We start from the raw sequence: 144,179 nt of genomic DNA, 5'->3' as shown, positions 1-144,179 counted from the left end.
AGCCAAACTAGATGGGGATCCATTGTTGGAGCTCATGTACTTGTCTGAAAAGGCAAATGCACGAAATTGATTTGGATTGGATTTGGATTGAGGCCCAGCATTGATAGTGGAGTTATTAGCAATTTTCCCAGGACATTTTGCCAATTCAAATCCCCCTTCAAAATTACTGACATCACCAGGTAAATGGCAGTGGTTGAGGGGAGGGGATTAAGATTAGCAAATTTGTGCAGTTGAAATGAGGTAGCCCTTCTCCCGGTGCTATAACCCCCAATCAGACTCAGACTGTATTGTGGGTGTACCTCCTTCGTTGTGCCCTCAAACTCTCAAAATGTTTGGATTTTGGCAAATTTTTCACAGGTGGGAAGGAAAACTTAGCTCCTCCTGACCCACATACTATCACAGAAGCACTATTAGCTATTCACCACAGGTTATTACCCAGAAAGAATGCCACTGTAACACTCTCAGGCATGTTAAAATGGTCAGGAAGTAACTGGAATGTAACTTCAATGGAACGAAAAAGAGCAGAAGTGGGGAGAACAACAACAAAAGGCACCAATGGTCATCTCTCAGACTTAAGCTGCATAAGAAGGTATTTCAGATTCTGTGAGTTAGTGTTGCCAGCTGTCAACATGGCAAAAATCAAGTCTGTCCTTTTAGCACCTCCAAAGATACACTTTATTCGTCTCCCCAGCCTGTAGGCAGATGGCGAAAGAGTAAGGGTGAAAGGTCTAATAGACAAATGGGACAGGAGCTAAAATGGCTGCTCTTTCTCTCATTAAACTGGAATGTTTAATGGGGCAGGCTGATTGGCAGTTGGCAGCCCAATTGCCCGTGTGATTGTATCTGCGTTTATGCATATGTGTGTGTGTGGTGTCCACCATATTTGAACTTTGTCCAGTTGCAGGAACACCAGAAAAAAGCTGAATAAAAGCAGAAAAGCATTCTCAGGCTGTTCTGGTGGTCTGACTCATGGTGGCAACATCCACTTCCTTCAGATAGCAGTTTTCCCATTTAAAACTATACATGGAGTTTTGATTAGATACATTGTGGTGTCTCTTCTTCCTGAAATAAGGAAGTCCTGTGGTTGTGTCTAGAATTTAAAAAAGCAATAACCTCTTCAACCACAATGATGCTTCTATGAGAGCATAGTAAAATACTACAATAAATAATCATTTCACAGAACATTAAATATTTACTATGGCAAAGAAGACTCCTCAGATAGAGAATACATATTGTGGCCCACTGACATACAATTGTTCTTGCTTGATTCTCTCAGAAAACAAAATTTCCATCTCAGATTCAGGGGCTAACTACACATTACACTCAAAAGCACATATAGGGCAGATCTAGGTGAGATATCAGCAGCCATATTTGTTGCCCATGTGTCTGCCTTGTTCATTTATTAAACGTACATTCATGTATGAAACTTTGTAAGGCATGATGTACACTGCCCCCATTGACATACATATCTCTGGAAGGCAGCAGCCCTCTCCTTTTATAATTATCTCCATTTTCAGTGAGCATCGGAACGGTCAATGGGACTATTCCTACTGGCCCATTCCCTGACACCACCGGCACACCTGCTGGCTATGCCCCTGGTGGCTTCCACTGAACATTCATGAGAAAGGGAGGATACCCATATGTACCATATGTACTCTGCATAAGCAAGTTCCTGTTCCCAGGGGGGTACCCAGGTAATGCACTCATGAACACAATACCCAGGTAACTTACTCACGAATGCTGAGCATGTTCTGCTGAGATGCTGGCCAGCAGATGCATCCGTGTAAGAGCAAGGGTATGGTCAGTGCTACTTTTCCTCTTCCCTGCATTCACTGAAGGGAATGAAAAGGGAAACTTTGTGAAAGTGTAACTACTATTGTTCCCATCTGTGTCTAGCTTGGTTGCACTCCTGCACCTCCATGAATTAAACTTTGGCTTTTCCACTAGAGCTACGCTGCTGTCTCTGCTTTTAGCTAAGATACCATTACTGGCACGTCCCCCCAGTCCTTGGAAAGGAGATTAGTCATTCTGAGTTGTGTACATTCTTGATGCCCCTAGATCAATAATGTGATTGCAGTGGATTGGGAAATACCAGTGTCATTATTTGCTACCTCTAGGCATACACAGAGTTCATCAAATTAGACTGGCCTCTCCCTGCCCCCCACCCCATTAGCCCTGGAGAAAATCTCCTTAATGAGCAAGTACAAGGAATATCAGAGTATGCAAGATCATCTTTAAGGACCCCAACTATCTATCTATCTATCTATCTATCTATCTATCTATCTATCTATCTATCTATCTATCTATCTATTATATCTCGCTCTTCCTCCAAAGAGCCCAAAGCAGTGTACTACATGCTTAAGTTTTTCCTCACAACAACCCTGTGAAGTAGTTTAGGCTGAGAGAGAAGTGTCTGGCCCAGAGTCACCCAGCAAGTCTCATGGCTGAATGGGGATTTGAACTTGGGTCTCCCTGGTCCTAGTCCAGCAATCACTCTTTCTTGCACAAACCACCTGCATCAAAATCATCCTGCAGTTCCTTTTATCTTAGCAGAAATGCTTGAAATGTGCTTGAAAAGAATTAACTGCTCAGCAGCTCAACATGCTGCAATTTGTATTGTCCGGGGCCATCAAGGGTCCTCATCACAATGGGTGCACCCTCAGTCCTGTCCCCAGGTCAATTTGTGATTATAAGACCCCCGCTCAGCCCCTCACCTCTTGAGGTATGAGCACAGATACAGATCAGTGCATGTGTTTGTTTGTTTCTTGCTTTTTATTTTGCCACCATTGCAAGGGCATCTTGCTTCTGCACATGCATATAGAGATTTGCTCTCTTTCACAGGGCATTTATATTACTCTCCTTCCCTGGGAGATTCCTTTGGTGTGCCCACCCGAGTAGCAGAGCCCAGCCATCAGTAGGCCTTTTTTGGGGTGGTGGTGGTGATCCAGTTCGGGTTTGAACCGGTCAAACCGCTTCTACACATTCCTAGACCACTTCTAGACAAGGGTGTCTTATATTTAGGCTTCTGGCTGGATCTTTCTTCTCCAGTTGAAGTATTTTTAATGTGAACATTGTTTTACACTGTTGGCCTCTTTATTTATACAATCCACTTCAAATAGTCCACTATCTTGCAAAGTCCCTTTCATAACTAGCTCATCTTCATCTGTGACAAAACAGTCTTTCCCTATGAATTTCACCTCATAACCTTTCTCTGGCACATTTAACTGACATCAGGCTGGACTCAAGTGTGGGCATAAACTATATATCTTCAATAGTCAGTTTCACTATTTCTCCTTTTTGCCATTTGCAGTGTAGCTTTGCAGAATCTCTGCCTTCAGCAAACATCTGCTTCCCAGCCACTAAAAAGGGGTAACCTTATAATTTGTGCCCAGCTTTGTAAATCATTAAGGCTGTTCTCATGAGTAGCCAAGCCCAGACTTGGGCCACAAGTGGAGACCTGAAAAGAACATGTTGGCAAAGGATGATGAGACAGTGGAGGGCAAAGGAGAATGGGCTGGAGGTGCTGGAAGGCAGTAGACAGCAGGCTGGAGGAGAATGGAGCACAGGCAGGTATTGATCAAAGTGGAAAGGGAGTACCTGCTGCAGGCAGTGAGATGAGCATGGAAGGGAGAGAGAAAGTGTGGGGCACAGAACCTGTCTCTGCTGCCCATTATGAGTTTCAGAGGAGGCAGGGTCAGAGGTATAATCCTACAGGTCTCCCCAACCACCACTCCCCCCCCCCCTTCATGAGGGATGCATCCAGACCCTGCTTTCCTCAGGTCTGAGCTCCATGTCCACACATCATTGCCCAATAGTGTCCTTCTGATGCCAGACACTGCATTTCAAAGTTTCAAGCACCCATTCGTGTGACTTCTAAGTGGACTTGCCTCCTTGGTCCTCGTTCTCTCTGTTAGAAGAGAGAATTCTATAGCATTGACTTTTAGCACCACAGTAACTTCTTATGCCCACTAGAGGCACGAAGAGTTATGTTAATAAGTCTCTAAGGAAGTTAAGAGTCAGTTAGAACTATTCAGTTGTTGAAGACTAGTGTCTGTTTGGGTATGTTGTTCAATGCTGCTCTCAGTATGTGATGTTTAGTTTCTCGATGAATATTTATTTGTTTTTTGAACTCAATCGACTGTCTTCAGATAATCTGTTGGGTGAAACAGCTTTTTCACCAGAGCTTACTCTGCTTAATCTCCTCACATCCCTCAACACTCTCCTCTTCCCTTTCTTGCTATTGCTGAGGTCTGTGAGTCTGAGCACCATTGCCACTCCCTTCGAGCTTAACCATTTGCAGTGTGATAAGGAGGAATCTGCAAAAAAAGCAGTTGTGGGAGACAGTTTGACAACTGGAACAGGAAATTCGTTTCCCAGTGGTGAGAGAGAAGTATTTTCCCTTGCCTTTCTCTCCTCTGTGTATTCCTCGCCTCTGTGTATTCCCCAGCCTCAAACAATAACACCTAGTTAGACCTCCAGGTTGACCAGCAGGAGCCTGGACGCTCAATGGAATATAGATCTATTGAGAAGAGTAGCCAGCAAGACATTTAGTAAAAATTAGCAAATGCGAAAGCACCAATCTGTCCCAAAAAGGAAGAAATAAGGCAGGAGGAGTTTGTGACACGTGGCGAGCTTGTCAAACACACACGCGTGTGTGTGCGTGCACGCACACACACACACACACACACACACACACACTTTTTGTGTGAATGACTGTACATGCATTCATTTTAAAGTCATTGTTTAAAACGTATTAAAACGTATTTGGCCTGGCTTTCCAGGGTTTTTAAATTGGTTTTAATATTCTAATTTTGGGGCTTTTAATCACTGTAATTGTTTAATTGTTGTTTTAAAATGTTTTTAAATTGTTAATTGTTGTTATATTGTTTTTAATTTATTTTAGCTCTTCATTGTTTTAATTGTTTGTTTTAATTGTAAACCACCCTGAGCCATTTTGGAAGGGCGGTATACAAATCAAATCAAATCAAATCAAATCAAATCAAATCAAATCAAATCAAATCAATCAATAAATAATTGTTTACACAGTGTCGCAGGCTGGTGTAGCTTCTTTCCGACAGCTGGCTGGTGAACCGAGCCAATATTTATTGACCCCTGTTCATGTGGTGTTTTGGTTTAATCCATTCCTTGATCCGGGCCAGCTTTTGAATGTGGTTTTAGTTACTTGTATTCCAGTCCTGGAGCAGAGGCAGGGCTAAGAAATAGCCAGCAGCAAGAGCACTGAAAAGCAGTCTGCACTTGCCTCTATGTAGATAATATCTATTTCATTAAAATATTAATATTCCTGATTCCACTCCACTGCCTTATCCTTGCATGCCACAACTCTTTCCCTTGGATTCTACAGTTCATACTTACCTGAACATGAAGACATACAGTGTTGGGGAAAATATCTATGATATTGAAACCTCACTGGCAAAATATTAGGTGCTTGGCACATCTAATAGGATTAAATGGCAGTATGGACAAATGAAGCCAAATACTATGAGGGAAAAGCAGAAGAAATAAAATTAGTTGCATTGATACAATGCATATATGTGTTTTCAAGAAGTGCTAGCAATCGTTGAAAATGAACACAAAAATCAACACAGACATGGTTGGCAGTTTTGGCATTGCACTCATTTCCATGTCATTTTGTACCTTAAAGCTGGTACAAACAGACTTTAATTTAGGACAGTAACTTTTCCTGAGGGAAAGGATATGTGCCACTTTGCTGGGAATTTGATAGGATTCAAACCATTCTACTACTCACTCAGTATGCAGGTCGTGTTCAGTGGAAAGAATGACTGATGTAGTTGCCATTTTACTAGGATGTCACCCTATTTAATTTCCAGTCAGACTGTCTGGATAACTACAATGTCTTGAGAATAGCTTAAGACAAGGTAGTTAATTAGAGCATGTCTTCTTCTGTGTGTGTGTGTGTGGGAGGGGGGAGACTGCTCATTAATGAGACTTGTTCTCTTAGCTCTGGTGAAGCAACATTATAGCGATTTAGACTGAATTAACTAAAATATTGTTTTGAACTGTGAAATCTTGAGGTTTTCTTGGGAAGCCTTGGAATAGGATAAATTTAAAGTAGATAAGCTAGGTTGAATGTAAGATATTAAGAACCATTATGGGTCATCCAGGTAGGAGGAAGCCAAACACAGAATGTATATCATATATCATAAAATATAAGAAATATAGTTTCTGAATCTTCAGAAACTATTGTGCCCAGACCGTGGCCCCAATAAGTCATGGACACCAAATTTTGTGGGTAAAAAGGCCACAGCTTTATTGAACAGCTGTAATCAGGTTAGTGGACTGGTTAGGGGCGGACCCCCCTCCCCAAGACAGTGTGTGGCCTAGCAATGACCAGGTTTGGACTTCCCCATCCTCCCCCGTGCCTTGCTTTGGTGACACACCCTGGCTCTGAAAGGCAGCAGGTGAAACCCTGCTCCCTTCCTTCCATAGCCAACCCACCAAAAGGGGCCTGGATCCTTCTAGTCTCCACACACCCCAGACTATGCAGCCCAAGGGTTTGTAAAGTCCTGAAGCAGGCTTCATGGCAAATCATCCTCCCTGGGCCGCACAAACCACAAGGGAGTGATTGACCAATCATCACCCAGTTAAACTGTCTAAGGGTGCTCACTTATGCTCCATCCCATCTACTTACCACTGTCCTTGCCAAGCCATGACCTAACTATCTAAGTGAACATCCCAATAGGAAAGCAGAATGGAGTAGGCAAACCCACGCACCCACCCACCAAACACACACACACGGCCAATGCATTGGGAGCAAAAATTTCCTACTCAGCCCCCAAAAGTACAACCAGCCTCTAGGCCTGCTCTACTCCTAGGAAAGGGAGGGTGGGAAAATCCCACTCCAGACTGAAGGTTTGGGGTGGGGACATGCCGAAGCAGCCATCCAAGCTCCGCCCCCTGACCAGAGGCCCAATCGGAGGCTTGCTGGCGTCTCGTGCCAAGGGGGCTGTGACAAATCGCCCTCTCCAAAGCATGAGGCAAGGGGAGGGGCATTCTTTCAATTTAAAATGTGTAGTTGACATTATTGGTAGTCAATTGAACCATGAACATTATTCATGATGTCTGCATTGGTGAAACATATATCTACAGAACTAGATTTCATGGTAGGTGTTTTTGTGCAGAAGAAGCACAGAACTTGCACCAAAGCAGGAGAGAGGTGAATTTCGATACATAAGAAAATTACCCTGGTGATTCCTGATGTTCACAGACAAATTTCATGACACACAAATGGTACACAGATAGCAATATGGTGATTGGATAGGAAGCTGGGCTGTAATTATGAAATCAGTACAATTTATGAAGCATAACTGTGCATATAATAGCTATCATTGCACCCAGACCAATGAAGACATGAGACACAAATTATGGCAATAAAGGGCCAAAACTTTATTGAAACAAACTTAAAGCAGAAGGGGATGGTGCTTCACCCCCATACACTGCGGTAACTAGTGGCATGCCATCAGAGGTACAGGCTCCACCTAAAGTGTCATGGGCGACACACCTTGGCTCCAGGCAGCCCCCTTTGCTCTTCAGCAGAGGCTGCCTTTCTTAGCTGACCTAAGGTCAGGCAGCTGTCCAAAGCCTCACCCCCGCAAAGCCACAAAGCCTTTCAAAAAGGAGATACTTAGCCAGAATAGAGTAAGTCCACTCAGAGCTCCCTGAGCCATGAAGCATCTAGGGACTGACCAGGGCTCCTCTTTCACCAAAGACATACCTAAGGTGCTCACCAGCCCTACACTATTGTTGTAATCTGCACTGTACCTGCCATTGTGACTGGGAAACCTGAACTAAGGGTACAGTATGAAGCAGATGGGAAAAGGCACACACTAAAGGCCAATCAAGTGAGAACCAAAAGAACCCCCTCAAAGGCTACCAGCATAAGCCCAAACTGTACCCAAGGGATGGGTGGAAGGGGTCGCTTTCAGGGGCCAAAGGCTCAACAGCCTCCAAATCTCCACCTCCTGCTACTGAGGAGCCAATTGGCACCCTATCTTTCCCTTGTGCTCCATTCAAAAGACCTGGGGCAAACAGGCCATGCCGGGGACGCACTGTGGCAAGCGGCTGGATTACTCCACACACAAAAAATCCACAATTAGACACTGCTATTTAAGAGCTCTCTTGAAATCTGCTTATTGGGTACTCCTGACAGAACTGCTTGGGCAAGCTCTTTGTTGTTCTGACTAGACTCAGTTTTGTCACACATAATTGTCTCAAATCTGGATATATACATGATATTTTCTGTATAGAAAATCTGTACAGAGATCTGTATAGAGATCTGTATAAAATCTGTATAGAAAATTCTGTATAGAGAGGAGACCTGGTCTTGTGGTAGCAAGCATGACTTGTCCCCTTAGCTAAGCAGGGTCTAGCCTGGTTGCATATGAATAGGAGACTTGATGTGTGAGCATTGTAAGATATTCCCCTCAGGGGATGGAGCCATTCTGGGAAGAGCAGAAGGTTCCATGTTTCCTCCCTGGCATCTCCAAGATAGGGCTGAGAGAGATTCCTGCCTGCAGCCTTGGAGAAGCTGCTGCCAGTCTGTGCAGACAATACTGAGCTAGATGGACCTATGGTCTGACTCAGTATATGGCAGCTTCCTATGTTCCTATGGTCTTCTGCACCAAGACCTTCCCACTAAAAAATACACAAAATTGTATATTTGCTTATATTTCTTAAGCTGCCTTGGAGCAATGCATGTATAAACAAGATGGTTGGGACTATTAAGGCAGTTCCCCCTCAGAATATTGTTTTTTGAAGTCCCCCCCCCCCAACACTGTAGCTATTAGTCCTTTCACTTATCAGGTAACCCAGCTTAATTTGACACTTTTGATAAATATATGCACTCTCTCTCTCCTCTTCCAACCCATCACACATGTGCATTCCTGAAGGTCTCATGAGTCATGAATACTCACAAAAATATATCTCAATCAGTTCTTCAAAAATGTTCCCATCACCTGTCTTGGTATACTCCTCTTTGCTGGGTTGATTCTGTGCCATCATCATGTATTCCATGTCAAAAGGATTTTTTCCCCCTGGAGTAATCACTTGCATTTGTTAAAGTGCTGTCTTGAAGCACAGCTGGTAAATGCATTTGGAACAAAGCTGACCCATGTTGTGAGCCAAGCCTGATTTGTACACTAGATATGCTCCAGAGCTAGCATGTGAAATTAGACTTGTTTCACCAGTGTCACACAGTGACCAGTTCTTTATACAGTGACCATGTATAGTCTGGGCACGAAAGCAGAAAGAAGACCAAAACACTATCAAACCGTTCAGTGGGCTTTATTGAATATAAAAGAACAGCATCAACCTAACTGAACAGAAAACAGAACAATCAATCAGAACTACTAATAATATTTCAATTATAGCTAGTGATAACATCAACCCAGTGTTACTCACTATCACATGAATGTGGATGCATGTAAAGATAGTATTAAATATTTCTAAAACCTAACACAATTCAGATATAGATGGAAAGAGGAAGGGGCAGGTAAGGAAAGCACAGGAATGGGATGGTTGGGAAGCCGGAGTTAATAGAGGGAGCAGGAAGAACATAAGAACAGCCCTGCTGGATCAGACCCAAGGCCCATCTAGTCCAGCATCCTGCTTCGCACAGTGGCCCACTAGATGCCGCTGGAAGCCACAGACAGGAGTTGAGGGCGTGCCCTCTCACCTGCCATTACTCCCCCGCAACTGATACTCAGAGGCATCCTGCCTTTGAGGCTGGAGGTGGCCCACAGCCCTCCGACTAGTAGCCATTGATAGACCTCTCCTCCATGAAGTCATCCAAACCCCTCTTAAAGCCATCCAGGTTGTTGGCTGTCACCACGTCCTGTGGCAGAGAGTTCCACAAGTGGATCATGCGTTGTGTGAAAAAGTACTTCCGTTTGTTGGTCCTAGACCTCCTGGCAATCAATTTCATGGAGTGACCCCTGGTTCTAGAGTTGTGTGAGAGGGAAAAGAATTTCTCTCTCTCCACTTTCTCCACACCATGTATGATTTTATAGACCTCTATCATGTCTCCCTGCAGTCGTCTTTTTTCTAAACTAAAAAGCCCCAGGTGTTGTAGTCTAGCCTCATAAGAAAGGTGCTCTAGGTCCCTGACCATCTTGGTTGCCCTCTTCTGTACCTTCTCCAGTTCAAAGGGGAAAAGGGGGAAAGAAAGTGAAAACCAAGGCTATAGAAGCAGCATATTTACGAGGGTCCAATGTGGGGCAGCAAATGTACACTTGGAAACGAGGCTTGGTAATGATGAGGCTTCAGATGGAAAAGGCTAGTGCTGGATTTCATTGAGTTAGCCCTTGATTCTTCGCCTCATGGCAAGAATCACTGAGCAGTCTCTTGTCTGCAGGTTTCAGGCCTCTGTTAGCACTGCAGCTGGACAGCAGGCACTTGGGATGCACACATGAGCAAAGTTCTGCTGGTTAGGCAAAGCTTGCTGTCTCTCTGTTCAGTGAGCTCACTTCTTATAGTAGTTCCATCATTTGATCTCCATAGAGTCTATTCAAAATCTCCTCCTCCTCCCTGGATTACAAAAGGTGTCAATTGCTTTTACTCTCTAGATCCTGTCTTCTAATTATTGATCAGTTCAGGATATTAGGTCAGTCCAGGGTAAACAGGATCTGGGTTCCATCTCCTATTAACTGTTGCTGGGAAGAATATTGTTCTATTGACATTCCCAAAGCAAATCTGCATCTCTGAGCTTGCAAATGGGCATCTTCTCTTGTCCTCAGACTTTCTGGTGTCTGGTCTTCAAGAATATTAAAAGTCAAAGGTGTTAGGAAAGAAGAATCAAGGCTATATGTGTGAGACAGCAATTACATAATTTTGTTTGTACATCTACCTAGGGTGTAATTCTAAAACTGCAAGAGGATATAAACAATGCTTCTAATTCTACATTGCAAATATCTCCTCAGAGAAAGACAGGATTATCCCCTGTCTTTTCAAGGCAATTCACCAGATAGCAAAGCAGTGATGAATGACTAGTGTAAACCTGTAAGAGGAAATGCAAGCTCAGCTCCTAGCTCCCCCAGAGACATTACCTGAGAGCACGTTCCAGACAATTTTAGGAGTTTAATCCTTTTACTCCATTGAACTCCTCTTGCAAGGAGTTTAGTGTTGCTGGCAAAGAGATAGATCTCAGCCTGGCCCACTGGGCTATGAGTTCTGGTCCAACATGAATCAGCTGGACAACAACATATCCAAATTGCTAGTGTGTGTGTAAATCTTCCTAACATGCATCTGTAAAGGCAATCCACAGTGATAGCATTTGGATATGTGTGAGATAGGAAAACAAGCCTGGCCATTGTGTCTCTTGATTATACATTTCACAAACATTGAGAAACAATGCTGGATTGCCCCTACCTTCACAAAATAATTACCATCTGTCCCAAAGGCAGGTTATGAGACTGGGGTGTCATGCATTGGTCAGTTCATCTGAGTTCAGGCATTAATTGATTTCTTAATAAAGTGGAATCAGACACAGGCCAGGAGTTCACATGATTTTGGTTTGGTAACTCTCGGTCTAATGTGGTCATTGGTGGCCACAACACCCAGGACTGGTGCAAAACACCAAAACTGGTGTTCCATGGGTGGGGACTCCTACGATCTCCCTGTTGTCATGGACGGACCACCATCTGGTTAAGGTTGGACTTACAGCCACTTCCCACCTCTGCAGGGGCGAGAGACCTATTAGAATGGTCCACCTGAAGAGGTTATTGGATCCGGTAGGATTCCAAGAAGCCTTGGAGGGATTTAATGTTGGCTCTGCCAGTGATCCTGTTTTTGGCCTGGTTGAGAATTGGAACAACTTGCTCACCAGAGCAGTAGACACGATTGCTCCTAAGCGTCCCTTCCGACCTGCTTCAAAACTGGCCCCTTGGTATACGGAAGATCTACGGAGGCTGAAGCAGCAAGGTAGGTGGCTGGAGCACAAGTGGAGAAAGACTCAACTTGAATCTGACAGACTGTGTCATAGAGCACATTTAAAGATCTATGCTCAGGCAATACATGTGGCAAAGAAGAGGTTCTTTTCTGCCCGTATTGCTTCTGTGAACTCGCATCTGGTGGAGCTGTTCAGGGTTGTGAGGGGACTAGTATCTGCCCCTCCTCCCCACAACCAGAATTTGGAGCCATCAGTTATCTGCTGTGATGTGTTTAAAGAATTTTTCGCATATAAAACCTCTTGGATTCGGGCCAACTTAGATGGAGACTCCACAATTAATTCAATGTCTGAATTGGAGGTGTCCAACAACTCCTCTTATGTGGTTCGACTGGATCAGTTTCAGTTTGTGACTCCTGGGGATGTGGACAAGCTGCTTGGAGCAGTGAGGCCTAACACTTGTTCTCTTGACCCTTGTCCAACATGGCTTGTTCTATGTAGCAGGGAGGCTGTTGTAGGAGGCCTGGTGGAAATCGTAAATGCTTCTCTGAGGGAAGGCAGGATGCCTCCTTGTCTCAAGGATGCAATCATTAGACCTCTTTTAAAGAAGCCTACATTAGTTAGTTAGTTGTTCATTTATTATCTTAGATCACACAGGACCTAGATCCCTCAGAGTTGAGCAACTATAGGCCTGTCTCCAACCTCCCGTGGCTAGGCAAGGTAATATAGAGGGTGGTGGCCACTCAGCTCCAGGTGGTCTTGGAGGAAACTGATTATCTAGACCGATTTCAAACTGGCTTCCGGGCAGGCTATGGGGGTGGAGATTGCCTTGGTCGGCCTGAAGGATGATCTCCAGTTGGGAATTGACAGAGGAAGTGTGACTCTGTTGGTCCTTCTGGATCTCTCGGCAGCTTTCGATACTATCAACCATAGTATCCTTCTGGAGCGTCTGAGGGGGTTGGGGGTGGGAGGCACTCTTTTACAGTGGTTTTGCTCCTACCTCTCGGACAGATTCCAGATGGTGTCGATTGGAGACTGTTGCTCTTCGAAATCTGAGCTTAAGTATGGTGTCCCTCAAGGCTCCATACTCTCTCCAATGCTTTTCATCATCTACATGAAACTGCTGGGAGATATCATCAGGGGATTTGGAGCGGGATGTTATCAGTATGCTGATGACACCCAGATCTATTTCTCCATGTCAGCTCCTTCAGGAGATGGCATATCTTGCCTGCCTGGAGGCAGTATGCCCACCGGGAGGCAGTAATGGGCTGGATGAGGGAGAATAAACTGAAGCTGAATCCAGATAAGACGAAGATACTTATTGTGTGGAGTCAGAACTCCGGAGATGATTTTGACCTACCTGTTCTAGATAGGGTCACACTTAACTAAAAGGAACAGGTCCGCAGTCTGGGAGTACTTCTGGATCCACACCTCTCTCTGGTTTCTCAGGTTGAGGCAGTGGCCAGGGGAGCTTTCTATCAGCTTCGGCTGATACGTCAGCTGTGTCCGTTTCTTGAGATCAATGACCTCAAAACAGTGGAACATCTGTTGGTAACCTCCAGATTGGACTTCTGTAATGCGCTTTATGTGGGGCTGCCTTTGTACGTAGTCCAGAAACTTCAGTTGGTTCAGAATGTGGCAGTCAAGTTGGTCTCCGGGTCATCTCGGAGAGACCACATTACTCCCTTGCTGAGGGAGCTAAACTGACTGCCAACTGGTTTCCGGGCAGAATACAAAGTGCTAGTTATAACTTGTAAAGCCCTAAATGGCTTTGGCCCTGGGTATTTAAGAGAACACCTTCTTTGTTATGTGCCCCACCGCCCATTGAGGTAACTTGAGGAGGTCCGTCTCCAGTCACCAGCTCATCTGGTGGCCACACAGAGACGGGCCTTCTCGACTGCTGCCCCGAGATTGTGGAATGCGCTCCCTGCTGAGATGCGATCCTCCCCATCCCTGACTATTTTTAAAAAACATCTGAAGACCCACCTCTTTACCCAAGCTTTAATTGTTTTTATGTTATTGTTAATCGCCCAGAGATGAAAGTTTGGGCGGTATACAAGATAAATAAATAAATACATACATACATACATAAATAATACTAGCCTGGCATGAATAAGCCTAGGTACAATCTTTGGAATTTGACCTTTCAAAAGTACTGCTATTTTATCTGTAACTGTTTCCAAGTAAATCTCTCCTGATTTCTCTTTAATTTAATAACACCACAAAAAGGAAAACCATGTTGGTGCTTTAGGTATAATGGTCGAAATAGTATTGAATTGAGAAATCAGTCCTTGGTCATCCACATTCATCTGAATCATATATCATTTGTTTATTTCTTCCACTTCCTACATATTGTACTGCTTTTCTGTAAGGCTATTGGAACAATCTGAGATGTTTCAGAGAGAGAGAGAGAGAGAGAGAGAGAGAGAGAGAGAGAGAGAGAGAGAGAGAGATTAGATTTATAGCATGACAATGAATGATGAGCTAATGCATGAACAGGAATGAGCATTCAGTCTTCCTACAGGTCTAGAATGAAGTCTGTTTTATTTTGGTGCCTAGAGAACCTGAGGCATTATATTGATAAAATGATAGCATGCAAATTGAGGGTGCAAAGATGTGAGCTAAACAATATTAAAAAGGGAGTTCTGCACATTTTAAAATGTCAAAAATCCTTTCTCAAATAGAAATTTAAAAGTATTTTATTGAATTTAGTTTTATTAAAGTGATCATGTATGCTCTGTAGCACTTTGCAAGCCCAGTAAATATTATTTTTAGATAACTGGCCAAGTGAACTGAAGCCCTGGGTTAACTAGCTGGCTTCATTTGTTTGTAAATAAATAGTCACTGACACATGGGGCACCAAAATCCCCTATGGGTGGGTGTGCACAAGGCATCACGGAGAAGGGGTGTTGCGCGATTCCAGTTCAATCTCTTGCCATTGGGATTTGGGTCACCAGGGTCAGTAGTGCTCCAGTCTTAGGAGAGTGCACAACTGCTGTGAAGACAGATTCAGCCAACCTCGGATGGACCGCTCACTCATAAGAGTGCTCAGCCATGGGGACACTCCCTTACAAAATGAGAAGGATCATCAGAGTGGAGGGAAGAGAACCGCCAAGCAAAAATTCTAAAAATTTGAAATCTAGACCCATTTCAAACTGGCTTTTGTGTGGGCTATGGGGTCGAGACTGCCTTGGTTGGCCTGATGGATGATCTCCAACTGGCTATCGACAGAAGGAATGTGACTTTGCTGGTCCTTTTGCATCTCTCTGTAGCTTTCGATACCATCAACCATGGTATCCTTCTGGACCGCCTGGGGAGGTGTTATGAACAGTCCATAACATATCAGAACCAGAGGTACCAGCTCAGAAGTATAGGCCTGTGTCTGATTCCATTTTATATTAAGAAATGAAATGATACCTGAACTTGAGGTGAACTGGCATACTGCTCCCTGCTCTGTGAAGGGAGGAGGCAATCCAGTATTGTTTTGTAAAGATGGGTATGCAAGGAAACACAAAGGCTTGGCCTGGGCTACTCATATGCTAAAATGCAACTGATGTCTGTGGAAGAGGCCAGGGGCTGAACGCCTCTTTCCTGCTGCAGAAGTTTGTGTTAATGTCAGTGATTAACTCAACTGCTCTCTATAGAGGTCCAACAGAGATCTGCCTGTAGACTTCAAATCTTACCTCACTGATGCTACAAATGTATTGAACGTCTCACACACCTTTTTCATGTTACTTTAAATATTCTCTTGTAGTTTTCAACTACAAGAAAAACACTAGGTAGAGATACACAAGAAATAATATAATGGCTGTATCACACCAAATAGGATCAATTCTCTTACTAACTCCTGAATCTTAACACCTTTTGGGGCCAGACTGCCAGACTGGCAAGATGTAATTTGCAGATGTGCCTTGGGCAATGTCCCCTTCTCCCTTCTGAGCACACAGTTTACAGAAGATGGGACTGAGAACTCTCTGGACTGGCCAACATCCTGAATAATTAAAAAAGAAGTAGCAGCGAGTTGTCACCTTTTGGGGGGACCGGGGAAAACATGAGATTTTGAATAGATCTATGAGAGATCAAAGAGAAATACACTATAAGAATGAGGCTATTAGAGAGTTTAGCAGTTCTTGTGCCTACAGCAAGATTTGCTCACAGCAAGCAGTTCTGTGCCTAAGGGCAATCTGCTCACACACCCAGAGTTTGCTGCTAAACCGCGAGGCAACAAGCAGGAACTCTGCCCATGGTCAGAGGCTGTCTGTGACTTCTACTGCGCAGTGAGAAAGTCAAGACTCCCCAGCCATGGTGCCCTGGCTCTCAGCCATGATCTGAGCACTGCAACAACTCCTGTCTCCGCCAAAGGCCTCAGCTGAAAAGATCTCCGCTCTCAAGTCTCTGATCCTGGGTAAATATGCTGCAAGCCTTGGGTCCCTCCATCCTTTCCCCCTCCTTCTTCTCCCCCCCTTCTTTTCCCCTACTAATTCCAAACCATGCCAGCCCTCAGCCTCTCTCAACCCCCCCCCCCTTTTCTGTCTGTATCTGAATTGTATTAGGCTCTAGGAAGATTTAATGGCACACACATATGGTAGTTAGGCACACGGGTTGAATATTGGTGCTGGTATTGATAGAGTGCTCTGCTTTCTGCTTTGCTAGATTATGTTGTTAGTCTTTTATACTCAATAAAGCCCATTGAATCTTTGAAAACTGGTTTGATCTCCTTTCTTCCATGCATCCAGATCACACATGGTCACCATATAAAAGAACTAGGTCACGTTGGTGACACTATTTATGAGCCAGACCAATTTTGTATACTAGCTAATGAGCATATTTAGTATATAAATCAGGCCTGGTCTGTATCAGAGGTGGGATTGGGTGGCACTGTCTTACAGTGGTTCTGCTCCTACCTCTCTGGGAGATTCCAGATGATGTCACTTGGAGACTGTTGTTCTGCTAAGCAAGAACTGAAGTGTGGAGTCCCACAAGGCTCCATACTGTCTCCAATGCTTTTTAGCATCTACATGAAACCACAGGGAGAGATCATCAGGAGGTTTGGTGCTGGGTGTTACCAATATGGTGACGACACCCAAATTTACTTTTCCATGCCAACCTGATCAGGAAATGGATTATCTCCCCTAAATGCTTGCCTACAGGCACTAATGAGCTGGATGAGGGATAACAAACTGAAGTTGAATCCAAACAAGATGGAGGTACTGACTGTTCGGGGAGGGGGGGTGCAACCAAGAGATGGTTTAGATATGCCTGTTCTGGATGGTGTTACACTCAGCCTGAAAAATCAGGTACGTAACTTGGGAGTGCTCCTGGACCCAAAGTTCTCCCTGGTTTCTTAAGTGGAGGTGGTGGCCAGGAGTGCTTTTTATCAGCTTTGGTTGATACATCAGCTACATCTATTTCTAGAGGTAAATGAGCTTAAAACAGTGGTACATATGCTAGTAACCTCCAGGCTTGACTACTGTAATGCGCTCTATGTGGGGCTGCCTTTGTACGTAGACCGGAAACTATAATTGGTACAGAATGCGGCAGCCAGATTGGTCTCTGGGACAACATGATGGGACCACACAACACCGGTTCTAAAAGAACTGCACAGGCTGCCAATATGTTTCCAGGTGAAATACAAAGTGCTGGTTATTACCTATAAAGCCCTTAATGTCTCGGGTCCAGGCTATTTAAGAGAGTGCCCCTGTTGTCATAATCCCTGCCACCTGTTATGATCTTCTGGAGAGGTCTACTTACTGTTGCTACCAGCTCATTTGGTGGCGACCCAGGACCGGGCTTTTTCTGTGGCTGCCCCAGGGCTTTGGAATAAGCTTCCTGCTGAAATAAGAGCATCTCCTTTTCTGTTTGTTTTCAGGAAGAACCTCAAGACCCCCCTGTTCTCTCAGGCTTTTAATTAGAATTAATTTTAATAATTTTAAAAACTTGTTTTAATTATTTTATTTTTTGTTATTGTCATGTATTTTAATTTGTGATTTTTAAAAATTTTAAATTTTCTACACCGCCTATACATACCAGGCAGTATAAAAATATGATAGATAGATAGATAGATAGATAGATAGATAGATAGATAGATAGATAGATAGATGATATAAAATTTCTGATGCCTGATGGCAAAACATCCCCTTCTTCCACAGACCACTCTCTCATGAGAGTGACAGGTCATTGCTGCTCTATATCAAGCCAAGTTGCTGTGTGGAGGAAAGCCATGGGAAAGGATACCCCAGATACTGCTTTTCTTGTCTTGGTGACTGCTGCCAAGTTGCTGTCAAAGTCTGCCCCCTACCAGCCCTTCTGCCCATGTGGACATGAGCACCCTTGCCTGCACTTCGAAACAGTGACCCCACTGTTCCAGGTTTGCTTGCAAATGGTGTGGCTGAGCATGGCAGGGCATTTAAAGGGATTTAAGTGCTCTTTCCCTGCCAAGGGTGTGCGGCATACTAAAAAATGCACAATCATGCTCGGCACACCCCCTTCGAGATCGTGGCCAATCGTGGCCACTCTGCTGACACGCTGACACTTTGCCCACAGTCTGACTGTGGAGCTTGCTGGGATCGGTCTCTGAGGCTGCGCAGCAGGGAGTTTGGCAAGCCACAGTTTGGCAAAGTCTGCAGAAAGGTTTACAGTTTTAAATTGAAAATGTGGGTTTGCCAAGTTCTGGTTTCATGTTACGTATGAACTGGGACATTCCTAATTCCTCCCCTTGTGGACATTTATATGTTCTTCCCTAGAGCAAAGCATCAACACTTGAAATAAAGGCTTGTATTCCTTGTTCAGACAGAGAGAACCCCAAACTATGCTTCTAGATTTCTAGAAATCCAGATTGTTACTAGAATATTTTTTAAATATCTTATTGAAAGAATAAAAATTCTGTGGAAAAGGTGAGAGTCATTTATAAAAGGAAGACTTTTAATGCAATATAGGAGCTCTGTGATTTGAGTTCCTATTAGCCATAGTGTTCAGAGTTTCTGCTGGAGGAGGCTCTCTAACCATGCACCTCAGTCCAATTGTGAGAATTTCACAGGTGTGTCTTTCATACTTCATCATTAATTCCTAAGGTAGGCATTGGACTGGTGCCCACAAAGAAGCAACTAAGGAACACCACACGCCATTTTTAGAAAGGTTTATCAAAATGAAGTTTTAATTTCTTTTTAAAGCATTACCTTCCAAGCAGTCTGCTTGGAGAATGATTTTAATCTGAAAAAAATTCTATAGGTGCTTCCAGATGGTACTTTCCCCCAGATGGTTGCTAACTGGCTTTACAATGGCCTTTTAGGTATGTGTAGTGGTGTAGTGTGGGGAAAGAGAACCCATACTGATCTCAAAGCGGTTTACATAGAAAAATATATACATAAATCAGATGGTCCCCTGTCCTCAAAGGGCTCACAATCTAAAAACCTCAATTGTTTCCAGGGAAGCGCAGGATCTCCTGGGATGGACAAGAAAAAAATGGTTGTGGGATCTTTCAGGGACTGTGTGAGTCAGGAAGCTGGAGAAACAATCAGCAGCAGCAATAGTAGAATGCAGCATTTCAGGAATGTAGACCCAGTAATGCAGTGAAATGAAGTTGCCAGAAGTTTCACAAGCTTTGCAGGCTCTGACACATAAAGGTAAAGTGTGCCGTCAAGTTGCTGTTGACTCCTGGCGCCCCCAGAGCCCTGCCTCCTCCCACACAGTATGAGATGATGCCTTCTAGCATCCTTCTATATCACTGCTGCCTGATATAGGTGTTTCTCATAGTCTGGGAAACATACCAGTGGGGATTCGAACCGGCAACCTTCCGCTTGTTAGTAAAGCATAGCTGGTTCAAAATCTCATCAGCAAATATTTTATAGCTGTTTTACTTTTATATATCAAGCAATCTTATGTTTGCTTAAAGGTAAGGAAAAATTGTGCTGTCAATTCGGTGTTGACTTCTGGTGACTAGAGAGCCTAGTGGTTTTCTTGATGGAATACAGGAGTGGTTTACCATTGCCTCCTTCCATGCAGTATGAGATTATGCCTTTGCCATCATCACTGAAGTGAGCAACCGTCTCCAACAACTTCCTATATCGCTGCTGCCCAATATAGGTGACTGCAAATATAGATTTACTAGGCACAGTCTGGGAAGCCCACTGGCAGGGATTCGAACTAACAGCCTCTTGCTCCCTAGGCAAGTTGCTTCCCCACTGCACTGACTTGATTCCAGAAACAACTCAATTTTTTTGTTCTTCTTTCCCTCCGTTTTCTTTCTGACTCCACCTCCACATTTTCTACAGGATCCCCACCGAGACAAACTTCTGATCAATAAAACATAAAGGGCTGCTATCTAGTAGTATTTTACTGCTAGATAGCAGTATACAACAGTCATTCAACAATATTCCCTGAATGTGGTGTATACACATATAAATAAATCTGTATCTTATGTGAAAGTTTGATTGGAATTCGTAAAATAAATTCTTGGCTTGCAAACAAGAAACCATCTAATGAAGAAAACTATATTCCCATTGTGAAGGCTGTGCTGGTCTTTTTGAGGCTAAAAAGCAAATGAAAGCTGCAGGACTACACACCCAGAATATGAATTATCATGCTGAATTTTTTAAATCATCTTTTACTGATGGTCAATTATTTCTTGTAAGTAAGCAGAAAGCTCCCTGTAGCACAATGTTCACAGCCAACTAAAAGAGAAAAAGTTGGCAGTGAAATTGATCAATTTCTACTAAAATTATCTCATGCACTTTCCCCATTTTTGCCAGCTTGTAAGTAATGCATAAAGTAAAGCTGTGGTTCATAAATCTAGACTTAAGAGGACGTCATTAAAAGCCTGTTTTGCATTAAGGTGCTTGGTCAACTGGCGCACTCAAAGTACTATCAGTCTCCAATTTGTCCTAGAGATTGGCTTGGTATGATCTTGTCTTTTTTGTTCCCTTTAGTTATATTTTTACTCCATATATTTTATTGACTCTTATGAATGCATATATTCCAGTGTGTGTGCTGCAATATTTCACTCACACAATGTCACCTTTCCCATGTAACAGATTATTCTTACCGCTAAGATGAAGGTGAAAACAATTTATTGGCACTGGTTCTGGAGGAGATGATCCCAACTACTATCCTCAGTAATAGAGGCACCCAGAAGCAATATAAATAAGCCTTTTTCTCCAAATGAAGTGTGGGAAATAGATTCTAGCACAAAAGACATGTGAGGCTGCCTGAGCACTGAGATGTTTCAAGTAGTAAAGACAAGAGACTGAAGTAAACATTTCCAAAATTGCCCATTATTTCTACCCCCTGAAGTTCCAAATATGTTTTCCCTATGGTGGTGGTGGTGGTGAATAAGTTATTGAGGATTTGGAGCAGAGAAGCAATTGGCAGGGAAAGAGTTAAATACCCCCCTGCCACTTCTTTGCTTTAAAGCTCCAAAGTAGTTTTAAACCAAAACAAACAGCACTGAGGTTGTGTTACAAACATTTGAAGGTAACATGAACTTAGTCCATCAGGATTCTTTTCTACATTGGTGCTCCTCCTGCCTACTGTTTGTTAGTCAGGGCAAATTTAGTTTGGCTTCCTTAGTAGGAAAGCATTTTTTATGATGGTGATGGTGATGATGCTATTTATACACAATCTATCAGCTGTTATTGACTGGATTTGGTACTTCAATTATCAGGCTCTTTCTAAGGGTCTAGGATAACTAAAGAAGAATTAAGGATATCATTGTAGTATTCGTGCTGTCCCAAGTAGTGTGGCATTCTGCAGTTGATGTGTTGTAATTTTATTGATGTCCAGGATGTTGAGATGGTGTTCAAGTTCTTTTGGTACTGCACCAAGGGCACCAACAACTATTGGCACCACCATTGTTTTCTTTTTCCAGAGCTGCTCAAATTCAATCTGAAAGTCCTTGTATTGGTTACTTTCTCCAATTGTTTTTCATTGTCTATTCCCTGGGATTGCAATATCAATTATCAGAACCCGATTCTTCTCAATGACTGTCAGATCAGGCGTATTGTGCTCTAAATGCCTATCAGTGTCGTCCCATCCCCCCCGCCCAAGGATTTTTGCCTCTTCATTTTCTGTGACCTTGTCAATCGGATTATTCACCAATTCTTGCCTGCTGGCAATTTGTAATTCTCGCAAAAGTTCCAGTAGATTACTGCAGCAACTTTGTTGTGTATTTCCTTATAATCAGTCTGAATGATCTTCTTACAACAACATACAAGGTGCCCAACCGTTTCATCTGTTTCCTTGCATAATTGACACTTACTGTCTTTCTGGGTCTTATCAATTTTTGCTTTTATAACATTTGTTTGTAGTGATTGATCCTGGGCTGCCAAAATGAGACTTTTCATTTCTTTCTTCAGTGTCCCTTTCTTTAACCACTGCCATTTTGTGCTATTGTTGACTTTCAATTGTATGTCATTAAAGAACTGACCTTGCAGTGGTTTTTTGTGCCATTTTTCTCGTTGATTCATCATCTGCTCTTTTTTGTATTCATCCTTTGATGCCTTTATTTTCAACAGTCCTGACTTACTCACTGCCTGTAGCATTTCTTCTTGGCTTTCATTGATGTATTCAGCCAATGCTTGTTTTTCTTCTTCAACACACTGTCTGACTTGCAACATTCCATGTCCACCTTAATTTTTTGGCAGGTACAGCCTATCAACAGCACTTCTTGGGAGCAGGGCATGATTAATGGTTTTCCTATTCAGTGCATCCAATTCTTCTTGTGTCCAATCAACAATATGTGCTGTATATCAGATTCCATGAATTGCCCATGTGTTGATCGCTTTGATAGTGTTACCAACATTGAGTTTGGATTTCAGTGTCTTTCTTACTCGCCTGATGTATTATTATTGTTGTTGTTCTGCCTGATTTCAAAGGCTCCAGGCAATTCACAAAAACAAAGCATAAAGCAAAGAGAGTAGAAATAAGTTTCATTAGCAGGCCTCATTCAGCCCAACCAATGTGGAGAGAAGTAGCCCCACCACTTTAACAATAAACTTTGCAGCAGCCACAACATTCTGCTCCCTCTTCAATTTTTATTGTCGGTTCCAAATTGGCGGGTTGCTTTGGATATCAAGTAGAAATGCTAATAGCTTAAGCATTTCTACACTCTGCACTCTGGAGGTCTTTTGTTCTTTCTTTGTTTGTTTGCCTGCTCTGCACTGCTGAAGCTTGAAGTTAACTTAATTTGTCTTGATTGAGCTGATTGGTCAGATGGGGCACTAACTAGAGCACTATGCAAGTGTTCATCTGAAGACTCCACTTGCTGAATAAATGAATGTGTGTACAATGGAGGTGGCAATGCAGCAGCATGGTCTACCTCCACTGTAGGGGTGTGCATGAATCAAATTATGCAATTTGATTCAAGGGTGAATCAAATTGCAGAACCATCAAATTGATTCACTGAGAACAGTGGGCTTGACCGGCTGTCTTGACTAATCACCCTTGAATCACCCAAATCAACTTGGGTGATTCAAACAGTATTTTTAGGCCCGCTGGGAAATAGGCCTCAAAATGGCATAACCCCCCCCCCCCCGAATGCTGATCTACCAATTGAGGTTGGCAGGTAGACAGTCCTCCAAGGTGGGCAGACTCACCAAGTCCAGAGAGGAGGGCTGGTCTACTTGCCATTATGGTTGTGCATTTTTTTCCTGGTTCCCCCCCCCCCCAAATCTAAAACACCCCTATTTTTTCTTTGTTCAAAATCAGCCAATCTGGAACACCCCACTTTTGTTCTTTGTCCAAAATTGCAAAATCCAAATGTGAAACATTTTAGATTTTTAAAAAATGCCCCCAGGGCAAAACTAGTGGGTGGGGGTGGTAGTGCCCAATGGGTGGAAGCTACCACCCAAATTTTCAGAGGAATTGGAAGGGCTAATTTTTGGTGAATTTTTGAAGTTTAAGATTTTTCCCATAGGGAAGAAAGGAGGTTTCAGCAAAAGTATAGCTTCATGTCGGGGGGAAAGGGGTGGCCCACAGTAGAGTGTGTGTGTGTGGGGGGGGGGGGTGTGGTAGTGCCCAGTGGGGACAAAGAAGCTGCCAGAATTATTTCAAAGGAATTGGGCAGAGGGCTGATTTTTAAAGATTTAATGAAGTTTACGCATCTTTAAAGTTCTTTCCCATAAGGAATGATGGAGGTTTCAGCAACCCCATAACTGAACTTGGGGGTCACTGGAGTGGCCCAGAGTGAGTGGTGGTGTAGAGCACATAGGGTGCCAACCACCCCCATGGGTTGCTAACCCATGGGATACTGGGTTATGTTGTTTCTGAGATGTTTTGAGTGTGAATTCTCCGGTAGCATATGAGAGTGGATTCATGGCTTGTCATTAAAAATCTCATATGCTACGAGAGAATCTACACTCAGAACACCTCAGAAACAACAGAACCCAGCATCCCATGGGTTAGCAACCCATAGGGGTGGTTGGCACCCTGTGTGCACTACAACACCACTCACTCCCAGCCACCCCAGTGCCCCCCAGGTGGAGTTATGGGTCTGCTGAAACCTCCATTATTCCCTTGGGGGTGGAAACCTTAAAGACGTGTAAACTTCAACAATTCCTAAGAAATCAGGCTTTTGCCCTATTCCTTTGGAATCTGGGTTGTGGCAGGCACCCCTTGGGGCACTGCCACCCAACCCACTGTTTTGCCCCTCAGGCCCCCTTTCTGCCCTGAATCTGCCCCAAAGACATGCAAACTTCAGAAATTCTTTAAAAATCAGCCCCTTTCCCAATTCCTTTGGAATCTGGGCGACAGCAGGCACCCATTGGGGCACTACCACCTGACCCACTCTTCTGCCCCAAAGCCCCCTTTCTGCCTCAACTCCACCCCAAATAACATCAACATCACAAATCAACAACAACAGCAGAACTTTGCAAAGAACCAGGCAGATTTCCAAAGGTTATGCACATCCACATCCCCCTGAAATGCAATTGATCTACACACAACAGTGTGAAACAACAGTGAAATGCACACTGCCCCACACAGTGTGCACACTGCCCCCCACTGGCCAATGAGGGTAAATTTTACCCTCAAATTTCCTTAAAAGGAATAAGGAGGCAATTGCCAGCAGATTAGCCCATGCTTTCGCTGGCCAATCTTCAGGCTGGAAGGGCCAGAAATTCAAACAGATGTCAAAACTCAAAATGGAGAAGGAGAAAGACTTTTTGCTATTTCAAAATGGAGTTCCAAAACAGCCGAAACAACAAAACGTTTTGTATCCAAAACAGGGAAGTTTTGTTTTGGCTACAAAATTTTCTATTTTGAGCATTGGATGTTTTGTTTTGGCTACAAAACAGCTGAAATGGCCTTTTTTGGACACAAAATGTTTCGTATCCGAAATGAAACGCACACCCCTACTTGCCATTGCCAAACCCAATTGGTAGACCAGCTCTCCCTGGAAAAATGGTCCTAAATGGTGCCATTTTTGTTGATGAGGAAACCAGCCATCCTCTCTGGACTTAGTGTGTCAGCCCATTGAAGTGGGCTGATATGCTAAGTTGGGAGCAGAAGCCTGTTCTACCCAGTGACCCCAATTGGTAGACCAGCTCTCCCCAGAAAACAGCTCTCCTGTTTTCTGGGGAGAGCTGGTCTACCAATTGTGATTGATGGCTAGACCAACCCTCCGTGTTGGCCCACATCAGAGGACTGGTCTACCTGGGTAGGCATCCTGACTAATGAAGTGCTTGCATAAGGACATTGCACTGGTACAAAGCTGTTGTGCTAGCTATTTGCTGTAAATCTGGATCTTGCATTTCATAGCAGTGTTGTAAAACAGGACAGATGTACGACCTGCAGCACACTTCATTTCTTTAATGGGGACATTCTTTAATGGGGACCCCAAGAGCACTATAGTGCAATGGTGCAGTTCCTAAGAACCCCTTTATTGCACAAGTGTGTGATTTTTTTGTGCCTGCAAAAAGACAACTTTGCTTATTATGCAAGCACTTCATTAGTCAGGATGTCAGCCATTGTTAATTGGGCTGGGAAAGAGTAGAGTACACATATAAGCACCTTCCGGCACTGAAGTAGTGAAGTTAGGATTTCCCAAATCAACCCCACAGTGTTGATTGGCTGGAGACTACTTTGTACCTACTTTGCAAGAAAAAGCTCCCACATTCAATCCCTGGTATCTCCAGGTAAGATGCATGGGTGGGGGTGGGCTCTAAATGAAACCCTAGACAATTTCTGCCAGTTAGTGTTGACAATATTGAGTGAGATGGACCAATGATCTGATATAGTATAAGGCATCTTCATATGTTCAAAATATTTTATTATTTTAAAAACATATGAAAATGGGTAATGAATGAGCCCTTCCATTCATTAGAATGCCCATTTAATGTGTACCATTAAACAGAAAATGAAACAGAAAGGGCACTATTAACTTTGTTTTCCCATTGGCTACAAAACAAATGCACACCTCTACACTTAACCCATCTTGGGAGATCACAGATTGATTGTTTGTTTGTTTGTTTGTTTGTTTGTTTGTTTGTTTGTTTGAGCGAGCTATGGGGTGCCTCTGCAGAGGCAATGGCTGCCTTTAGACATCATGCCGAACAAGAATCAACCATGACAGAGGTTCAGGTTTGTGGTCATCATGTGAACACGGGAACCCGTGGTTCTGTCATGAAGGCTTGCTGCCAAGTGCACATCTGACAGGCAGCTTTAGACAAGCTGGCCCCCTAATATGTGTACCTGCATTATCAAGAAGGATATCTAAGTATATAATAACACAATGAAGGATACCATATGTAATTACAACTGAGTATATAAATATGAAATTAAAAATATATGTAGCCAGAGAGACAAGCATGCTCACACATTCATTCATATATTTGAGGATGGTACCTTTCAAGACTGATATAATATCTGCAGCATAATTACTCAAAATTTGTACACTGGACAAAATATATAGAAAAGACAAAAAGCCTTATTCTCTCTCATCTTTGTACAGGACATGAGCAAACTTGTTGCTTAGGCAACAGAGAAATTGCCATAAAATGTTAGGAATCTAAAATGGACTAATTAAGCGATGAAATGACCCCATTAAGCCAGAATCCTATGTGGGTTTTAAATGCTTCAAATTTGAAAACCTATTTGGGTTTCAAATGACGATCATATTAAAGCCCTTTTGTTGAGAGGGCACTGCTCAGTTTCGGATCTGCGACACTGTTTTGACATGCTTGCTGCTAAGAGCTGATGAAGTGTTTATACCTCCAGTTGCGTTAAATCAGTTTAATTAACAATAAAGTGCTACTTGTAAGTTAAGTGTTTAGAAAGTTGAGTTCTCAGGGTGTTCACCAGATGCTCTCAGTCATATGCATGCAAATAAACATAATGTTGTGCATTGACATTTTCTGATTAAGAGTCAGTGACCAAGTTCAGGCCTTTTGTGACTGAAGGTAACTTGGCCATGTGTGATTGTTAAACATCTAAACGAATGTTGCCAGGTTCTTTATGCCAGATATATTTCCAGAAGCTTTGCAAATGCAAACGTGATCAGTGCTTATTACCAATTGGGTGTAAATCCTTTTTTTTTTTAAATCCTCAAAATAATACGGCCCTTAATATTACTGGACAAAGCAGATCCATGCCTCTAATGAGAATAATCAGGCCCGTCTTCTAGGCAGGGCGAGCAGGGCAATCACCCCGTGCTCCAGCCTTTCCCAGGCCTCGCAGCCAGGCCCAACCACCCCCGCACTCCCAGTCAACTGCCGCTCCTCACCAGCCCCTCCAGTAGTGCTAAGGAATTTGCTTGTCTCCCTTCTCATTCAAGCAAAGAGAGAGACGATCAAACTTCCAAGTCCTGGCCCCACGAACTGTATACTGAAGGAGAGGCCTGTGGTGGAGCGTGGTGCATGGATGTGCTCTGGTGAAGGCACTAGAACATGTGAAAAGAAGCTCTTCCCACCCAGGAGGCGCGCGCGCGTGTGTGTATAGTAATACTTGTAACTGTCATTTTTAGTATATGTTTTTAAACTTTTGTAAACCGCCTTGGGATTGTTTTTATTGAAAGGCGGTATATAAATTTAACAATAAATAAAAACAAATAAATAAATAATGTGCAGCTCAGCATTTTGAGAGCGGGGGTGTGTGCTTGAAGAGGAGCATGGACTGACTTGAGGATGGGGAGGCACTTTCTACAAATATGGGGTGCCTTGTGTGGAAAGTCAATGAGGAGCTGGAAGTATTCAGTTCGTGCTGGAAGTATTCAATTTGTGCAGCACTGGGAAGTTCGGTAACCGCTCTCCAGGCTGGAACAATGAGGGAGGCGATCAAATTCCTTAGCGCTGTGTGCGCTAGTGGAGGGTGGTGGGGCGAGGAGCGGTGGGGAAGGAGGAGTGTGGCTGAGGGGGGAGTGCCTCTCGCCCCCCAGCCCCACACCCTCCTAGGGATGGCCCTGAGCATAAAGTTCAGACTCATTTATGAAAGACTGTTCCATTTGTCTCATACAGGATCAGCCTCTACTTGCTGGGAGGCTGGGGTCTGTTCTTTTAGCATCAGAATCTCCCTTGCCTGAGCTGGGAGGTTTATATAGCTGGCCTTCCCCCCCCCCCCCCCGCCGCCATTGGCCTTGAGCAGCAGAGAATTATCATCTGCTGGATGCTGCTGCCGGCTCCAGCCACAGTTCTGATTGCCCTGAAGAGCTGCAGCTGCACGGGGGGTAGTTCCATCAGCCAGAAGGCTCCAGAAGTCTACTTGAGAAGTGGGGTTTGGGGGCTTCTGGCTTAAAAGGACTGGGGCAAGCCAGAGGCATAGCTGCTGGCACGGCCTTTGGTGGTGGCCTTTGGGGGTGGGGCTGAGGCTTATTTATTTATTTTCTTGTACTTCTTCCTTATAGTGCCAGGCTCTCAATTATAGCCTGGCTATTTACAGCTATGTGTCAGGGCTCTAGTATAGGTGAGGGAATGGGGGGGCATTTCTGGGGGTTCTGGAGAAGCTATTTCAGTAATACTAGGGGATAGAATATCTGGCATTGGCAAGTCATCAGGCTGTAAAAGGGGAAGGGAGACCACAAATGTAATAGCTGTTTCCCCTTCTGGCTGTCCTGTCAGCTCTCAAGCCTCAGTGAGTAGATCCAACCACCCTCAGAACCTTTGCAATGCCTGGTCAGTTCAAAATAAGACTGAAATCATCCATTACATGAGGGAGCCAACTTGACTTGTATAACTGAGACCTAGTTGGGGGAAGCTACTGTCCCACTATGGGCTCAGCTCCTCTCTGCTGAATACTCAGTGGTGGAGCAGGTTAGGGGAAGCAGAAGGGTGGAGGGGTGGAGTGGCTGTGATCCTTTGGTATAATATCTCCTTTACCAAAATCCCTGTGAGACAATTGGACCATATTGAATGTGTGTATTTTGGCCTGGGGACTCAGGATAGATTGGAGATTCTATTGGTGTACTGAGCACCCTGTTGTCCAATGGAGTCCTAAACTGAGCTGAAGGAGGTGTTCAAGGAACTGGTTTTGGAGTCGTCCAGGCTTTTGGTGTTGGGTGATTTCAATGTTCACTTCAGGGCAAGCTTGTCTGGTGCAGCTTTGGAGTTCATAGTGGCCGTGACAACTATGGGCCTATCCCAATTGGTTTCAGAGCCAACATACACGGCTGGTAACACTCTCAATTTGGTCTTTTGTTCAGATCAGGGTGCTGTCCCATGGTTGAGACTTCTAGAGTGTCTCCATTGTCATGGACAGACCACCATCTGGTTAAGGTTGGCCTCATGGCCACAACCCACCTCTTCAGGGGTGCAGGACCTATTTGGATGGTCCACCCAAAAGGGTTGTTGGATCCTATAGGATCCCAAGGGAAGGTTTTAGGGTTGGTTCTGCCAGTAATTCTGTTGATGCCTTGGTGGAGACCTGGAATAGGGAGCTTACCAGGGCAGTAGACACTATCGCCCCTAAGAACCTTCTGCTTTGAAACTAGATCTATTGTATACCGAACAGCTATGGTAGCTGAAGCAGCAAGGGAGAAGACTAGAGCGTAAGTGAAGAAAGACTTGACTTGAATCCGATAAGACACTGCACAAAGCCCATTTGAAGGCTTATTGTGTGGCAATACATGCAGCAAAGAAGTGATTCTATTCTGCATGTATTGCGTCTGCAAGTTCTCATCCAGCGGAGATGTTCAGAGTAGTGAAGGGATTGACTCAGGTTCCCTCTTCTCTGAACATAGATCTGGATATTTCATTATCCCACTGTGATGCTTTTAACAACACTTTTGTGGATAAAATATCTCTCATTCGAGCCAACTTGGACTCCACGATTATGGCAGGGTCAATTGCAGAGGGGTCCATATCTCCTCTGGTTCAATTAGAATGGATACATTTCAATTTGTGACTCCTGAGGAAGTGGACAAACTGCTTGGAGGTGTTCGGCCTACCACATGTCCAACATGGCTTATAACATCTAGCAGGGAGGTCGTTATAGATGGCCTAGTTAATATCATAAATGCCTGAGGGAGGGCAGGTGCCTCCATGTTTGAAGGAGGCAATTGTGAGACCATTGCTTAAGAAGCCTGCCCTAGAGCCTGAGGAGTGATGGATAATTATAGGCCAGTCTGCAACTTCCTTTGGGTGGGCAAGGTAACTGAGAGGGTGATAAACTCCAGGAAGTTTTGGATGATACTGATTATCTAGATCCATTTCAAACTGGCTTTAGAGCAGGCTATGGGATGCAGACAGCTTTGGTCGGCCTGATGGATGATCTCTACCAAGGAATGGACAGCGGGAGTGTGACTCTGTTGGTTCTTTTGGACCTTTCTGAAGTTCTTGATACTATCGACAATGATATCCTTCTGGATCACTTGAGGGATTTGGAAATAGGTGGCACTGCTTTGCAGTTGCTCTGTTCCTATCTCTCTGGTAAATGCCAGATGGTGTCACTTGGAGATAGCTGCTCTCTCAAATGAGAGCTATTGTATCGTGTCCCTCAGGGTTCCATCCTATCTCTGATTTTTTAAAACATCTACATGAAACCACTGGGTAAGATCATCAGGAGATTTGGAGCAGGGTGTTATAAATATGCAGATGACACCCACATCTATTTCGCCATGACATCATCATCAGGGAATGGCATAGCCCCACTAAATGCCTGCTTGCAGGCAGGAATGGACTGGATGAGGGATAATAAATTGAAGCTGAATCCAAGCAAGATGGAGGGACTCATGGTAAGGGGTCATACTTTGAGGGACAGGATAGATCTTCCTGTTCTGGATGGGATTGCACTCTTCCTGAAGGAACAGGTACGTAGCTTGGGAGAGCTTCTGGACCTAAGCCTCACTCTAGTTTCTCAGGTTGAGGCTATGGCCAGAAGCGCTTTCTATCAACTTCAGTTGATATGACAGTTGCATCCATTCCTTGAAGATAATGATCTCAGAACTGTGGTGCACTCTCTGGTAACCTCTAGGCTTGACTACTGCAATGCACGCCACGTGGGGCAACCTTTTTAAGTAGTTCGGAAACTTCACGTGGTTCAGAATGCAGCGGCTAAATTGGTCTCTGGAGTGTCTCGGAGAGACCATATTATGCCTGTTTTAAAGCAACTGCATTGGTTGCCATTACGTTTCCTGGCAAAATACAAAGTGCTGGTAATTACCTTTAAAGCCCTAAATTGCTTAGGACTGGGTTACCGCCTTCTTCTGCATGATCCTCATTGCACATTAAGGTCATTGAGAGAGGTCCATCTCCGGATGCCACCAGCCCATCTGATGGTCACTCAGGAACGGGCCTTCTCTGTAGTCACTCCTAGGCTGTGAAATTTGCTCCTGTAGTGGATTGCAAGCCTTTGTCTCAGAGCAAGCCCATGTGAGGGGAAGAAAAATGCTGAAGCATCCCCTCTATGCTTTTCGAGCAAAGGCTTCTCCCAAAACTTTCCAATAATCTTGGTAGGATCTGTGCTGCCACCCCCACCCCCACCCCCACAATTATTGACAGAATTTAACACATACACCCAGACTTGGGTGGAAATCCCAGGGGAAACTCTCCTTTTGCTGTTGGAAAAATATACATAAACCTTCAATGTGCAAGCTTACACGTGGTGAGAAAACTGGTAGTTGCTGAACATATCAGGCATGTTGCAAAAGAGAAACCCCCTTCCTGCCTCTCCCTTTCCTGAGTTAAAAATTTAGTCAGAGAGGCTTGCGAAATGCAAATAACATAAGGGGGGACTTTATTCAAATGCTACAGACTGCTTTGGTCTGAGGCTCTCTCAGCTTTTAGTTACATGTAAAAATACTCAGCGGTTACAAGAATACTTCAAAAACAAACACCCCAGATGATACTGGGCAGCACACTTTAAAAATCATGGTTCCCCAGTTGCAAAGAACAGGGATGTGAGAAAATACAAAAGCACCTTTAAAAGCTTACAGATGAACCATTATAGAACAATATCAGGGATATACAAAATGCACAAAATAAATAATTATTTATTCGATTTCTAAAATGGCTCCTTCCAAAAATGGCTCAGGGCAGTTTTCACAGAGAAATAATAAATAAATGAGATGGATCCCTGTCCCCAAAGGGCTCACAATCTAAAAAGAAACATAAAGATAGATACCAGCAACAGTCACTGGAGGCACTGTGCTGGGAGTGGATAGGGCCCGTTACTCTTCCCCTGCTAAATAAACAGAATCACCACATTAAAAGGTGCCTCTTTGCTGAGTTAGCAGGGGTATATAAGTTTATAATGTAATATAAAGTAATATAATGTAATATAACGTAAAATCTGAGCAACAAATTGTTGACTAGGCTGAATCCCCTTTTCCTTCAAAACTCATCCACCATCTGATGAGAATCAAGCTTCCTGCAATCCTGCCTCTCAAGGATCTGCAGTTCCTTCCACAGACATCCTCCATGACCACACGTCCTTCCTTCACCCCCAGCCTGCTTCCTTCAAACAAAGAAACACTTCTCTTCATTCCAACACTCTCTAGGTCCCACCCATCTGGTGTGTTGATTGGCAGATCCCTGGAGTTCACCAGCCTGTCAGTCAGGACAGGGTTTACTTCCAGTTAATCTCTTTATGGGAGTGGTAACTAAAGTGATCTGTGGCTGATCACTTCAGCTCCCTATAGACATTCATGGTTTAGCATCTTTACCAGCCTTCAAAAGAGCCCTTAAGACACATTTTTTTAACTAGGCTTTTAGTAATCTCTGAATGTTTTTAATTTTAATTGAGGTTTTTATAGTTGGTTTTGTTTTGTTTTTATTGTGTTTGTTTTTGTGAACTGCCTAGAGCGTTTGGACTCATGCGGTATATAAATTAAGTAAATAAAGATAATAATAATAAATAGTCATTGGTTAAGTGTCTTTCTGAGAGACATATATCACTCAGTTATACAGTGTATTGTTCTTTGGGGTGTGCATTCCTTTTGGGACAAATACTAGAATGCTACAAGCAGAGCCCATTTTGTTCTGTTTGGCAGTCACCCAGAGATGAACACATTGGCTACAAACTAGCCCCAAGAGAGCAACGATCCATTTCAGCATTCATAACCTCTGGTCTGCTTTATTCCCACACTTTCTATTCTTGCAGCCAGGCTAGGATAGGTGGTGGGGACAGTGCAGAGCAGGGGGGAACTAAATGCTCCAGTTGAGAATTCAAACACGTTCTCACCAAAGTGTACAAGAATATGATAGCCTCCCTGAAGAAACTTCCAATCACAGAATTGCCAGAGGAGGGATGTGTAGAACCATAAATCTCACACATGACATGTGCTTCGTTCTTCTGTGTTTGCAAGAACACAGGAAGGGAGCAAGATCTTTGTGCTTTGCTGAGAGAGAGAGAGAGAGAGAGAGAGAGAGAGAGAGAGAGAGAGAGAGAGAGATATTTCCATTACTGCACTATTTCTCTAGTATTTTTTTATTTCTGTTTTTGGCTCAAAAGAACCAGAATGTTAGGATTTTATCCCAGCATTATTTGCAAATATTTGTTTTGCCTGGAAAACAAGTATTTGAAGATTTTTCAGAATTGTTTCTCTTAGTCTCTTTGGCAGTTGAGGGTTTAACCGCATTATTCAATTCTCCTGATCTAATCTCACCCCACCTTCTCTTTATTCTGAGTTTGCCAGAATGCACTTATGGGATGGGGTGATGGTTCAGGCATACTTGCCTGGGCTTTAGCTATTTGATCAAGTTGCTTTGCACTCCACCACAAGGCCCTCAGTTCTTCATTCATCTCCAGTGTATTTGGGATTCTGCATGTACTGTATGTACGTTAATGTACATTTGCCATGGAGCTGTTTGTTACAAAACAGAACACCGCTCTCCCCACCAGTTTGCTCATGGACTGTGTTTTTGCCCAGTATTTTCAGATATTATCCTATCTACCTGCAGCACCCCCCATGCACCACTCACCCTCTTCCGGCAGGGGTTCAGCACTGTTGGGAAGCTTCCAGGGGTTCAGGGGCCTCAAGAGGGCCCAAAACTAATCTTGAACACCATCACCTTTGTGTGTCAGCAGTGTCGGCAGAGTAATGCTCTTGGGGCCTATCCAGGTAGATGGCGCCCCAGGGATGGTAGTTTGCTGAGGACCCCCTGAAACCTGAAGCTGCTCTTGCCTTCCACAGCACCCCCTAACTCTTAGGAAAGGCTTTTCAGGGGGCAGGAGGAGACTGCTCTTGGGGAGGAGTGAGTGAGGAAGTGGACTTTCACAAGTTCCCTGGCACTTGCGTTTCTTAGGATGCAATCTAGAGTTAAGTAGACATGAGGATGGGCAACATGGCTTTTAGGCTTTTATTCAGAACACACCTGAGATGTTTTCAGCACTCTAAATGAAAAACAAGGAGGACCTGAATGTGATTTTATAGACTACGCATGAAAATAAGTTGTTGTTGTTGTTACGCTTTCTATACCACCTTTCCAAAAATGGCACTGGGTGGTTTACACAGAAAAATAATAAATGAATAAGATGGATCCCTGTCCCCAAAGGGCTCACATTCTAAAAGAAACACAAGATAGACACCAGCAACAGTCACTGGAGGTACTGTGCTGGGGGTGGATAGCACCATTTACTCTCTCCCTGCTAAATAAAGAGAATCACCACATTAAAAGGTGCCTCTTTGCCAAGTTAGCAGGGGTTGTATAAGTTAAGTTGCATTTCATAGGAAGGAGCAGGAAGTTGTATGCTTCTAGTGGAGCTGAACTGGATGCTTTGATTAAAGGTTTGCATAAGCAAAACAATAGTCTTGATTAACAGAAGTAGAAATTGGATTCCAAGAAACTATTTTTCCTTTCACAGAAATTAGATTATCAGACAGTCTTGCAAGAATACTATGCTATTCAGTTGTGTTTTGACATTTTTCCTGACAAAGAAAGCCAAATCTAATAATCTCACATTCTTTTATTCTGCAACACACAATGAATACAACGGGGGGGGGGGGACTAAAATAGAGATACTTGTGGCTTTCTAATAAAAGCCTTCCTTCCATTCATAAATTAGCATGAAATGAGCACATTTTCAAATGCTAGTTCATATATGAATGATGATAAAAAAGGAATGTGGGTTCTTTTTTAAAGTCCTAACTATTCCATATGCATGTGTGTGTGTGTGTGTGTGTGTGTGTGTGTGTGTGTGTGTGTGTGTGAGAGAGAGAGAGAGAGAGAGAGAGAGAGAGAGAGAGAGAGAGAGAGAGAGAGAGAGAGAGAGAATGAATAAATGTCTTGGGGCCTAATTATTCCAGAAAATGAATAGAATAATTCTCTAACCCCTGTTGTAAGAAAAACTGAATCTGAGCCTATCTGATTTGTGCAAACTGACAAGATGCAACAAGCTACCATTCCCACTGACTAATCAGGGCAACCAAAATGAAGATACTAGTGCAGGATGTGGTCAGGATAATTAGAATTTGTATTTGTGGTCCAGGAGCTCTAGCATTCTGTCAACATTATTTAAGATGAACTTGGAAGCCGTTTGATTTCTTCTAAAAATAGGAACTGAAGAAGAACCAATTTCTATTCGTTTCTGTCATGCAAAGAAAAACAAATTGGAAAGCTTTATAGAAATTCAATTTTTTCTTGGTAGATCTGACAGTAGATAGGAAGATATGTGCATAATGAATCTAAAAAAAAACTTTTGAGAACACAGTGTATCTGGGGAGGTAAGAGCTCATTTGCATATTATTCGAGCAGCAGCTGTAGAAGATGCCAGACAGGGGCGTAGCTAGGGAAGAGGCGCCCCGTGTTCATCCCTCTCTCTGGCGGCCCCTCAGATTGAGGGAGACAATGGAGAAAATAGGGAGGGGTGGAGCTGGAGGGCCCTCAGGAGCTGGGGGCCCGTGTTCTTTGAACCCTTTTGCTCAATTATAGCTACGCCCATGATGCCAGAGATGGCCAAAAGCTCACTGGGGCTTGGGCTTCTTAATGGTAAGAGTAGTTTGACAATGGAACAAATTACCTCAGGGTGGGTTCTTCAAGCAGAGGCTGGACCTTTTGAGAAAGCACTAGCTCTGGATCTCCTGCATGTACCAGGGAGTTGGACCAGATGCCCTACTACAGCACCCTCCACCTATGTGATTCTAGATTTTGAAATATCCAAGGCACAGACTCACCTGGTAGTATAAAGCACAGACATCTGCCTAAGGCTATTTGTCCACTCTTTCCATCTTGCTCTTTGGAAATCATTGAATGTAATTGTTTGATACAAGCAACACCAGTGCCAGACCAATGCAACATAAGTTCCAGGTCAATGGTATTCCAGTATTCTGCCCCCAAAAGGAAACATAAAGGCGTTTTCACAGTACAGATTTAATCAATAAAATCCAGTTGTGACCCAATAGTATGGTTTATCCAGACTTTATTGTGTGTTCATATAGAACGTGGAATGTTTGGCTTCTGTGGAAATAGTGTTTGATTCCCACACCCCAAAGGGCTGCCATCTTGTGAAACAGATTTGTTCCTAGCCCTTAGGGCAGTGAAGCAACTTTTCTAGTTGCAACAAATTACAGAAGAAATAGTGTGTGTGTGGCGGCGGCGGTGGCAGCGGCAGAGGGGGGTTGAGTGGCCTTATTCCTTTACTGCATTTTTTCAGCTATGAATACTGACAGTATGGTTGGGTACGATAGTAATGATTAAAACAACCAGTAAAACAAACTGCACACAATGGTACACTATATAGTAGTTGTGTATTATGCTGGAAAGAATCATCTTTATATTCTCTTATCAGTGGCACAAGACAAAGAATTACTTCAGTACTTCTCATATAGTGGTTTTAATTTAGTCTGGTATGTGGGAGTGGAGAGGTAGACTAATCTGAAACAAGACTGGGATTGTCTGTTTTAACTATAGCTTGGCTCACAGTACTAGCTTTAGTTGTACTAGGTTTTTCTTCTTCTTTTAATTGCATTATTATGATTCTGTTCTCAGCACTATCTCCTTTTTTTTTCCTTTTGCTTTGACTTCACTGTTCATTGTATTTTCCTACAGTGTCATTTAATCCAACTGGCTGAAGTGATCCACAGGATTTTCTCAATGACATCAAATGCTACACCCAAGGTGACAATGTTTTAGATGCCCGTAAAAAAAATCACGTGGGTTGCCATAGCAAATTAGAGAAAATGGCAGCATTAGAACATAAGAACAGCCCTGCTGGATCAGGCCGAAGGCTTATCTAGTTCAGCATCCTGTTTCACACAGTGGCCCACTGATGCCTCCAAGAAGCCCACAGGCAGGGGTGAGGGCTTGCCCTCTCTCCTGCTGATGATCCCCATTCTTCCCCATGGGCAGAAGGAAAATGGCATCAAGAAGAAACATCAGTCAAAGGAATAAAGGGTAGTGAATAGCTTCATGAGCTGAGTAGTTTTTGGTAATTTGCTCAGATGCCTCAAATACTTTGAGGTGAATATTGAAATTAATGTTCAGTAAAGCTTTGTTGTAAATCTTTTGATGAGATATTTGCCAACTTGATTTTTTTACATAAATATAAATGGTTATTACTAGGTCTTCTTGCAGGACAGAATTTTATGTATTACAATAACATACTAAATACATATATGAAATACCACCTCATGGTGGAAAGATTCTGGTTATGGCAATTCCCTCTAGGAACCGGCCTCAGTTAATCTAAGATAACAAGCAATGACAGCCCATGATTTGTTTATAAATTCAGGGACGTGAATCAAAGTTAGAAAGGCAGTTAATCTAAGAGCAAACGATGGGCTCTTGAGACATCTCTCTTTCATTCGATGCGAAGTGTCCATCCGTAATTAGGGCTATTATACTTGGTTCATGGAATTTACAGTGCTGTGGAAAAACACAGTGACCTATGAATTACACAAGGTAATCATGAGTAAGAAATATCTGAAGAACCCTGAAATTCCTCGCATAGAGTGGGGCTGTGGAATATTGCCATGCAGCAGATTTGCCCCATTCAGCCTTTGATGCAGCACAAAGCAGTAGATGGGTTAGGGCAAATGCTCAGCAGGGCTGTGTGTGGCTTTTCAGAGCCATTGAAGAGACCCAGAATAGCATGAGAGTGACATTAGTACACAAGATATTTCCTCAATATTAAAATAAGTTTTTGCATTTAAATTACTATAATTCCTATTTAAAAGCAAGTGAAAAAAGTTACATGCTCTACAGCTTTTGAGTCAATGTCTTTTCCTGTACAGTATAAGTGAGTTGCGGGGTTGGGGCTTAAACAAATTTAAAAGTAGTGCTTAACATTTGTCTTCCATCTGCTGGCAGCCACTTTCCCACAATGGCCTATACAGTAAGTTACTTCCTTATCAGTTGATTATTTTTATCACATGACAGAAAGTATGCATGGTACCTCATCTGATGTTTGTAAGCTGTTATCTTTATTCATACCCTTCCATAATATTGGAATGTGGCAGGAAAGCTGTTGTAGGGGGGCATAGGGTCTTTAAAAGATGAATGTGTACTATTATTTCTTGTTTACACAGTCAGACAGGTGTTATTGACTGGTTTGTTTTATCCAAACATCGAGTCCTTCCCAAGGACCTGGGATGGCTGAAGAATTTTATTGCCAATTGTTATAGATATCGTCACAGAATATAGGCTGTTCCAAGTAGAGCTGCTTTTTGTAACTGGCTGATGGTGATTTCTGTGGCCCCTATGGTGTTGAGGTGCTCTTCAAGGTCTTTTGGAACTGCACCCAGGGCGCCACATACCACTGGGATTATTTGGGTCTTTTTCTGCCACAGCCTTTCAATTTCAATTTGTAGATCTTTGTATTTTGTGGTTTTTTCTATTTCTTTTTCTTCTGTTCTGCTATCCCCTGGTATTACTATGTTGATTATTTTAACTTGTTTTTCTTTCTTCTCGACTACAGTTATATCTGATGTTTTGTGTGGCAGATGTTTGTTTGTAAACGGAAGTCCCATAATATTTTTGCATCTTCATTTTTGACAACTTTTTCAATATTATGGTCCCACCAATGTTTGGCTACAGGTAGCTTGTATTTTTTGCAGATGTTCCAGTGTATCATCCCTGCTACCTTGTCATGCCTTTGTTTTTAGTCAGTGTGCGATCTTTTTACAACAGCTGATTAGGTGGTCCATAGTTTCATCTGCTTCTTTACAAAGGCGGCACTTGCTGTTTGTTGTGGATTTTTCGACTTTTGCTCTTATTGCCTTTGTTCTTAGTGCCTGTTCTTGTGCAGCCAGTATTATTATTATTATTATTATTATTATTATTATTATTATTATTATTATTTCAATTTCTATACCACCCTTCCAAAAATGGCTCAGGGTGGTTTGCACAGAGAAATAACAAATAAATAAGATGGATCCGTGTCCCCACAGGGCTCACAATCTAAAAAGAAACATATGATATACACCAGCAACAGTCACTGGAGATTCTGTGCTGGGGGTGGATAGGGCCAGTTACTCTCCCCCTGATAAATAAAGAGAATCACCACATTAAAAGGTGCCTCTTTGCCAGGTTAGCAGAGTATCTAGGTAAGACTCACCACATTAAAAAGTGCCTCTTTGCCAAGTTAGCAGGGTAACTAGGTAATTGATTATTGTTTCTTTGCGTTAGAAAAAAATAGGGTCTAGAAGCCAATAGGAAATGCAAGTAAATATTATTCCCCATGAGCTGACATTGGTACACAGAGTGCAGTTTAAAAAGCTTTTAAGTGATGTCTCTGTTTGTATTGGCATTGCTGTATTGGCATTACAGTTCCCAAAGGTACATATATAATTTGCCTTATGATTTAGCCATATTTCTTCACATCATTATTTAAATCCTTTCAAAGTGCTGCTTCATCCTCTAATGCAGAAACTTGCCAAGAACATAAAGACAATGGTGTTTTGAGAAACTGATGTGATATTGAAATGAGGGGGAAACAAAGGTCTTGTTCCATTTAGGGGATCAATTGTGATATTTAATCTGATGTCCCCAAGTAAATATTAGGGATGGGCCCGGACCAGTCCGGAGGCCATTAAAAAAGCCTCCGGACCTGGTCCGGACCTGGGCGGTCTGGGTCGGGTGGGGCACACCCCATGTGCACGCACACGCGCAAAGGACTCCTGGGAGTTTTTACAAGCAATGTCGAGGAAGGGGCAGCAGGGAGGTGTCCTGCCGCCCCAATTACTCTAAGGATTACGGGCGCCAGAGCGGGAAAGCGGCGGGAGGGGTAAGTAAACCCTCCCGCCACTCTTAAAGGTACCCACCCCACCCCAGTGCCGGACTGCAGTTGGCGATTCTGTGCACACCTCTAATAAATATATGTTGCTTAGGTGCTTCAGCATGTGTTGGTCCCCACTAAATAGCACCGATGACTGGGGGTCCCAATGACCCCAGCACATGGGCTGTGTTGTCTGAACAGCTACTTCTCTCTTTTGTTTAATCATTACTGAAAGGCATTTGGTAGTTTTTGAGATTTGCTGCCAGATAATATACTGTTTATAATTTTGACTAGTCACTCCCTTTGGTAAAGGAAAGATTTTGAAAAATGAGTGGAATCTAAAGACAGACATAGCTGTATTAGAACACAATATCATCACCATAGTAATAGCAACATCCTGTGTGAGGCAAGTAGGGCACATCATCCATCTAAGCTGTATGTGACTTCCAGTTCCACTAAAATAGAATTTATAAAAAGAGTGTGTGATCCAATGAATAAAGCCTTAGATTTGTTTTCAAAATCAATTTGCATGCCCCCATGGATACTTTACCACAACTTAGTTAAGTCACTGACTGAATTCAGACCTAATAGAAAACCAGAGGTCCCTTCACCTTTGGTTTCCCAAGCTGCACGTCTGAATTGAGGAAACCGGAGTTAAGGGTGAAAGGGGACCCACGGTTTTCCTCCCAAAACTCCACTCTGAACCTTTGTTCAGAGCGGAGTTTCACCACCCTTAACTCCGGTTCTGTGGTGCCTGAACTACATTTGGCACTGCAGTTTTGGCCCCATGGAACCAGAGTTGAGGGAGGAAGCTCCCTCCAATTGGTTGTGCGGGCTGTCCTTCTGTCAAAAAGAAGGACAGCCAGCTCCCCCGCCTCTCTGCAGTCCCGCTGACTGCAGAGAAACAGCTCATAAGAACAAAAGAACAGCCCTGCTGGATCAGGCCCCAGGTCCATCTAGTCCAGCATCTTGTTTCACACAATGGCCCATCAGATGCCATTGGGAGACTACAGGCAGGAGTTGAGGGCATGCCCTCTCTCCTATTTTTAGTCCCCTGCAACTGGTATTCAGAAGCATCCTGCCTCTGAGGCTGGAGGTGGCCCCTAGTCCTCCAACTAGTAGCCATTGATAGACCTCTCCTCCATGAAGTTATCCAAACCCCTCTTAAAGCCAACCAAGTTGTTGGCCATCACCACATGTTGTGGCAGACAATTCTACAAGCTGATTATGCGTTGTGTGAAAAAGTACTTGCATTTGTTGGTCCTAAATTTCGTGGCAATCAATTTCATGGATGACCCCTGGTTTAGTGTTATGTGAGCGGAAGAAAAATTCCTCTCTATCCACTTCTTCCCAAATCATGATTTGATAGACCTCTATCATGTCTCCCCATAGTCATCTTTTTTCTAAACTAAAAAGCCCCAGGTGTTTTAGCTTTGCCTCATAAGAAAAGTGCTCTAGGCCCCTGATCATCTTGGTTGCCCTCTTCTCCACCTTTTCCAGTTCTATTATTCATTCATTCATTCATTCATTCTATTTATATACCACCCTTCCAACAAAGGATCAGAGTGGTTTACATCAAAATAAAAACAATTAAAATCAATCAACAGTTAAAATCAAAACTAAAAAACAGCATAAAATTAATTTACAGTTGTCCTTCTTTAGATGTGGTGATCAGAATTTTACGCAATACTCTAAGTGTGGCCGCACCACAGCCCTGGCTCTCCAGAATGTCTGAATTTGGATGTGAGGGAGTGGGGAGAGGGCAATTTGGCCACTGTCGTAGCTATATAGGAACTTCTATGTTGGGTCAACCTAAAGACCTGTTTTGCCCCTATTAATGTGCAAGAAAAAAAAATCAGTTTGCTATTCCACTGGTTTTCATTGTGGATGTTCCATACATTTCACCATTAATTTGTTAAAATCAAATTTGTTTCAGCATGAATCTCCCATTTTTCATTCTCCCACTAATTTTTAGAGAAGGGAGTAGAGGAGGCCTGCACTGTAGTGGGGACAAAGCACTGGTCATTTCTTCTTTATTTATTTTTTTATTTTTATTTATTATTTTTATTTATTTATTTTTAAAGTATAAAAAAAGTGTCAGAGCTCATTCCAGTGGTTGCCCCCTGGAAGCAACCATGGCTTTCCCCCATAATGCCCTGAGCATTTAATCAGTCTTGGACACTGTAGGGAAAAAACCATGGTATCCAGCATGGTGACCACAGCTGCTACAATGCCCCAGAATGATGCAATATCCAGAACATTGCGGGGGCGGGGGGTAGAAGATGGCAGGAGGCAGCTGCTAAGAAGAGTTCTGACACTCCTTTTACATTTTAAAAACAGTTTGAAGAAATGGGGAAAAGCCCACTATTCTCCCTCACTAAAAAGTAGAACTATGCCCCTCCTTTCTCACAAAAATGAATGGGACCTGGATGGCCGATTTGCCATTTGGCTTATTGAGGTCTTGATGACCATAGAGGGCAAATATGGCTCAATTATCCATTTGTCACACAGAAAGGCACACCTCTAGTGGCCTCTCAATCTGACTATGAAAATGGCTATTCAGATGCCCTGGAGATGATAATAGGTAGGACAGGCTGGAATTACACCCTGTATTGTTCATTCCCTACATCTGCAAAAAGAGATACTGCTTCTGAATATGAGGTTCCCAACCATAGTGCTTAATTACCACTGATGCTCCAGAGTCAATTCAGATGTTTACTACATCCTCCATGATATGGTATGGGAACTGTTGGGATTTGCTATAATCACAGGAATAACTGAAATTATGTGTTCATGAGTACTTTCAGATCACAGTGTGTCCTTTAATCTCCATAAATTTGCCTGACTGCTTTCAAGCAGCACTGATCCACCTCATTTACCCCTTTGTAACATTTGAAAATCACAGCAATCTCATATTGTGAACACTATACACACTTTAAATGGTTATGTGGATGACCATGTGCAAGCTCATATTTATTTTTCATTTATTCTAAAATTTGTCTCCTGACATATTAGTCAACAGTAGGCTCTTGTGACAGCTAGCAAATGTACAAATATGTAAAAATGCCCTTAAAACAATTGAAAAAAAAAACCCTATCTCAGCACGACAAGAAAACCAACATGTCACAACCACCACTACTTACAGTGCAAACACTTTCTTAAATAAGAAACAATTTGCCAACCTTTGAAAATAATCAGTGAACCAGAAAGATGAACGTCCCTGTGCAGGGAGCCCAGAGCAGAGGAGCAGCTATAAAGAAAACCCGGATCCGCATAACTGCTTATTTCATCTTGAATGGCAATGACTGAGAGCAAGACAGCCTCTTCCAAAGACCTCAGAGTCCAAGGGGGTACATATAAGAAATGCCTTTCAGAAAGTATGAAATGAGTGATCCTGGGCATAGTGGATTCTCCTATCTACCTGTCTCATTGTCATGTCATGCCATGTCACACCAGCATAATACAACAGGTTGTGATGATGTCCCATTGAGCAACTCAATGCTAAACAATGTTCTCTTAGGAGAACATGCTAAAATCCTTACAGCTCTGTTGGAGACCTATTGACTTAAGCAGAACAAGAGTCTTGGAAATCACAGCCATAAGTTATCCTTAATAGGAACAATGCTCTCAAATTCTTTCTTTCTTTCTTTCTTTCTTTCTTTCTTTTTTCCTTCCTTCCTTCCTTCTTTCTTCCTTTCTTCATGAACAGTTCTGATTATTTATTATAGTATAATGTTACAATGACTGGTTTAATCAATTAAAAATTCTAAGGTGAGATTTGAAGTTCTGTTTGTTTTTTAAACAGAACTCCCTCAGACTTTAGAAACTCCAGATCTGATTAGAGTATGCTTTTCTGTTTCCCAGGTAATCACAGTAATAATCCTGGGTCTCTTGTTTCATCTAGCAATCACAGGAAGTTCTGTCCTTTTCATTCATAATAACAGTAGCATTTGTCAATTTAATCTTACCAGTGTTTTTAGTGATAATCTCTTGTGTAAACAAAGAGTCTGAAAGCAATTTATTCTGTGCCCTCTTTTGGATGGCCTGTAGATTGATTACAATTCAACAACATGTAGGTAAGATTAATTTAATTTAAATTTTAGCAAGGAAATAGTTTTGTAAAAACCTTTTCAGGTTGTTGATGCCATTTCATTTGTTCATTTTTCATGTATGTAGGTAATGAAATGCAATTGGACAAATTCCATCTTCAGGAATCACTTTCTGTCTGCTACTCTAGTCACAGGAGCAGAGTTCTCAAAGAGACATGATGGATTTTTCCTTTCTTCATGAAAAGATCTCAAATGGCAGGTTCTTCCAGTCTATAATAGTGAGGTTTGGTAATGCTTCTACATGTGATCATAATACATACAGTACCCTGATGTCCAAAACCACTAGAATAAGGGGAGTTTGGTTGTACTGACTTTTAGATATCTCTCACCAGTAAGGATAATGCCATAAAGTTTAATGAAGATTAGACTTCTACATTCATTCTACATATCCCTTGCTAACTTGGCAAAGAGGCACCTTTTACGTGGTGATTCTCTTTATTTAGCAGGGGGAGAGTAACTAGCCCTATCCACCCCCAGCACAGTACCTCCAGTGACAGTTGCTGGTGTCTGTCTTTTAGATTGTGAGCCCTTTGGGGACAGGGATCCATCTTATCTATCTTATCTATTATATAATTATCTCAGAAGAAGTGCGTGTCCTGAGGAATTTGGCGACGGAACTCTCACAACACATTGTGAGAGTTACTGGGCCCGCCCAGCTGCAAGAGTTGAGAGGGGGAATAAAAAATGGCGGCAGTGTCAGCGAGCCACAAAACGGCCAGAGGAGGTGGCCTCGGCTCGGCTGACTGTTGGGAGGCAGCAGCAGCAGGACGGCCTGTCCTGTCCAGGCCAGGCCGTCCCAGGTATGGAAGAGGTGGCGGCGGCGGCGGTGGCCCAACCTGGCGGTGGGAGGTGGAGGGGTGGCCTGGCCAGGCCGTCCCAGGTATGAGAGGCGGCGGCGTGACCAAGCGGGAGGCAGAGGCGGCGGGAGTCCCAAGTATGAGAGGTGGTGGTGGCGGCAGCAGTGGTGGCGTGACCAACCAGGAGACGGAGGGGGTGGGATGGCCTGGCCTGGCCAGGCCGTCCCAAGTATGAGTGGCGGTGGCAGCGGCAGCCCAACCTAGCGGGAGACGGCAGGACGGCCTGACCTGGCCGTCCCAGATATGGAGGAGCCGCCGGAGGCAGGAGGCATCAGAGGCCAGGATGAAAGGGAAACTTTTCGGCCTGCCACCACCCAGGTAAGAAGAGAGTGCGGGAGGGGACTGGAGGGGGGGGGGCAAAGAGAGTGGGGCAGGAGGGAGGGGGAGGGGTAAAGAGAGTGGGGCATGAGGTAGGGGGAGGGGGCAAGAGAGAGTGGGGCAGGAGGTAGGGGGAGGGGGCCAGAGAGAGTGGGGCAGAAGGGAGGGGAGGGGGCAAGAGAGAGTGGGGGAGGGGGAGGGCAAGAGAGAGTGGGGCATGGGGAAGGGGAGGGGGCAAAGAGAGTGGGGCAGGAGCGAGGGGGCAAGAGAGAGTGGGGCAGGAGAGAGGGGGAGGGGGCAAGAGAGAGTGGGACAGGAGGGAGGGGCAGGAGCAAGAGAGAGTGGGGCAGAGGGGGCAAGAGAGTGGGGCAGGGGTGAAAGGGAGGGGGCAAGAGAGAGTGCGGCTGGAGTGGGGGAACAGCATGCCCCCAAAGAGCACACAGATGCTCTGTGTGGGTTGGCTAGTTCATTTACTATTTCTCTGTGTAAACCGCCCTGAGCCATTTTTGGAAGGGCAGTATAGAAATTGAATTATTATTATTATTATTATTATTATTATTAATAATAATATCTAAATTCATTCTGCATATCTAAACTCCACAAACGCAGAGTTATTTGTACTCTGCCTGCAATGGTCCTTTTGGACTGTACCGTAGAAAGGACTAAAGTAAAAGCAGTTGAACGATATCAGGGGCGTAACGAGGCTGGAGTGGGCCCAGAGACAAAATTTTAAAATGGGCCCCTCACTGATACACACACACTTCACATGTGACTTGCCTCTGGGGGGGCCCTCGAGGCATGGGGCCCCCCAGGGGGCCCCCCAGGGGGCCCCCTCCCCTTGCCTAATAGTAGTTACACCCCTGAACAATAGTGTTTCCTCCACTTGAGGTGCTTACTTAGGTATTAACAAAAGGTTAGTAAATATTTTCCCCATAGACCCCTATAGGGAAAAGTACTGGGGAAAACTACATTTCCCAGGGCTTTGCTCACACCTTTCAAAATGGCATTGGGGCTTGAGATGGCTCAATTTTCCCTATAGACCTCCACTAGTACTATGCAAAATGTAGCACTGTGTGTTTAGAATGGTCGTCTCTGCATGGTGCTGAGTGGCATGGCTGCATGGAGTATTCAACTTTGGCCAAATTTCACACAGGCCTAATAAAAAACTACAGTGGCTCTTGTTATTTGCATGGGTTCGATTCTCGCCTAGAGGCACGAATATGGAAACTAGAATAACAAAACCTTGAGTCAATGAAAATTGGGTTGGGGGTGGGAGGTGGGACTAGGTTCCTAACCAGCACAACAAAAGAGCCAAAAAAGCAAGCCAGACAGAAATAAGAGAAGAAAATAATAGTCACTTATTCTCGAGCAATGTACCCCCAAAACAACTCGAGCAATGTACCCCCCAAAAAACCCACAAATTTTGCCTATTTTTCTACCCAGGGATAATGAAATTGGGTCTTTAAGACCCAATCGTGGATATGCAAAGCAGCAGATATGGACTCCACTGATAACGAGGGCCACATGTAGTCAGGGAGCTGCTCTTAATGTCAACAAGAGCTGCCACTAACTTGCAAGCCTTGGATAAAGAATGCTGTTTTAGCTCATACTTGCCACAATGGATAAGCATGGTTCTTAAACTGCATTTTTCCTTAAAAAACCAAAACAGCAATCTTACTTAATATTCAGAATATTTCCTATTATCCTTCTCTTGGACTGGTTGATCCTTTACCATCAGCAGTAGATGCAAAGTTAATCTGAGGTTTCCTGACTCTCCATTCTGGTGTCCTTTTTCTGACCCTTCTCAAATCAGGTCTGAGCACTTGTGACTCACCAAGCCCAATGTACTGGAGCCTGCAAAGGGCTTGGCAACCCCCCTGCTTTTGCAATCTAAAGCAGGCAGCAAAAACCGGCAGTTTATCATGCCTCGGATGAGCTGCAAGAGATGGCTTGTGGGCAGTATTCCGTATTGTGGACGGTATTTAGACCGGTGGGTCACAAGTTGTGCAGACTTCCCTTAAATTAGCCAGGTCTGCTTCCCTTGCTATCTCTCTCCTAAAAGATACAAATTCAAGCTTCCATTGCACTTCTAACAAAAAACCAAACTAAAGCCAGAATTACAAATGATATACTAGAACTAGATGATATACTAGAATTATTAAATTTAAGAATTTGATGATTAAGCATAATGCACAGTCACAGCAAAAGGTTAAATCAGTCTCATGTGAATTCCATCTCTCTCACACACACAGTATGGTTTTAGAATGAGACTGCTTGACTGAGATTGCCAGTCTCTTCAGTGATAATTGTTTAATTACTAAATGAAAACCAGTATTAATGAATACTCTCAAAAATGAAATGTACAAATGAAATGATGTGTTATTGTTTTGTATTCACAACCCAAGCTGTACACAGTGGAAGAACTTTTGCTGTCATTTCAAAGTGCATCTAGTATCTCTACAATATACTGAGTTCTTCCACCATCTGTATCCAAGAAGAATGATGCACTGTGTACTGCAAACAGTATCAATGAATATTTACAATTTATTCCTTGTCTGCAAAATATTGAAAAAAGTGTAATACTTTGCAGGAGTGAAACTAAGCACAGGATGAGATAAGATTGGAATGGAAGTGCTAAACATTTCTATTTAAGTATCATTTGATTAGGTTCAAACACACTGAATATTGTGAAAATAATAAATTATAAAAAGCATGTTCTCAGTTCAACCTTCTTCTACAGATCAGTATGAACAAAGCCAAATTACACAGTGAGCTTCTAACGGGGATAATCTGCTCTTTGACATGCCCAGTTGCTGCCCGAAATGCACTTACTCATGATTGCGTGCCATAGATTTCAATGGGATTTATTCATTCATAAATTAAGGACTTGAATGGTTTTGTTTTGTTTTAAGTTATGCATACAATCTGGTACCCAATTGAAGTAGCTTACAATGGGATGGTAGAAATAGCAGTGAAACACTGAAGTTATTCTTAAAAATATTTATATATCACTTTTCAACAAAAAGTTCACAAAATGGTTTACATATGGAAAATAAATGAGGAACTGTTTCCTTGTCTCAAAGGAGGTCACAATCTAAAATGAAACCCAAGGGAGACAGCATTAACAGCCTCAAGAGGAATGCTAGGCTGAATAAGGACAGTTGTTTTCTGCCAACTAAATATAAGAGAGCCACCACCTTAAAACATGCCTCTTTGCATTTATGTGCACATTGGCTCACATGTTCCACAGGCAGCATTAGGAGGGCAGAACAGGAGCTGCATATGTGCTCGCAAGCAGATGCTTCGGAGCTCAGCCCACAGCATGGCTGAGCAGACAAACATGTGGAAGGGGAGAGGTAGCAATTTAGCGGAGCTCCCCTCCCTCTAAAAGTGCTATTGGGCCACCAGGAACATGTCCCTGTGGTTGCAAGCCCTCAAGAAGCCATTTTCTGTTTCCAAAGTTTTAAGTTTCATCCTGTGTAAACCACAATTCTTTGCAGAAAGTCATGATAGTTCGATGGATATAAAAGAATGGACTGGTTCTGAATACCAGAAGCTGAGTAGGAGGAGTGTCCAGCCAGGCTCCAAGCCCCATGTGTACTTCCATGAAATGGGGTTTTTTTTTGTTTTTGGTTTTTTTTGGGCAAAAATCGAAGTAGGAACATAGGAAGCTGCCATATACTGAGTCAGACCATTGGTCTATCTAGCTCAGTATTGTCTTCACAGACTGGCAGCAGCTTCTCCAAGGTTGCAGGCAGGAATCTCTCTCAGCCCTGTCTTGAAGAACCCAAGGAGGGAACTTGAAACGTTCTGCTCTTCCCAGAGCGGCTCCATCCCCTGAGGGGAATATCTTACAGTGCTTACACTTCTAGTCTCCCTTTCATATGCAACCAGGGCAGACCCTGCTGAGCTAAGGGGACAAGTCATGCTTGCTACCAAAAGACCAGCTCTCCTCTCATAGTAGGACGAAGGGGAACTGATTGTGTACTAGCCATGATCTGGGTAGACAAAATGGGATGTGCTTTTCCTCCACCTTCAATACAGTGCTGGGTACATGAAATGGGTTGGATACTGCCACTATCCTACCCAAATCCCAGCAAGCACATAGGAACATAAGAAGCTGCCATATACTGAGTTAGACCATTGGCCTATCTAGCTCAGTATTGTCTTCACAAACTGGCAGTGGCTTCTCCAAGGTTGCAGGCAGGAATCTCTCTCAGCCTTGTCTTGGAGATGCAAGGGTGGGAACTTGGAACCTTCTGATGCTCTTCCCAGGGCAGCTCCATCCCCTGAGGGGAATATCTTACAGTGCTCACACTTCTAGGCTCCCATTCATTTGTAACCAGGGCAGACCCTGCTTAGCTAAGGGGACAAGTCATGCTTGTTATCACAAGACCAGCACTTCCCCCTCTTCCTACCCTGATTTTTGCCCAACACAGGATTGTTTCTTGGGAACACGCAGAGGCTTAGAGCCTGGCTGGATGCTCCCCCTACCCAGCTTCATGAGAACGAGCCCAATATATGTATGCATGATATAATGGATTCTCAACTTTGGGTCCCCCGATGTTATTGGGCTTCAACTCCCATAATTCCCAACCAAAGGCCACTGGGGCTGGGGATTATGCGAGTTGGAGTCCAATAATACTGTATCTGGGGACACAACATTGAGAATCCCTAATATAGACCCTTAGGGTTTTAAACAGAAAGTAGTTCTACTTCACTTTAAATAAAGCTAAACTTTTTGCAGGGGGCAGTAAATAGAGTGAACCGTGTAGGTAGAGGAGGCGGCGGGGAACTTAATTAGCTCATCCACAGCGGTGAGTTTATACTATTATTTCACCAGAAAGAAAAGGGGAACATGGTCTCTCTTACATGCCATTATCCTATAATTAGTCTTTCTTGAGAAGGGAGCCTCACATGAGATTTATAGTTGCCCTCCTCAGATGTTGAACCATTCACATAAATAGGTGACTTAAAAGCCCATGGAAATATAAATGTGATCTCATAAGGGTCCTTTCAGAAGAAAGCTTTACTGTGGGAAGGTAATATTCCTTAGGGCTATTTTCTCTAATGAAAATTATATGAGTGAACACGCCATATGTGATGGCTGAATGTGTAGAAAATATACCTTTGGATCTTTTCAAAATATAGATGAATGCAGGTATAGCAAGAAGTACAATTCAAACTCAGTATGTCACTTACACCCACCTTTCCCCGTTTGCTGTTTTCTATAAATAAACTAAGTCCAGGTATGTTAATTAATATTAAATACTGACCAAAAAAATCTACAAAATCATAATTCCCACATCTCCTTTTGAAAATAGTCAGGGAAAGAGTGTTGAGAAGCTTTAATACTTCATGGAAACTTGGCACAGTAGTCAGGGTTGATTTTTACTCAATCACATAAGACTGTAGCTCTTGCTGAGCTTTACCCTCTAAGAATCAAATGTGTGTGTTGAGAGTGGGAAAGTAACACACTGAGGTGATTTAAAACAGCCCAGTCTTACCTTTTGCACAACTTATTTTCCCCCCAGAGTCACTGAAATTCATAATGCTGGAAAGGTCTTCTAAGGTCATTCTGTACACCACAGAATACGAACATGTGCCTTCCCATACCAGGTCATTCAGTGTCCTCAGGACCAATTTAGTGCCCATAACTTTCAGATCACTGCACAGACATATTTTTATTTATTTTATTTTATTTATATACCACCTGACTCCAAAAGCTCTAGGTGTATCACAAAGAGGAATACAATAAAAACAACTCAAACTGTTAAAACAACAATTTACAACAATTGAAACCACCCAAAGATTACTAAAAGCCAGACTAAAAAAATGTGTCTTAAGGGCTCTTTTAAAAACTGATGAAGATGTTAAGCGGTGAGTGTCTATAGGGAGTGCATTCCATAGCCCAGGAGCAACTACAGAGAAGGCCCTACATGTAGAGGCTTTCTAGACAACATTGTACAAGCTTCATTGTTGGTTTCCATGGGGAATGTTGCTGCCCAAATAAATGATGGATACGCCATTCTGCACTTTTCTACCATGAAGAGCCTGCACATCAATGGAAAAGAGGCGGGGGCGGCTTTTGCTGTGTTGAATCTGGAAGGACATTTTGTGAACCTTAGATTGTAGCATGTAGACTATGTCAACTGGTTTCTTCAGGGAGCAGAGGTGGGGCTATCACATTCTATGGGAGGCAACAGAGGAGGGAAAGGGAGGAGTTAATATCACCTTTGCACACACCTCCCCCTCTTTTTCATTCATTACTATTCCAGTTCTGGCTCAAGAAATGTGCCCCTAGATTTTTCCCCCCTCCCTGATTTAGAGAGCACTTCAGTGTGCAACCACAGCATGTCACAAATTTAGTTCATCAACACAACAGCTGCTTGGTCTTTCTTTTTGAAGCGCTTCAGTGCCCAGCCAGATCCTGCTGCAATAAAAGCCAATGGAGGGAAGAACAGGAAGCGTGGTAGTGAAGGGAAAAGTGGTGGCCATAGTGTTAGTTGGAAGTTTCATGAAGTCAAGGATCTCCTTGAGATTTGGGGAGTGTGGAAGCTGTAGGATCAATTGCAAACCTGTCGAAACTGTCACCACAGTTTGGACACCGGAAATCATAGGAGTTTGCAAAACCTTTTCCAAGGGGAGGGAAAGCTTGCAATTCTATAACCACTTACTTGGGAGTAAGCCTCACTTCAATTGTGCCTCCACCAATTGTGCCTCCTTGTGCCTCCTCCAATTGCCCATGGGAGGAGGGTGAGATGAATGGAGGTCTTCCCCCTCACTAATTAACAGGTACCCCCCATGTTATAACAAAGTAATCACCACAAAAAAAGGTGAGGATAGGAGAAAAAACAGAAACAAACAGAAAAGGGGGGTGAGAATAGGGATGTGCATGGAAACGGCTGGCCCGGTTCGGTTTGAGGCTGGAGCGGCCTCGAACCCACCCGGGCCAGTTCGGTCCAGCACCACCTCAAATCCCCCACAAGTTCGGTCTGGTCTGGGTGGGTTCGCGAGCTTCATTTTGTATAAATATAAAAATAAATTACTTTTTTAACCTTTTACTCCCCTCAGAGGAGTTCCTGGAAGTGGCAAGGGATGTGTCCGTGGAGGTTCCCCCTCCCCCTGCTGGCCTTTGAAATGGCCCCCTCAGCCTCTGGGCCGCCGGGTGAAGGCTGAGAACTGGCTGAAGAGCGGCCGAACTGGCCAAGGTGGTCATTTTGAGGACCGGGGGGAGGGGGAAACTCCACAGACCCCCCTCCACTTCCAGGAACTCCCCCAAGGGGAGTAAAAGGTTTTTAAAAAGTTTTTTAAAATTATTTTAATTTTTTTACAAAATAAAGCTTGCAACCCCCCCCCCCCCGAACGTTTGGGGGTGTTCGGTCCAGGGTCAAACCGAACAGGAGGTGGTTTGGTCCAACCCTGAACGGTCAAACCAAACCGGTTCGACATCAAATACATTCAGCGTTGAACTTGTTTGCACACACCCCTAGGTGAGAGAAGCAAGGGTGAATGGGTTAGCACAATTATTGATTTGAAGAAGAAGAAACAGAGGAAATTATGTAAATAACTCTAAATAGTCCTTCCACATCCTGGTATGGGTACAATGGTAAATTGTCAGTTCAAAAGTTGCCATATTAAAGAGGTCTTCTATTCATTGATTAAATGAGAGGCTGAAATGATCTTTCCAACACCGTAAAATAATATGCTTGGTAACAAGTAGTGCACGGAAAAGCCATGATCTGCTATCCCAGAAGAGGCTCCAGATATATGGTAAATAAACAAGAAGGATTGTTCTGTCACAATATTTAAAATTGGAATTGAAAACTAGATTGATGCAGTCAATCACATCTTGCCAAAAGGGATCTATTACATTACAACTCCAATCATATGAATTCGGGAGCCCTCAGCAACAGCACCTTATGCTCCAACATAAGGGAGAAGCAGTGATATGTTTACGGAATATGTATTCAGGTGTCCAATAGGTATAGAATATCAATTTTTGCTTGATAAGCCTCCATTTAAGATCTAGGGCAGAAGATTTTATGCTTGCTAGAGCATTGGTCTAAAGGGTTGGAAGGATCAGGGTTTCCGCAATTCTTCATTCCGCTTAGCACATAGGAGTGGTAAGACATATGCATTGTGGGACATGTACCAGTGGTACAAGAATATGTTGCATTTGTACAGATCAGCAATGCAAATTATATGTTCTAAAACTCCAGGGCTATTCTGACGATCTGCAAAAATCGGGCTAAGAGAGCCTACCCTGATTTTTGCAGGTCGCCAGAACCACCGGGCTCGCAGCCAAGGCCGGTGGTTCTAGAGTGGGTAACTCAAAACCAGGCCCAAAAAACAGGTTAACCAGGGTAACCCAAAACCTGGCCCAAAACCAGGTTAGCGGAGCGAGCGCTCCACAAACCTGGTTTTTAGAATCGTGAGTAACCGCGGCTTCGCGTCGCGCCTGCTCATGTGTAGACCCCCGGAGGGGAGGCAAAAAGCTGCCTCCTGACTCCGGGGGTCTCCCCAGTATGCCCTGTGCGCTTGCGCAGGGCATACTGGGGCTTCTGGGGGCCACGTGGCCCCCGAGCTCCCCAGCCCCTGCCGGCTCCGTCTTGGAGCCGGCAATCATGTGGGCAGCCGATTCGGCCACCCAGGGCTCCCTCTCTGCTCATGAGCGGGGAGAGCAGGCTTAGCTCACTCTCCTTGCTCACCCAAAGAAACCGGGTCTCACGGATTGTGAGACCTGGCTCCCTAAGTACTTCAGAAGCACCTAGAGCAGAGAGCCCAAATCTGGAAGTTATAGCATGTCGCAGTAGCAGGTATTTCCACTAAGCTGTCTGAGGCAGAACATACTGTGTGCACAAATGTTCAAAAAGCAGGAAATTGTGTTTGGTGTCTAATATTTGGTAAAAAGTTAAAATATTATTTCTGGCCCATTTATTCCACATAAACATATTACCAGCTATTTTGATTTCAGGGTTGTACCAAAAGGTCATTTTGTCATGCGTGTAAGAATCAGAGCCATTGTGTTGGCACAAAGCATGCCATGCTTCTTTCAAAGCCTTGATGGTAGGAGGAGAGGTACCTCCACTTTGTGAAAATTTAGAGCCCAACATAAACCAATATGATAGAGGTTTCACAAAAGAAAGCTCAAGAGTGAACCATGCTGGAGGGTTGGAAGGATTGTGTTTTAATTTTAAGACCTGACTGTATGTTCTATGATATTGTAGGATATCTGGGGGAAAAATTTTTTTTTAACCTTCTAGGATTGTTAATTCTAATTTCTGAAGGGAAAATCTGGGATTGTCTTTCTGCAAGATAAACTGGCAGAAATGTTTGAGAAAGCGGCTAAAGGAGCTTTTAGAAATGCATACTATGGGAACCGCTCTCTTGGAACATATTACACCTATCTATGGTGTATCTCTCTACACCTAGAATCTATGAAATTCTTTGCCATGGGATATAGTGATGGCCACTAATTTGGTTGACTTTAAAAGGGCTTAAACAAGTTCATGGAGAACAGTTATATTAATGGCTACTAGTTTGGTGGTCATTTCCAGTCTAAGAGGCACAACACGTCTCAATACCAGTTACAGGGAAGCAACAGAAGAAGAGAGAGCATGCCCTCACCTTTTTCCTATGGGCTCCCCAGAGGCATCTGGTGGGCTATTGTTAGAAACAGGATGCTGGACTAGATAGGCCTTGGTCTTGATCCAGCAGGGCTGTTCTTATGTTCTATTTTGAAAGAGCTGCACTGGCTGCCAATTTGTTTCTAGATCCAATTCAAGGTGCTGGTTATTACCTTCAAGGCCCTTAATACTTTGGGTCCTGGCTACCTGAAGGACTGCCTGCTCCCAAGGGTTTCTGCCCACCACACAAGTTGGTCAGAGGGGCCGTTGCTCCATGTGCCAACATTGAGAGAGACTAAATCGTTGTGCATGTGGAACAGGGCCTTCTCTGTTGTTGCCCTCAGGCTCTGGAATGCTCTCCCAGGGAATGTCCACTCTTTGACATCTGTGGCTGCTTTTTTTAAAAAGCAAACTAAATATCTTTTGATTTGTTCAGGCTTTTACCCCTTAGGGACTGCCAGGTCTCTCAGCTCTCCTGCTTGCTTGTCTTTTTTATGGAGCATGGCTTTTATTGGTGGTGTATGGTTTTTATTGTTTAACTGATTTTAAGGTTTTAAATGTTATTTTATGGAGTTTTATTGTATTTCAACTTTTGTAATCTGCCCTGGGATGCCTTATGAAAGGCCTTCTAAAAACGGATCAATCAATCAATCAATCAATTAATCAATAAGGGGAGACCCCTTAATGCACAGATCAAACAGGGAAGTAGATTCATTTTAATTATGTTTATTTTACCCCAAATGCTGTTAGGTAAGGAGATTCATCTATCAACATCAAGTTTCATTTGAGAAAGATGAGATTAAGATTTGTATTAATTAAGGAGGATATACTGTGGGTGACAATAATTCACAAGTTTGGCAAATGTTGGAATTCTAATTAGGAAACAAGAGAGAGGAGAATGGATCCCCAGAGGCATCAGTTCAGACTTGGACCAATTAATGGAGTAGCCAGAGAGTTGGCCAAACTTCTGAATTAAAGAAACCATTGACTTCTGAATTAAAGAAACCATTGCAGGGATAGAAGCAGCAGGATCCTTTATAAAAGGAGAATGTTGTCAGCATATAGAGCTATTTTTTTGTTCTAATCTATTAATTGTTATGCCTTTGGTAGTATTTTGTCTGACTGCACAAGCCAGAGGCTCGAAAGCTAAATTTAAAAGGCGATAAAGGACAACCTTGTCTTGTGCCTCAAGAAAGCCTGAAGGGCAATGACAAAATTCCATTGGCAAAAATTTTAGTTTGAGGCACAGAGTATAAAATGCCTATCTAGACTATGAATTTAAGAGGAAAGCCAAATTTGAACATGACATAATTTTAAAAGGTCCAAAAGAATTTATCCAATGTTTTCTCTGCATCAAGAGAGAGAATAGCAGTAGGCGTAGATTTTTTTCTGAGACAGTGAAACTAGATTACTCAGTAAATAGATATTATTGCACCTTGGCAGCCTTGAATGAAACCCACTTGATCAGGAGGTACTATTGAAAATATAATAGATTATAGTCTATTGGCCAAAACAGGAGCCATGATTTGAATATCAACATTGATTAAAGAAATAGGTGTGTAACTGGCACAGTTAGATAGATCTTTGTAAGGCTTAAACAGAAGTGAAATAACTGCATTGAATTTGGATATTTAGTATGCTGGGCCTCAGAGAACACTGACTAGACTGACCTGGGAAGCAGAATGTTTGGAAATACTTTGTATTGTTCTACTGGAAAGCCATCAGGCCCAAGTGCTTTACAGTTTTTCAGAGCTAGCTTGTACTTGTAATTCCTTTAACTGTAAAGGGAGCATTAAGGCTGCTTTGCTATCAGAAGCTAAAGAGGGTAGTTAAACACTTTCAAAAACATAGAAAGATCAATATCATTAGGCTCAAAATCAGCATTATAGAGATCAGTATAAAATGTTAAAAATGGTTCATTAATCCTTAGGGGTGAGGTATGGATATTCTGCTTTCAGTTCTGAATATAAGGAATAAAGTTGCATGATCAAATTTGTTTTAAACTGTATGCTAAAAGTTTGCTTGCACATTCACCACTCTTCCAATACCTTTGTTTGATGGAGATGGATTAGAAGCATAACGAGTTAGAAGTGTCTTCACTTGACACTCCATTTCCTGATGAGATCTATCTTTATAGGATGCAAAGGATATAATACAACCTCAAATGAAAGCCATATAAGTATCCCATACAATAACTTCTCTAGGAGAGGAGCCTATATTCAGCTCAAAACATTCCTTTAGTTCCATTTCCATTTGGCTTTTGAATCTTGGGTTGTTTAAAAGAAAAGTATTGAAGTCTCAAAAATCTGGGATACACTGGGTCAAACTGGAAATTTAAAGATACTGGAGCATGGTCTGAAATGGTTATAGTATCAATATTGCTATGGACAACAGAAGGAACTAATGAAGATGAAATTAAAAAATAGCCCAGTCTAAAACAGTCCTTATGGATAGGAGTAGTCTTAGCCTTCAGAGTATAATACCTGCCATATGTAAACTAGAGAAAAATCAGTAATACATGAATGTAAAGCTGATCTGACTGAGGAGTGTAACTTGCATGGGGAGATGTTTTGATCTAAAATAGGAGCCAATATTTCATTAAAATCCCCACCAATTATTAAATGGTCATTTTTTATAGATAAGAGGTGGTATATTCATGAGTGGAATATGTCTAGAGAGTCTATATTTTGGCCATATGTGTTCACTATTGTCAGAGTAGTGGATGGGGTTTTTGCCATCAAAATCTGAATGTGGCTATTTGGATCAGTTATCTCTTTCAGTATATGCCAAATAAATTTCTTAGGCATCAAAATCATTACACCCACCCTAGACTTTTTGGGAAAACCACTGACCAAAGGTTCACTGACCCAATCTTTACACATTCTGTCTTTATCTACTGGAAGCAAATGAGTTTCTTGCAGGAATGCCACCTCAGTGTGCATTTTTTTAAAGCTTAGTCAGGACCTTTCTGTGCTTTTCTGGACTGCCTAAACCCAGTATATTCCATCTGACAATTTTAACAGTGATGGTATTCAAAATAACTAGCTGGGCTGGGTACAGATCATCTGCACCTCTAGTTCACCACTACTGCTTTTTTACCCACCTGCCCCCTGCTGGCCATCTTCATCCCCACCCACCCCCACCCACCAACTTCTTCTCCGCCAATCCCCGCTGCCTCTGCCTTCTTCCCGCCCACCTGCCACCAATGTTTTCTTTGGCCCGCTGGCTGCCCACCACCATCCCCCATTGTTATCTTTGCCTGCTGGCCGGCCAGCCGACTGCCACCATTTTCTCCCCCGTCCCCATTGCTATCCGGGCAGCTGCTCGTGAACTCTCGCGAGAGCTGCCACACGCGGGATTAGCAACGGGTATGCCTAAGAGAAATATATAGATAGATAAGAAAAGAGTGTGGCAAGGTGGATGAGGAAGACGAGAACCCAGATTTCTCACTTACCCAAGCACCAGACAATAACAAGACAGAAAAAAGACTTTATGATGGAAACAACCATCCAAGGGCAGCAGACCATGGGTCCCATGCAGCAGGTGGTTTTAGCTCCTAATTTGGAGGAAAAGAATTGATCACAAGAATATCTATAGATACTAAAAAACTTTTAGCAAGGAACTATAAGCATGTACCAGAAGTCAGAGTGTTTGTAGTAACAGAGCTTCTGTAAGAACCAGGACTGTGAGGGAGGAGTGTAACAAAGTTGGGTTTTAAAAGCGAAGGCATAATATATATGACTAGAGGAAGTAAGACAACGCACTATAAAAAAGAAAAAAACAGAACACAAATGCAGGACTGAGCAACAGGCTAATGGCCCAAATTATAGAAAACATTAACTGCTTCAAGAAAGGAGGCAAAAAACTGATAGCATAGTGTGTAAGAGCTCAATATCACTGTGCCAAGTTACTGAGAGGAGAAAAAAGAGAGAGCCCATATTCACATTCATCGTGAGATGGACAAAAAGGGAAGATAAACAAAATATAGATTTGGCTAATTTATATTAATGGAATCCCTGTCCATTATAACCTGTTCATTATAACTTGTTCACTTTTCTAGGAGTCAGTGAAAAACTGTAATCCAAGAAACAAATGGGGGGCGGAGGGCAATGGCAAGCATATTTCTTACTGCATGTAAAAATATATTTACATACCCTTAACCCTAATTCCCTCATTCACCCAGGAATGTAAATTAAAAAATAGGTTGAGTATAAAGTATATTGAAGAAATGAAGTGGCTGAATGTGATTCAATCTAATATTCTACTAAGAGAAGCCTAACAGAGTTTCTGAGCCTTCAGCAGGAGTTTGGCAGGAAGAGCAAGAAGAAAGCTTTCTGCTTCTGCGGCATTATTGAAGAAATTTATTTATGTAACATATTTGTATACCACTCAAAATGCAAGTCTCTGGGCGTGTTACAACAAAACAATAAGCACAAGTAAAAAGGTTAAAACTACAACAATTTAAAACTTAAAACAATGTTAAAACTATTACAAATAATCAAACTATTAAAAACAGTATCTAATTAAAAGCCTGGGTGAACAAATGTGCCTTGACAGCCTTTTAAATGTTGTAAGAGATGGGGAGGCTCTTATTTCACCAGGAAGCACGTTCCAAAGCCTAAGGGCAGAAATGAAGAAGGCCTGTCCCTGAGTACCTACCAGCCATGCTGGTGGCAGCTGCAGACAAACCTCTCCTGATGATTTGGTGGGCAGAGTGGTTCATAGCAAAGAAGACATTATCTTAAATGAAGACAACCTTTGTGGCGTGCACAGAAAATAGCAGGGAAGAGAATATAAAACTGGATATTCTGGGCTCTGGGTAACGGATGGGCCCATGAGAAGGCTTTACGACATTCAAACACTTCCTTGGAATAATCTGGTAAAATAAATCATGATATGAGACCCATTTCCCCCAGTGTAGTTCTCCCTTCCCACGTGCTCCCAGTAGAATGTCTTCTTTAATTAGAGATTGTAGGAATTGACAATAGATGCCTGAGGCCTCCCTCCCTCCCAGTTTGATGGGATGGGAGCTCTGTGAGCTCTTTGTCTCAGGTAACTGCAGGTGGTCTCGAAGGAGAGATGCAATAAATGTGGAGGGGCAGGAAAGTTACTAACGCTCTCCAACCCCAACAATTCATAAATTATTTCTGCAGGAATGGCTTTCCACATCTGCCACTTCCACTTGTAGCATTTTATTTTCATTGTACAAAGTCTGGATGGTAGTGACTACTTTAGTATCATGGTCTTCAATAAGGGAGATACAACTCTCTCCACAGCCCCCACCCTTGTGCCCAGAGTATCTACTGTTGACTGTATTTAAAGTATTTAAAGACAGTTTGATTGTTTGAATATCTTTAGCCATTTCCTTTAACAAGGCTAGAATTGTAGGGTCAGTGTTTCAAGGGGAATGGGGGAGGGCGGGCCTGATGAAGAGGGCCTCAGGGCTTCCCAAGTGTTCTCCATTGCCATTAACACCTCTTGTCGTTTTATCTTTAAGCCCATTAGACTTCCTCACTTCAGCTTACAGAGGGATTTTAGCTGGAGAGATGGTTTAGGGCCATGAAAACAGAACTGGAATTCATCACCAGGCAGGAGCTCCCTCACAGCATGTTCTCACCAGTTGCCATCTTAACTGGAGCATTACTGGCATCTCCCGGATTGCCTTTGCTCCCTTCCCCCACAAAGTCTAATCAGTGTACCCACCCCAACAACTGCCAGCACAGCTATTCCAACCAAGTAGCCTGACTGCAGAACCCAGAAGTGCCTCACCCCTATCTCTCTTCCACACACACAACATTCTGTGAAGGTTGGTTGCTTTGCTGCTTTCTCTTAGTGAGCTTCCCTTTCCCTTGGTTGCTCTGCATTCTTCACAGTCCTCATGCAGGGACACGACTGGGAGTGGGGGGTGCATTAAGAAAAAGCAGAAAAGTAGCCCAGTCTTCCTTGAGCAGTAAGTAAGTGTGTGTGTGTGTGTGTGTGTGTGTGTGAGAGAGAGCGAGAGAGAGAGAGCAGGGGCATAGCAAGGTTGGATTTAGCCCAGAGACAAGATTTTAAAATGCACACACACACACACACACACACCCTGCAAAGTCCAGGGCCTCCACACACCCCAGGCTCCCAAGAATTTAAGTCTGATATTTCAAAATAAGTATGCTGCCTGGAAATAGATTTCACTGAATACACACACGCAGACTTCACAATATATAGAGATATACATCGGATACTATATATTTGTGCTACTTTTAATGCCTAGAACACACTAGAAACACTACTTATTAAAATGGGCCCCTCATTGCAGATTAGCAAAGGAGACTTTCAGCCATGCAGTGAGCCTATGTATGTTTTCTCAGAATTCTGAACAAATTCAGTAAAGTTTGATTCCAGGTTTTCACACGAGCCTTTTAAAGCCCTTTAACACACATCTCCTTTGGAATGGAGGTGCTGCATTCACATATTGGCCAGATTGACCCTGAAGTCCCTGCGAGTTGTTAGGGAGCTGTTAACACGCAAGAAAAATAAAATAAAATAAAAGCACAATATATGCTTCACAGTTCTCACTCAGACCTTCTGGGTTGCAAAACAACTTGAGCATAAATACATTTATAAATGAATGAATGAATGCATATAATATAATATAATATTGTTTGTTCCAGAGGTTTTGTAATTTTCTGCCATGAAACAAGCCACGTATAGGACTTTTTAAATAGCGTTTGTTTTTAAAGCCAGCAAATTTTCCAATCTGTTTTAAATTAAATATTCAGAGACTTCTCAGTCTCCTCCACCACCACCCTATCAAAGCCCTATGGCAAGCAGATCCCTATATATTGGGGGGTGGGGGGTAACCACAAAAAGGAATTCACATTCTACCTGGCAAAGGCTGGGCTGGCTGGCCGGCCTGGGCAGAGGATCTGCTGCAGAGAACTGTGGTGGTCACTCTGCCTGCCTCCTTCCTTGCTTGCTTGGGGCCTGCCGGCCTAGTCAAGTCCAGGCTTCAGAGAGGCCTACATGGAAGCCTCTCTGGAAGTCCCGCCCACACACTGATCAGCTGAGAGGCGGGGAGAGAAGGAGATGGCTGGCAAGGTGGACAAGCAGGAGAGAGGGCAAAGAGGCAAGTGGCTGAGGGGCCTTGGGGCTGGGCAGAGAGCAATGGGGTATCATGTGAGGTGTCTCTGGGGGGCTCCTCCAGGCTGTGGGGCCCCCAGACAACTGTCTCCCCTTGCCTAATTGTAATTCCACGTGTGTGTGTGTGTGTGTGTGAGAGAGAGAGAGAGAGAGACAGACAGACAGAGATTAGCCAGTGGAGTGTAGGAGGAGATGAGGAGGGTCCTGGTGAGTCCTGCCCCTCCCTTCCTCTAATCTCTCTTCTTCTCTCTGCCTTGCATGCTCAATGAACTGTGAGGGGCTTTATTGAAGGCTGAATAGTGGCTCAATGGGGGACAGCTGCCCCCTTGCAAGTTGCCTCCCCTTCCGGATGCCCATGATTGAAAAGGGGCAGTGGATTTCTCTTTGGTGTTGTTTGAGTGCTGAAGTACCTCAACTACCAAGATTCAAAAGTGGTTCCATTTGTATGTTTTTGAGTGCTTCAGCTCCACAGCTGGAAAGTTTTTTAAAAACCACAACCACAGATGTGCTTGATTAGGAGAAGATTAACTATGAATTCAACAGCCACCAAAGACAAAAAGGAAAATGAGAATAAAACCAGCCAAACAACCTGGTTTGTCATGTGCTGATTTCCCCAGGTGCACACACCTATGGCATACTGCCTCTGGGTGGTAACAATGGTAGAGAAGAAATGAGGGGGTGGGTGCACTGGTGGGCAGAGAGATAGTGAGGAAGCAAGGTAAGCTAAGAGCAGTTCTTTACTGCAGAAGGAATGCAATGGAGACAAGAAAACTGTGCATAGGACAATTGAAGAAACAATTTAATGATATGTGCACAGCCCACAATCAAACTGGATAAAATAAAGTGTGCGAGTCCACTGATACTCCCGCAAAAAACACACTCATCTAGAAAACCTCATAGTGGCACTCATTACCCTTGTTAGAGGCCAATCTTTCCCAGTGCAGGTGATTCTGGTTTTATTGGGGTTGGTGTCAGAGCCTTCTGCTGATGAGGTGGTATTCTGTCTCACAGGGTCCGTATCTGAAGTTGAACGAGCATATTAGACAAAGGTCACCAAATAACAACCACAAAATTAACTGAGGATTAGAAGCAAGACCTACGAATGATGCAGACTTAATGAGCACAAGCAATTCATTTGAGCAGAGAGAAGGTTGAGACTTGATTAGGTATGTCTCTAGTTATATATTTGCACATGAAAATGTCACCTGATAAGAACAGACTCTTTCATTCTGCTGAGCCAGGTTAAATGAAATTGGATAATTCAAGTTTGAATGGATTCTGGTACACACTATAGCCCTTTTAGGCATGATATTGTATGTGCATACAAGTGTCTGTACACACGTGCATGTTTTTGTGTGAATGACTGTACGTGCATTCACTTTCAAAGTGAACACGGGTACGGGCCCCCTCAAATAGATAGGAATAGGCTACAGATAGGAAACGAATTTCCTATCTGAATGAAGGAATAGGCTAATAGAAAATGAATGAAGGAATAGGCTACAGATAGGAATAGGCCACAGATAGGAAATTAATTACTGTAATCCATTGACCATAACATGTGAATAATCATAAGTGTTTAAAGATCCATACAGGTGTACACTGTACACTGACCATAATATGTGAATAGGGCTAGACTGTATGTGCGTTGAACATAACGTGTGAATAGGGATTATGGTTCATTAAAAAGTAAGCAGTTACATGAAGACTGCTTCTCACACAGTCAGGGGCGTAGCTAGGTTGGAGGCGGCCTGTGTTCTTAATATGGCCGCCACCACAGCCACACCACCAGGTCTCCTTTGCCCCAGCCACGCTGGCCCCACAGCTGCTGCCTCAGCAGCTAGCTGACTAGCAGCAGTGGCTCTTAAAGGTCCAGGAATGGGGGCTCCCAAGCTTTCCCAGCTGTGTACTATAAAAACATCATGGCCTGGTGCACCGGCCCCATATGTTTTTATATGGGGTAGGGGAACAGTTAGGAGCCCCCGCTGTGTGGCTCCCGGAGTTTTAGGAGCCATTACAATAGCAGCAGTGGCATCTAAAGCTCCAGGAGGGACAGAAGCAGCTCCTAAGTCTTCCCCAGCCACTGCACACTATAAAAACATCACATCCAGGCACCCGGCATCAGGCCCACTCTTCCCTGTAAAAGGAATTCTCAGATGTTGTTGACTACAGCTCCCAGCATCCCCAGCTGCAGTGGCCTTTGACTGCGGGTTATGGGAGTTGTACTCAACAACATCTGGAAATTCCAGTTACAGGAAAGACTGATCAGGCCACAAGGTTTTTAAAGGGCCAGCAGCTGGGTAAAGCCTAGGAGCAGCTGCTGTGACTCCAGGAGCTATAGGAGCCGCCACAGAGGTGGCGAGTGAGAGGGTGGGGGAAACTGGAGGGGTGGGGCAGGGAAAGGGCAGCCTGGGAGGTGGCCACTGGAGGTCAGCAGCTTGTGTTCCTTGAACACGTTCCCTCAATTATAGCTACACCCAGCAGCAGCCAGTGAGGGAGCCACTGGTGGGGGCTGCAAGAGGCACCTTTAAGCGTAAATTGGTGCTTACCTCCACTCTCGCCGCACCTAAATGCTGCTCGGAGAAGCAGCACGCTGCCCAGCACCCCTTGCAGCAGGGGGTCGCCTCTGCCACTCACTTGGCTGCAGGCAGGGGATTGGCTCTGCGGAGGTCCAGTGAGTGGCAAAGGTGATCCCCTGCTGCAGGGGGTGCTGGGCAGCGTGCTGCTTCTCTGAGCAGCATTCAGGTGCGGCGAGAGTGGATGTAAGCACCAATTCATTTACTTTCAAAGGTGCCTCTCACTGCCCCCACCCCATGGTGCCCTCACTAGCTGCTTTTGGCTCCACCCCTGCAAACCGTCTTCTTTCACACTGTGTGAAATTTCTTACACCGAAGACACTTTTACTGTAGGAATTTCCATAAGTCACTTAATGTCGTATGAAATTTATTTTGTATGCAGAAGCTCTTAAAAATTATGACAGTTGCACCCACAGGATGGGCTGAAAGGGGAAGGGACATGTGAGGAGAATTAAATTAACTCTGGAAACCTAATCAGCATTAATTCCTTGTACACTAGAGCTAGATTTATAGCTTTATATTACAATCTAGTTATTGCAGGATAAGAAAGAAGACTGTAAATACAGGAAATAGGGCGAAAAGCAAAACACAAAGGATTTTATAACTGAGATGCTGGTCGGACAAACCATTATTTTGTCTAGGACGCTCAGCCAGAAAGCGATAAGATAGCATTCACTGGGTTATAGGGATATAATATAATATAATATAATATAATATAATATAATATAATATAATATAATATAATATAATATAAGCTAATTTCTGTTTAGCCAAAGCAATGGTCCATTCACCACAGTGCTGTGTGTCCTGTTGTCAGGACTTGTCAGCAGGACCATAGCCAACCTAACAGTTCAGGGAGGGAACACCAAAAAAGTAGGGTGGGGGGAGCTTGTGGCCTTTAGCACTTACTCTTATTTGTAAAACGTTACAGGGGGTGTAGAGAAAAATGTATGGAGGTAGGGCCCACTTTAGCTCCTCCCCCAGCTAGGGGCTTTTCAGGCTCTCAGGACTCTCTCAACCCATTTTTATATTACTCTTATAAACTAGAGAGGTCAAACACTACATATTTTCCATCTCACTCCTGGCATCTCACTCCTGAACTAAATTTACATTTAGTACAACTAACAATATAAGTTTGAGTCATCACAACATGAATTTTCCTGTCCCTCCCCCAGGAGATTCCTTTGTCATGGATCATAGATGGAGCAACTGGAAATGCACCTAAGGGTGCTGTGACTAGTGTGACCTAAGGAGAAATTCAGAGACTGAATTTGGGATTTTGATATGCAAAGCACACACTCTGCCTCTGAGCCATGGCCCCTCTCCTTCTCATAATTTACAGATTAGACCAAGTTTGCCCTGAAAGGAGGAGGAGGAGGAAGAGGCAGAAGGAAGAAGCAACCTCGTGAGTGCAATTCAAAGATCTCCCTCTGAATTGTCAGAGGGGCCCCATACGCACATAACAGGAAACCGGAGTTAAACAGGGCAGAAGTTGGATTTCTTGTATGTCTGAATGCATGGAACCTCTGCCCCGTTGGAAAAGCAACCTGAGTTTTCCCTCCCCAAACTCCAGTTTGATCCCTCAGTTTGTAGAACGTTTCTGTGCTCCTACCTGAAGTTAGCAGAGGATTCTCTGAAACCAGAGTTGAAGGAGGAAGCTCTTCCCTCTTTCCATTCTGATTGGCTCCCATGGCTGTCCTTCATGCAAAAGAGGAAGCCCGGCAGCGAGTTCTTCCACCTGCACAGACAGTTTCCCCTCCTTTTTGCAGTCTCCCTGACTGCAGTTTGGGTCCCATGCCAGAACTGCAGGTCTATTGGTCCCTCAGTTCTACTTTACGTGTGAATGTGGCCACTGCTTCAGCATGACTATTTTTTAACATGGGCTGTTGTGTATTTTCTATTACAGTATGTTTGAAAATATCTGGAATATATTCCAATATATTCCTACCCTGATATTCATCCTTTATATAGATAACTGATATCTATTTCATTGGTTTTCTAGCTATGCTATCTCAGGAGAGTTTTAGATCTTTGCCATTTCTGTATGCACTACAAATCTCAAGCTTATTTTAGTTTCCTTTACCAAGCCAAGGAGCATAAATGTGCTTGGGTTTTCATATTTACTTGTTTGTGAATCTGTCTTTTCCTTTGGACTTTCTCAGAAGTTATTTGTAATACACTCTTGGGGAAGATGAGAGTTCCAAAAAGAAATATTTGGTGATTCTGATTAGGGATGTGCAAAAAATTTTGGGCACAGAACGATCTGTGCCCGAAAAGAGCAATTTCGGGTGATTCGGGTCCAAACCGAATCACCCCGATGTCCCCCGATATTTTTCGGGGCCGAGCCGAATCACCCCTGATTCGTGCCCAAAAAATTCGGGTGATTCGGGATGACGTCTCTTTGAATTCCCCGCCTTTTTGCCTCCATTGATTTCAATGCAAAAAAGTGAGATTTGATGTCAGCTCGAATTTCAGGTCCCAGGGGCTAAATTGTGGGGTGCGGTGGTAGTGCCTAATGGATGGAGGCTGCCACCCAAATTTCAGGGGAATTGGGCAAAGGGCTGATTTTTGGGGAATTTTTGAAGTTTTAGTGTCTTTGGGGCAGTTCGGGGGCATAGTGTGGGAACTGGGAAAGAAGAGTGGGGTGGGGTGGTAGTGCCTAATGGGTGGAGGCTACCACCCCAATTTCAGAGTGATTGGGCAGAGGGCTGATTTTGGGGAAATTGTTGAAGTTTATGTGTCTTTAAGGTTTTTCCCCATAGAGAAGCTTTGAGGTGTCAGCAAATGTATAGCTTCACGCGGGGGGCAAAGGGGTGGCCTAGAGCAGTGTGTGGTTGGTGGTATTGCCAGGTAGGGTCAAGGAAGCTACCTGAATTTTTTCAAAGGATTTGGGCAGAGGGCTGATTTTTGGGGAATTGTTAAAGTTTATACATCTTTAAGGTTTTTCCCCATAGAGAAGCATTGAGGTGTCAGCAAATGTATAGCTTCACGCGGGGGGCAAAGAGGTGGCCTAGAGCAGTGTGGGGTTGGTGGTAGTGCCAGATAGGGTCAAATAGCAAATTAGAGTGGATTCATGGTGTTTCATTGAACATCTCATTAGCTATCATAGAATCCACACTCAGAATACCTCTGAAACAACAGAACCCTGTACCCCATGGGTTAGAAACCCATGGGGGTGGTTGGCGCCCTATGTGCACTACACTACCACTCGCTCTGGGCCACCCCAGCACCCCCCAAGTGCACTTATGGGGCTGCTGACACCTCAATGCTTCTCTATGGGGAAAAACCTTAAAGATGAGTAAACTTCAACAATTCCCCAAAAATCAGCCCTCTGCCCAAATCCTTTGAAAAAATTCAGGTAGCTTCCTTGACCCTACCTGGCACTACCACCAACCACACACTGCTCTAGGCCACCCCTTTGCCTCCCGCGTGGAGCTATACATTTGCTGACACCTCAAAGCTTCTCTATGGGGAAAAACCTTAAAGACACGTAAACTTCAACAATTCCCCAAAAATCAGCCCTCTGCCCAACCACTCTGAAATTTGGGTGGTAGCCTCCACCCATTAGGCACTACCACCCCACCCCACTCTTTTTGCCCAGATCCCACGCTATGCCCCCGATCTGCCCCAAAGACACTAAAACTTCAAAAATTCCCCCCAAATCAGCCCTTTGCCCAATTCCCCTGAAATTTGGGTGCTGGCCTCCAACCATTGGGCACTACCACCCCACCCCACTATTTTGCCCCTGGGACCCGTTTTTCTTACCCGAATCGATTCAGATTTAATCCGAATCCGAACCAAATCAGGGGTGATTCGGGTAGCCCAGATTCAGGCACAGAACAGAATGGGGGTGATTTGGTTCTGGTCCCGAACCGAATCACCGAAAACCCGAATTGCACACCCCTAATTCTGATATAAACATTAGACACAATAAGATAACCAGGGAAGCCTAAATTTGTAATGTGGTTGGTTTGGTGAGGCAGTTGTTTGGTTTGAGGAGAATTCTTCATATGCCACTGGGAGAGGAATCATAATACATGGGGAATATACCAAGAATGAAAACAAGAGCTATTATGCAGATTAAGTGGTTTAGAAAAATAATCCATAGTTATATAAAGATAAATTAGATGTGGGAGATGTTTGTGATAGCTATGCCATGTTGATTCTCTAACACCTGGTATGTTTGCTGTTGAAGAGATTAAACAGACTTGGAGCATTTGAAGTTCTGCAAACAGCTGCAGTCAGAGATTTTATAAAGGAAAAAGAGCACAGATCGAGAGAGGGCCTCCAGATGCCTCTGAGTGTAAGGTCCAGCCGAGGGCAACAGCTTGTAAATATTGCTGTTTCTAGTGAAGGCTCTAGTGAGCTCCAAAGGCTGCATTCTTCAACTGGAGGCTGTGTAGATTTTGCTTTTCATGCAACTCACAGATTCCTAGTTATACTTATGTCTCAAAACAGGTGAAGAAACAGAATCAGTGTTTAAGGAGTCTAGCCTAGCATACTGATAAGCTGAATAATGAAAAATGTCTTCTACTGTTCGAGAATGCAACGGTTCAAAAAAGCATTTAAAATGGGGAATTACATTTTATAGAATTTAGTTTTCTTGGTAGCTAGACCAGTGGCACCATTGGGGGGGACAGGGGGCATGTGCCCCACACCCAGTGTTTTGGGGGTTACCCCAGATCTCCCCCACTTCACCACCGCTGTTCCAAGGATGGCAGCAGATCCTTTGAGGGCAAAACAATGCCCACGACAACATAGCATAGTGGTTAGAGTCTTGGACTAGGACTGGGAAGACCTGAGTTTGAATCCCCATTCAACCATGAAACTCACTGGGTGACTCTGGACCAGTCATGTATCTCTCAGCCTAACCTACCTCACAGGGTTGTTGTGAGGATAAAAATAAGCATGTACACCGCTCTGAGCTCCTAGGAGAAAAAGCGGGATATACGTGTAAAAATAAATAAATAAATAAATAAATAAATCAGCAAACATTATAGGGCAGCATCAGATTGAGAGATTTAGAAATTAAAGGTAAATGTGCCAGCGAGTCAGTGTTGAATCCTGGTGACCACAGAGCCCTTTGGTTGTCTTCAGACTATGGGAAACACCTGTATCAGACAGCAATGATATAGGAAGATGCTGAAAGGCATCATTTTTTTTCTTTATTAATTAAGTGATTTAATATACTGCCCAATCCACAGACTCAGGGCGGTGTACAAACAAAAGCAGGTGTACTGTACAAACAAAATCATCTCAAACTGCGTGGGAGATGGCAATGGTAAACCCCTCCTGTATTCTACCAAAGACAACCACAGGGCTCTGTGGTCGCGACAGCACACTTGACCTTTTAGGAATTAAAGCTACTGTAATAGTGTGAAGCTGCCATGCATGCCTGCCAGGCATGAAGTGCTCATCCCTCAGCCATGTTCAAGTTTACTGCTGCTGCTACTACTAGGCAGTTTTTCTTGCATGTTCTTACTCAAAACATGCTACAATGAGGGCAGGAAGCATTGCTTACTGCTACTACCTTCTTACAATGCCACATCACTAATTAGCAATCATTGCTACTGCCAGGGTCCTACAAACAGGTGTCACCAGTAGCAAAAAGGTGGGCGTAGGAAGGTTCCATTTCTTGAAAACCTTTGTCCTCACTAAAGCTCCTCATTTTGAGCTGAAAGTTCCTAACCAAAGATATGTGTGTGGGGGTGGGGGATGGACTTCAGTATAATAGTTCCAGGGCAGTTCACAACGAGAGACAATAAAAACCAATTAATAAAAATAATTAAAGGAGGGCGGGCAACACAAACCACAAAACAGCAGATAAAAATGCAGTATTATTAAAACAGGTTCATCAAACGTTATTTTTGATAACATCTGGGGTATTATTTTTTAAAGGCCTTTGCTGGTGCCTTTGTAAGGAAAAGTACCCATGCAGGGTTTTAACCAAGAAGGCAGTGGATGGGGAAGTTTTGGCATGCATGAACTGATTTGATGTAATCAGCCAAATCTGCCATGGAGGGGAAAGAAGGAAGTAGTTAAACATTGTATTCTGTTTAACGCTCCTGTTCACAGGGGCTTTGATGGCACTGGGCCACCTGGGCATGTACCTCATCCCAGTTCACTTCTTTAGCACTCCTGATATCCTCCACACTGCCTGATGAGCTGGATACACCAGGACTTTTAAAAATGTACAGCCAGGCACAACATGTACAGTCCTCCCTGCAAAAAGAGAGTGCATTTCTAAAGCCACATTTGTGCAGTTCTAAAATCCAAGTCACACAAAAGATGTATTATGTTAGATGACCTGAAACGTGTCTAGCAGCCAAACCCTAAACAAGCATACCCATTTCTCCTCCCCTGCCAAAGATGGTTACTTTCTGGAGACTCCACTGCTACTCCCCAGCATAGAGTGTTCACCAGTGAATATCACACTCTTCTGCAATAGTGCTGTCAGATCCCCAGTTCTGAGGATTTTTGCTCACTCTGTGTAGGCTTCTGAATGTGGAATGTGATTTGAGGCAAGAAAGCAGAAGTGCACACAGACAAGGAAAATGCACAGGTGTGTGTTGTAGTGGCACATGCTATATGCAGAACTACTCTCGCATACCACTGTGCGGTTCTGAATTTAACTTTTTAAAAGCCCTGGGGCCCACTGTTACTTTAACAGCCTTAGCAGTGGCTTTCCACTGTTCATCTTAACAGTCCCATGCTGTGCACACTGCACAGCATCTGAATACTCTGCAGGCAGCACCCACCTAACAGCATGATGATGGTGGGCAGCACAGCAGTCTCCTCACTGTGCAGTATGCAGGCTCCCAACTCAAGCAGGAAGCTCCGGCAGTGCCTGCATGTAGCACTGAATGGCAGGCACCAACGCCTTCCTTCTTCCATCTCCTCTCTTCCCACCACCCAGAAGGCAGGCTGTTGCCTGGAGAAAGCATGCTGAGTTTGCCACCATCACCAACAGGCAGAATAGCGAGGATGATGCAGAGCAAAAGCAGGACAGAGTGAAAGTCGGTTTCTTTAGCTTGCTCTCCCTGGAATCATTTGTCATAAAAAAAATGGGAAGAAGTGGTTAGTTTCTTTTTGCGAGCATGAAAAGATTTAATCACCAAGGGGGTGGGGGCTGTGGTCCTGAGTCAGGCCCTGTGGGACCAGGGGCCAGATCTTTTAAGTACTCAGCAATGCCCCTGCCTTTTCATGTGTGGAAGAGGTATTGTTTTCAGGGTTAATTAATTCTTACTGAGTAATCATGAGGCTCTCAAACCATTGTTCAAAAAAACAAACCAACCTCTTCAAGAGGGGAATCTAGATAAACAGTGTCTGGTTTTGTGGACATATCTCTTCATTTGCTAATTGCCCCTCAAACCCTTGTGCTATTTGTTTTTATCAAGTCATTTGACTAAGCAGCAGTGAGAAAAAACAGAAGACCCCCATATTTCTGTATGCATTTCCCCCCCTCTTGTTCATAACAGTGCAAAGAGCCTGATCAGCTTTGAGAATGTATGGATAGTCATTTATACAGCCAGTCATTCAAGCCTTTCAGTCCAACAGATGTTGTGTTTATTTATAGTTCAGGCATCTCAGATGAGCTAATTCATCAGATGGACTTGGGAAGCAGTAGGAATTGCTGAAATAATTAATAGATGTACTGAACCATGAAAGACTACATTAACATATTTAAGGTGTGGTCAGAAAGCAATTCTTGCCTGTGAACTAATTGTCTTGTATTATAAGGAATTTTAATATATTTCTTGATCTTGTGCTGCACTGCATTAAAAAACCCCACCGAGGATCCTAGGTAAATGCATTGTACGTAAAGCTAATTAAAAATGATTGATTTTCATTCATTTATTCTCTCTCTCTCTCTCTCTCTCTCTCTCACACACACACACGCACGCATGCACGCACGCACACTCATTATGATTCATTGCCTGAAGGGACCTTGACTGAATAACCAAGAATAAATCATACAGTATATCGTGGAAGTGAAGGGATCACATTTGGAATTTCAGCAAAAATGGACACAAGATTTCGGCCTTATGTAAACATTATTACTGCTGTGTATGCCAATATGTAAGGAGGGAAATGGGAGTGGACTAGCTAGCCACCCACTCTGGAGGTGATGCTTTGCTGTCCAAGTCCCTTGTGCCTCCGCATATCCAGTGCTTATTTGTAGGGGTAGCCCCAAGTATGGATGGTTCCTTCATGTGATATAACATAGAAACCTTGGGATTTAGACTTCCACAAAACAGGAGGAACCCTCCCCACATCCAGTACTGCTCTTTGCAGACAAGTGCCAAATGCACAGAGACCTGGGTGAGGCCAGCAAGCACATCAGCACTGCGGGCATGGCTTACACTCCATATGCATTGAGGCTGTTCACATGTACAGCCAAGACTGGGCTAAGGCAGCCAAACCCACTCTTGGCTGTGCGTCTCAAACCACAGGAGCTGACTGGCTGCCAGCAGTGCCATGGCGGCAAATGCCCTTTGCTCCATTTTTAAAATAATGTGCAGCTCTGGCTGCTTGTAGCCAAAACTGTAGCAATAACATCACTCGCCCATCACTGTGGGGATCGAGCCCCATAATGCACCACACAATTTGAGTTGCCAGGGGCAGTGGAGGACCATTTGGCTGCATGGTGAGTGCACCCAGCAATGGAGGTGTGGGGAAGGTAAGTTTATGCAGCCTTCTCTACCACTCACCCTCAAGCCCTTCCCACTGATCATAAGAAAGGGCTCGTTGTCATATTTGGTGGGCACAAAATCTGCATATGACCCTTGTAAAAACCTCACAGAGATGCAAACTCCATTTTTGCCAAACTCATATTCTTCAGGAGTCAAATGTTTTCACCTTAATTTAATTCATCTGCTATGCTAGGATTTATTAACGATACCATATTGTATCATATAACATAATAAAATGATGTCATGGTTTCATGCCACAGACCAGTGGCTTCCCACGTGGTTTTAGAAGCCCCGTGGGCAGATTCACAGCCATATTACTGTCCTTCACTGAAAGTCATGTTCCTGCTGTTCTGTAGTTCCTAAGGGGAAAACATTGCATAGATGGTGAATTAAGTGTGAGACAGAGGCTCCAGACTTCTGAAAAGGTTGATGGGTTTCAATATTTCATCAGGCCAGATCTTAAATGAAACATTAAACATGTTTCCTCTCTATTCTAGCTGTGCTGATGATCTTTCCACATGAACCTAGTCAGAAGATGGGTTATGTTCAGTGAGAAGGGGTGTTACGTTCTCTCAGCTATAACCAACCTACAGGTTATATACGTTCTTTTATATCCCTACAGAAAAGGAACAGCAATATCTACAGATGGTGCTGGAAGCGTTACTAATTTTGAAGCAGCCCCTGTAGCTGCCCCTTTAAAAGCAGTTTCATCTGCAGCAATTAGCAGATGATAGCATTTAGTTTCATGCAGTGAAAATCTTTACCTGCTGATTTCTACATAACAACCCTCTCTTTAAAGTACAGGAATAGGCAGGTCTGTTTTCCTTGCTGGTTGGCTACCAAGGAGCTGCTGGAGAAATTCCCATTCTTTAGTAAGAAGCACCAAAGCAAATGCTATTCCACATCACACATAACAATGAGAAAAATAAAGTGAGTAGTCCAGAACTCAATTCAAACACTACACTGTATGAGTGTATGGTTGTCTGTATACTCATACGCATGCTTGTGTGAATGACTGGACACAAAAATGAACCTGTATACAAACCCTTCAAGTGCATGGTACAGATAGGAAGTGTACTGCTGTACCTGTGTTCAGCATAACATGTGAATTACTGTAAAGGTAAAGGTAAACTGTGCCGTCAAGTCGATTTTGACTCCTGCCACCCAGAGAGCCCTGTGGTTTTCTCTGGTAGAATACAGGAAGGGTTTACCATTGCCTCCTCCTGCACAGTATGAGATGATGCCTTTCAGCATCTTCCTAGATCGCTGCTGCCCGTACCTGTGTACAAATCTGTATTTGTGTATATTGTACACTCATTGTATGAATGTTGAACTTAACATGTGAATGGGACTAAAGTGTGAATGGGCCTCGGTCTCCTCTAAAACCAGTTTCTAACCAAGTGCACCCATTTCTCCCCGTCAGATACACTTCCTGCAATCTCCATTGTTATTCCCCACAGCATCTTCACCAGTGAACAGAACATCTTCTGCGGTCATCCTGCCAAATTCCCAGAATTTTCTCCCACTCTGTGTAGAATTCTAAATGCCATGGAGTGTGAATCTAGGCAACCAAGTATATGTCACAGATAAGGAAAACACATAGGAGTGTGTGGGTGTGTTGTAGTAGTGCACGCTATGCTCACAACATACCATTGTGCAGTTATGAATTTTCCTTGTAGAAATGCTGCTCTTTACAATGTTAAGACTGAGAGAGGGCCCTTGGACTTGGCTGAATTTTGCCCTCCACCTATTTAAAGTCTCTTTGCTTTCCTTCTTGAAATCTGAAATGCCCCCTGATGTGATGCCCTTTTGCTGAATTTTAGTGGCAGCATGCTGCGTATACTAAAGCATGAAAAACATAAGCATTTATTAGTGATAGCCATTAGGAGAGTGATTGATTATCAGAGCTACAGAGAGAAGGGTAAACGATTGCATTTTAATGAAACTGTAAAGCAGCTTGGAATTTTTACCGCAAGTGCTTGTCCTATCGGGCTGCTCATCTTCGACCCTCCAGCAGCTGTTGGCCTACAACTCCCATCATCCCTCACTATTGGCCACTGTGGCTGGGATGATGGGAGTTGTAATCCAAAAACAGTTGGTGGGCCAAAACTGAGCAGCCCTTTCCTATCCCAATTACGCAAACTGTCCCTGCTCACTTAACGGTAGGAGAGCAAAAGAGTCAACTTTTGCCAGCTTAGGCAGTCTACTTGGAAATGGTGTAATATTTTTTAACTTCACATTCTCCTAGGATAAAAGCAGTAAAGCTCTTGTTATTTTCTACTATATTGTTTACAGCAGCAGCAACAAAAAGCACTACCTTAATTCATAAAAATATGCGGTATTGTTTGTTTTGGAATGCAGTGAAGTTCTTCACAATATTTACATAGGTGGGTAATGTTTCTTTCCTGAGAAGCTTGTGGGGGAAAGCAAAGTAATGAGCAGTAGCATTCTGCAGCATAAAGACAACCTCTTACATTGAATTGGGCACCATCCTGTGCTAATGTGTGCAGTAGCCTGCCAGTTCTTCTGGTTCACACTAATAAACTGGCAAGGTAGTTTGTGCCATGACTTGACCTACAAAGCAAGGAAATTCATTCACCGTAGCATTCTTGGTTAAAGAAATTCCTGTTTCAAAAAGAATTGGCTGGTTTTGTCATTTGCTCTTGAAAATGCTATATTGAAACTGGGATGGCAATTAAAACCATGCATTACTTTGCTGAATGAAAAACCCACAAGACGAGTCCTCAGAAGTGCAGTGCAAAATGTTGTTCTTGTCTTGCCATGGCTGGATTGACCATGCTATGCCAAGTATGCCCCCAAACGTTGACACAGAAATGGAATCCAAATTGCCACTCAGCTACAAATTTCATTGAGCAAGTAATTGTTTCTCAGCATGAGCTACCTCACAGGGTAGCTCATAACCTTGAAAACAAGATTTGATTTCAAGGTTAAGGAAACCAATGGGCATGTTATAAAGACAATATAATAGATTCATTATAACCAGCAGTCATCTATATGGGGTTTCACACTTTGTCTCTAGCTTTCATACATTACTGCAGATAAAAATATATTGGAAATACTCTGTATACGTTGAAGATACTCTGAAGTTTAGTTAAACATTTACATCCATCATTGGGAATCCGTTATTCTAAAATAAAAAACAACAACCCCTTTCTACTTAAAAGAAGAGTCAAGACACTTACACATTCACTCATGAACAAAAGGCGTAGACAATGAGCCCATTCTCATGGCCAGCCCTGCCCTACCCAGGTAGGGCTGGTCATCTGGAGCCCCAGGATTGCTCCCAATCCCGCCGCTCCTCCCCTGAGTAGTCCGGTCACCTACCCACGTTTAAAATGATGTAGGAGGACAAGCACTCACCTCCTATCTTACTTGCTGGTTGCCTGGGGTGCCGCGCTGCTGGCAGCTGCTCCCAGTCTGCTGGCAGCCATATTTATGATAGAGCCAGGGGGAAGAAGCAGCCAGGCAGTGTGGAGCTTCCCCGATACACCATGCTGCTTGTGCAATGCATTGTGGGATACCTGGTGACCCCAGCTTGCTTCCTCCCTCCTGATCACCGCTGGGCTTGCTGCTGTGCCACTTGTGTGGGTGTGTGGATGGCGGAGTCCATCGGATGCTCTGATCGTGTGAAAGGAAGCAGGCAGGTCCCTGTCCTCCTTCCAGTTCCTCCCATTTGATTGTGAGAATGTCCTCAATGTAGGTGAGCACCTTGACTTCTGTGCCATGTAAGCAGTAAGCAGTCTTATATATTGTGCTTGTTTACAGCTTAGTCTTTCAGCTCCAATCCCATCTTCTCTATATGCTGGCAGAAGCAGGAGAATCAAGGCAGTGACTGTACATGAAGTAAAGTCATGGCAGCGCTCTCTCTCTCTCTCACACACACACACACACACCATGTCATGCACAGCAAGCTGCATGAGCAGGAGCATGAAGCAACATCTAACACAGAAATGTGTTTAGCATACTCACTCACAGAGCAACACCTGCAGGAACAAAGATCATCCATCATTGGGAGTGTTGTTCACATCAAACCATTATTCATCATACTTACAGCAAATGGCTGGCCAACTATGAGGCCAGGTGGCATAGCCTTTCAAGCTGTCTCCCATGTGGGGGCTTTGATGAGCAACATAGAAGAGTGGTACCTTGTACAGCAAGTTTTAAAAATTACTTAATACATTGTAATGTGCATCCCATTCCAACATTCATTCATTATAAATGCACAAGAAGCATCATTGCTCTACTCATTTTATGTTAGTCTTTAGTGGATACTGAATCATGTCCAAAGTCTGATTCCCTGCTGCAGAGGTGATACATATTGGAGACAAGATCCCCTTGATGTTTGTTGGTGCAAAATGTATGCAATCTATCATTTTACCTAATACCGTACTTGCTGTAGTTGAAAAGCAATTTTCACAGCAGACAAAATAACAAAATTCTATCTTTCAAAGCCTGTCAGCAGTCTGAAGAATCTCTCCCCCCACCCCAATAATCTACAGCACAATACCACCAACTCCTCACACATTTGGGTTAAAGTCAAGTAACATGGCTCTGAATGGAGAATGAAACTGGGGGTTAGGGCTGTTTGTGTGCAATCAGATGACTGTTTCATGGTATATTCAGGTCTTCAATAGCCATGTGGATATTCTTCTGTGCTACTGCTAAGTCTTCTGAGCAGTGCCAGAAAGAAGTGAAATAATTGCTTATCAGTGGCCTAATAAAGTTTTTGCTGGTATTTCATATGAGTTTACTGCCACAGCCTATAGTGTTTGCAAAGAAAGACCAGCAACCATTTTAGGAGAATAGAAACCGAAGAAAAAGCCTCCCGGGGAGGCAGTCCTTCCTTTATTTACCTCCACCTCTTAACATGTTCACCCTTTAACCGCTATACACTATTGTGTCACATCTCGCTTCTTCCATCTTTATAAATCTTAAACTGTTTTCAACTTAAACCCCCCAAATACTCTTTTAATTTAAAATTATCATTTCATGAAAGTAAACGTTCTCCAACCATTTATTTGGCATTTGTGTCTATCACAAATAAAGTCTCTGGGGAGGTCCAACATATTTCCTTGACCAGGTTTGTACTCCCATTCTTTTTTCCTCATCAGCCTCTCTCTCTCTTGGACTTCTGACTGAACTGGAGATGGCTGTTGTGGCAATCGATCTCCATCTGAAGGTGAAAAGTTCTGAAGATGAACACAATTCCAGTGGACACTGCTTTGGGGAGTATTTATGTTATAAGATCTAGGTATTGTAGCTTTCCCCTGCACAGTTCCAAATGCCTGGGAACTTTGCATTCACGCTCTATCCCCAGGAAACAACTTTGATGATGGCTGACCCCTGTTGGACCTCCCCAGAGACTTTATTTGTGATAGACACAAATGCCAAATAAATGGTTGGAGAACATTTACTTTCATGAAATGATCATTTTGGGTTTGCTGCTGAGGTGTGGCAGGATTGGGCCCAATCCCGGTGGTGCACATGTGCAGGCAAAACCAGGCTGGGCTTCTTTAGTCACTTTTGCCTGTGTGTGATGAATAGCTTCAAGGAGTTCCTCAGCTTCTTATTTCGGACAATGGACCTCAGTATGTCTATGACAGTGTCACAGCATTTGCAGAGACAGATGACTTTGAACATTGTACCAGTAGCCCCCATTAACCTCAAAGCAATGGGGAAGTTGAACGGGCAGTACAAACTTTGAAAAGGTTGTTGAAAAAGAGGACCATATTAAGCTCTATTGGCATATAGATCCATTACCCTTTCTTTGGGATCTTCACTGGCAGAACTTCTCTTGGGGTGCCACCTGAGTACCCCCTTACCAATGGCACCTTCCAAGCTTCGACCCCATTGGCCATGTCTGAAAGACTTTCAACAATGGGACATGGAGCAGAAGTGATGACTGCAGCATAATTTCCCTGACCAGGTTCGTACTCCCATTCTGTTTTCCTCATCAGCCTCTCTCTCTTGGACTTCTGACTGAACTGGGGATGGCTGTTGTGGCAATCGATCTCCATCTGAAGGTGAAAAGTTCTGAAGATGAACGCAGTTCCAATGGACACTGCTTCGGGGAGTATTCTAGGTATTGTAGCTTTCCCCTGCACAGTTCCAAATGCCTGGGAACTTTGCATTCACACTCTATCCCCGTCGGTCTTAATAATTAATAAAGTTGTGGTCTTTTCTCCCATATCATTGTTTAGTGGTTTTATTGCCTGTACTAGTGTTTTCAAGCCCGTTTTAAAAACGGGCGCTAGTAGGGGAGAGTTCCGCCATTCGCCTTCCTTTTCCGCCCACCCGGCGGGCTCCCCCCTCCGTCTTTTTCCTCTCTGTGGTCCCCCCGCCGCCATTCCCCCTCCCGCCGATGCCAGCCTCCATACCCCCTAGGGGTAGGCAATGATGGCTCTCCCACTGTTGTTAAACTACAACTCCCATCATCCCTGTCCACAATTCTGTAGCTGGGGATGATAGGAGTTGTAATTCAGCAACAGCTGGAGAACCGCTGTTGCCTATGCCTGCCTTAGTTAGTAACATAAGACCATAAGAAGAACCGTTTGGATCAGATCAAATATTTGTTTACTCCAACATGCTGTTTCAATGGAGATCAGTTAGATGTGGCATGAAACAACGCCTCCCTCGCATATGCTCCATTGTAGATAGCATAGAGAGGTGTACTCAGAGTTGCCTTTACCCCTGGACTTCTGGCCCGAAGTCCAGGGCCTCCACAGCCCCTGGGACTCCCCTAAGTCCGCCTTAGTCTGTCCCAGATGGTATGGTCGCCTGCACCGCCGCCCCTAGGCAACTTCACTCACTGGATGTAAATTCTGCTGCACGAACACTCATGCTGGTGGTGGCTGAGAGGGGAGCGACTGAGAGGCGAGTGCTGAGAGGCGAGAGCACGGGGGCCAGTTGACCCGGATCCACCCGGGGCCCAGCGTTCGTTTTGCTTTTTCCCTACGCCGCCTCCTCCAGATCGGAGCTGGGTGAGTTGTTTGGGCCAGCCTTCCCCCGCCTCCGCCACACTGCCGGGGCGCTCCCGCCCCTGCCAGCGGGCTCAGTCTGCCTGCTGCGGCCACCAGCAGGGCTAGTTCTCCTGCTGTGGCCGCTGCTGCCAGCGGGGCCAACTCGATGGCCACGCTGCCGGTCTGGCCTGCTCCTGCCCCCGCCTCACATCTGGGGCCGGGCTGCCTTGGTTGGCCAGGGCCGGCCGCCGCCTCATGGCCTGACACGCCACTGGAACGCCTCCGCCTCACATTTGCAGCCCGGTCTCCCTTCTCGGCCGGGCCGGACCCACCGCCGCCGTCTCTGGCCTTCACGGGCCGGCTATCCAGCCTATCTCTCTTCCTTGCGGCAGGTCCTTTTGTCGCCGCCTCTGCTGTCTTTGGCGGGCGGGCCAGACCCGGCCCGCCTCTCAGTTGTCTGCGGCTGGCCTGGAGCCGCCGCCGCCGCCTCCCTGCGGCCGTCTCTGCCCTTTCCGCGGCCCGGCAAGGAACCAACATGGCCGCCTGTTCCCTTTGTCCATTTCTGACTCAGCTGTTCTGCGCATGCGCTCCGAGCATGCGCAGAACGGCCGAGGGAGGCACGAACACACGCTTGGTGTCCGTCCACGGACGGACACCAAGCGTTTTATTAGAGAGGATTTTCTGGTGAGGGGGGCAATCCCAGATTAAGTGTATTGACCTATAGCCAGCATCTGATGATAGAGAAGGCAATCTTTTAAGCTCTTTGCATGATCAGTGAGAAGAGCTTCCTCGAGGTCTGACCCTCCCCCCAGACAATCTCTTACCCTGTGCTGAGCAGGCAGATTGCCCACCCAGATGAGCAGTGGCTTGGCTCCAGCTCTCACCCAGCTCACCCAGCAGCTCGGGGGTCAGAAGGACTGCCGCACAGTGGCCCTCCCGTGAGTGCACGGTGCATTACTGGGAACCCCCTCCCCCCCAAGTGTGCCTGCCGTGGCTGCAAGCAGCCATGGCTGACACACGATCACTTAACCTGTTTGGGGGGACATACTCATGCCCAAAACCTGGGTTAAGCAGTGGGCTACTTAAGAGGGCTCGCTGCTGCACCACCGCCCAGAGCCATGTGGCTTCTGGTGCTTCTCATTGCAGCAAAAACCAGGCTGGGCCTTGGCCTTAACAGAGTTCCACTGAAGGTATGAGAAGGATCCAGACTAGTGTTGCATGAGTATAACACAATTTCACTAGTGTAGTGCTGCTTAGGGATATTGTGTGAAGAGAGGAACCTCTGTATCAAACTAGTCCTGTGCTGGTGGAAGATGTTACATGAAGGAATAGGTAATTCTTGTACAACATGATACACAGATTATTGTACAACATGTTGCACAATACAGTGCACAATCTCATATATGTCCCAGAAAAGATTTTCTGCAAGTGATTATTCAGCATTGTGGAGTAATACAAACCACTTAGAGGCATGTATTTTTTCCACATTATGCATTTGTAACACTAGTCTGGGATGGGGTCCTGATCATTATTTGTCTGACATGGTTTTTTGCGGCCATAGGATTCCTGTGATTCAAATGATAACATTCTATATACATGACTTAGGCAGACAGATTTCTTCTTTGACACCCTTGGGAGCATTAACTCTCTGGAATCCAGATTTTGTTTTTAGTTTTGATATTTGAATGTCTATGCAATTTATACAACATATTTGCATATTTATCAAGTTAGGAATCTTTGCAAGAATCATCACATGTTTATAAACCATGTTATATTATAGACCATAGTTCATCAGCATATACAAGTGTTCCCCTTATATCAGTCAAGAGACTTTTGTAACCATTTTATATAATTATAAGACATGCATAATAGCATAACATAGAGAAAAACTAAAAATGTGAAGAAGAAAATGTCCCAATTATATTTGTAGAATCAAAATTTCTGTTGCATTCTCCAACAGATACCATTAACGTCAAGACACCTTTGCCTGATTTTCATACACCCCTCACATGACCATGTTCAGGCTCTTGGCTTGCATAGCTTTGTAAATGAGAACATGTGAAGCTGCCTAATATTGAATCAGAGCATTGGTCCATCTAGCTCAGTTTTGTCTGATGGACATAATCTCCCTGAAGTCTCAGACAGAGATGTTTCCTAACCCTATCTGGTGATGCCATGGACTGAAATAGGACTTCTATGTGCAAAGCAGGTGCTCTATTTTTGAGCTGGACTGTAGCTAATATAGATGTGTAAAACATTTCGACATCAAAATGGTTAGCTGCTAGGGACACCAAATTAGGTTGTGTGCTACCTATCACCAAACCCACAAAAGGGGGCAAACGGGCAACTTTAAACAAACTTTTAACCTTTCACCAAAATCCAAATCCTATATGGGGTAAAGGTTAAAAATGTGTTAAAAATCGACATCATGCCCTACTACTCAACCCACTTTGGTGTCCCAGGAGCTACCCATGGGGAATGGGGAATTTCAAATTTTCCTATTGTTCCCTATGGCCAAAACAATCAAAACTTTCGTGTTTATTTCATCGAAACAACCAGTCAGACCAGTTGTTTCGATGAGACTTTTTGGCTGTCTGCATTTTGTTTTAAGCTCGAAACAAAATGCAAAATCCATTTCATGCACTCCCCTAGTAGCTAAAAATGTAGTGAACAGTGAGGTTAAATACATCGGTTATGGACATATGGTCCTTTAAAATATTATCTCCTTGTTTGTACCATTGATTCTTTTAACCTAAGGGATGTTTTCTATTGTCTGCCCTATGATAGGACATGCATTTGTTACCTCAGACAGATAATTCAAATTCCTTGCTGCTTCTCAGAAGCCACTGTTCTATCCTGCTTTCAGGGAAAGGACTGACCCTGCTGTTGCTGTTCTAGCAGCATAAAGACTGAAAGGCTACATTCCCTGCAGTTAAAGAATTCTGAGATGTAGCAAGGAAATGAAGAGTAGAGAATTAACTGTTTCTTGCCTTACCCAGCACCAGATACCTTTTGTGAGGTAATATTGTCTCGCGGGAGGCATGTCAAACACAGCAGGAGTAGCAGCCAGCAGCAGTCAAATGTGAACTGTGTGCAAAAGGCACAACCTACTTTCCAAAATCATCAGAATGCATATAACAAAATGATGCAGTTGCTCAAGGTATTGTGCTCAATGGAACTCCCCTCCCTCCCTCCTGTTGCTTTGCACATTCAACACAATGGACACCAGAGGAGGCAAGAATGGCTCAAACTTTCTCTCTCTTTCTCCTGGTCTCGTGCAAAAGGAGACAGGAATCAATTCAATGACAGTCCAAAAATTCATTACGTATGTATGTATGTATTTGATTTATATACCGCCCTTCCAAAAATGGCTCTGGGCAGTTTATAGCAAAATGAAAACAATTAAAATCAAAGCTAAATCAATTAAACAATTAAAATAATTTAAACATTAAAATCATTAACATTAAAATCATTTAAAACCATGCATATAATTAAAAGCCTGGGTGAATAAATATATCTTCAGTGCCTTTTTTAAAGTTGCCAGAGATGGGGAAGCTCTTATTTCAGGGAGCACATTCCAAAGTCCAGGAGCAGCAATGGAGAAGGCCCGTTCCCGGGTAGCCACCAAACAAGTTGGCGGCAACCACAGACGAACCTCTCCAGATGATCTTAACAGGCAGTAGGGCTCATGATGAAGAAGGCATTCTCTTAAATACCCAGGGCCTTAGCTGCTTAGGGTTTTATAAGTAATAATCAGCACCTTGTATTTTGCCTGGAAACGTATCAGCAGCCAGTGTAGTTCTTTAAACACAGGAGTAATATAATCTCTCCTAGATGACCCAGAGACCAACCTAGCTGCCGCATTCTGGACAAACTGTAGTTTTCAGATGTTGTACAAAGGCAGCCCAACACACAGAGCACATTGCAGTAATCCAGCCTAGAGGTTACCAGCATATTTACCACCATTTTGAGGTCGTTCATCTCAAGAAATGAATGCAGCTGCAGTATCAGCTGAAGCTGATAAAAAGCAACTCTGGCCACCGCTTCAGCCTGGGGCACCAAGGAGAGGTTTGGATCCAGAGGCACCCCAGACTGCGTACCTGTTCCTTCCAGGGGAGCGTGACCCCATCCAGAACCGGCAGATCAAAATCATCTCCCGAGTTCCGACCCAGCACAATAAGTACCTCCATCTTATCCAGATTCAGCCTCAGTTTGTTATCCCTCATGCAGCCCATTAGGCCTCCAGGCAGGCATTTAGGGAGCTTATGCCTTCTCCTGATGCTGTTGACATGGAGAAATAGATTTGGGTGCCATCAGCACATTGATAACACCCTGCACCAAATCTCTTGATGATCTCTCCCAGCGGTTTCATGTAGATGTTAAACAACATCAGAAACAATTTTGAGCCCTGAGGGATACCATAGAAAAGTTCAGATTTGGAAGAACAACAGTCTCCAAGAGACACCATCTGGAATCTGCCTGTGAATTAAGAGCAGAAAAACTGCAAAGCAGTGCCTCTCACTCCCAACCCGATCAGATGTTCCAGAAGGATACTAAGGCCAATAGTATCTAAAGCCACCTAGAGGTCCAAAAGGACCAACAGAGTCTCACTCCCTCTGTCAATTCCCTATTGGAGATCATCCACCAGGCCGACCAAGGCAGTCTCTACCCCATAGCCCACCTGAAAGCCAGTTTGAAATGGGTCTAGATAATCAGTTTCCTCCAAGACTGCCTGGAGCTGGGAGGCCACCACCTTCTCAGTCAGCTTGCCCAGCCATGGAAGGTTGGAGACAGGCCTGTAATTGCTTTACTCTGAGGGATCCAAAGCAGACTTCTTCAGAAGTGGTCTAATGATTGCTTCCTTAAGACAAGGAGGCATCCTGCCCTCCCTCAGAGAAGCATTTATTATCCTTACCATGCCCTCTTCAACAGCTTCCCTGCCAGATAGTATAAGCCATGTCAGGCAAGGATCAAGAGGATAGGTGGTAGGCCCCACCATTCCAAGCAACTTGTCTACATCCTCAAGGGCCACAAATTGAAATTGATCCAGGATCATCACATAAGAGGAGCAGCTGGCCACCTCAGCATCAGACTCTGTAACAATTGCGGAGTTTTAATCTAAAGTCAGCCCGAATACAAGAAATTATGTCCACACAAAAAACTCATTAAAAATGTCACAGAAAGTAATTGTTGGTTCCAAGTACCAATTCAAGAGGAAAGGGGTGCACATTAGTGCCTTCAAAAACCTGAACAACTCTGCTGGACATGAACTTGTGGACATGATACGGGAGTAGAATAATCCCTACTTTGCTGCATGTATCACCTGAGCATAGATCTTCAAATGAGCTCTATGTAGTAATCTGTCAAATTCGAGATGAGTCTTTCTCCACTTGCGCTCTAGTCATCTACCTCACCGCTTCAGCCCCCGTAGTTTTTCCGTATACCAAGGGGCCAGTTTCAAAGCGGTCGGAGAGGACATTAAGGAGCAATTGTGTCCACTACCCTGGTGAGTTGATTATTCCAATTCTCTACCAGAGTGTCGACAAGATCACCAGCAGAGCCAACACTAAATCCCTCCAAGGCTTCTTGGGATCCTATTGGATCCAATAACTTTATCAGGTGGACCATCCTAATGGGCCCCCCACCCCTGCGGAGGTGGGACATGGTCATGAGTGCAACCTTAACCAGATGATGGTCCATCCATGACAATGGGGAAATCACAGGAGTCCCCACCCATGGAACACCACCCTGTTCAGAGTGAAAGACCAGATCAAGTGTGTGACCAGCAATATGCGTCAGTCCTGAGACCACTTGGAATAGACCGATAGTCGTCATGGCTGCTATGAACAACTGAGCCCCCCCCCCAAAAAAAACTGGTCCCAAAGTCCCCCAGTATCACAAGCCTTGGAGACTCCAACACCAAGCCCGAGACCAAGTCCATCAGCTCAGTTAGGGACTCCGTTGGGCAGCAGGGTGGTTGGTACGCTAACAAATGTCCTGTCTATTCTTGGTCCCCAGATTTAGGTACACACATTCAATATGGTCAGATACTGTACTTCAACAGGGATCCTGGCAAGGGAGATTGTTCTTATAGACCACAGCCACTCCACCTCCCTGCCCATGTCCCCTCCCCTGCTCCTCACCAGAGTACCCTCGCAGGAAAAGGTGGGACCAGACTGGGCCACTAGCCTCCCCCAACAAAGTCTCTCTAATACATACCAGATCGGCCCCATCATCCAGAATCAGATCATAAATGAATGAAATCCTTTTTAAAATGAAATACATTTTTTAAAAAAATGTTTCCTGAGATTTTTCAAGGGGAAAAGCATGAGTGCAAAATGTTCCACAATTTTCTAAATGTCTCCTTTTGAGTAAGCATTAGAAGATTGTTGAGTTTTTACAGTGTTTGTTTCAAAGAGTTGCTGGCTACAGCTAGAGTGGAATAGTGGTTAGAATGAGGTGTCCTGGGTTTAAATCCTTATCCATGAAGTTCACTGTAAGATTTTGAGCCAGTTGCTGTTTTTCAGCCTAACTTTCTTACCTTACCAGGTTGTTATGAGAATAAAATGGAGTATCCAATGTATGTTGTCCTAAGGGTGGGGGTGGGGATCTAAAAGTGAGTAATAATACTTTCAGGCCTATGTAACTTACTGTATGTCCTTAACACATACTATGCTGAATTTGGCAGCCACTTAGAGCTCCCTTCCCAGATCCACAAAGAACAGGGGAGAGGTGTCAATCACCCGGCAGGCCACAATAGGGCTGCTGGGCTACATTCAACTTGGTGAGAGACAGCATGTGCATGCCTGGTTTAGAGATTCAAGCTTTATCTATAATTAATGCAAGTAATGCAGAGAAACTGTTCAGAATTTTGGATAGTATAATAAGACATGCTGCTGGTTATTAGAACTACTACAGAAAATGTAGACTCAATTGCACTACACACTATAGATTTCTTATTTCAGGGGCCTAGTTGCCCCTAACTTTGATCTGGACTTTGCAACTGCACAACTTGCGAGCTTAAAAAGATGGCTATATACTTCCCCAGAATTCAGGCAGACCAGTTTCCCCAAGCTCCTTTGGATGCCTTGATCTGGATTTACAAAAAAGAAAGAAAGAAAGAAAGACAGACCCAAGTGTATTGTTGAACATCTGCTTATGAAAGGTGTTTTACTCAAGTTGAACCATTGGAGGAAGAAGATTGCTCCTGACTGACTGACTGACTGACTGATTGATTGATTGATTGATTGATTGCTGTGGGTGTTGGTTGCTTATCATTTAGACTATCACTCAGAAAGGCATGTGTTGAGGTAAAAGTAGAAGATAAGTGGGAGATCAATAATCAGATCTCACTTTTCTTTCCATTTCTTTTAAAAATAGCCATGGGAAGAGGGGGGTAAATTGGACTGGACTACAATGCTGGGGGTTGGGGTGGTTAGCCCTTTTCCTCATACAATTTTTCTGATTTAAATTGCCCCACTTCCAAGTTGCTATATTTCCTGGTTTGGGAAAATGTAGGGATACATACATATTCGGTTTCCTTGTTGGAGAAAACCGCAGTAGGGGAATATGTGTTTAAACATTTCAACCATTGCAGTTGGTTATTATAGAAACTTTAGAGACTACAGTTATTAAACAGAAAAAAGAAAATGTACCTATTGCAAAGGCATTTCTTCATTTCAGAGGTTTCAGCTACTTCTGAACAGAGGTAAAGGTAAGGTAAAGGGTGCTGTCAAGTCGATTTCGACTCCTGGCACCCACAGAGCCCTGTGGTTTTCTTTGGTGGAATGCAGGAGGGGTTTACCATTGCCTCCTCCTGAGTATATTCTCTTTTAAATCGTCCTTTGCAAGGCTTGAGCTATTTCTTCTACTCTCAGTATGAGTTGGATTCAAGTCATTGGGAGAGATTGTAGGCCAAGAGTAGGAGGACAAGAGGTAGCTGAGTGGGAAGGGAGAAGAGGCAAGAGGAGACAGAAGGTGCAGATAAGGCAAGGGAGCACAAGGAGCCTCTAGCAATCCCAGAAGGAGAAAATAGGAGGATTAGAAGGAAGACCACCAGGAGGAAAGAGTAAAAAGGAAAGCAACGCTCATGGCCATAATTAGGTATATCTGTGGGGCACCACTACCCATTACAAAGAAGGCAAGACTGCTGGTGAAAGCAGCAGCCCAATGCCTAATTCCCATCCATCTCTGAAGCATCAAGCTCAACTTGCTTTGTGTCATTACATCATTACAATATGTATTTCCTTTTCCAGCTACACACCATTGCCAGTGGGGATGGCAAAATGCATATCAGTGTGCCAGTTTGGATGATACTTCATTTGCTGGTCTAAGCCCTTTTGATAAGGTTATGCACTCACATTCTCCCTCCCCTCCTGGTGCACCATGATGCCATTCTTTGAGTGGTTTGAACCATCTCTCTACACATGCTACAGATGCTAGTTTAAACTAGATTTTTTTGTAGTGCACACAGAAGAGCAGTTCAGATGACCCACTCCCACCACACAATTAGCAAAAGGTGCCCCAGTGCACTGGAAGGGGGAAAGAATGTGCATGCTCACAGTATGCACACATCCTTATTGCATGTGGTTGGGCTGGCAGATGAAACCAGCTTATATGGACCTCAGCTTAAGGCAGGCCTGCTCAACCTATGCCCTCCAGCTGTTTTTGGACTACAACTCCCATAATCCCCAGCCACAGTGGCCAATAGCCAGGGATTATGGGAGTTGTAGGGCAACATCTGCAGGAGGGCCGAAGTTGAGCAGCCCTGGCCTAAGGGATAAGTTTAATGAGATGTTATGGAGGAGTACATACACCCCTCCTCACTTATACTGAGTCAGACCATCCATCCATCTTAGTATTGTCTACACTGACTGACAGAGGCTCTCCAAAGTTTAGGCAGGAGTCTTCCTCAGCCCTACTTGGAGATCCTGTGGATTGAACCTGGGACCTTCTGAATGCAGAGCAGATGTTCTACTGCTTCTGCTGGCAGAGGGCTGCCATTTTCATCTGCAGTCATGACCTCATAGCCATGCCACCTGACAAAACCCAGTTTGCCAGCTCTCTTGCCACCATTATTGGTGTGGTCATACAACAGATTGATTTCAGTGTCTGTTAAATGTAATAAACCAATTTTTTAAAAAACAGAATCTAAAATATATTTTATATTAGACCATGGTTCAACAACAACAACAACAACATCCTCTAAATACTTACTGTATACTGGAAGGAAATGTCCTCTTGTTAGCTGAGAAGACATATGGTAGGTAGAACTGCTTACCTCAATACAATATGTTGCAGAACAATATTCTATTAAAAATGAGCAGAGATCTGCTTTTAGCTATAACCAAGTATAGATTGTAGATTTCAGATTAATATTGTACTGCATATCTCCACAAGGAGAAGGTAGCTCCTCAACTTTTCTTTCAGACATTAATGGAGTTAGTTCTCCAGAGACCATCTGAGTTCTGATACAAAAAGTTCCTTCTAGCCTAGCCATTCTTTTCTCCCTTTGGTTTCCTGACTATATATTACTGGAAGAGGGAATAGAAATTACATTTCTGGATCACTCTGCAACTATTTATTGGAGTGCTGCTATGAAAGTGCTGCATGGCAAAAAACCAATACCTGGTCTTGTCAAAATAAAATGTACCAATGGTAGTTTGGAGGACATTATGGTGTTCAAACCTTTTTTCTTTTTATTTATTAATGAATGCAAAAGAGAAAAACAACTTTCATCAAATCATAGCCATTGATAACTCGATTTTATACAGTGACTAGTGCTATAGTCACTGGCTGAAAGGGTCTTTTCAAAAACAATGGATGATGCCTTCTTCATGGACTTTAATGGACTTTAAATAAGAGATATAGTCATAATTTACATCAGCATTAATACATCAAGAAACAACAAAAAGAAAAGATAAAAAGATGCAATGTCTAACAGCTTATTCCAGTCCTTTCAGTTATGATGTAGAGAAAACCCTTGGATACTCAATGTACAGGGATGGGAAAGGAGTGTTTTGAATAGGGATGTGCAAAAAATTTTGGGCACAGAACGATCTGGGCCCGAAACGAGCAATTTCGGGTGATTCAGGGATGAACTGAATCACCCCCGATGTCCCCCGATATTTTTTGGGCCCGAGCCGAATAACCCGAATTTCGGGCCCAAAAAATTTGGGTGATTCGGTTCATGGTTGATTTTGGGGGATTTTTTTTTTGTGACTTTAGGGCAGTTTGGGGGCATAGCATGGGATCTGGGCAAAAGGAGTGGGGTGGGGTGGTAGTGCCTAATGGGTGCAGGCTACCACCCCAATTTCAGGGGGATTGGGCAAAGGGCTGATTTTGGGGAAATTTCTGAAGTTTTCATGTCTTTGGGGCAGATAGGGGCAGATTGGGTCAGAAAGTGGGGCCTGGGGCAGAATAGTGGGGTGGGGTGGTAGTGCGTAATGGGTGGAGGCTACCACCCCAATTTCAGGGGGATTGGACAGAGGGCTGATTTTTTGGGAATATTTGAAGTTTTGGTGTCTTTGGGGAAGATTGGGGGCAGAAAGTGGATCTGCCCCAAAGGAATGGGGTGGGCTGGTAGATGGTGCCTAATGGGTGGAGGCTACCACCCGTCCCCAATTTTAGAGTGATTGGGCAGAGGGGTGAATTTTGGTGAATTTCTGAGGTTGTCTTCATAAGGTGAAGTGTGCTAAATTGATTACTTCCTCATATTCATAGTAATTGAGAGTGTGAAAAAGTGAAAGTGGGGTCATGAGAGTTGTTTAACTGAAAAAAATCTCATTTGCTATGATAGAATGAGAATTCTATGAAGACAACCTCAGAAATTCACCAAAATTCACCCCTCTGCCCAATCACTCTGAAATTGGGGACGGGTGGTAGCCTCCACCCATTAGGCACCATCTACCAGCCCACCCCAGTCCTTTGGGGCAGATCCACTTTCTGCCCCCAATCTGCCCCAAAGACACCAAAACTTCAAATATTCCCAAAAAATCAGCCCTCTGCCCAATCCCCCTGAAATTGGGGTGGTAGCCTCCACCCATTAGGCACTACCACCGCACCCCACTCTTTTGGGGCAGATCCACTTTCTGCCCCCAAACTGCCCCAAAGTCACTAAAATTTCAAAAATTCTCAAAATATCAGCCCTTTGTCCAATCCCCCTGAAATTGGGGTGGTAGCCTCCACCCATTAGGCACTACCACCCCACCCCACTATTCTGCCCCAGGCCCCTCTTTCTGCCCCAATCTGCCCCAAAGACATGAAAACTTCAGAAATTTCCCCAAAATCAGCCCTTTGCCCAATCCCCCTGAAATTGGGGTGGTAGCCTGCACCCATTAGGCACTACCACCCCACCCCACTCTTTTTGCCCAGATCCCATGCTATGCCCCCAAACTGCCCCAAAGTAACTAAAACTTTAAAAATTCCCCAAAAATCAGCCCGTTGCCCAATTCCCCTGAAATTGGGGTGGTGGACTCCACCCATTGGGCACTACCACCCCACCCCAAAATTTTGCCCCTTGGCCCCTTTCCCCCTGAATCGATTCGGATTCGGATTCGGATTAAATCCGAATCCGAACCGAATCAAGGGTGATTCGGCTGGCCCATATTCAGGCACAAAACAGAACAGTGGTGATTTGGTTCGGGTCCCAAACCGAATCACCGAATACCCGAATTGCACACCCCTAGTTTTGAACCCTGCTAACTGAATAAAGAGGCACATTTGAAAGGGGTGATTATCTTCTGTTTATCAAGGGGAGAGCAACTGGCCCTATCCAACCCCAGTACATCATCCTTCCAGTGGCTGTTGCTGATATCTACCGTATGTTTCTTTTTAGATTGTGAGCCCTTTGGGGATAAGGAACCATCTTATCTATGTATTACTTATTTTTGTATGTAAACTGCTTTGAGAACTTTTGTTGGAAAAGCAGTATATAATCATAGTCATAGTCATAGTACCCAGAATGTTGGGGGCAATATGCTAAATCATTGTAAACCGCTTAGAGAGCTCCGGTTATAGAGCGGTATATAAATGTAAGTGCTATTGCTAGTGTAAGTGCTATAGCAGAATTGAAGGATGCAAAGAGTTTAGATAAGTCCAACAAAATTTCTGAGAGGCAAGGACAGCATGTCCAAAGGACCCCTACATATTCCTGAGGATAATTGTTTCAGTTATTGTTTCATGCAAAGAGGTACCATTGGATGGATCTATAAGATCAAGAATTATCAAACTGATAACCCTATAACTGAGGGGATATTTTACTATCAGGTGGTTTTATTTATTTAGAAAATCTTCTGTCTTGTCATTTGACTTAGAGAACCATCAAGGCATCATAACCAGAATAAGAGCTCTTAATTAGGGTTTCATGTCAACAGTGCATTTTACCTTGTTGTAACCATGTTAAAAAGCAAGAAAAGTGTTCCTGATAACTCTATGATTAATTTATGGTAAGGAATTAAAAATAAAGCAGTAGCATGCTACCTTATTATTAACATCCTTAAAAGCTGGGAATCCCTATGGATTAGAATCTGACCTAAAAATAGGAATCATTTATCATAGTTGTATTACCATTCACAGGGGGTCAAAGATGACCATAATACAAGATACATGCATAACTTTGAATGGACTGTTTTCCGTGCATGTCAGTTGCAATCAGCATAATTGCTTGCTCCAAAGTATTAACTGGAGGGACAAGATACAAAAAGAGATTCCTGCTAAAGAGAGCAAAATGACTGGCTTTACCTTAATTAAAAAGTCTCACTGCAGTTGGTTTGTAATAAAATCCCAACACCCACAAACAAACAAACAAAAATTTTGAAAAAATGATTATAGTGTATTCTTAAAGGAACTAAATATTGATGTTTGCTTTTATCAGAAGCTGGAGAGTCCTTCTTCATGATTTTGAAATCCTTGAGAGCTTCGTGATATACAAAGTAGAAAACAGAGGCATACTCAGCTTTCTGATGTGCTAACTAAGCTCCTGTACATGCAACCTTCTGCATTCATTTATGTGGGGTGGGGGCAACTCTGAGCAAGCATTCTCTTTGCTTATGAGAACCTGCCCCTTCCTTGGCGAAACGATCATGAAAGCCCTTAGAGGCTGAGCAAATTTAGTTTGCATAATGGAGGCAGCCTCTGAAATGTTTCTTCAGTGAAGGAAAACCCTCATCGTTTGAATGAGAGTTTTTCCTGATGGAGATTCTGGACTGGAAAGAGGCCTACCCTGCCTATTTTGTTATATGGAAGGAACCCTAACCAGCTTGGTCTTTAAGGTGCATCTCTTCTACCTTGGATGCCTTACTAAGGCCTACCCTTCACTTTCAAAAGTAGCTGACTTCTATTAAGTTTGAAGAAATGCATTCCTGTATACTGGGTTATGGTTCATACATTTGCACACCTAGGCCCCAATAATGACAGGACACATAAGACTGAAACAACTAGGGCCACTTTTATTAATTAAATTTACAGTTAACCTGCAAAAAAGAACATACCAAATAAAGTGTGGTAGCCACCTAATGGCGCAGTGGTAGAATGGCTTGACTACTAAGCCAGAGGTTGCTGGTTCGAATCCCTGCTGGTATGTTTCCCAGACTATGAGAAACACCTATATTGGGTAGCAGCAATATAGGAAGATGCTGAAAGGCATCATCCCAGCTTTTTAACCGGTTGTTTTTTAATTTATTCATAAATGATCTAGAAGTTGGGGTAAGCAATGAGGTGGCAAATTTGCAGATGATACCAACTATTTAGGGCAGTGAAATCCAAAACAGATTGTGAGGAGCTCCAAAATGGTCTCTCCAATCTGCGGGAGTGGGTGACAAAATGGCAAATGCAGTTCAATGTTGGCAAGTGTAAAGTGATGCACGTTGGGACAAAAAAACCCAACTTCAAGTAGACTCTGATGGGATCTGAACTGTCAGTGACTGACCAGGAGAGGGATCTTTGGATCATGGTGGACAGCTTGTTGAAAATGTCAACTCAATGTGTGGCAGCTGTGAAAAAGGCCAATTCCTCACTAGTGATCATTAGAAAGGGGATTGAAAATAAAACTGCTAATATTATAATGCCCTTATACAAAACTTTGGTGCAGCCACACTTGGAGTACTGCACACAATTTTGGTCACCACATCTAAAGAAGGACATTGTAGAACTGGGAAAGGTGCAGAAGAGGGCAACCAAGATGACCAGGGGCCTAGAGCACCTTCCTTATGAGGCGAGACTACAACACCTGGGGCTTTTTAGTTTAGAAAAAAGATGACTGTGGGGGAGACATGATAGAGGTCTATAAAATCATGCATGGTTTGGAGAAAGTGGATAGAGAGAAATTTTTCTTCCCCTCACATCACACTAGAACCAGGGGTCATCCCATGAAATTGGTTGCCAGGAAATTTAGGACCAACAAACGGAAGTACTTTTTTACAAGACGCATAATCAACTTGTGGAATTCCCTACCACAAGATGTGGTGACAGCCAACAACCAGGTTGGCTTAAAAGTTGGATAACTTCATGGAGGAGAGGTGTATCAACGGCTACTAGTTGGAGGGTTATAGGCCACCACCAGCCTCAGAGGCAGCATGTCTCTGAATACTAGTTGCAGGGGAGTAACAGCAGGAGAGAAGGCATGTCCTAATATCCTTATGTCCATACTGCATGGGAGATGGGCATGGTAAACCCCTCCTGTATTTTACCAAAGAAAACCACATGGATCTGTGGTCGCCAGGAGTTGACACTGATTTGACGGCACAACTTTACCTTTACCACCCATGTGGGTCAGCCTCATAAGGAGGACTGCCTACCACAGGGCGAAGGACGGGGAGTTGATTCTGCCTGGCTCCAGGTCCAGACATCCTTATCATCATGATGTTTTATCCCTGCTGAGGGGATGCCAGCTAGACCCACCACACCCAGGCGGCATAACAAAAAACACCCCTGCTAACTGGGCAAAGAGGCACCTTTTACCGTGGTGATTCTCTTTATTTAGCAGGGGGAGAGTAACTGGCCCTATCCACCCCCAGCACAGTACTTCCAGTGACTGTTGCTGGTGTGTGTCCTATGTTTCTTTTTAGAATGTGAGCCCTTTGGGGACAGGGAGCCATCTTATTTGTTTGTTATCTCTCTTTGTAAACCGCCCTGAGCCATTTTTGGAAGGGCGGTATAGAAATCGAATTGATGATGATGATGATGATGATGATGATGATGATGATGTTTTGGCCCAGCCAGCCTCCAAGTAGGGGCAGATCCCAGCCCAAGGGTTACAAAAATTGGAAAGGCTTTTCCTTGGCTTCCTACTCACCTTAATTGGTCCTCCAGTCAAACACCAATACAGGATAACCTACCCCAACACTCACTCACCTGTAAAGTGGTCGAACATCCTAAACAATGAAACCCTACCTGGAGAATCAGTGAGAGGCCACATTCCCACCCTAATTAGGATCAGTCAAAAATGGCATCACCTGGGGAAATATTCTGCATGATTTCCATGTCTCCATATACTTCAAAAGACAATGTTATTGCTAAATGTGCTAAATAGCCTGAGCAAAGGGAGCCACCTGCTTATGCAGCCACTCCCCCGCTCCCACTGGCCAGCCACCATCACATGCCAGAGGAAACAAAATGGTGCCCCCATGCCTTTTCTGAAGGGGGGAAAATTGCATGTGGAGGGCCTACATATGATTGGTTGTCCCTGAGAGGTACCTGGCTCACAGAGTTCTTTGAAGAGCACGGTAGAGGAGAAGGGTATTCACCAGTTCAGCATCATGCAAGGGCTGCCTCTAGCATTGGTACTGGGACTATGACTTACGATGAAGGGTGCTGTCTTGTAAATGCCTAAAGAGTTGAAAGGGATTCCTGTGAAGAGAAGCTGTGGGCTACAATTATGCATTCAAAAAATCTGAAAGTCTGTGAACAGAAAATGTTATATTCCTATGCACTGCTTAGATGAAAGAATAGAAGTAATTTGCATTCTACATGTTATGCATCATTAAATCCTAAATCTATTAATATGTTAGTGCCTATCACACACCAGTCATATAATCAGTAATCAAATTAAGTGTATATGTTATTGTAATAAATTCATGTTCCAGATATTGTTGGGGCACGTGTACGGGCACATGTACCCCAGCCTTAGACTTAAAGGTACCAACCGAGAAGTATGTGGAATTCAGGCCTGTGTCTGGTTCCATTTTATTAAGACAGGAATTAATGCCTGGACTCAGGGTGAATGGACACCCAGATCTGCCTGGGTAATGCCTGGTAAAATGAATTGTAGAGGCAGGGGTAATCTAGCATTGGTTATCAGTGTTTGTGAAACTCACAAGAGACACAATGGGTCAGGCTTAATTACCAGTCTCACACTGCTGAAAATTAACCTGCTGTCCAGTAATCCCCTTACCTCACTGACAGGATGCTTCTGCCTTAGTCAAATGTATTGATTAACTCGTCTCACACATGTACCCCTTTTTATGTTACTTTAAATATTCTCTTGTTATAATTACACACTAGATAGAGGTTCACAAGAAATAATGTAATTGCTGTCTCACACAAATAGAATTAATTCTCTCACTAACTCCTGACTTTTAACACCTTTTGGGACCAGGCTAGCAAAATCTGGGACAAGAGAAGGGGCCCATTTGCAACTCAGAGATGCAGATTTGCTTTGGGCAATGTCCCCTCCTCGAGATAGCAGCTAATAGAAGATGGGATTAAGATCTCTCTGGACTGACCAAATATCCTGAGCTAATTTTGGTAATTAAAAGCCAGTATTCAGAGGATAGCAGGAATAGACGCCTTTTGTGATATAGAAGACTCAAATGGACATCAAAGGATGGAACCACTATAAGAAGGAGTCTCTGGACATGGCAGATTAGCAATCTTGTTCCTACATGCAAGATCTGCTCACGAGCAATCCCAGAGTTTGCTGCTAAGCCGCGGGGCAACAAACAGGAACTCTGTCCATGGACAGGAACTGTCTGTGACTTCCACTGCGCAGTGGGAAGTCAAGACTTCCCTAGCCATGGTGCTCTGACTCTCAGCCGTGCTCTGAGCAAACTGCATGCTTGATCCAAAAGCTCCTGTCTCCAGCCAGAAGCCTCGCTCCATCAGCTAAAAGATCCACTGCTCTCAAGCCTCTGATCCTGGTAATATGCTGCCTTGGATCCCTCCATCCTTTCCCCTTCTTCTCCTCTCCCCTTGTCCCTCTACTAATTCCTGATATCCCCAACCCATGCCAGTCCTCAACCTTCCTTACCCCCGCCTTTTCCATCTATATCTGAATTGTATTAGGCTCTAGGAAGATTTAATACACACACATATGTTAGTTAGGCACATTACACTACACATTGAATCGGAAACATGTTTTCTTTAATGTGGATTATTTTATCCTGATGAACAACTTTTTATAATAAAGTCCATTGAACTTTCTGAGTGTGTCTCTCTCTATCTCTGTTTGCGTGCCCAGATCCTACATGGTCACCATCTCCAAGAACCAATTCAGTTTGTGTATGATGTGACTTTGCCTCTTTCCCTCTGAGCATGTACAGAGTGCGAAACCAGGTATAGTTCACAACAATATTTGCAAGTGAGTAAGTCTACACACCTACTCCTTCCGAATTGCCTTCATGGCACAGACTTTCCCCTTTTAGCATGAGGGAAAGAGAAGAGACTTGAGCCTTATTCACATGTTATGTTCAACACACATACAACCAGTGCACAGTGTGTGTTTGGGGAAACTTTTATCTTTCACTTGGGACAGAATCCCACAAATAACACAGTTACTCCAGGAGCAGCAGAAAGGAAATGTCTCTATCAATGCAGAGTCATGGTGGACCATTGTGATACCAGTAGCTAGCAGACCATTCCTGTCTGGGCTCCTATTTACATTATTGATAATTCCAAGACCACAGCAGTTAGCTTGTCCAGGCTGTAAATTCATAATATTGCCCAATGAGCATAGTAGAGACAATTGCGACTATTCTGGGGAGTGTGCAGGCGAGGTCACATATCTCAGAGGCATCCCCCCACTTTTGCGTATGCAAAGATCTAACAGTATTGACCAAAACATACAATGTGGGCATGTATGCAATATCTAATTTGGGGGGGGATGCCCGTTTGATTTCCCGCCTTTCATTAACTTGGAAGCAAGCAACACATAGAACTGGCGTGTCTTGAGGCAACAAGCAGAACCAAATACTGTACTAAGGAATCCCTTAGAAACCTGATTTTCCAGATCAAGAGCTATATATGCTAATACTGAGCTTTATTTAAACCAAAATGCTATTAATTTTACTACATATATAGTGACAACTGTTCATGTTGTCACTAGAAAGGATAAGAATCGGCTCTGGAAAACTTCCCATTGGGAATGGCATAATCTGCTCAGTAAATGCCATGCCCTGTAATCTGTTTTAAACATTTTGCAGATTATTGCTGCAGTCCAGCATTTAGTTATGTGCATTTAAGCCCCATTCCTTTCAGTGGTATTTATACACACTTAACTATGCACCGAATTGTGGCCTACAGATACATGTTATGTTCTGTGTTCAAAAAGTTAAGTACTTGGATTTAACGTTTAAACACAGAACCAACATAAACCTCAAGAGTTGTTGTCTTAATAACTGTGGGATTCTTTTGGAAAAGCGAGAGCCTGAAGACACTTGAGGTTGATTTTAAGGCAAAAAGTACTGGGAAAGAGAGTATTTACTGTGAGAACATTAATCTCTTTTTATTTTATTTTACTCAATAAATGGAAAAAAATACTGCTTTGGCATTTGCTGCTATCATTATAACTGAATATCTGGGGGAAAATTTTATAATCTGATAAAGTGAATAATATACATAATTGAGAAACAAAGTAACCATAAGGCTGTGGGCGGCATAGTATGAGACCGAATCCCCAGGCGCTTTGCAACATTAGCAGTTTGAGAGAAACATTATTTGCACTGCAGCATTTGTATTACAAATATATAGCATAGGGATTTTATTGACTTTAGAAGCTACAGATTCTCATATCAAATGCCTTTGGTGTGAATTCACTTGTTTTTGTTTTTGTTTTTACTTTAAGCACCAACTACAGTCATAGACTTTTATGGAGACAATGGGCAGCATCTAAATTAACACTGCTTCACATTTGAATATTTCAGCACAGAAAGATTTTTGCTGATCCTCCCCTTCCCTCTGCTGCCCCTTGTGCCCTCTACAAATATGTTCCTGAGGGCTAGCAAACTCTCTGGGACATAAATTGAGGGCAGCAGATGGAAGTGGAGTTTTTGGCAAAAATTGTTGTACGTGCAAAATGTCGTGACATGAGGACAACATTAGTTTGAGTGCTCAATGATTTTATTGGGCAGATAAGTTCTCCGCAGCAAGCTCTACTCTAACATGTATTATAAATGAAATGCACTGCAGTTAAAACACATGCCCACCCAACACACACACACACACACACACACACCCCATTATTTCCCAGTCAGCACAAGTGAGGAATACAATGGTCCTAGTTAACTCTGTATCATATAGCCGACAGGAAAAGCAACAGATTCAAAGGCTTGTTTCCTGCTCCCCTTCTCCACACCAGTGTTAGACAACTTATCTAGGAGACTCAAGGACTTTTCCTTAAATGCCCCCCTCTGAGTATATAAGATAGTTATGCCAAAATGTTTCTACTTGGAGAAGTGATGCTCCATATACATTGGGTATTCTGGGATTTTAGTGATACATCAGAATTCAGAGTTGATCATAATATTGCTATATTTATCTGGGATTTTGGAGGGAACTTAGGAACATAGGAAACTGCCATATACTGAGTCAGACCATTGGTTTATCTAGCTCAGTATTGTCTTCACAGACTGGCAGCAACCTCTCCAAGGTTGCAGGCAGGAATCTCTCTCAGCCCTATCTTGGAGAAGCCAGGGAGGGGACTTGAAACATTCTGCTCTTCCCAGAGCAGCTTCCTCCCCTGAGGGGAATATCTTGCAGTGCTCACACATCAAGTCTCCCATTCAGATGCAACCAGGGCAGACCCTGCTTAGCTATGGGGAAAACTCATGCTTGCTACCACAAGACCAGCTCTCCTCTCCAACTTGAACATATTATAATGATTATATAGGAGAAGTGGGGTGGGGCTTGATTATGCTACTTAGTGGTCACATGTTATTTTCTGTCTTCTAATAAACTACCTGAATATTTCTGAATTTTATATCAGGTGTCACCAAACAACCGAGGGATACGGGCTGTGCCCAAACTAGTAGAGAAGTGAAGCAGAGTGGAAATCTAAACTCCTAAGAGGACAGATAGGTGGCTTGATAAGAAGATGTGTGTGTGTGTGTGCGTGTGTACACACACACACACACACACACTGCAGCCAATCATTTTACAGCTAGAGGGATAATTGGGACTCCTTGGTTGTTTTCTGGAAAGACTAAAATTTGAAACAGCCCCAGCAGAGGAAAGAAAGCATTATATAGACTGTACTATTTAGCACATTTAGCAACGTCTTTTTAAGTATATGGAAACATGGTAAACATGCAGAATATTTCCTCAGTTGATGCCACATTAAACTGATCCTAATTAGGGTGGGCATGTGGCCTCTTTTGAACCAGACAGTCCGGTATCTGAATGGCTGATCCAATTCTGGTTGGTATTGGCTCATGTCTGGTAAATTGCAACAATTGGACAATCTGTTTCCCTGCCTTTCTTCCTTTGTGCCTGTGATGTTCCATTCTGGTAACCAGGGGAACTTATATTAATTTGCAAGCAGTATGACCCTCTTCAGCTCCCATAGCCTTGTAAAATGCTTGCTTGATTGATGAAGTTAATGGACAGGGATTTCTCTCTCTCTCTTCATACTGGGATCAATACAGTCAAATTGATATTGTGTTTTTTACCGATGTATGTAATATTTAAAAGTAGTTCTTACTAACAATTTATGCTTAAATTGCCTTCCTATTTCCCAAATCTTCCCTTTTCTCCATTGCAATCTTCCTGACTTGTTCTGTGTAAATGTAAAAAAAGAAAAAAAGAAAGAAAATTTAAGAATGCTAGTATTTCACCAATGCCAGTGTATTCTTCCACATTTTGTATCTAAAGGCTCTGTATGGGAGGACAAGTGGCACAGTGGAACCAGAGAGGTACAACTTCCAAATCCCCAGTAAGAAGCTTACTAGGTGACCTTGAGCCAGTCATTGGACATCTCAGCTTAATCTACTTCACAGGTTGTTGGAAGATAAAGTCAGGGCGGGGCAGAAGAACTGTGTACACAGCCCTGAGCTTCATGGATTTAAAAAGACTGCTCTAAATGTGGTGTAAATTATGTTCACTTATGTATACTATTTCTATTTAAATTTTAATAATAATTTACAAATTTACTTCTGCATATACATATAAATTAGTACATGCAAATTCCATGCAGTTGTGTGTCTTCTTTTGTCCCTTTTTCTGGCAATGTGTGTCCTCTTTTTTGGTGATGTGCATCTGGTCAGCCTGTGTGCCTGGCTATAGGCTTTCCCACTGTGATGGGTTGTATTTATATTCAAATTTTCTCATTTCTAAATGTACACATATACATGGAAACTAGCACATGCAAATAGTATGCAAATATGCATCCTCTTTTTGTGTGTGATGAATGTCCTCTTTTTTGGCAATGTATACTTGGCTACTCTAATCCTACTGGAGATGGAGTTCTAGTGACATTGACCATTTGTGATGACTGTCCCAATGGCCATTAGGGACACTGGGAGTAGAAATAGTTAGTGAGGGTCTCCTTACCTATCCCTGCTTGCCTCTACTCCAGACTTGCACGGCATAAGCTCCAGGGTCCAGATCCGGGCCCCAAGAACTTTTTTGCTGGCCCCATATTGTGGTACATGAGGTTTGGTGCAAAATGCTGCCTTGCCCCGTGGATCTAGTGGGTTCAGCCCCCTTTCAAAATTGACCTTTGGATGCTTTGAAAGTGCCTGGAAGACAGGGAAGATGAAAGATTGCTAGGAGTCTCCTCTTCCCTCCACATGCTGTGGGCAACTAATAATTGTTTTCATTAATACTTTAATACTTTTAATGTAATCATTAATGTGCTAAAAATTAACCTTGGTCCCTGCATACCAAATAATGGTTGGTTCCAGCCCACCAGGGTATTTGAGTTGTGCACCCCTGCTCTACACTATGACCCCTGCTTTGACTTCTCAGGTAGTTCCTGAGTTGAGTCAGTCCTCTTTCTTTTCCTCCTAGAGAGAAGATGGGAACCTCCCTCTCTCTCTCTCTCTCTCTCTCTCTCTCTCTCTCTCTCTCTCTCTCTCTCCACCCACCCCCCACTTATTCATTATGTAGCTATTAGATAGGATTAGGTCTTTCCCATCCTAATGTATTTTGCAATAAACTAATTAAGTAATTTAGACTCTACAGTGATCTCCGTGCAAGTCCCTTAAATAACTGCAACAACTAGACTACACAATCTGTAACTGGAGTAGGAGCTTTCCCCAGCACTCTGGTGGAATACTTTGTACTAATCATGAAACCCGAACAAATCCTAATTCCTATAATTTATTTCCATAAATGTCAGTTTTGTACATGTGTTTCTGATTCTGGAAAAACATATGAGGCATTGATCTGAAGAAAAAGTTTCCTTGCTGCCAGGAAGGCATACATTTGTATAACCAAAAGAAAATTGCGGAGAATTGATGGCTTCCTATGTTTTGAAGAATCTTATTGTCTTTATCCTACAGTACTAGCATCCCCCAAAGGCACCCTCTTCCAGAACCAATTGATGGTGTTAAGCATGGGAAGGCTTAGAGAAAAGCCTCACTTTATGAAGTTTGTTCTATTTGTAGCACTCCAGGAAACTATGCAAGGATTTCATGGAAAGCAGTTATCATGTCTACAAGCAGAAATAAACACTGGAATGACTCATTTCTGTTGCAGATGAACAGCAATGGCTTTATTCTTAATAGGACATGGAAGTCATAGCCACAGCCTGAACATGGAATATGCAGACTGTTCTCATGGGTTATTGAGTTATCATCATGAGCAATTAATTAAGAGTTATGTATTTATTAACAAGAGCAGTTTATTAATATCAATATGCAATAATATGCAATTAGGGATTCTTTGAGAGACGTAAGTTTTGGGCAGTATAAAAATATGTTAAATAAATATGTTAAATAAATAAATAAATAAATAAATAGGACTGTTCTCATGTTGATAACTAGGGTAGGAGAAGCCTCTGACCTTAGTTTGGGAGCTGTGTGCACTCCTGATTCTTCCATCATGAGAATTCAACAAGCAAGGTAGTGTGAGGGCTAGAAAAAGCTGTGTTTTGCCTTTAGCATAACTGTAGCCATTTTGCTTCTGTAATACTGCTAAAAGCTGATTAGGAAATAAATGATAGTAAGAAATTGCAAGCAAATCTCTTTTTGGGTGTTGTAAGCATTTCTGAGTTCCAGACAGGACAGGAAGATAACACTTGAGAAATGCTTAAGCTTAGAAACCGCAAGTGGAAAGACAGGAAGCCACCTCTTGATATATGTGACACCATGTCTGGAACGACAACTTATTTGAATATAGCCAATAGCATTGATTCTACAGAAAAGGGGAACTGAGGGAGGGGGCTTGTTGCTTGTCACTGCTTGTTAAGGTATAAAATTGATTGTAACTGTTCCTGCTGTGTGCCATTTCTCTCTTGCATTGAAATGGACACCCTTTACTCAGCTGAATAAAGATACTTAATTCTCCTTTCTGGCTTCTTATTGAATTGGGCTGATTAATCATAAGAGTCCAGAGCCAAAATCCCACCAGACTAGCTGGAGGGCTTTTAGCCTTCCCGGAAAACTGACCCCAACATTTCTTGGTGCATTGGGCGGGGAAATTGAAGGCAAAAATTGTGAGGCTGCCATTTGCAGCAAAGGGCGCCTTCAGACTGGTACCTGGGTGAAACCGGAGTTGCCCATTGGTCGTCTCAAAGCGCGCTCCAGCATCCTTTCGCTGGGAGACCACGTTTGAGCAGTTTCTGGCAGATCCCAGCGTTACCACGAACGAATGCAAGGAGATTGGCAGGGAACAAGGAGGTTGATGCTGTGATTGGACCAGAACTTGAGGGGGTAAGTATAAAATTATTATTTGGGGAAAAGGGGGGAGGTGTGTGAATTTTGTGACCCTGTGTGCAAGAGATTTCCATACGGAAGCGTGAAAGAGGAGGGCCAGTACCGCAGTTCTGTCCCTTCGCGAGAAGGCCAGTCGGGAAAAGCCCGAGCGCAAGTGTGTGTGAATGTGAAAAGGGTCCATACTTAGGAGGTTGGCCTGGGAATAGCTGTTCGACCGGGGGGTGAGAGGCCTGACCCCGTTTCTGACCCCACCTGTCCACCACAGCCGGTACGCTTAGGGGGGAACGAAGTGCCCAGAAACCAAGCCCGGGGAGGGGACGGAGTACGTCCCAGAACCCCAGCCCAGTGTTAGTGGAGATAAGGGAGGCAGAGGCGTAAAAACCCGTTAGGCTATTCTTGCAGGGTGGGCTGATCAAGGTTTTAGGTTGGTTAGGTTGGATCAGCGTTACGATGGGAACAGTAAATGGGAAATTGGGAACGAATAGTAAAACTACCCCTCTTCAATGTCTTCTGGACCATTTTAAGCAATTCAAACCTAAGAGCTCTGAAAAACTTACAAAGCGCCAGCTGATAAATTTATGCCAAATTGTGTGGCCCACGTATTTTCTGGGCCAAGATTTACCTCGCTGGCCACCCGAGGGCGCTCTAGATGTGCGAATTAACTATCTTTCCATCTACTTAAGTTTAAACTTTAAAGATAAAGAGTGGCCATATATGGAAATGTTTTTGTCTTTGAGCACCCGACCAGATCTTTGTGAGGGTTGCAAGGCAGGATCCTTGCCCCCTCCAAACCCAGCCCTTGTAACAAAATCCATGGGGAGCCAGATCCACCCTGTGGTGAAGAAACCAGTGCCTCAGGAGGCGGCTGCCTCCGTGTTTCCAGTAACTCCCCCGGCCCCTTCCATACGGAAGGTTGAGGAGGAGGATGATTACCCCTACGATCGTCTTTCTCCTCCCCCGCCCTACCCAACTGCCCCGCCTGCGGTTCGGCCTGGAGAGCCATCACAGGGACCGTCAGGGATGCTTTCTCCCGGTTCCCTCACCAGGCAGACCATACAGTTTGTCCAACAGGTTATGGGAATGTCCCCTACTTGGGACTCCAGGGGTCAGCCATCCACCCCATCTGGGGCATCCACCCTGTCGGGGACAGGGACCTCTCCCGGTTCCCTGGAGACATCGGGGTCGTCCCCTCAGGGCGCCATCACCCCTCCAGAGGAGGAGGAGAGTGATGACTCAGATGCAGGGGACACTGCAGGGTCCACTCCTCAGAGACCAGTCAGGACCACGAGGGGAAGACAGCCTCAGAGATTGGGGGCTGTGCAGTGTCCGCTAAGGGCAGTGCCTATGGGACAAAGACTGGTTTTAGTCCATACCCCCTTTTCCACTTCTGACCTTCATAACTGGAGACAGGGGCTTCCGCCGTATCGGGAAAGCCCCCAGAAGTATGTGGATCTGGTGGGTCAGATAATTTCCACCCACCGGCCCCACATCCCTGACCTCTTCACTCTCCTTACTGGCCTTCTGAGTGAAGATGAACTCCGCCAGGTGCTGAAGGAGGCCCATGCGTCCTATGCTGCCTGGAGAGGGGAGCAGGTTGCCCAGGGGCGCTATGATGCGGGCAACTTGCCAGAACCTCTGGCATTGATCAGCCCTAACCCACCAGAGCCTGCAACCGACCCTAACAATGAGTTGGGGAATGTCTTGATCATGGCAGCGCGAACTGCCGTCTTGGACGGACTCCGGAAAGGAGTCCCAAAAGCTATTAACTTCCATAGAGTGTATGAAGCGATACAGGGACCCCAGGAGTCCCCCACGGAATTCCTGGTGCGTCTGAAGGATGCCTTCCGTCGCTTCACAGACCTGGACCCAGAGGCTCCGGGAAATGAAGCGGCTATAAAAACAGCCTTTATTGGCCAGTCAGCCCCAGACATTCGGAAGAAGTTGCAGAAACTGACAGCCCCATCCGCCCAACCCATGGAAACCCTCATACAGACTGCCTTTCAAGTGTTCCACCAGAGAGGGGAGGTGGAAGAGGTAAGGGAGGACCAGAAGATGCAGAAACAGGCCGCCCTATTGGCAGCAGCCCTGCAGCCCCAGACTGCCCTATTGGCAGCGGCCTTGCAGCCAGTCTTTGGCCAGCCAAGAAGGAATGGTGGGGGCCCCAGACCCCGGCCCCAAAGCCGGTGCTTCTATTGTGGCCAGACAGGCCATTGGAAGAATGAGTGCCCCAATCGGAAAAGGGAGGCCGATGCTGCCTTCTTCCCAAGAGAGGGAAGAGGGAGGGAACAATCAAGCCTCCCCACGGTGGGGGGTAACCGTTACCCCTGCCCAGTCCGTAGAGGAGAAGCCCAACCTGGGAGTGCCAGGCCACAGGGGCCACCCGTGAGGGGACCTTATCCCCTCATGGCAGCAGAAGCTTATGAAGACTGAGGGTGTCCCAGAGGCTCTCCCCTGTTTGCGACCCCTGAGCCTCTAGTGGAACTTTGTGTTTTGGGTCGCCCTCAGAAATTTTTGGTAGATACAGGGGCTACCTATAGTGTGTTGGCTGGACACAGGGACACAGTCCCTGCCCTCACCACTTTCACCACTCCAGTGGTGGGCATTGGTGGGGAACCATCCCGAGCGCCAGTCACTCAACCCGTCCCAATAACCCCATCAGTCAAACATTCCTTTTTGGTACTCCCAAAATGCCCCCTTAATCTTTTGGGAAGAGATCTTTTGTGCAAACTAAGGGCAGACATCCATTGCCGACCAGAGGGACTCTCTTTGTCCTTCCCACCTGAAACTGCTTACATCTGTTATCTGGAACCCACACTTGGTCCCGAGCCCGCGGAGTGGAGGGAGGTAGACCCTGAGGTCTGGTATACAGGGACACCAGGATTGGCCAAATATGCAACCCCTCATCAAGTCCCACTGAAACCAGGGGCATGCCCAATTTCCGTGCGGCAGTACCCTCTCAAAAGGGAGGCCCGCATTGGACTCCAGCCTATAATTCAGGCTTTCTTAGAGGCCGATCTGCTGATGCCAGTGTCCAGCCCATGGTGTACACCCATCCTTCCCGTACCAAAGTCGGATGGATCATGGCGGTTTGTGCAGGACCTTAGGGAAGTAAATGCCCGAACACTCCGACTGCACCCAATGGTAGCCAATCCCCACACCATTTTGACCACCCTAACCAGAGATCAAACTTGGTACGTGGTAGTGGACCTGAAGGATGCTTTTTTCTGTGTTCCCTTGGCCCAGGAGTCACAGCCCATCTTTGCATTTGAATGGTTAGATCCTGATGGTCCCATATCCCATAAAAACCAGTTCTCCTGGAAGAGGATCCCGCAGGGTTACTCTAACTCGCCTTCCGCCTTTCAGCGGGCTCTGTCCGCTGATTTGAGCCATTTCCAGCCACCCGCAGTGACCATCTTGCAATATGTGGATGATCTTTTGGTCGCAGCAAAAACGGCGGACGAAGCGTCCGCACAATCGGTGGCATTATTAAATCACTTGGGTTCCTGTGGGTACAAAGTTTCCAAGTCAAAAATCCAGTGGGTATCCCAAAAGGTCCGGTATTTGGGTTATGTTTTGGAAAAAGGTACTCGGTACCTGCATCCATCCCGTATCCAAGCGTTGAATGATTTAAATCCTCCCCAAAATGTGCAGGAGCTCCGTAGTTTTCTGGGAATTGCAGGATATGGGCGACTGTGGGTCCCCGGGTTCTCTGTCTTGTCAAAGCCTCTGTATGAATTGACAGCCTTAAATATGGCTTGGGAATGGACGGGCACCCACCAAAGGGCGTGGGAAGCTATCCGGTCTGCTCTAGCCTCTGCAGCAGCCCTGGCATTACCCGACCGGACCTTGCCCTTTGAGCTATTTGTACACGAGAAACAAGGAGTGGCCCTGGCTGTTCTTACCCAGACCGTGGGTCCGGCCAGGATGCCAGTAGCCTATTTCTCCAAAAATTTAGACAGCCCAGTCAAGGGGTGGCCAGCCTGCTTGCAGGCCATTGCGGCAGCGGCAACGATGGTTGAAGAGGCTTTAAAAATCTCTGCAGGGAGCCCGATACATGTACAGTCCCCTCATTCTGTGGCTGCTCTCCTAGATCAAAAACTACCGGCCTGGGCGACCTCAGCCAGACTTACTCGCTATGTGTCTATTCTCTTGGAAAATGACTCAGTGTCCTTACATAAATCTAACTGCCTCAATCCGGCTACCCTGCTCCCTTTGCCAGCTGTCACCCCTGTCCATGACTGCCTTAGAGTCTTGGCAGAGACGGTGGGTATACGTCCTGATCTCAGGATGGAGCCCATTGTTGATCCAGACCTCTCCCTGTGGACAGATGGGTCTTCTTTTGTCCTCAACGGACAAAGGTATACAGGGTATGCTGTGGTCACTGAGGAACACCCAGTAATCTTAAAAAGACTGCCCCCACAGTGTTCTGCTCAAGTGGCCGAACTTGAAGCCCTGATCGCTGCTGCCACCTACTGCCAGGGAATTCGAGCGAATATCTACACTGACAGCCGATACTCATTCCTGGCCGCACACACCCATGCTTCCTTATGGAAGGCTAGGGGCTTTAGGGGTGCAGATGGAAAAACCTTAAAAATGAAGCCGCTTCTGGAAAGACTTTTCTCGGCCCTTCTGCTGCCCTCAGAAATAGCTGTGATTCACTGCAGGGGGCATCAGACAGATGATGGCCCCGTGACACGGGGAAATCGCCTGGCTGACACCTGTGCCCGACACGCGGCGCAAATGGAAAGGGAGGAGGTCAGAGGACTACACCCAGCTTGGGAACCGAAGGGGACAGCATGTGTGGGAGCCCTAATTCCAGTCACCCCCACCCAGATGCCTTCAATCTATGATGCAAGGGACCACCTAAGCCCAGACGGGAAATGGGTGAACGGGTGGTGGGTGGTGAATGGGCGGATACAACTCCCTAGTGCCCTAGTCCCCCATGTCATTAAGAATATGCATACTAGCACACACCTTGGAGCGCGCACCCTTTACAGGTGGCTGAAGCAGAGGTACAGCAACAAGGGGCTGCGGCAGGCATGCCGAAATGCCTCAAAAACATGTCCAATATGCCAAAGGAACAACCCTAAAACAGGGGTGCCAGTCCCAAGGGGAAGGCTGCGCACTGCCAGGTACCCTGGGGAGGCCTGGCAGGTGGATTTTACTGAAATGCCAAAACAGGGAACCAAACATAACCTCCTAGTGTTTGTGGATCTGTTCAGCGGGTGGCCGGAGGTGTTTCCAACCCGCACCCAAACAGCCCGGGAGGTAGTCATGGCCCTGGTTGAATCCATAATTCCGAGGTTCTCTGTCCCAAGGGGCCTCGAGAGTGACAATGGGCCTCACTTTACCTCAAAGGTGGTTCAGGAGGTTTGCAAATTGTTAGACATCCCGTGGTTTCTGCACTCTGCATATCACCCAGAGTCCTCCGCGAAGGTTGAAAGAATGAATCAAAGCCTGAAGATTAATATTGCCAAGCTGTGTCAGGAAACTAATCTGAAATGGCCTAAGGTCTTACCCTTGGCCTTGACCCGGGTCCGAGCGGCCCCATCCTCTCGACTGGGATTGTCCCCATTCGAGCTGGTGTATGGCCGCCCTTTTGTTGCCTCGGAGCTGATGGACCCTCCCGAAACCACCCAGGCATACCTTAGAAAACTCGTAGGGGATCTGTCTGCTTTATCTCTCCAGGTCTCAGCAGCCTTGCCGGTGTGCCCAGATCTACCCACTACAGTGCACCCGGGGGATTGGGTCCTGGTGAAGGAACTACATCCCAATTGCACTGAGCCCAAGTGGTCAGAGCCAAAGCAGGTCCTTCTCAGCACACCCACAGCAGCAAGGGTTGAAGGGTTGAAAGCCTGGGTCCATATCTCCCGCCTGAAGCCAGTCCCAGCACCAGCAGACGAGTGGGCGTGTGAGCAGTTAGGCCCGTTACGCCTAAAGATCCAGCGCCACACCCAGAGTTCTCCACCCCCAAGAAGTCAGGAGGCGGCAGTCTTGCATACCGGGAGGACCGTTCCTGTCCACACCGACCTCCCTGCAGACCCAGACGAACAACTGGACTTCGTGTATATCGGGGACGGCAAATTCATTGATGTAACTGATGTTGATGGGTGTTGATCTGTGGGACAAGTGGTGGGAGGTGTTGGCTGTACTCTTTGCTGTTTCTGTTGTTGTCCTTGTTGTTTGCTGTTTCCCCCGCACCTTTTGCGGCACACACAGTGATGATTTGTGGTTTGGTCCTAGTGGTCTTAGGGATGCTTGGGATGGGCCGGGGAACGAACGCTACCTCCGACCCTTTGACCCCCAGCCTGTGTATCCGTAACAGTGGCCGATGGACAGTATATTGGGACTGGGTGTATAGGGATGGGAGGGTAAAAACACCTATAGCGTTTAAATGGAACGCAGGTCACTACCCTGGAAGGTGCACACACACCCTCTCAGTGGACCCTAACATCTGGCTGAGTGTCCACAGACATCAGTTGGACCACTGGCCATGGGTTCCCCAGAGGGTCAGTCTTTTTGCCCAAGAGCTATACCAACAGTGTGTTGTCTTTCGACATTGGGCACCGGGCACATGCTGGGATGCCGTTTTCACCCTTCATGGAGGTCTACAGGGATCACGGTATGGGTACGTAGGCCCTTACCCCACAGCCATGGCTGTTGACTGTGGGACAAATGGGGAGAGACCTGTGCATTCCCTGAGGGACCTCACTGAGGGGTGGATGGGATTGTGCAGGGTGGGGATTCCCGGGGGGCGGTCACGCCGTCAGGCCCCCTCCACCCAGCCAGCTATGGCTGCCTGCTCTCACTGCGTGACCACTACCCTAAATGGAAGAAACATATCCCAGACCTTGGTCTACCACACTGCATATACATGCAAAGGAAAAACCGGGGAAATTTGCCTCCAAAATAACATAACTTATAAAACCTGCATAGAGAATGGAAAAACGGTATGTCACACGCCAGAGGGAATAAGAAAACAGGTTCGAGTTTGGGTTTATGGATACTCTACAGGCACGAGGAAACGGCTTTCCCTTCTGGCATCAAATGCGTCAACCTACAGTCAGGAGGGGCCGCTGATAGTCTGCTTCGATGTGTGTAAGGCCATGGATATTGGGCAGGGGCAGGGATGTGGGGGCCTGAGCTGGGAAAGGACATATCGCCAGAACCGCTACTACTTTTATGATACAAATAGGTACACCAGGAGGTGGGGGGCGTTCTTATGGTACACCGACCCCCAAAAACCGGTGGACGGACCCCAGAAAGCATTTCAAATGTCACATGGGACAACCACCGCCCAGTGCAACAGGCATAAGTGTACCCCACTTTGCTTATCCTTTAACAAGGAGGGGGATGGGAACATCGAATGGAGATACAGTCTGGGAATAGATGCTTCAGGTAGCGACCCATATGGACAAGTGAGTATCAAAATCTATAGGGGAAAGGAGCCTACAAAACAACACCAGGTACATACCACATTTTGGAAAGAAATGGGGACAGTAATTGAAATACCCCCAGTTACAAAGAACCTTTTTATAGACTTAGCTGAAAAAGTAGCAGCCAATCTCCAGGTGAAAAACTGTTTTGTCTGTGGGGGAACAAATATGGGTGAGCAATGGCCCTGGGAAGCAAGGGAGCTGGATCTTACAAATATCAGCAGCTCCCCAAACTTAACATGGACCCACACAGGGAGACCGACGAGGTGGATACTCCAAAGCCCAATCTTAGGAGGCAGATGCTTCATTCGCCTCGATTCGGGGGAGTTTAATGTCTCTGTTGGTACCCTGACCTGTGAATCTGGATGGGTCTGTAATGGAACTACCACCACTTATCAGAACTTTGGCAACCAGACAGCCAAGCCACCCAATAACCCCTTTAATAAAGACACACAAGGATTCCTATATAACATCTGGGAGACCCCATGTAATACCAACATGGAATGGAGGGCCCCAGATAACCTATATTGGATTTGCGGAACAGCTGCCTATGCTGTTCTTCCTGGAGAATGGTCAGGAGCTTGTGTATTAGGGACCATCAAACCAAGTTTTTTCCTGCTGCCCATACCAACTGGTGAGCGCTTAGGAGTGCCCGTTTACCAGGAATTAGGAAGAGCAAAAAGAACAGTTAAAATAGGGCAGTGGGAGGATAATGAATGGCCCCCAGAACGCATCATTCAAGTGTATGGCCCAGCTACCTGGGCTCAGGACGGGTCATATGGCTATTGCACTCCAATATACATGCTAAACCGCATTATACGCTTACAAGCTGTCTTAGAAATTATTACTAATGAAACCTCTTTAGCTTTAACTCTCCTAGCAAAAACCAATACTCAGCTTCGAACAGCAGTATATCAAAATCGCTTAGCTTTGGATTATATACTAGCCACTGAAGGGGGGGTATGTGGGAAATTCAATTTAACAAACTGTTGCCTCCAAATAGATGACAATGGAAAGGCAATCGAAGAAATAACAACTCGAATGAGAAAGTTAGCGCATGTTCCTGTCCAACAATGGACAGGAATCCTGGACACCGATGGGTGGTTTGGGGGGATTTTTGGAGATTGGAAACGTGTCCTTTTCATCATAGTACTGGCCTTTGGGGGAATAATGCTATTACCATGCTTGATACCTCTGATCCGGTCAGTGGTGTCTCGCACTATCGAGGGGATGCTAGTGGTAACAGCCAACCCTAGGGACCCTGATACCCCGGCCAGGGCTATGATCTTACGGACAGTGCCCAAGGAGTGTGCACCATTTTTGCTCAAACCAGAATATGAAAGAGAATCTACAGTGTAGGGAGATTCATGAGCAGAAGCTCAGAATCTTAAAATGGAAAGGGAGGAATGTGAGGGCTAGAAAAAGCTGTGTTTTGCCTTTAGCATAACTGTAGCCATTTTGCTTCTGTAATACTGCTAAAAGCTGATTAGGAAATAAATGATAGTAAGAAATTGCAAGCAAATCTCTTTTTGGGTGTTGTAAGCATTTCTGAGTTCCAGACAGGACAGGAAGATAACACTTGAGAAATGCTTAAGCTTAGAAACCGCAAGTGGAAAGACAGGAAGCCACCTCTTGATATATGTGACACCATGTCTGGAACGACAACTTATTTGAATATAGCCAATAGCATTGATTCTACAGAAAAGGGGAACTGAGGGAGGGGGCTTGTTGCTTGTCACTGCTTGTTAAGGTATAAAATTGATTGTAACTGTTCCTGCTGTGTGCCATTTCTCTCTTGCATTGAAATGGACACCCTTTACTCAGCTGAATAAAGATACTTAATTCTCCTTTCTGGCTTCTTATTGAATTGGGCTGATTAATCATAAGAGTCCAGAGCCAAAATCCCACCAGACTAGCTGGAGGGCTTTTAGCCTTCCCGGAAAACTGACCCCAACAGTAGGAGGAGAGAAAATGCTCATCTGTGAGCCAGGCAGGAGGCATGAGGAATGCTTTCCCTCCACTCTCATTCTGGAGCTGGAGGGAATGAGATCCTGGGCTTGCTGATGCCACCCAGCGAGCCCAGGATACAAATCCTGGGCTGGCTGATGCCACCTGCCTCCATATTTAGCTCGATTAGCATTTCTTGCTCCTTCTACCTTGCTTGTAGAATTCTCATGCTGGACAATTCAAAAGTTCCTCCTACACTAGTGATCATTGCAAGAACAGCACAATCTCATATTATCTTTAGAAGGGTGTGAACTGTAGCAACATCTCAGCTGAAAAGCTTCTACCTACAATTAGAAAATAAAATAGAAATGTTCTCACAACCAAAAATGATGGGTTGTAGAGAGGAAACACAGCTCTTCATTGTTGTCTGGCAACCTGACTTTCTTACCCAGGTCCAAGCTGTTGTATGAGGAAAACAGCTTCTCTACTACCTTGGCATTTGGTCATTTTCATGTGTAAGCGCATTTGCTGAGCTTGTGAGAGGTAGAGCTCTGCACGAACCGGTTTGGCAATCCTTTTACAGACCGCCAAACCAGTTTGGATGTCCAGCGTTTAAGCCAGTTCAGGGGCGTGGATTTTCTTTAAGGTGCAGGGAGGGTGTTCCTACCTCCCCAGCTGCATTTCCCCCTCTGGTGCTCTCCCCAAAATCGCTGCCATGAGGCTTCAGCATACCTCCTTGCAGCCCCATTCAGCATCCTACCGGAAGTGGCCAACACATGTATTTATTCTGTCCACCTCCTGAACATGTTCATGCACATCCCTAGTGAGAGGAAAAACTGAAAAGAGCTGTGCTGAGCCCTTTTGAGGGGTAGCCTTACCTTTAAGCTGGTGGCAATGAAAGAAAGCCTTCTTTTTTCAGGCACCCCATTTATGGAATGCTCTCTCCACTGGAAAGCTCATCTAGTGCACACTCATGTCTTTTCCATGAGAATAGAAGAAGAGCCTCATTAGATCAGGCCTAAGGCCTATCTAGTCCAGCATCCTGTTTCTCACAGTGGCCCATCAGGGGTCTTTGGAAAGCCCACAAAACAGGAAATGAGACCACACCCCTATTCCTGCTGTTGTTTGCCTGCATCTCCTGTTCAGAGGCAGTGTGCCTTTGATTCTGGAGATATCATATATCCATCAAGACTGGTAACCATTGATAGAACTGTCCTTCATAAATGTGTCTAATTCCCTGATATGAAAAGGTTGTAAGGCTGTTATATACTGTTATTTATTATTTATTTAACACTTCTATACCACCGCAAACTCACGTCTCTGGGCAGTTTACAACAAGCAAACAAAAAGCTAAAACATTAGTTAAAATAAATGACCAAAAAAAGTTAAAACAGTAGTTAAAACAAAATAAATGACATAGTAAAAGTTAAAATATTACATCAATTTAAATTTTTAAAACATTTTAAAATGATGATAAAACAGTTAAAACAATATTTAATTACAAACCTGGGTGAATAGGTGCATCTTTAAAGACCTTTTAAAAGTTGCCACAGATGGGGAGGCTCTTATTTCATCAGGGAGCGCGTTCCAAACCTCTGGGGCAGCAGCAGAGAAGGTTCGTCCCAAGGTAGTCACCAAATGAGCCAGTGGATTCTGCAGATGGACCTCTTCTGATTATCTCAATGGGTGGTTGGGTTCAAAATGAAGAAGACATTCTCTTAAATACCCAGGGCCCAAGCCATTTAGGGCTTTATAGGTGATAAACAGCACCTTGTATTTTGCCCGGAAACTTAACAGCAGCCAGTGTAGATCTTTCAATACAGGAGTAATATGAAATCTCTCCTAGATGACCAAGAGACCTACCTGGCTGCTGCATTCTGAACCAGCTGTAGTTTCTAAACTACACATAAGGGCGGCCCCACATAGATCGTGTTACAGTAATCCAGTCTGGAAGTTACCAGCATATGTACCACTATTATGAGGTCATTTATCTCAAGAAACGGATGCAGCTGGTGTATCAGCTGAAGCTGATAGAAAGCACTTCTGGCCACCACCTCAACCTGGGAGACCAGGGAGAGGCTTGAATCTAGAAATACCCCTGGACTGTGTACCTGTTCCTTCTGGGGAAGTGTGATGCCATCCAGAACAGGCAGATCAAACATCTCCTGAGTTTTGACCCCACACAATGAGTACCTCCGTCTTATCTGGTTTCAGTCTCAGTTTGTTATCCCTCATCCAGCCCATTACCTCCTCCACACAGGCATTTAGGGAGGTTATGCCCACTCTCGATGATGTTGACATGGAGAAGTAGATTTGGGTGTCATCAGCATACTGATAACACTGATCAGTATACATCCTTCTGGCTCTCCTGTCAGCTCTTTGACCTCGAGGAGCACTGCCAACAACCCACATAGCCTCTCCCTGTTCCTCTGTCATGCCAGGTCGGTCCAAAATAAATCTGAACTCATCCATGATTTGATCATGGATGAAGGGGCCAACCTGGTATGTATTACCGAGATTTGGTTGGGGGAGGTTAGTGGTCCAGTTTGGTCCCAGCTTCTCCCTCCAGGATATACTGTAGAGGAGCAGGTGAGCGGATGTGGGTGGGGAGGTGGAGTTGCTGTGGTCTATAAGGATAACATCTCCCTTACCAGGGTCCCTGTTAGGGTATCAGACCATATTGAATGTGTGTACTTGAGTTTGGGGACCAGGGATAGACTGGAATTTCTGTTGGGGTACCGATCACCACGCTGCCCAGCGTAATCCCTTACTGAGTTCATGGACTTGGTCGCGGAACATGCATTGGAGTCCTCCAGACTCTTGGTGCTGGAGGACTTCAATGTTCATTTTGGGACCAATCTCTCTGGGGTAGCTCAGGAGTTCATAGTGGCCATGACGACTATGGGCCTATCCCAAGTGGTCTCTGGACCGACGTATATTGCAGGTCAAACGCTTGATTTGGTATTTTACTCTGATCAGGGTGGTGTTCCATGGGTGGGGACTCCTGTGATTTCCCCATTGTCATGGATGGACCACCATCTTGTTAAGATTGGACTTACAATCAATTCCCACCTCCATAGGGGCAAGGGGCCCATTAGAATGGTCTGCCCAAAGAGGTTATTGGATCTAGTAAGATTCCAAGAAGCCTTGGAGGAATTCAGTGTTGGCTTTGCCAGTGATCCTGTTGATGCCCTGGTTGAGAATGTGAACAACTTGCTCACCAGGGCAGTAGACATGATTGCTCCCAAGTGTCCCCTCTGACTTGCTTTCAGATTTGGCCCCTTGGTATATGGAAGATCTATGGGGGCTGAAGCAGCAAGGTAGGCGACTGGAGTGCAAGTGGAGAAAGACTCGACTTGAATCTGACGGATTGCAACATAGAGCACATCTCAGAGAAGCATTTATTATTTCCACTAGGCTGTCTACAACAACCTCCCTGCTAGATCAAACAAGCCATGTTGGACAAGGGTCAAGAGAACAATTGGTAGGCCTCACCGCTCCAAACAGCTTCTTCACATCCTCAGGAGTCACAAACTGAAACCGATCCAGTTGAATCACATAAGAGGAGTTGTTGGCCACCTCCAGCTCAGACAACAAATTAATTGTAGAGTCTCCATCTAGGTTGGACCAAATCCAAGAAATTTTATCTGTGAAAAACTCTTTAAACACATCACAGCAGGTAACTGATGACTCCATATTCTGGTTCAAGGGAGGGGGAGCAGATACTAGTCTCCTCACAACCCTGAACAACTCTGCTGGATGTGAACTCGCAGAGGCAATACGGGCAGAAAAGAACTGCCTCTTTGCTGCATGTATTGCCTGAGCATAGATCTTTAGATGTGCTCTATGTTGTAATCTGTCAGATTCAAGTCGAGTCTTTCTCCACATGCACTCCAGTCATCTACTTTGCCACTTTAGCCCCTGTAGCCTCGTGTTATGCTGTTTTAATTTTTGTGTGTGTGACGAATAGTGGATTTATGCCCAGGCTTTGTCTCAGAGCAAGCCCACATGGAGGAAAGAAAACTGCTGCATCATTTCCTCCATGTTTGCTCAACAAAGGGTGTTCCCTTAAAACTTAAAACTGTCCCTTTGGTAATCGCTGCCACCACACCCACTTTTTAACAGAGTCAATCCCTCCGTTGTGTGGGTGAAATTCCAGGGAACTCTCCTTCTTTAACCTATGGAAAAGTACAGAAAACCCTCCACGTTCAGCCTACATATGAAGAGCAAACTTGGCTGCTGAGCAATCAAACTTGAGACGTGTTTGCACCAGAGTAAAACCTCTTTTTCCTGAGTTAAAAATCCACTCAGAGGCAGATGAAATATAAAGAACAAAAAGAGAAAAACTTTATTCAAAATACTACAGACTGCTTCAGTCTAAGGCTCTCTCAGCTTTGAATTTCAGGTAAAAGAAATACTCAGTACTTTACAAGATTACTTCCAAAGAACACCCCAGCTGGTATTTGGAGTGGCATGCTTTAAAAATCATGGTTACCCTGCTGCAAGAATAATTCAAAAATCACCCCCAGTTGCAAGGAACTTTTAAAAACACCTTTACAGGATACAGAGACTTCTACAGCCCCTGGTTGGATAGAAATGGTTTAGGCTAGAGTTTCTTTGAAGGTTATGTTGCAAAATAAAACACAATAGACCAAGTGTAAGGATTTGCAAAGCACAAAAGGAAAGTACATCATCTAATGCAGGCTAGCTAACACTATTTCATTTCATTATTTCATTTTTAGAAGGAAGGCAGGCGCACGCTTAATAATGCTGTTTCATTTGGGCAACCAGGTCTTGCATTTCACTGTTGCACTGTTTGCATTTTGCAAGCATGCCTGTCTTCATTAAAATTAAGACTTCATTAAAATATTCCCGCATGGGATCTCTTTCTGAAGCCAAAACCCCTTGGCTTTATTTCTCCATGAACTCACCCCAAACTCCAGGAGAGAATTCAAGAGAATTCTCCAGGAGAATTCTCCAGGAGAGAATTCCTGCAATCCTGTCTCTCAAGGATCTGTAGATGTCCTTCCATGAGAGAAGTCTCCAGGCTGGCTGTTTGCCATGAGGCAGCGAGACTTCATTGGGGGTGCTCACGAAGCCTGCTCCTCATCTTCTCTCATCATCATCCTGGCTCCTTCTGAGAACAAAGACCCCCTTCACTTCCTGCCACCAGGCCCTCTAGGTCCTGGTCACCATGTGCTGAGTGGCTGATCCCCAGAGGTCACTGCCTGTCAGTCAGGACAGGGTTCATTTCCAGTTCACTCTTTAGGGTAAGCGATTGCTACAGTGTGGTGTTGGTTTTATGATATTATCTTTATACAGATTTCTCAAAGGCATACCTGTTGCTAATCCCATGCGTGGCAGCTCTCATGAGAATTCACAAGTAGCTGCCGATTAGTGACAGGGAGGGGCGGAAAGAAACTGCTGGCCAGGAGAATGGCCAAGCAGGCAGGGAGAAGAAGTGGCAGCCAGGTTGGCAGCTGGGAGAAGAAGTGGTGGACAGGCCGGCCGGCCGGCCACCGACCGCCATGTGAGAAGGAGAAGCAGCGGCCAGGCTGAGGGAGAATAAACTGGGGCGGTGGGTGGGGGGGTTTGAAATGAAGATGTGGGGAGAGACAGGGAGAACTAGGGGTGCAGATGCTCTATGCCAGGTCAGCTAGTTTTTTAAAATTAATATACCATTCGTTGATATACTGGTGTCACAATATGCACAATGGATCTACACCAAATTCTTCTCTCCGGACTTTTTTATTGCATATATTAAAAGAAAATTAAAAGCTATATATATTAAAAAAACCAGAAATTTCGATGTGCAGATTTTGACTTTAGTGTTCCATGTCTCACTGTTTAAAATCGACGTGAAGAAAGTGGGCAGGATGGGAAGGTGGAAATTGATGACTCACAGCTTTGCCTGCAAGTATAATATACCATTGTAAACATTCACTCACTTAGGAGTGATAATGTTGAAAGGTAGGATATAAATTTATGAATAAAATATTGTGCACAGTAGTAAACACAATATCTTCATTGGCTTCCCCCTGCTTCCATATTCTGCAATCTAGAGTTGGAACATTAGTGGCATTCATAAAATTCAACAGAACTCTCACTCCATGATAGAAAATAGCTAAGAGTAGCCATTTTTAATATAAGCTGAAATAAGTAATGGGGAGATCTTAAGAGTGTGAGGGAGGGTAGATTTGGGGAAAGGGAGCACTGCTGTTTAGCAAGCATATGCAGCCCTTGTTAAAGTTGGAAATAATAGTGACCCAAACTGGGTTCATTGTCTATGAAAATGAAATGTAATGAAACAGATAGCAGAAATTTCAAGTTCTGTGTTTGCCAAAAAAAAAAACCCTTACTCTGTAAAATCTTCTTTGAACTTTCCACTGCTTGTAGAAGGAATATAAAATGATACATTAATGGATACATTTGTTCACATTTGTTTCAAAAACTTGCTTTGCAAGTTTGGGAGCTGAAATCTTAAATACGTTCTAGTAAGAACTGATCTGCCCACTTTCCTTTCACTATCCATACAACTGGACTAAATTGGGTCCAGATAGATTAGACAGTTCATAAGTTAGCCCACTTGCACCTCAAATGTTTATGCATCTTACATCTTAAAATGGGGTGGATGACATCATCACAAACTATGCAATTTAGATAGATAGATAGATAGATAGATAGATAGATAGATAGATAGATAGATAGATAGATAGATAGATCATTGACCAGCAAACATTTACAATAAACCAGTATGTATTTTACAAATAATATAACAAAACCTGGCCATAACAGAAATAATATCAGTGTCCTCATTAGTTAAAAGATAATTTAAATAAAATTCATCAGACCGGCCAGGCAAATTGTCTAACATAGGAGATAAAAGTCTTAAATGGGGTTCCCTATAAAAATCACAATAAAGAATAACGTGCGAGGTGGATTCTATAACTCCTTTGCCACATGGGCAAAGTTGTAAAAATAGTGGAACTCCGTTAAACCTGACACCCAATACTGCTGTAGGAAGAACGTTTAAATGTGCTAAAGTGAGGGCTCGTCTAAATTTAGGGACAAGCACCACATCAAAGTACTTAGCTGGTTTAAGATTAATAACTTGACTCCCTAAGTATAAATCCTGCTTGAGGATTTTTGAGATGTGCCTACAACTCTACCAAATTTGGTCCAAATCGGTTCCCACTTGCACCATGTTTCCCAGCTTGAATCAGGGTGGATAACATCATTACAAAATATGTCATTGAACCGTCCCCATGTATCCCTGTAGCAAATTTGGTTCAAACTGGCTAGGCAGTTCACAAGTTAGCCCAATTGCGCCCCAAATGTTCACACGTCTGCCATCTTGGATTGGGGTGGATGACATAATTACAAATGACACCAGTGAGATGCCCCTATGTGTCATTCACCACAACTGTACCAAATTTGGTTCAAATTGGTTAGATGGTCCACGTGTTAGCCCTCTTGCTCCTAAAAATGTTCATGCATTTGCCATATTAGATTGAGGTGGATGATATCGTGACAAATGACATCACTAAGATGTCCCTATGTGTCACTCACCACAGCAGTACCAAATTTGGTTCAAATCAGGCAGTCCACAAGTTAGCCTTCTTCCGTTTCAAACAATGCATCCGCCAGCTTGGATTGGGGCAGATGACATTACAAACTGCACCATTGAATTGTTTCTATGTGTCACTCACTACAACTATACAAAATCTGGTTCCAAATCAGTTAGACAGTCCACAAGTTAACCCATTTGTACCTCAGACGTTTACACATCTGCCATCTTGAATCAGGGTAGATGACATCATCACAAAATACACAATTGAGGTGTCCCTATGTGCCCCCACGGCTGAAGCAAATTTGGTTCAAATCGGTTAGGCAGTTCACAAGTTAGCCCACTTGTGTACTTGCACACCATCTTGAACCAGGGTGGATGAAATAATCAAAACTATGCCGTTGAGGTGGCCCCATGTGTCCCTACAACTGTACCCAATTTGGTTTACATTGGTCCAGGCATTGTGGAGTTGATATGGGGGGGACACAAATGGACACACTCATGGAGACACGGTTTGCTAGGATCTCATAACTAGGATCTCTCCTGGAAAGTAGGCTAAAAAGGAAAGCCTGGAATCATAATCTGACCAAATTTATATGTAACATGAAATGGGATGTTGGCAAACCTGCAGTTTCAATTTGAAACTTTATATTGCACTACAGACGCTCTTCCAACCATAGTCTACCAACCTCCAGTTCCAGGAGAGGGGAGCCCCTCCCTTCTGCTCAGCCGCCAAGGCCACTCACTGCAGACTCCATGGCCAGACTGTGGGGAAAGTGCCAGCACATCAGCAGAGCGGCCACAATTGGCTACGATCTTGAAAGGGGTGCGCTGAGTGTGATCATCATTAAATGCCAGGTGTGGGGAGCAAGGGACAGAATGGGAAGAGGAGATGCCCCATGTGACTGTGGCTCTCAACAGGCTGATGAGCTTGGGATGGGATGTGGCAGTGTCCCTGTTGCTAGAAACTCCATAGCTGGATAGGGGACAGGAGGGGCAGAGCTGCTGCTCAGAAAAGGTGGCAGAGAAGTACTGCAGCCATGGAGTGGCCATGTTCCTGGATGAGTCAGTGCCACCGTCTCTATGATTGAGATTTGAAAATCAGCATGAAACCACGGTTATGATGGCATCCGAGATTGGATGAAACATTTCAGTGGCCAAACCAGAGGTCTCAGTGGTGAAGCTTAGTGCAAACTGAAAGTTCAAATTGGAGTTTGGAGAGGCAAACCGCAAGTTGCTTTAGGCTCAAAACCACGGTTTCACAGATTCAGACATAATGGAGTTCCAACCTCTGCCCTGTTTAACTCTGGTTTCATGTGACATCTGAATTTGGCCTCTGAATATAGCATGTGGGCTACACAAATATACCAAGCTGTCTGCATCTGGCTTTCAGAGTGGGTGTTTGCTGCAGAGTCATTATGGGAGCTGCTAAACAACAGTTAACTGTATTAGGTGGCAATACACCAAGTTTTGCCATCATGCAATGTTCAATCCAGCTCCTGCCGATTAAGATCATAGGAGAACAAGTCATGTGAGCTTTCTGACACATCATTTGACTGTGTGATCTTCTAATTATCCTACTTGCAAAGTTTTCTGGATCTTCTATTTTCTAATGAAAAGAAAAAGCCTCTGGTAGACACATCTCTGCAGTGAAGATCATGATACATTCTGCCTTTTGCAGCAGCTGAGTGTCTGCTGTTAGGGATCTGTCAATCAGCTCTCTGAAAATGAAAATGCTGGCAAACATGTAAACCATTATTACCTTCCCCCTACATTTACAGCTTAATGACACAACTTGATTACATGATGAAATGCTTCATCCCACAGCTGAAGATTAAAGCAGCACTTATTTATTTTCAGCTTGCAAAGCCCCTGCCGATTCATGCACCACCTTTGTCAGCTTTTTTTTCCCCCAGGGGAAAAAAAAATCACAGAGCACGTGGTCAATGATCAGCTTTTAACAATGCTGGATATTTGCAGATTTCCTCTTGCTGAAAACAGATAACATACAAACAGAAATTTTCCTTTGCTGCTCACTGTTGCTCTGCTAGTCAGAATCTATGCTGTATTCTGCAGCTTTGCTTGGTTTAGTTCCTCTTATAAGGAAATAGGGGCCTAATCAAGAGATCCTCAGTGACGTCTATAACACTTTGCTGAATGTGGCTGAGAAGGACAGATTTATACCCTATGGGGATCTGACCCTAAGATTTTAATGGTCCACTTGACATGAAAAATGCATGGCTGGAGTGACAAAGGCAACTTAGTTGTCTGAGGATTTACCTTTGTAGCTTGTCTGTACAAGAACAGGAGGGGCTCTTTGGGTGTATAAGTTTTGGCTTTCTTTCCTCACCCATTCATTCATTTACCCGATCATTTTGACTAGTCTAATGCTGGAAGCAAAGAGGATATACTGTGGAAGCTGAAGAATTATTGAAAGTGAACAGAATTTAAACAAGTTGTTGTAGTAAGAACTAATCTGTCTACTTTCCTTTCACTATCCGTACAACCAGTGTTCCCTCTAAGGTGTGCACATGTGCGTGAGCTCACACATTTTTTGATGTCCACTCAGTCAGTTTTAGATCCCACTCATGTTGAATCAGGAAGGATCCACTCTGAATGCATGTGCACACACATTCTCTTGAAACTTCTGCCCAGAACAAAACCCATTCTGCATACAGCTAAAAAAATTAGAGAGAATACTGCGTACAATTGGACTAAATCTGGTCCAAATTGGTTAGGCAGTTCACTAGTTAGCCCACTTGTGCCTCAAATGTTCATGCATCTGCCATCTTGAATTGGGGTGGATTACATCATCACAAACTATGTATCTGAGGTGTCCCTATGTGCCCCTACAACTGTACCAAATTTTGTCCAAATTGGTTCCAACTTGCACCTCAAACATTCATGTATCTGCCATCTTGAATCAGTGTGGTTGACATCATTACAAACTATGCCCTTGAGCTATCCCTATGAATACCTACGTTGGTAGCAAATTTTGTTCAAATGGGTAGGTGGATCACAAGTTAGCCCAATTGCACCTCAAATGTTCATGTGTCTGCCATCTTGAATTGGGGTGGATGACATCATCACAAACCATGCTGTTGAGGTGTCCCTTCGTGTCATTCACTACAACCGTACCAAATTTGGTTCAAATCATTAGACAATCCAAAAGTTAGCCTTCTTGTACCTCAAAGGATCACATGTCTGCCATCTTGGTTTGGGGTGGATGACATCATTACAAACCATGCTGTTGAGGTGTTCCTTTGTGTCATTCACTACAACCGTACCAAATTTGGTTCAAATCATTAGACAATCCAAAAGTTAGCCTTCTTGCACCTCAAATGATCACATGTCTGCCATCTTGGTTTGGGGTGGATGACATCATTACAAATGGCACCACTGAAGTGTCCCTATGTGTCCCTAAAGCTGTAGCAAATTTGGTCCAACTAGGTCCAAACAGGTTAGTTGGTTCACAAGTTAGCCCACTTGTGCCTCAAACATTCATGTATCCACCATCTTGAATTGAGGTGTATGACATCATCACAAACTAGCCCATTGAGGTGTCCCTATGTGTCCCTATAGCTGTACCTGAATTGGTCCATATTGGTCCAGACATTACGAAGTTGATGGTGTTGGGGGGGGGGATGGACACATGCACAGACACACACCTGGAATGCTGGGTGATCTCATAAGCCTACTGGAAAAGTAGCCTAAAGATGAGAAGTCATATGGTAACATGGTTGCAGAATGTTACTCAATTTGTGCCAGTTTGTGTGCCTGAAAAGTCACCTGTTCACAGATTAAGTTATGCTTGAAACAAGTTGTGCACTAGGAAAACAGTGACACCACTAGGGTAGTGACTCAAACAAATCATGACTAATAATAGTCAAACATAAGGAATGAGACATGAAAGATCATCCTGGGAAGTATGTGGCCACAAGAGCTCCTGTCCAGCTGAGCTTTTCCAGGTGGTACATGGCTTATGAAACCTATGGAGTGGCCCACTGGAAGGTGAACTATCTGTTGCTTGCTATTGTAACTTTACTACATTCTTCACTGAGAAATTTCCTCAAACTTATTCTAACTTTAACATGTATACTGAAAGTTTCAGGGATAGCCACCTGTCACAGTTTGGATCAGTTTGGTTTGCTTTCCTTAAAGGATCTTGATAGGGTGCATGAGGTTGGAAAAGCCATATACAAATGGCACCCATGCGCATAATGGCTTCTGAAAGCCAGTTGCAGTGATCTTGGGAGACTTATTAATTTCTCCTTGTGAGAATGTGCCATAAGGACTAATCCCAAGGTTTTAAAGTCCAATTCTAAAATGTCTTCTCTCTCTCTCTCTCTCTCTCTCTCATTCTCTTAGGCATACCTGTGGCTAATCTCATGCATGGCAGCTCTCACGAGAGTTCACGAGCAGAAGCACCATGGTGATTGGGCAGTGAAGATTCCATATGCAGATAGGGAGGAGGAACCTGTGATGGTTAAGGTCAGTTGAAATGCAACTGTTACTGGTCGGAAGATGTTCCTGATTGTAGAGGAGAGGAATCTATCTATATAAAAGGATAGTGGGATGACCAGGTCTGCAAAGAAAAGGGTCATGAGGGAGGAAAGAGCCCCTTCAGGAGAAGGAGGCTGCTATTGTATGAATTAGATGAGGAAACAGGATGAACAAGATCTGTTAACTCAGGAAGGGGGAGAGAGAAACAAAGAATAAAAGAAGGGAGGGGAAGAAAGACAGGGGAAGAGCGAGAGGAAAAGAGAGAAAGGAGAAAAAGAAGGAGAGAGGAGAGAGAAAGAGAGAAAAAGAAGGGGGGGAAGAGAGAAAGAAGGAAGGGTGAGGGATGGGCCCTTTAGGCTGCCTGTCTGCAGCCTGAAGGGAATGAGCGGCCATGTGGCTTCTATTGGCAGCAAGGAAGGGCTCAGTCAACCACTGCTGCTTTTGGGGGCTACCAAGGCCATTGGCGGAGGCATGCTAAATGACCGTGTCTTAGAACAGTTAGTCGCAGAACCAACCAGAGAGATGGTGACATTGGACTTAATCCTGAGTGGTGCCCAGGACCTGGTGTGAGTTGTCAGAGTTGCAGAACCATTGGGTAGAACCATTGACCATAGTGTGATCCAATTCAGCATATATGCAAGTGGAGAATTGTTAAGGAAGTTCAACACAGATGTGTTGGATTCAGAAGAGGAAACTTCTCAAAAATGAGGGGACTGGTAAAAAGGAAGTTGAAAGGAAAGGTCAGGAAGGTCAAATCACTCCAGAAAACATGGAGCTTATTTAAAACCACAATACTACAAGCTCAGCTGGAATGCATACCAAGAAGGAGGAAAGGTACCACCAAGATCAGGAGGACACCAGTGTGGCTAACAAGCAGAGTCAGGGAAGCTATAAAAGGGAAAAGACTTCCTTCAGAAAATGGAAGTCCTGCCCAAATTGCCAGCATAACATAGTGGTTAGAGAGTTGGACTAGAGTGTTGGACCAGGAAGACCCAAGTTCAAATCCCCATTCAACCATGAAACACACTGGGTGACTCTGGGCCAGTCATGTATCTCTCAGCCTAACCTACCTCACAGGGTTGTTATGAGGATAAAAATAACCATGTACACTGCTCTGAATTCCATGGAGGAAGAGCAAGATAGAAGTGTAAAAATAAATAAATAACATAACATAACATAACATAACATAACCTCTGCGGAAGAAATGCAAAGAAACAAAAAGGGATGCAAAAAGAGAGTGTGAGGAGCATATAGCTAGAAGTGTGAAGGGGAATAACAAAAACTTCTTTAAATATATCAGAAGTAGAAAACCTGCCAGGGAGATGGTTGGCCCCTCAGATGATGGGGGAATGAAAGGGGGATAAGGAGATTACAGAGAAGCTGAATGAGTTCTTTGCCTCCGTCATCATGGTGGAGGATACTGACCATATACCCTCTCCAGAATTGAGCTTCTCAGGTTTAGAGGATGAAGAACTGGGCCAATTTGACGCGACAAGGGAAGATGTCTTGAAAAACTGAGAATTAACAAAATGACAGGGTCAGATGGCATCCACCCAAGAGTTCTGAAGGAACTCAAACTTGAAATTGCAAATCATAGCAAAAATATGTGACTTGTCCCTACCATCAGGCTCTGTACCTGAGGACTGGAAAGTAGCCAATGTAACTCCAATTTTCAAAAAGGGACCCAGGGGAATCCAGGAAATTACAGGCTGGTTAGATTATTTCTGTGCCAGGCAAATTGATGGAAAGCATACTTAAGGACAAAATCATTGAACACATAGAAGAACAGACCTTGCTGAAGGAGAAACGGGATGCAAGGGCAAGTCTTGCCTCACTAACCTTTTGGAGTTCTTTGAGAGTGTCAATAAGCATGTGGATGAAGGGGATCCAGTTGACATAATATACTTGGACTTCCAAAAAGCTTTTGACAAAGTTCCCCACCAAAGGCTCTTGAGTAAATTTAGCAGTCATGGGATAAGGGGACAGGTTCATGTGTGGATCAGTAACTGGTTGAAGGAAAGGAAACAGAGGGTAGAAATAAATACAGTTTTTACAATGGAGGGAAGTAGGAAGTGGGGTTCCCCAGGGATGAGTACTGGGACCAGTGCTCTTTAACTTGTTCATAAATGATCTAGAAGTTTGGGGTAAGCAGCGAAGTGGACAAATTTGCACATGACACTACACTATTTAGAATAATGAAATCCAAAACAGATTGTGAGGAGCTGCAAAAAGATCTCTCCAAGCTGGGGGAGTGGGTGACAAAATGGCAAATGCGGTTCAATGTAAGCAAGTGTAAAGTGATGCATACTGGGGCAAAAACACCAACTTCACATATACGCTGATGGAATCTGAGCTGTTGGTGACTGATCAGAAGAGAGATCTTGGGTCGTGGTGGACAGCACATTGAAAGTGTCGATTCAGTGTGTGGCAGCTGTGAAAAAGTCTAATTCCATTCTAGGAATCATTGGGAAGGGGATTGAAAATAAAAATGCTAATATTATAATGCCCTTATACAAATCTATGGTGCGGCCACATCTGGAAGACTGCATACAGCTTTGGTCACTGTATCTTAAGAATGATGTTAGAACTGGAAAAGGTGCAGAAGAGGGCAACCATGATGATCGGGGCCTGGAGCACCTTACTTATGAGGCTAGGCTACTACATCTGCGGTTCTTTACTTTGGAAAAGAGGCAACTAAGGGGAGACATGATCAAGATGTATAAAATTATGCATGGAGTGGAGAGTATGGACAGAGAGAATTTTTTCTCCCCAGTAGAACCAAGGGTCATCCCATGAAACTGAAGACCAAGAAATTTAGGACCGACAAGAGGAAGTACTTTTTCACACTGCACATAATTAATCTATGGAATTCTTTGCCATGGGATATGTTGATGTCCACCAGTTTGGATGGCTTTAAAATTCATGGAGGACAGGTCTATCAATGGCTACTAGTCACCAGAAATGGCTGTGGGCCATTTCCAGCCTCAGAGGCATGATGCCTCTCAATACCAGTTTCAGGATTCCTCTGAGTACCAGTTGCAGGGGAGTATCAGCAGGAGAGAGCGCATGCCCTCAACTCCTGCCTGCGGCATCCAGCGGCATCAGGTGGGCCACTGTGCGAAACAGGATGCTGGATTAGATGGCCTTCGGCCTGATCCAGCAGGGCTGTTCTTATGAAGAGCCAGCATGGTGTAGTGGTTAGAGTGCTGGACTAGGACCGGGGAGACCCGAGTTCAAATCCCCATTCAGCCATGAAACTAGCTGGGTGACTTTGGGCCAGGTACTTCTCTCTCAGCCTAACCTACTTCACAGGGTTGTTGTGAAAGAGAAACTCAAGTATGTAGTACACTGCTCTGGGCTCCTTGGAGGAAGAGCGGGATATAAATGTAATAATAATAATAATAATAATAATAATAATGATGATGATGTTCTTAGGGGAGCAATAGCAGGAGAGAGGGCATGCACGTACCTGTTGCCTGTGAGCTCCCCTAGGGCATCTGAAGGGCCACTGTGTGAAACAGGAGGCCTTGGGCCTGATCCAACAGGCCTGTTCTTATGTTCTTATGAGACATTATTTTTTTCCCAGTTCAAATTTTATTGAGTTATAACAATAATAATAACCATAACAATCATCACAATCATAATGAACACAAACTGACTTCCCGCGCACCTCTTTTCGTGATACTAACTATAAATTTTACCCTTATAGTAATATTAATTAAACACAAATACAATTTTAAACCTTCTACCACCATTAATCAGCCCAACCTGCATTTCAGATTTCAAATCCTGCTGTAAGATCCATAGTAGGGAAATAATTCTTTAAATAAACCAAAAAGGGTTTCCAGTCTTCCTTGAAACGTTCTAAACTTTGGTCTCTAATCAGTGTTGTAAGTTTTGCCATTTCCGCATATTCTAAAGTTTTTATCAGCCAATCTTCTTTTGAAGGCAGTTAATTAGTCTTCCATTTCTGTGCAAATAATATTCTGTCCACCGTAGAAGCATACATAAAAAAAGTTAAATTATTTGTAGAAATTGCTCCTTGTGTTATTCCTAGCAGGAAGGATTCTGGCTTCTTAGGAAATGTCAGTTTAAGTATCTTCTTCAATTCATTGTATATCATGTCCCAATAGGCCTTAGCCCTCCCACAGGTCCACCACATATGAAAAAAAGTACCTTCAACATGCCCACACTTCCAACATTTGTTTGAAACGTTTTTATACATCAGTGCCAATTTTTTAGGCGTTAAATACCATCTATACATCATTTTGTAATAGTTTTCCTTCAAAGCATAACAAGCAGTAAATTTCAAATCACTTTTCCATAACTTCTCCCATGCTGCCATTTCTATATTATGTCCAACATCTTGAGCCCATTTTATCATAGTTGTTTTAACCAATTCCTCTCTTGTCTCCTCCAAAAGTAATAATTTATACATTTTGGAAATTAATTTTTCATCATCTTGACATAATTCCTTCTCAAAATTCGAAATCTGATCTTCAAATCCAACTTTAAGATCTTTCTTATACATCTCATTTAACTGATAGTACTGAAACCAATCTTTGACCACATTTTGTAATTCATTTAAAGATTTTAACTTACAATCCTTTCCATGAAAATACAACAGATCTCTATACATACCCCCAGCCATCTGCATATTAACTTCTTTACGTGATATAGCTTCAATCAGGGATATCCATAACGGAGTTTTTGGTTCCAACCAATTTTTATATTTTAACCATACCTTCATTAAACTCCTTCTTACATAGTGATTCAGAAAATCTTTATGTGCTTTAGTTTTTTCGTACCATAGATAAGCATGCCATCCAAACCTTCTATCAAATCCCTCCAGATCAAGGACTCTAGGGTTTCTCAATGTTATCCATTCCTTTAGCCATGTCAAACATACAGCCTCAAAATATAGCCTTAAATCTGGCAAGGTAAGACCACCTCTTTCCTTTGCATCTGTTAGATTCTTAAGATTCTCCAAGGAGCCCAGAGCGGTGTACTACATACTTAAGTTTCTCTTTCACAACAACCCTGTGAAGTAGGTTAGGCTGAAAGAGAAGTGACTGGCCCAGAGTCACCCAGCAAGTATCATGGCTGAATGGGGATTTGAACTCGGGTCTCCCCGGTCCTAGTCCAGCACTCTACCCACTACACCACGCTGGCTCTCATAAGAAATAAGACATAAGACATATTGACTTACGGGCCGAAGTCCAGGGCCTCCACACCCCCTGGGTTCTGCAAATCCCTTTTTGTCTGTACTGGGTGGTGTGGTTGTGTTAAGAATTTGTTAAAAATACTGTGTGGGGTGGGGCCTCCAAAGGCCTTTAGATCCAGGCTCCAAAATTACCTAGGTACACCTCTGCTTTCTAGACTTGCAACAGCAGCACCCTTAGCAGCAGCAAGCATAGCCATAAGCTTAAATACAGCCGCTTTTTTCTGAGTGAGTGCACCTATGCAATGCAGAATGTATGTTTCAGAGCAGAGCAGTGAGTGAAGCTCAATGGCTAGACATGGAGCTCATCTCACAGCAACCAGCAAGAAAATATGAGAGCGAGGGGGAGAAGAGGGAGAGAGAGTGAACACTGAGCTGCCACTGTCCAATGCCACAACAGAAACCAAACCACAACTCAAGGCAGGCAGGCACTCTATTTCTGCCTTTGTCAATCTGAGATCAGCAAAACCAGTTAGTTAATATAGCAGCAATAGCACAGAATATTACATTCAGTGCAGAGAAAACAAAAGCACAAGACCAAACCTTCCTTGATTCCTTCCTTACCCTTCTTCTGATGTATCATCCTCAAGGGCACACTAAGGGCTCTCCCTGCCTCCACTCCCATTCCCTTTGAAAACATTTTGAAATTATCAACTTTTTTGTTTTCCCTCCATCCTCCTCCCTTCCCCCTCCACCAATGGGGGCACAGTCTCCCATGACAATACTTGATATGAATGACAACAAGCCATCCAAGAAGCAAAGAAATCTCAAGCCAATCAGAATCCACTGTCAGAAAACCAGTCAGCAAGGGGGAAACCCCACCAAAATTGCCACTCAAATCACACAAATTGAAATGCATCAAATTGAGGCTAATTTGATTCTAATGAGAATCAGCCTATTTATTTTAAAGCCTATTTGATATGCGTTAGAATAACACAAATCGTCCCAATTTGGTGCAAATAAATCTGCAAATGAATTGAATTTAGGGATGGGCACAAAACTGGACAACCCGGTTTGGCTTGAATCAAACTGGACTTGAGCCGAACCAGGTCCAGTTCAGTTTTGTGCACACTCAAACTGAGCCCAGTTCAGTTCGAAACAGGCCCAGTTCAAATAGAGCCTGGTTCTCTCCTCCACACCGTACTGATAAAGGGGGATCCTTACTGGACTCCCCTTTACCTGTAAATTTCAAGCTGGCTCGAGCCAAACTGAGCCCAGTTCGGCTTGACCCAAACCCTTTCGAGCCAAGTGGCTCAAAGGCGAACCAGCTTGTACACCCCTAATTAAATTGCACATCTCTAATCATTAGTGTATTGAATATTAAAAGAAAGTGGGTGGTGGGGCTTACCTTTTAATGAAGATCTGGCTTCACTGAAGAAATTGGCTGCCTCCAGGCAGTTGCAATCATGGCATTTCAAATCCTCACTTTCCCTTTCCTGGTATTGCCCTACAATGCACCAGTAAAGGACATAGCATCATGATGTTGCATCCTTTTCCTGGTGCCTTACTGGGGGGAAATGGCCGTTTCCTGTAACTATAGACAATGTCATGACATTGCTTTGATTCCTGGTGCATTATAGGGCCATACCAGGGAAGGAACGGATTTCAGCACCACAACTGCAGCTGCCCAGAAGTTAGCCCATTTCTTCAGAGAAGCCAACTCTTTAATAAAATATAAGCCCCCCCCGCCAGCCGCACTTTTGAGCTGATACTGATTATCAGTTTGATAAAATCCAGATCATCCCTTACATCATGTGCATGATGCAAGAATGGCCTAGATCATTATTGGGAGCAGGCCAACGATTTGACCTGTGCACAGTCCTGATGTGTTTTGGCATATAGTCATACTCAAAATATTGCTTGGGAACAGTTGCAGTTTTGTGTTGCCTAAGCCACTAAGGGATAGACACCCAGAACATCTGATGGTGGTGTGTGAATTCTCCATACGGTTAGTTAGGATGGCCAAACTGGTGTCTTCTGATTTCTCTCTTTCTATTCTTTCTTCATTCTTCCATAGGTAATAGAAATAACTAACAAATCTTTGGGCACAGGATGAATAGTGTAATTGTAAAAAAGGTATTTTAGTTCCAAAAGCTAAGCATGCATTGCTTCACTGATTTCTGATTTATTGGGGTTAATTAGCCCATCTTAATAGTTTGCTCATACTATCAGCACGCTCATATTAACACCTGCAACCTCTCAACTATATGCACTTTCAAGAGTTCTGTTTTCTTTTTCTTTTTAAAGGCTTATTATTTTTGGTGTGATGATGCTACTTTACTTGGATTTTATGTTATTTTATGCTGATCTACTTTATATCTATTATATATTTTGAAGAAATTGTGTGTGTGAAATAAAGTCATACTTCCCTATGACCTACAAATACCAAATTTTGCATACACAGTCATGCCACTGAAATTAGCTGAATCTCTGCTTTTTTTTAAAGCTACCTCTCACTACCCAACCCCCCATGCCACTATATATATGTGTGTGTGTGTGTGTGTGTGTGTGTGCGCGCGAGCACGCGCACGCCTCAGTGCTTCCCTGCCCTCACCGGCCACATCTGTCTATCTATCTATCTATCTATGAATGAAATGATATAATAAAAATGACCCTATTTGAAGACAGATATATGTTAGCACAGTTTTGTGAGCTAGGTATAGATTATTTTTAAATGACTAAAGTTGTTTCATTTCATCTTCTAAATTTTGCCTTTGAGAAATGGACATTGGGTACCATTCCATCAGATAACAGCAGATGTACTTCCTTACAGCAGTTTCTGTAGTCATGTTTCATAACACTTTATTAATCTTAACTCTTGGGCGACCTTTGTCAGCTGTCACTGCCAACTAAAGAGCCATACTGCTGACAATTGCTGTCAGTTCTCAAGGGATGTAAATTCTCATGTCATTGCCTGTAGCACTGGAAATTCCCAACGCTCTGGACCACAGCATGTATGAGGAAACAGCAACAACAAAACAGTTCAGTACAGTAAACACCGTTTCTCTAGTAACTGATTTGCCCTATTTACATCTTAAGCAGGGTGGCAAATATTTACTCTGCGACATACATCCAGTTGCTTACAATGACATTTTCAGAAAGAAAGAAAAAACAATAAAGGGAGTCACTATCCCAAGTCAGGTTTACCACTGCCTAAATAAAACAATTATGTTAGGGTATAATAAAACAACAGTCTATTGGGTGCCCAAGGGCTTCATTCTTAAGGACCACATACTTCTGCCCAGCAAGATCTGCTTAGTTGGGCTCTGGTGGGACTCTGCTTCACATACTACTGTGTACTGACATCTTTGGAGGCTTGATTGCATAATACGTCCAGGGAAAGGCCTTATATGTGGAATGGAATACCCTCTCTGGGGAGATCCAGTCTCTCGCCTCCCACCTTTGTCTTCTAGAAGCAACTAAAAATTGCCTTATTCAGGCACATCTTGGGATAATAGGTCCTGCTGTGTGCCTTCTTTATGTTTTTTCTTACACGTTTGTGTAGTTTTAAATAGTATTTTCCCCATTTAAAATCAATTTTATATTGCCTTGTTTTATTAAGTTGTAAACTGCCTTGAGTCTCTTTTTAATGAAAGGTAGTATATAAACAAACAAACAAACAAACAAACAAGATATTCTAACCCAATATGCAATAGCATTGTATTGTACAATAATAGCACCATATTCATTGCAGTGTGTGAGTGTATCTGTGGCTGAGGTGATTATATCATGATTGATTCTGAAAAGCCAGCTTCCCCACAGACATTACTTTTTTAGAGACCAGTACAACATGTGACCCACCAAACCTACCACAAGCCTACCCCCAGCCATGCACTGTGGCTTGCCTGGTGCTGCTAGGCAATTTTCCTTTTCTCACATTCCTAGGAGGGCCGCAAACACAGGAGGTTTTTGATGGGTTGCCTTACATTGTTCAGAGGGTGCATCTGGCATGGTGAATTACAAACTGTGCTGGGCCAAATGCTATACCCACAAATAGTAAGAAGTGGTCAAATCCCAGTGATCTACATCTGTCTATCCAGACAAAGATACACATTCGCAAGTAAGTTGTGTAGCTGAGTGGATGATCAAAATTGCACCATCTCTTGTGGCCTCCCTCTGCTCATGCAAGTAAGTGTTGCACTTGTGCAACCGGGTAACTGGATAGCATAACTTTGCATCATTGCACCCAGACCCAAGGAGACACGGACACAGGATACTTTTGGTGAAATTGGCCCCTTTTATTGAGATTTAATTCATGTTGTGTCTGCAAGGCACTCAGCTGGGATTGGCGCTCCACGCACTACAGTGCGGTCCCTCGCAGGTCAGCCAGGACCATAGCCGCCCCCAGCCTACATGCCCGTGGCACTAGCACCTTGGCTCCAAGCAGCTCCACCGCTATAAAGTGGGGGCGCCCTTCTTTGCCAACCTAAGGTCAGGTCTCTGGCATCAACGCCACCTTTCTGATGCTGTCCAGCCCTACAGAAAGATGTCATTTTCAGAGAGGTAGGAGTTGAGCTGCATCCCTGATCTGTCAAGCCTCAAGGGATCTGCCCCTCCTCCCTGAAGTCAAATGCTTACCTAAGGTGCTGCACCGATTTTCAGCTGTTTACCACCACACTGTACCTGCCAGCCCGTGACCAAAGTGACTGTAAAAATTTCATGCTAGCTAACTAATGGGAGAACAGATATAGCTTGAGGCAGGCAAATTAGGTCTAGACCCCCAAAATTCCTGCCCAGCCCCAACAGGCGACCAGCCAAACCCAGTCTATATCTGAGGGATGGGAGGGAGGGTGCACTGTCAAGAGAGGGACTGAACCGGTGCAGGTGCGCTGCCGGCTCGCCTGCTCCGGCCCCGCCCAGGAGGCATGCGGCAGCCAATGGGAGCTGGCTCCTGGTGTCACGTGCTCCTCCTAGGTGGGGGCTGGTGCAAACGAGCTGTGCCGCCTAGAAGGGCGACGAGCGGCTAGCTTCCCTGAAACATATATGGACCAAAAAAGAGTTTTCACAGCAGGAGCCTCACCACAGCAAGTGCTCAGCGAGTAACACCAATGAGACTCTCATCTGGAACACAAGCTCCCACCTTTGCGGAACTGGCTAGTACAACATCCTTGAACTAGTGTGACACATTTGCAGTCATGCAGCATTAGTCTGGATGTTTCTTCAAAGGGAAAAGACTATTGAGAACAACAACTGCAAAAAGTTCCTCAGTTCCTCTTTTATTCAGGGGATAGTGGACCTTTTTCATTCATTTTCTTAATGGCCTACATGCTGCACAGCTTCCACAACAGCTGAGACCCTGTTCCTGCTGCCTGAGAGCCAGGGGTTGCTGCATGCACACTAAGTCATGCATTTTTGCTCCTGCACTACTCCTGTCATTATTCCTAATGGCAGGAGTGGTGCATGAATGAAGGTGCACAGTTTAGGAAACTCCTGCCTCTATTTATTTGAAATTTTGTGAATTTGATGCCCACTTAAAATGCTACCACCCCTGTTGTTTTCATTTCATTCTGTAAAGAAATGAAGACATTATATGTATTATCTATCTATCTATCTATCTATTCATCATATTTTTATACTGCCTGATATGTATATCTCTAGGCACTGTACAAAATTTAAAATATTTAAAAGTCACCAATTAAAATACATGATAATAAAAACAATAGAATAAAATTATTAAAACATTTTTAAAAATTATTAAAATTAATTCTAATTAAAAGCCTGAGAGATTAGGAGGGTCTTGAGGTTCTTCCTGAAAACAAACAGAGAAGGAGATGATGATTATAGACATTTTAGTGATCCTCCCCATTATATCCAATGGACACATATTTGGACAAATTGAATATTTGGATCCTGATAACCAAATCTGAATCACGAGAGTCCTCCAAAGCACATCTGAACCACCAAACCAAATAGCTCATTCTCCAGATAACAAATGGAATACTCAGTTTCAGCATATTCACGTAGGCCTGCTATCCTGTTCTATGCCTGATCTTTGCTTATCGTGATTCCCAAAGAGCTTCCTACATCAGCTTCAAGCTCTTGATGTGAGCAACCAGACAAAATATAAAGGCTGACATGTAGACTAATGCCTTCCAGACTAAAGGAGCATGAGTGTTTGTGGGTGATTTTTGTGGATCTCTCCCTCCCTCTGAAGCACTCTGTGCCATCTGAAAATATGTCCCTGAGGGACATATTGCACAGCCCTCAGGGACATATTTTAGGGTGGCACAGAGTGCATAAGAGTGAAGAGGAGTTCAGCTAATATTGTTCCCCCAAGACATGGGGCTCAAGCAAATGCCTGTGCTACTTTAGTCTGGAACATAGTATGCTGCATGTGCACTTCCTTTGCTGTATTCACGCTTTGTTAGTCTCAGTGTTAGTCTCGACTTCCCCAAAAGCCCAAGTCTTTGACTAAGTATTATTCCTGTCCTAACCACCTTCATCTCTTTGTCCTCCTCTTCTCTAAGTCCTCATCTCTGTTCTTCTAACTGACTGAATTCCAGTTCTAAGGAACTTTGAAAATAGTTAACTTTCCATTGCATAACATAATCTCTACCACATGTAGAGCACTTCAGAAAAAGCAGTTCCTTAATACAGCATCAATTAGAAGAGCATAATTGTTGATTCTGTAGCTTACAATTTCTTCATTTTAATTAAAGCAGTTAAGAGCAACAGATTATATTTTTATTAGTTCTTTGCCAAAGAACATTTCCAAGAGATATTAAATGAAGGCCTAAATCATTAGACCACTTTGTCATATTATGAAATTACCCTAGTGATCAATCTGTTGCAAAAGCATCGAGTTGTTTAGCACCTATTTAAAGGAACTCTTCAACAGAAAGACTACATCCATAAGGACTAGAATAGTAATATATTAGTCATATTCATTAATGTAGAGCTTTTCAAATGAATTATAGCTTGTATCTCGGATCAGAGCTGTAAGGCAGATTGAACTGATAGTAACTTTGTGCAGACCTTCATGAGTTGGAATTACACTTTCTCTTTATGCTCCTGATTTCATACATTCATCCAAAGGTGTGTACTGCACTTAGGCTCTGTACCCATATACACAACTGCTATGTACACAACTGTGCACACATAGGGTCTGTAACCATGCTCAGAAATCATGCCTTTTGTAGGATACCAGTCACATGGAGAATCAACACTCATACAACTTGTACACACATATGTTCTGTTCTTGGATAAGTGCATGAATGTCAGGACTGCAGGGAAACAGGCTTGATCCCAATTCCCAAGAATGACCCTGTTCCCTACCTCACCCCACCCCACCCCACCCCATCCCACCCATTCACTGAATACCTGCACAGAGCCACTGATTTTCACAACAGTCAGTTTCATTACTGAACAGGAATTAGGGCATCATTTCATATATCCAGCCTCAGCATACTAACCACTGCACCAAATTGCCCTCCAGACATTCCTTTTCTGTTCTCTACAGGTTATTTGGGGAACTTTATATTATGATGAGAGCTAGCATAGCATAGTGGTTATAGTGTTGGACTAGGACCAGAATGACCCAAGTTCAAATCCCCATTCAACCATGAAACTCACTGGGTGACTCTGGGCCAGTCATGTATCTCTCAGCCTAACATTCCTCCCAGGGTTGTTGTGAGGATAAAAATAACCATGTACACTGCTCAGAGCTCATAAGAACATAAGAACAGCCCTGCTGGATCAGACCCAAGGCCTATCTAGTCCAGCATCCTGCTTCGCCCAGTGGCTCACTAGATGCTGCTGGAAGCCACAGACAGGAGTTGAGGGTGTGCCCTCTCACCTGCCATTACTCCCCTGCAACTGGTACTCAGAGGCATCCTGCCTTTGAGGCTGGAGGTGGCCCACAGCCCTCTGACTAGTAGCCATTGATAGACCTCTCCTCCATGAAGTCATCCAAACCCCTCTCAAAGCCATCCAGATTGTTGGCTGTCACCACATCCTGTGACAGAGAGTTCCACAAGTGGATCATGCGTTGTGTGAAAAAGTACTTCCGTTTGTTGGTCCTAGACCTCCTGGCAATCAATTTCATGGAGTGACCCCTGGTTCTAGTGTTGTGTGAGAGGGAAAAGAATTTATCTCTCTCCACTTCCTCCACACCATGTATGATTTTATAGACCTCTATCATGTCTCCCCACAGTCGTCTTTTTTCTAAACTAAAAAGCCCCAGGTGTTGTAGCCTTGCCTCATAAGAAAAGTGCTCTAGGCCCCTGATCATCTTGGTTGCCCGCTTCTGCACCTTTTCCAGTTCTACAATGTCCTTTCTCAGATGTGGTGACCAGAATTGTACGCAGTACTCCAAGTGTGGTTGCACCATAGTTTTGTATAAGGACAGTATAATATTAGCCATTTTATTTTCAGTCCCCTTACTAATGATCCCTAGCATGGAATTGGCCTTTTTCACAGCTGCCGCACATTGGTCGACACTTTCAACGAGCTGTCCACCACGACCCCAAGATCCCTCACCTGGTTAGTCACATCAGCATATACTTTAACTTAGGCTCAGATCCCATCAGCGAATACTTTAAGTTGGGCTCCTTGGTGGAAGAGCGGGATGTCAGTGTAAATGAATGAATGAATGAATGAATGAATAAATAAATAAATAAATAAATAAATAAATAAATAAAACTGAGCAACAGCTGCTTTGATTAACAAGGTGCCAGCATCACAAACAAATAACCATAGACTCAGAGCAGTAGCATCTTACAGCTCACATCTGAGTAGCCACAAATTACTGTTCAGTATCTTATAAAGTATGATGTCACCTGTCTCACTGGTGTCTATGTACAGTAATGTACCGTAGACCAAACTCAAATAAATGTTAATATAATTATAAATATAATTAAATGTCTGGGTGGACAAATATGTCTTCAGTGCCTTTTTAAAAGTTGCCAGAGATGGGGAGGCTCATATTTATTTGTTTGTTTGTTTGTTTATTATTAAAACTTTTATACCTTATCTCAACTGGGATATCTCAACAGAGATTTTATACCTTATCTCAACAGCATTCCAAAGCCCAGGGGCAGCAACAGAGATGGCCCATCGCTGAGTAGCCACCAGACAAGCCAGTGGCAACCATAGACATACCTCTCCAGAAGATCTCAATGGGCAATGGGGCTCATGGGAAAAAGATGTTCTCTTAAAAACACAGGGCTTAAGCTGTTTAGTGCTTTATAGGTAACTACCAGCACCTTGTATTTTGCCCAGAAACTTATTGGCAGCCAGTGTAGCTCTTTCAACACAGGAGTAATATGGTGTTTCCAAGATGACCCAGAGACCAACCTGGGCGCTGCATTATGTACCAACTGCAGGTTCCAGATTACGTAAAAAGGCAGCTCCACATAGGGCATGTTGCAGAAGTTCAGTCTGGAAGTTATCAGCATATGTATCACCGTTCTGAGATAATTCATCTCAAGAAATGACCACAGCTGGCCAAAGCTGATAAAAAGCACCTCTGGCCACCACCTCAACGTAAGATACCAGGGAGAGGTTCAGATCCAGAAGCACTCCCAGACTGCGTACTTGTTCCTTCTGGGGGAGTGTGACCCCATCCAGAATTGGTAGATCAAAATCATATACCCGGTTCAGACTCTGCACAGTAAGTACCTCCATCTTATCTGGATTCAGCCTTCAGTTTGTTATCCCTCAGAAACCACTTGGAATCTGCCTGTAAGTTAGGGACAGAACCACTTCAAGGTTCTCCTACTCCCAATCCCCTCAGATGTTCCAGAATAATACTATGGTCAATGGTATTGAAGGCCACCGAGCGATCCAAAGGGAACAACAGAATCAATCACACTCCCTCTGTCAATTCCCAGTTTTAGATCATCTCAGGCTGACTAAGGCAGTCTCCTCCTCATAGGCCTCCTGAAAGCAAGTTTGAAATGTGTCTAGATAAGCTGTTTCCTCCAAGACTGCCTGGAGCTGGGAGACCACCACCCTCTCAATCACATTGCCAAGCAACAGAAGGTTGGAGACAGGCCTGTAGTTTCTTAACTCTGAGGGATCCAAGGCAGGCTTCTTCAGAAGCGGTCTAATGATTGCCTCCTTGAGACAAGGAGGCATTCTGCCCTCCCTCAGAGAAGCATTTATAATCTCTATCAGGCCTTCTACAACAGCCTCCCTGCCAGATAGTATAAGCCATGTCAGACAAGGATCAAGAGGGCAGGTGGTAGGCCGCACAATTCCAAGCAACTTGTCCACATCCTCAGGAGTCACAAACCGAAACTGTTCCAGGGTCACCTCATAAAAGAGGAGCTGCTGGACACCTCAGCATCAGACACTGTATCAATTGTGAAGTTTGAATCTAAGTCGGCCTGAATATGAAAGATTTTGTCAACACAAAAAAACCATTTAAAATGATGCAGTAAGTAACTGTTGATTCCGAGTACTGATTCAAGGTGGAAGGGGCACACACTAGACCCCTTACAACCCCGAACAACTTTGCTGGATGTGAACTTGTAGATGCGATATGGGCAGAAAAGAATTGCTTCTTTGACGCATGTCTTGCCTAAGCATACATCTTCAAATGCAGTGCATTCTATGTAATAATCTGTTGGATTTGAGTCGAGTCTTTCTCCACTTGTGTTCTAGTTATATACCTCACCACTTCAGCCCCCGTAGTTCTTCCGTATACCAAGGGGCCAGTTCTGAGGCAGGTCAGAGAGGATGCTTCGGAGCGATCGTGTCCACTGCCCTCATGAGTTGGCTATTCCAATTCTTCCCCAGGGTGTCAATAGGGTTACCGGCAGAGCCAACACTAAATCCTTCTCAGAATCCTATTGGATCCAAGAACCTTTTCAGGTGGACCATCCTAATGGGCCCCTCACCTCTGCAGAAGTGGGATGTGTTTGTGAGTCCAGCCTTAACCAGTGGGTGGTCCATCCATGACAATGGGGAAATCACAGGATTCCCCACCCATGGAACACCACACTGTTCACAGTGAAAGACCAGATCAAGCACGTGATTAAGCATGTGTCCAGCAATGTGTGTCAGTACCGAGACCACTTGGGAAAGGCCCATAGTCAACATGAACGCTATGAACTCCTGAGCTGCCCTGGTCAAATTGGTCCCAAAGTGAACATTGAGGTCCCCCCATCACCACAAGCCTGGGAAACTCCAACTCCAGGCCTGATTCCATGTCCGCCAGCTCAGTTAGGGACTCTGCTGGGCAGCGGGGCGATTGGTACACCAACAGAAATCCCAGTCTATCCCTGGTCCCCAAACTTAAGCACACACATTCAATATGGTCAGAAACTTTGACAAGGTTCCTAGCAAGGGAGATGTTCTTATAGATCACACCTCCCCACCCATGCCCCCTCACTTGCTGCTCAACAGAGTACCCTGGAGGGAGAACCTGGGACCAGATTGGGCTGGTCTTGTGGTAGCAAGCATGACTTGCCCCCTTAGCTAAGCAGGGTCCTCCCTGGTTGCATGTGAATGGGAGACTACATGTGTGAGCACTGTAAGATATTCCCCTTAGGGGATGGAGCCACTCTGGGAAGAGCATCTAGGTTCCAAGTACCCTCCTTGGCATCTCCAAGATAGGGCTGAGAAAGATTCCTTCCTGAAACCTTGGAGAAGCCACTGCCAGTCTGTGTAGACAATACTGAGCTAGATGAATCAATGGTCTGACTCGGTATGTGACAGTTTCCTACAGTATGTTCCTAACCAAGTATCTGTGATTCATACCAGGTCGGCCCCTTAATCTAGATCAGGCCTGCTCAATTTAGGCACCCCAGCTGTTTTTGGACTACAACTCCCATAATTCCCAGCCACTGTAGCAAATAGCCAGGGATTATGGGAGTTGTAGGCCAACATCTGCAGGAGGGCCGAAGTTGAGCAGGCCTGATCTAGATCATGAATTATTTCAGGGTTATTCTAGACCAACCTGGCATTACAAGGAGCAAGGTGAGGCTCTGTGGGTGGTTGGCTCTGCTCCCCAAGGTCAAAGAGCTGGCAGGAAGGGGAAACAGCAATTATGTTTCTGAATTCCCTTCACCTGTGACAGCTGTTGACCTGCCAATGTAACTTCTTCTGTACCCCACCACCACTGGAATAGCTGACCCATAATCTGCAAATATGCCCCCTGTCTCCCCATCTCCAGACAAATCCAGGCACACTAAAAATAAACTCACCCAGGATTTAAAACAGTAGCTGAATTAAAACTACCCACCCACCACTATCACACCCATGAAGAATACAGGGCCAGGCAGCCTGGCCCTCGCTATCCCCTGAAGTGGCTCCCCCAAAGGGATGACCCACTTTGGTGTTACCCCTTGGATGGTTAACACCGTCACAGGCAGCATTCCTATAAGAGGCCCAGAGCTGGGCAGGTGGTACAAGGAACTGCTGAGTCACTCACCCCTGGCCCCAGTCCTGTACTCAATCCCCACAGATTTTCAGTAGGGGTAGCAGGTTGCAGTAGGGATGTGCACGAAATCGTTCAGCACTCCATTCTAGGAGTGCAAACTGGTTCCGTGGAACGGCATTCGAGCTGGTTTGAAGGTAGAGTGGAGATACCTTTAAGGCTGGGAGAGGGTGCTCTTACCCCTCCCACTGTGTTTCCTCCATGGGTGCTGCAGTTTAAAAGGGTCCAGCGGGGCGGCAGCATACCTCCCTGCTGCCCTGTTGC

At 44.1% G+C, this 144,179-nt stretch overlaps 1 protein-coding gene and 2 long non-coding RNA genes across 3 annotated transcripts; 2 read left to right on the top strand and 1 right to left on the bottom strand.

The window, feature by feature from the left end:
- Nucleotides 1–51,479: 51,479 nt before the first annotated feature.
- Nucleotides 51,480–62,433, bottom strand: LOC128340102 (uncharacterized). The gene is made up of 3 exons (XR_008313468.1): nt 62,273–62,433; nt 58,860–58,961; nt 51,480–51,966 (listed from the first exon to the last, which is right to left on the bottom strand). It is a non-coding gene; the product is annotated as an uncharacterized LOC128340102 (long non-coding RNA).
- A 1,109-nt stretch (nt 62,434–63,542) lies between these two features.
- On the top strand, nt 63,543–102,147 carry LOC128340101 (uncharacterized). Its single transcript, XR_008313467.1, has 3 exons — nt 63,543–63,693; nt 66,443–66,505; nt 101,855–102,147. It is a non-coding gene; the product is annotated as an uncharacterized LOC128340101 (long non-coding RNA).
- A 3,162-nt stretch (nt 102,148–105,309) lies between these two features.
- LOC128322670 (uncharacterized) lies at nt 105,310–110,976 on the top strand. The gene is made up of 2 exons (XM_053244410.1): nt 105,310–106,893; nt 107,365–110,976. Exons 1-2 carry the CDS (start codon nt 105,310–105,312, stop codon nt 110,974–110,976), a joined length of 5,196 nt encoding a protein of 1,731 aa, XP_053100385.1.
- The last annotated feature ends 33,203 nt before the right edge of the window (nt 110,977–144,179 follow it).

The sequence above is a fragment of the Hemicordylus capensis genome, chromosome 1 (genome assembly GCF_027244095.1).
Source record: "Hemicordylus capensis ecotype Gifberg chromosome 1, rHemCap1.1.pri, whole genome shotgun sequence".
Lineage (NCBI taxonomy): Eukaryota > Metazoa > Chordata > Lepidosauria > Squamata > Cordylidae > Hemicordylus > Hemicordylus capensis.
The sequence above is the reverse complement of the archived record's forward strand: the minus strand, read 5'-3'. Positions and strand labels throughout refer to the sequence as shown.

What these genes read in the sequence shown, in the direction of transcription:
- LOC128322670 (XM_053244410.1), top strand. Translation starts at nt 105,310, where the DNA reads ATGGGAACAGTAAATGGGAAATTGGGAACGAATAGTAAAACTACCCCT. An exon ending in AGAGAGGGGAGGTGGAAGAG is followed by an intron (nt 106,894 to 107,364) that starts GTAAGGGAGGAC and finishes GGTCGCCCTCAG; the next exon opens with AAATTTTTGGTAGATACAGG.